Consider the following 106,995-nt stretch of genomic DNA (forward strand, 5'->3'; position numbering starts at 1 on the left):
TTTGTGAATTTACATTCTGTCCAGGCACCAGTTATCTGTAAGCTATGAAAGTGTGACATGCCAAACCTCTGGATCTAGCCACAATGGTCCCTCATATGATCATACAGAAATGTACCCGTATCTCCACATCTTGACAAGATATTAGCAGAAATCAGATTGTGGATTGACAAAACCACTCCCCTGCTATAGTTGTACTGAGGCATAAGATTGTCTGTGCAGAAATCATTCCAAAGTGCCAGTATGTGCTGGTATAGACTTTACCCCTAATGAAAATGCTTTTTTTTTTTTTTTTTACACTATATAGAGCAGATCTTTGTTAATTTTGATCAAAGTGAGAGGACCACTTAAAACTTGCTTACAGTTACTCCAATAAAATAAACTATAGCAAGAGAAGCACTTAGGGCCCTTTTCCACCAGCGCAGCTGGCTGAATCGCAAAACCGCAAACCGCTAGCGATTTTACAATCGCTACGGTTTGCTTTTTAACATAGGAATCGCAGTAGGTCATTTCCACTACCGCGATTCGCTTTTGTCGGGAACGCGAACGCGCGGCGGAGCGATAATTGCCGCGATTTTGCTATGCAGTGCATAGCATAGCAAAATCGCGGCCGCAAACGTCGGGGGAATCGCCGGTTTTGCGATTCAGCAATCGCTAGCGTTCAGCGTGAACGCTAGAGATTGCAGGTGGAAAAGGGCCCTTACTCTCCTTTATGTCGCAGACATTTTTTTCATTTTTAGCACCACTTAGCAGTCCTTAGTGAGTGATTCAGCCTCCTTATCCTTCTGTAGTACCTCTTACCGGACAAAGGGGGATGTAGCAGCTTTTTAAATACCTGTTTGGGGCTGTGCCACTGGAGAGAAAAGACTTGCAGAGGGAATAATAGAATTGAGAACCTGGAGAGTATTATTTGGGTGGCAAGTACTGTATATGCTCTTTTTCCCCACAGGATCATTTTCACCTATGCCTAGATATGCTTTAATTATTTTGCAATCCAAATCACAATCATGTTTCATACAGAACATTAAACCAGTAAGTGTGGCGGTTTATTTCAGTTAAATAGGTCAATGGTGTACATTTTATGAATTACATATGCTCAAAAGACGATTCCTCTGTACAAAAGAAACAACCCCCGACAAATGACATGAAGAAAGTCACATACAAACACATAAATATAATACAGAGTATGTCCTGTAGACTAGTAGCTCCTATCCCACTCCACACTAGTCTGAACTGAAGTCAGCTGCTAGCCAACCCAAGAAATGCAGAGTGCAAAAACCTAGTCTGGACTGTCCACGTCACCCAAAATATTTAACATTTTAACTTAAAACTTGCAGGTCAAGTAACAGAAAAAAAAAACGTAATAGACAATGGGAAAAAAATTAGCTTAACAAGTCCACAAATGTGCATTTCATTTTTTCATCATTCAGTATTATCTAAAATATTTAACAACATCGTATCACAAAATCACCTCCTACATTTTGGAAGATCGAAAATAATACAGGTGTATGAAGTCAACTGACTGGTCTTCTAAAGCCTACATTAACTTTAAAAAGTTGTTGGATTTATTGTAGATAATACCGTAAACTACCTTACCTCCTTCAGTGATATACATTCCATCAATAGATCAAGTTCACAGCTCATTTTCATCACTGAACATCAGTGAAACAGGTCTTTAATATAAAATCACTGAAGCGACATCCTCCAGGAATATAAACACTGCACACGGACTAAGAAAACTGACCTGACAAAGGCAAGATAAACCTCAGTTTCAGTTCTTGGTAACAACTAAAAACGGATTTCTATTGAAGGGCATTCATACATTTTACAACTCTCAGCCCTGAACGGAACATAAAAATGTGGTAGCACAGGGTACTTAGCACTTTACCCATAAACTGTTTCCAAGCGCTAGATAGGCCCCAGTATTTCATTCATAATAAAGGCTCAGTTGTCATACACAGAACCAGGTGCCAGGAGTTCGCTCTGATGAGTTCATACCAACAAAATTCCTCCTGTATCTGGATTTAAAATGATCCAGTCACTTTACACAATCCAATTAAAAATTTTAATGCTAGAGATTTTAAAATAACTTAGTTATGGCCCCCATTTAAAAGACTTTTTACAGACATCTGCTGTTTAGCGTCCTTTTACACTTAGTGAAATGCAATGGGGTGCGATTTGGAATAAACAACTAAAACAAATATACAACAGACGAACGAATGTGGACAGAAACAGCAGATTGTACATAGGATCCGCTGTGACTGTCCAAGTCAGGAATCCTGGTAAGTAGGAACACAGCCTAATAAGTGTTACTAAACGGTCATATTTACCTTACCACCTTCATGCATAACATTCCATTAAATAAATCATAGGAAATAATGTTCCTACATATCCAGAAGGCAGCCTCAGCAACTATGTGTCTAACCCTTTGTATACGGAAAAGAACACAGTATAGTGTTCTGGACATAGTAGGAGCCCAAATGAAATACTTCTTGTAAAGTATAAATTCTCTTCAAAATACGTTAGAAACATCAGAGATCACCTTAATCCTTTAGGCTGCTTTCACAGTGGGACGTTACAGCGCCTGTAACACACCCCCACCGCACAGCGATGAAAAATCAATGGGCTGTTCACAGTGCCAACGTTGCATTACACAGTAACGCTTCACGTCAAGATCAACCTACTGCATGCAGTACTTTATACGCGGCTAAGCCGCGTTAGACTGTTTGCACATGCTCAGTACGGGTGTTTTTGTTATTTTAGGGGCGGAGGAGGCGGGGAGAGGCCGCTACGTAGCCAGGCACATGGTTACTTTATTTTCACTGCACTTGCAGTGTTTACTCTTTGGAGTGGCCGCTGATTGGCTGGCGGGACAACGTGATGCGGAGAGCTCCGCTCACGTGGTCTCCGCAGCGCCTCAGACAGAGCAGGCGCACCAAGAGCTGCTTGTAACGTGGCTCTTGGTAGCAACCTGCTCCAACACCACCAGGTGTTGCGTTAGGGGCACGTTATGTGCCCTATAACGTCCCCTAAACGCAACGTCCTGGTGTGTAAGTAGCCTTAATGACTAGGGCAGGTTTTGCCTTTTAACACAATCCGTTTAAAGCGGAACTGTAAAGTTATTTTAGACACATAGTTTCACTTACCTGGGGCTTCCCTAAGCCCCCAGTAGCCGTCCTGTCCCGCGCCGGCCCTGCCCGAGCCGCAGTTCTCCCACCGCCAGCTCCGTTCTGTGCCGTAGACTTCTAAGTCGACGCCAGCACAGCCCTGCCACGCGTATCTTCATTGCGTTCCCCTCTGCAATAGCGGGGACGCGAAGAAATGATACACATGGCAGGGCTGCGCTGGCGTCGACTTAGAAGTCTATGGCACAGAACGGAGCTGGCGGCGGGAGAACGGCGGCTCGGGCAGGACCGGCGCGGGACAGGGCGGCTGCTGGGGGCTTAGGGAAGCCCCAGGTAAGTGAAGCTATGTGTCTAAAATAACTTTACAGTTCCGCTTTAAGGCACAAACTAGTGTACTTTATGACGTCAATCTAAATTTTAGATTTTTTTTCATGACATAAAATTATGTAAATATTTGTTTTCTTCCACCAATTAAAAAAAAAAACACCACATTTTTATAAAATTATGTAAGCTAAATAAAATCAAAATGACTATTCGGCAATCTGTTGTATTCTGGAATATCACACAATGTAAGTAGTGCATAGTATTTTAAATCCACCAAAATACAGCTAGAACTAATCAAAATAATGTAGGCTATGGATGCTCAATGCAATGCAAATAATTCTAAGTTGATCCAGAAGTATGCCAATTTATGCAGCTTGGCCAATTGAATTCCACCTTGGCAGGATTGGATTGGTCAATATTTAAGATGCACAGATTTGCATAATCCTGTATTAACTCAATTATTTGCACCCGATTTACAATCCCTAATCTATGCTCTTTAGGAAAATGGATCCATTGCACTTTTAAAACCAGAGCTGTGGAGTCGAGGAGTAATTTTGGGCACCTGAAATTAGTGGTTTCATAAATTGAGTAGGATGATTTTTATACCAAATCCAAAGCACTGGTAAGTATTGGACTAAGAAGTCGGAGTCGAGGGTTTCCTATACTGAAGTGTTGGATGATTTTTGTACCGACTCCACAGCCCTGTTTACAACAAGGGAACTCCTGGTCTGCCCCAAGGTCATTAAGGCTGGGACCACACTTGTCTATTCCGGATGCCACAAAAGGTTTCTTTTTCTCCTGTATGCAAATATCACATTCAACTGTGAACCACCCCACTGACTAACATTGGTATCTGGGAGTGTGCTCACCGCCGGAAGCTTCTAACTGCAGTCACTCAAGGAACATGGCGAATGCCATATGCTGGATACACACGGTGCGTTCGCGCACTCGATTTTCCCGTCGATTAGTTTATTTCCAACATGTCCGATTTGGATTTCGATGGATCGTTAGGTCGATTCGGCATACTTTGCATGCGAATCGACCTAACGATCCATCGAAATCCAAATCGGACATGTTGGAAATAAACGAATCGACGGGAAAATCGAGTGCGCGAACGCACCGTGTGTATCCAGCAATACAGATGGTGGGATAATGGAGCAGCCCCTGTAGATAAGTAATGACGCTTAATTCAACTCCTACACACCAATGGTACAATGTATTCCTAACCTTCCTTATGGGGAGGAGGGGTTTCATTTTATAACTTTAGGTCTAGTTGTTTTGAAAACACTTTGGGCCAGAATAAAACCTAAAAATAATCGATATAAGAGTCCTGGAAATTAATGTACCTTTCCTATCTTACCTAACTTTTACAGGGCTGAGACAAGTAAAAGGGGAGAGCAGCAAGAAGTACACTGTATGACATGCAAGATCTTTAATCCCAGCTATGTGTTGTACAGTGCAGCACAAATGGCTTCATCCATGCTTTTTCTGAAGTTGTCATAGGTGATCTTCCCTGGAAGCGCCATGGAGTTCAGGTCCTTCAGTGCTGTGGGAAATTTATTGCTGTAGTGGAACACAATGGATGGCTGCGGCTCAAACCCAGCTGGTGGAATAGAGTCCATACCAGTCGCAAAACTCAGAATGTTTTCCAGTGAAACGGCTGTAACGCCAACTGTGGGAAGAGAAACACACATACATCATAATATAGAAAATTAAGCCTAAAGCATACTAAAACTTGCCACACATGCACTCTAAAAACTGCTCACCTTCTGTATTTTCTAGATATTCCTTCCAAAGGTTGATGGCATTGCATTTCTGCATGCTGTTCACCTCTGTAGAATGAGCGATGGTGAAAAGGTCGTCTAGAGCTTTAGCGGTTAGCTTTTCCGGCTTGAAGCACAGCACTCCACAAAATGCGGATGGATAAGCCTGGATCTTCTCAAGCACGCCTAGTGTTTTCAACCCCTCTTTGAAGCTGAAAATATAAACAACTAATTAGTTCACAGATCAGTTCTCTAACTTAACTTTAAATGCAAGTGTATAAAGGTGCCTGGGCTAACAACATCAAGGTGGAACTCCAGTGACTGGAAAGAGACAGAAACAGACCTGGAGCACCAGTAGTGTAGTATTTTCACACAAATAAAAGAAGGAGCAGTGCTTTTATGTAAGCATGTGAAACAAGATTGTCTACAGGCACTGTGATAATGAATTGTCTATGTTTACTGAAGTTAGTGAATAAGCCCAAGTGTGAAAGATGCTTAAAAAGTTACTACTACTGCTACTACAGGTAGTCTCTGACTTACGAATGGCATGGATCATCTGTTTCCATGGGAACAAGCCAAAAAATATTTTTTTTCCAAATTGGGCTTAGTTTTTGAGAAAATAAATTTAAAAAAAGAAAAAAAGAAAAAAAAAGAAAAAAGGCTTTTAAAGAGAATCTGAAGCCAGATTAAAAATGGCTTTTTAGCTCATATTCAGCAGTTTGCCCCTGCTAAAACGCCGCTATCCCGCGGCATAACGAGGGGTCTTTACCCCCCAAATACGCCCTGCAAAATCCACGACTTTCTTGGTCGTGGATTTTGCTGCTCCTGTGCGCTTCCGTGTGAGGCAGGGCTATGAGCCGCAGCCGTGCCTCACACAAGTTTGTCTGCGGCGGATCTCCGCCTCTCCCCCGCTCCTCTCAGCGAAAGCAGACTGAGAGGGGCGGGGGAGAGTCGGAGATCCGCCGCTGATAGACGCATGTGAGGCAGGGCTGCAGCTCATAGCCCTGCCTCACACGGAAGCGCTCCCCGGAGGGGGACCCTTCGTTATGCCGCGGGATAGCGGCGTTTTAGCAGGGGCAAACATGCCCCTGCTGAATATAAGCTAAAAAGCCATTTTTAATCTGGCTTCAGACTCTCTTTAAACTTGTATAAAACAGGTACAAAGGGCATAGGTGACACAGAGGGGGACACGAAGCACAGGGAGGCACAGAGGAGGGACAATGTTCCGACTTAAGAACAGATTCAGGTTAAGAACAAACCTACAGTCCCTATCTCGTTCATTAACCGAGGACTACCTGTACTTTGAGCCCGAAATGCGATCACAAAGAGTATATGTTCCAGGCTTGCAAAGAAGTGCAGTTTCAGTCATTTAAAATCATAGCTGGCTGTCAGCTGAAATGGAAGGATTGTAACCAAATAAATATTGTTTAAAGGTTTTAAATAAAGTAAGAAAGGTTGATGCTAGGGCGGCACAAGCTGTGCATTGTCTCTCCTAGTTCAGTCTTGCAAGAACTAGAACCTGTCACATCCCACATAAAATAGCACTCATCCTACTGTGGGTTTATATGGATAATAAGTTGAAGCTGCAGTCTAAACAAAATGTCAAATTTCTGTGCCTAATCTGGCTAGAGATGGGCAGCGCTTATGGGTGCATGCAAGGGCAAACACAAAGCCATATGAAGAGCAGTTTTGACCTACACAAGCTGACAAATGAATGACTGACTGAGTCAGTTTCAATCTGTCAAATAATTAGACATCCTAAAACACACTTTACACCCACTATATTACCATTGTTGTGCACTGCAAAAAAACTTTTCCTATTCCTGCCTGTCATTTTCGGATATGAGTTCCACAACAACAAATTATACCATCCCTTCAAAGTAAGGAGATGTGAATGAGAATGTGAATTGGCACAAGATGACTGTGCAGACAGGCGAGGGGACCAGGTACACTGGCTGTGCCTCCAGATTGGAACAGCTGTATGCGATTCATGCAAACAGTGTAGAAAGAATCCGGGCCCCAGCCAGCAAGGTCCACCAACCGCTACTTTCATTGTATCCTCAACAAATTTGACAAAGATAGCATGATGTATGGCCTGACAGCCGGGTTAATCCTGGTTCACAGAGGCAAAGACGTCATGTACCAGTAGGGCACAAGGACAGATCTTATTCAGTGTCCTCTGACTTGCACATCATCCCTGTAAGCAGAAATCATTGAGGTACTTCTTTTTCTGATTTACATGCAAGCTTATTAATGCAGTTTCACGCTGTGAAACAAACAGTTACTATACACAATATGAAAACGCTGCAGTGGTTCCGTAAACAAAAGAGTTTCTATATCAGGCAAAATAGAGAGGTGAGTGCGCTTCCTCCTCGGTTTGGCAGTCCATAAAAATCAATCTTATGCATAATCTTATGCATAAGCGCACATCAATAATACATAAAACCACAGTGAAACAATCAGGTGTTGTCTTCCAATAAGGCAATTCACTATCAATTCTGGGATACTCACCCACCACGAGAGCACCCGCTGGGGAACAAACTCACCAAATATGGTGTAACCCCTGTGTCACGGACGATTGCGGGGACGCAGGCGCGTCCTGGAACCGCCCGTGAAGAAAAGAACGATCGCACTCGATTCCTGCATCAAGTGCGCCTCAGATCAATAGAACCAAGATTTGACGTGTAGTATCCCTCTGCTTAAAACAGCTGGGGAATCTGTCTTAGCTGAGTGAAAGCCTGGGGGGAGGTGTTAATTAGCTTGGACATATTCCCTGTGGAAGGCACAATTTCCCTTTTGGCTCTGGGAACCAGGTGACACTTAGCTGATCTCATGGAGATGTTAATTAACCAAAGGATGCCTAGGTGCAGCCAAGCAGGCTACGAATCCACGGGAGGTCTTGACACTCTGTTCTCTGCTAAAGATCAAAGGAAAGTCAGCTGTTAGCAGCTAGAACACAACCTCAGTCTCATGGCATAATCCATAACTTCCCAGATCTGTCATATTTCTGGGGTTCCTGAGATGGCAGCTTCGCCAAACGTGGGGGAAGTGTAGCATGAGCCCCGGTGCTGGTTCTGAGGAAGTTTCAGAACATTCGGAGGTAAGGACTGCCAGCTAGGCAGTTTCAAAGTGCCCTGATGATACCACAGGGGTCCCAGCCCTCATGTCTGGTATCAGGGCGCTGGGTAAATCGAGACAGACCTGAAAATGTTAATAAATCTGCCCTGACCTGTATGGCTCTGTGAGATAGAGCCCATATATGGGTAGATATGATTTCTAGCCCCAGTACAAGGGGAGGGCTCATCTCATCTTTGAAGGGGGTGTATGGCTCCCCGCCCTCACTCCCTCCTACTGAAGCAGGGGCATAAGAATGGCTGAGGACCCAAACTCAGTGTCCTCCACACTGAAACATCTTGCACTCATCAGATGCCAGCTCGAGGATATGCTGGCATCCACCTGGTCTGAACTCTGAACTCTGGACTTTGAAACCAAGAACTTTATGATTCTTCCCACAATAAGGACATCTTTCCAGGAACTAAGTATTTTTCTCCCTTCTTTTATTTTTCATACTGGCTATTACTGTTTTAATAGTTGTTGATTTTCATAATTGTCTGTATATATTAATTATTTATATTGCGTGAATAAACGACTTTCCCCAAGTCATTCACTGTTTCGCTACCCTGCTTATCAGCACACACAGAAATGATCCCGGGTCTCTGAAGATACGCTACTGTTTGTTTGTTGTTGGCTAGACAGAATATCGTGTGTTTAACCGTTTTATTCGCAGGATTAGTCAGTCAGTTAGTGGGCCCCACGGTCCCATAGTAACCGCGGTGGTGGCAGTTTACTCTGAACCAGTAGGTGACGTTGTAATTACCCGTGTCTCACAGGCTCCCTTCTGAGTTGTCTGCGGCTAATTCTTAACGGTTCCTGCGCATTGACTGCGACCAGAGTTCGCACGATCTGTGCGCTGGCACCGTTTAGAAGGCTAAGTGCGGTCAGCCACTGAGGGCTCCTGTGACAATGTTAGGCAGCGGTTGGGACCTGTGTTGTGCTGAAAGTATCTGCGATAGCGCTAGCGCTATCGAGAAACGAACTAATTCGTTGGTGTAGCTGGAAGGCAATATATTTTTTATATATACAGAGAGACTGTGTAGCCAGTACCCCTCCCCAAAAGTTTTATTTTATTTGGCGTGGAAATGTCCGGGAACTACAAGAAAATGTGCCTGGCGGACCTGCAAAATCTTTGCCAAGAGAGAGGCATTGATGTCGGCCGCAAGAAACAAGGGGACCTGGTAACGGAATTGTTTCAATGGGATACCCAGCAACTGCAGGAGCTGGATGTGTCTGCTGAGGTAGACGCTGACCCATCTGACTCAAGGCAAGGGGAACCAGAGACTGAGACTCCTGACCGTACAGAGGTTGTGCATCCTGAGGGCCCTGCATCAACAGTTACGCAGGAGAATGTCAGTGTGGACCCCAACCCCAAAGTTTCTGAAAATACTCGCCCGGAACTGGCCAGTACTGGACTGTCCAGGGGTGCTGACCCGGTAATGCAGCAGGCATTACAAAAGCTGATGGAGACGGACCTGGACAAGTACATGCAGTACATGGAAGCCCGCGAGGAGCGGGAACGCCAATCTGCAGAACGCAAGGCTGCTGCTGCTGCTGCAGAACGCCACGCGGAGAGGGATGCCGCTGAGCGGGAACGCCAACGACAGCATGAGCTAAACATGGCAAAAGTGCAACAGGCCAGCCGGAGTTCACCGCCCAGCCTCCCTGCTGAAGGAGCTGCAGCACCCGTAAGTGCAAAGTTTAAATTTGCTAATATTGAAAAAGACACAGACATTGACTTGTTTTTGCGGTCTTTTGAAAAAGCATGCCGTCAGTATCGTCTGTCCCAAGACCAGTGGGCCAGACATCTGACACCTTTGCTGCGCTACAAAGCGCTTGATGCCTTCGCAGAATTGCCTGCGGAGAAGGATAATGATTATGCTGCTATAAAAGACGCTATCATTACTAAGTACCAGCTGACGCCAGAAGCCTATCGGAAAAAGTTTAGGGCCTGGCAGAAAAAGTCTTCTGATTCGTACCGAGATGTGGCCAGCAGCTTGCTCACCACACTCCGCCAGTGGACGCTAGGCCTCACCAAAGGGTCTTATGGCGTCCTGGAGGACTTGATAGTCCTCGAACAATTTCTGAACATTTGCCCTGCTGATGTACGACAGTTTGTGTTAGAACGCAGGCCGGCTTCAGCCACTGTCGCTGCAGACCTTGCTGAGACTTTTGCAACTACCCGGGTGGCTGATACCCGCAGAACTGTCCCATCCAGCTGGAGAGGAGGTCAGCCCAATACCTCGGCAGACCCTCCTGCCCCTGTGAGCCGTCCGCCACAGAGGCCACCCAGCGCAGCTGCTGCACCCAGGCCTGCAGCGCCTGGAGAGGTCACCTGTCACTACTGCTGCCAGCCCGGACACATGAAATTCGACTGTCCGGAGCGGAGACAGACACCACCAGCACCTGGATCATCTGCATCACCTGCACCTCACCCACAGCAGAGGCAACCCGCCAGCGAACCACAGCCTGGATCATCAGATTTTGTCCTGTTTGCACGCGGACAGGAAATCCGCGACCGAACCGACCAGCAGCAACTTGTTAGAGTGAACGGCAAAGTTGTCACCGGATTTCGAGACACCGGAGCTGACATCACGTTAGTTCACTCACATCTTGTGCCAAAGGAGAGCATCAGCTCCAGCCGATCCCTTGCCCTTACTGGAGTAGAGGGCACCCTTTTCCACATAGCCCACGCAAAAGTGAAGCTGGATTGGGGAGTGGGAGGAGTCCAAGAACGGGTTGTTGGGGTTATGAAGGATCTCCCAGTCCCTGTGTTGCTAGGGACTGATTTGGGCAAGCTTGTGTCCTACTATGAACCTGCCACGACCGCCTTGTCGCTCACGGAAGGAGACGGACTCTTCACCCACCACCAGGTACTTTATACACTTGGGGGAGCACCAGGGGGAGGTGGGTTGAATGTGCCCAGTTCAAGGGTACCAGGTTCAATAGTGCCTGCTTCAAAGGCACCTGAGTTTGATGTACAGACTGTCTGTTGTGATGATGCTGTAGCTGTACCTGAGTTTACTGTACAACCTATCTGTAATGAAAAAATGTCTATACCTGTCAATGTCATTACTGCATGCAATGATGATTTGAGTAATGTCCGTCTGTGCCATTCTGACAGTGTACCTGTGCTAGCAGTACCGCGCAGCTGCACTGCTCAGAACCCGAGCTCAGAACAGGTGGAGGGGGTTCCGGCCTCCTCCCCCTCCTCTGACCGCAGGGATGAGACCTTTCAGCCGCTGGCCTCGTGTGACATGAGCCAGTTGGCTGAAACTGACAGCGCCATATTCTCAGCCGCACTACAAAGTGACCCAAGCCTGGAGGTGCTCAGGCAGCAAGCCGCTGAGCCCCTCGCAGACGGGGCCGCTTTCAAGGTGTACTGGGAAGGTGGGAGACTGTACAGTGAGTCTGTACAGCCCCCTACAGGTAGATCCCACGCGGATACCAAGTGGCTTGTGGTCCCGAGTGCGTTCAGGGGACATGTGCTGAAATCCGCACATGGTAATCCTCTGACAGGGCACTCGGGTGTCCGCAAGACACTCGCCGGTATTCGGAACCAGTTTTATTGGCCCCGGATGAACAGGGATGTAGCAAACTACTGCAGGGCATGTGCCGTCTGTCAGGAGCTGGGCAGGTCCAGGGATTCCCGCGGGGTTCCCTTAGGTCCACAGCCACTCAGCAGGGGAACCCTGCGTGGGCTGGCTGTTGACCTAACCAACCCACTGCCCGTTGTCAGCAGTCCCGGCAGACACCACGTCCGACTGCAGTGGCGCAAACGCCCTGTCCAGAACGGTCCAGGTTGGGTCAACCCTGAGGGTAGCAGACCGCGACCGGTCCAGGGGAACCGAGCCACAGGCTCCAATAGGTTTTCCCGCCGTACCGGCAACTCGAGGCCCGTCAGCCAGGTTAGCGGCGCCGCCACACATCTTGCGGATGAGTGGCTAAGCCACGGACAAGGGGGAGGGCTGTCACGGACGATTGCGGGGACGCAGGCGCGTCCTGGAACCGCCCGTGAAGAAAAGAACGATCGCACTCGATTCCTGCATCAAGTGCGCCTCAGATCAATAGAACCAAGATTTGACGTGTAGTATCCCTCTGCTTAAAACAGCTGGGGAATGTCTTAGCTGAGTGAAAGCCTGGGGGGGAGGTGTTAATTAGCTTGGACATATTCCCTGTGGAAGGCACAATTTCCCTTTTGGCTCTGGGAACCAGGTGACACTTAGCTGATCTCATGGAGATGTTAATTAACCAAAGGATGCCTAGGTGCAGCCAAGCAGGCTACGAATCCACGGGAGGTCTTGACACTCTGTTCTCTGCTAAAGATCAAAGGAAAGTCAGCTGTTAGCAGCTAGAACACAACCTCAGTCTCATGGCATAATCCATAACTTCCCAGATCTGTCATATTTCTGGGGTTCCTGAGATGGCAGCTTCGCCAAACGTGGGGGAAGTGTAGCATGAGCCCCGATGCTGGTTCTGAGGAAGTTTCAGAACATTCGGAGGTAAGGACTGCCAGCTAGGCAGTTTCAAAGTGCCCTGATGATACCACAGGGGTCCCAGCCCTCATGTCTGGTATCAGGGCGCTGGGTAAATCGAGACAGACCTGAAAATGTTAATAAATCTGCCCTGACCTGTATGGCTCTGTGAGATAGAGCCCATATATGGGTAGATATGATTTCTAGCCCCAGTACAAGGGGAGGGCTCATCTCATCTTTGAAGGGGGTGTATGGCTCCCCGCCCTCACTCCCTCCTACTGAAGCAGGGGCATAAGAATGGCTGAGGACCCAAACTCAGTGTCCTCCACACTGAAACATCTTGCACTCATCAGATGCCAGCTCGAGGATATGCTGGCATCCACCTGGTCTGAACTCTGAACTCTGGACTTTGAAACCAAGAACTTTATGATTCTTCCCACAATAAGGACATCTTTCCAGGAACTAAGTATTTTTCTCCCTTCTTTTATTTTTCATACTGGCTATTACTGTTTTAATAGTTGTTGATTTTCATAATTGTCTGTATATATTAATTATTTATATTGCGTGAATAAACGACTTTCCCCAAGTCATTCACTGTTTCGCTACCCTGCTTATCAGCACACACAGAAATGATCCCGGGTCTCTGAAGATACGCTACTGTTTGTTTGTTGTTGGCTAGACAGAATATCGTGTGTTTAACCGTTTTATTCGCAGGATTAGTCAGTCAGTTAGTGGGCCCCACGGTCCCATAGTAACCGCGGTGGTGGCAGTTTACTCTGAACCAGTAGGTGACGTTGTAATTACCCGTGTCTCACAGGCTCCCTTCTGAGTTGTCTGCGGCTAATTCTTAACGGTTCCTGCGCATTGACTGCGACCAGAGTTCGCACGATCTGTGCGCTGGCACCGTTTAGAAGGCTAAGTGCGGTCAGCCACTGAGGGCTCCTGTGACACCCTGCTAGATGGGTTATAGTGCGCTAAATTCCTAGACTCCTCCGTGCACCAGGGTCCAGGTATCCCAAGCCAGTCCTCAGCAATACAGGTAGAAGTACAAATGTATGTCAGGTTGGAGTGAAAAACACCCTCAGAATTATACCGTTAAAGTTAAAAGCTTTATTATAAACTTGCACTCACATATTCCCTGAAGTAAAACACGCTTAGGCATCAATTTACAGAATAAAGTGCGGTAGTAGAAAAAACTGCTCTTAATTCCCGCCTCCTGCGAATTGCATTTCTGTACAAATTTACCGATTCCATACCGCACATTTATCAAGCATTCCCTGAATGGTCGTAAAACTTGTTTGATACTTTTCTGTGAATTCTGCTTTTGAATTACCGAACTGAAATTATTACCGAATGTGAGGTAATGCGCTCGGTAACACTGTGAATTGAAGCCTTAGCTTTTTTTTGTATGGGCTCCCCTGTTGCCTCCACCCACTGGACAGCAGATACCAGCGGGTGAGACATGCAGGGCTGGGCGAGAGAGACTGAACGTAGACAACTGAATCAGTGGCAGGGCCTGACATGGCAGCAACGAGGGAGAGTCCATACAAAAAAAAAAAAGCAGAGTTAGTACCTGCTAACGATGTTTTGAACAATCCTTCAGGGCAAGGTGAGACGTCGCCCCTCCCAGACGCAGGAACAGACAGCACTTCCCCTATAAAACATTGAAACAGTTAGTCCACCCTCAGTGCGTTTAGACAAGTACCCGACAGGTGAACAACCAACTAACCCACACAAAGTGCAATTATTAGACATAGACAAAACACCCGGGTGTGATCGTTGCCCTGAAGGATTGTTCAAAACATCGTTAGCAGGTACTAACTCTGCTTTTTTCCCACAATCCTTTAGGGCAAGGTGAGACGATTAACAAGTAATACAACCTCAGGGTGGGACCACTGCTTGGAGAATCTTTCTTCCAAACGCTTGGTCATGAGCTGATAACGCATCCACTCGATAATGGCGAATGAATGTAGAAAAGTACGACCATGTCGCCGCCTTGTAGATTTGCTCAGGAGAGGCTCCTGTCCTATTTGCCCATGAAGCTGCCACGGCCCTTGTAGAATGGGCTTTAAATGAAGCTGGAGGTTCTACCTTCATTACTCTGTAAGCCTCAATAATAGCTGACCTAATCCAATTTGCAATTGTAGATTTAGATGCAGCCTGCCCTGCACTCTTACCTGAAAACAACAAAGATAATGAATCTGATTCTCTAAACTCAGCTGTCCTAGTTAAATATTCTAATACCGATCTTCTAACGTCCAATGTGTGAAAAACTCTCTCTTTCTCACAACTTGGGTTTACACAGAATGTAGGCAAAACTATATCCTGAGATCTATGAAATCTAGACATTACTTTCGGACAGAATTTTGGGTCAGTCTGCAGCACCAACCTGTCCTGGAAGTCCTGAAAATAGGGATTTTTAACTGATAAGGCCTGCAATTCGCTCACCCTTCTCGCTGAAGTTATTGCAATAAAAAAAAAAAACTACTTTAAGTGTGAGAATCTTAAGGGAACAATCTGTCAATGGCTCAAACGGCCCTCTAGGTAATCCCTGCAATACTATGGATAAATCCCATGGAGATACATATGGTCTAAAAACCGGAGATTTCCTTGATACAGCTTTCATGAATCTTAAAATTAGAGGGGATGAAGAAATCGGAAGACCCGACAGCCGATAGGGCTGCCATCTGGACTTTTAATGTACTGGAGAAAACCCAAGACTGCTGGGATAGACAAGTTATTAAATTTAGACTTTTCCAACCACAGGTGGAAAGTCTTCCAGTATTTTAAATAGATCTTTCTCGTAACTTCCTTGCGACTTCCAATCAATGTCAAGGCTGCTTTATCAGACACTCCCAGACTCCTTAACCAGTCTAATTCAGGATCCAAGCCACCAGGTTCAGGCGCTCTGGATGAGGATGCCACAGGTCTCCCTGAACTAGAAGATCCGGCATAAGAGGAAGCATCCAAGGCTCCTCGACTGCAAATGATTTCATCATTGCAAACCAGCTCCTTCTGGGCCAACGAGGCGCAATCAGAATCAGGCGTTCTCTCCATTTCATGAGAACTGCCGGAATCATATTTAGAGGTGGAAAAACATAAATCAAAGCAAAGCTCCATTGGTGATTGAACGCATTTACTCCTATCGCATTGTCTCTCGGGTTCAAAGAACAATACCTTTGTACCTGTGCATTCTCCTGTGTTGCCAACAGATCCACAGATGGTGTTCCCCATCTTTCTGTAATCTGTAAAAATATTTTCTTGTTTAGGGCCCATTCTGAAGCCAGAATTGCATTTCTGCTCAATTTGTCTGCATCTATGTTCAATGTGCCCTTGAGATGGACTGCTCTCAAGGACAACACATTCTCTTCTGCCCAAAATAAAATCTCTTCCGCTTCTACCTGCAATAACAGGGATTTCGTGCCTCCCTGTTTGTTTAGGAATGCCACAGTTGTAACGTTGTCCGACTGAACTAGGACATGTGATTGATACAGAATGGTCTTTGCTTGAATCAAAGCCAATTTCACAGCTCTCAATTCTCTCCAATTCGAAGACATTTAGGACTCTGTTCTCGACCATTTGCCCTGGAAGGCTACATGACCCACATGAGCCCCCCAACCCCACGTACTTGCATCCGTGGTTAAAATCTGATCTACTGGATCTTTCCACAGTCTTCCCTTCAACAAATTGGCTTCCTCCAACCACCACTGAAGGGACAATGAGACTGATATTGGAATAGTCACACGGAACTCCAGACTTCGAGGCTGACCGTCCCAATTCTCCAACAATACCCGCTGGAGTCTCCTGATATGTGACAGTGCCCATGACACTGCCACCATTGTTGAGGACATCAACCCCAACACTCGGGAGACCAATCTTAGTGTAGGTCATACTTCCTCCTGCAATTTTTGTACTGCCAACTTTACCTTTTCCACCTTCTCCTGTGGAAGAAACAACTTTTGACTTAAAGAATCTATCAAAATACCTAGAAACACCATATTTTGTCTTGGATCTAGGCATGATTTTTCTTGATTTATAATCCAGCCCAAGGACTGTAAATGGTCTGACACCATCTGTAGATGATGTCTTAATTGTGCCTCAGAATTCCCTAGTATCAGTAGGTCGTCCAGATAAGGCACTACAATGACTGATTTTTCTCTTAATGGCATCAAAGCTTCCCCTGGGATTTTCGTAAATATCCTTGGTGCGGAAGTGATCCCAAACGGGAGGCATAGAAACTGAAAATGCCTTACTTGCTCGTCTATTTGGAGAGCAAATCTTAAGTATTTCTGTGACCTTTTGTGAATTGGGACGTGCCAATAGGCGTCCCTGAGGTCTAGAGATGCCATGAATGCTCCGTGAAATAACAGATCTTACTGTAAAAATCGTCTCCATACGAAACAACTTCTTTCTCATGTATAGATTTAGTTTCTTTAAATTTAGAATCAATCAGAACTTTCCCGACTGTTTCTTCACCAGAAAAATTGTTGAATAGAAACCTTTTTGTTCCTTTCTTGGAACACTGCCAACCACATTTTGATCTAACATACTCTTTAAAATTTGTAGAATTTCAGGCAAAAGAGCGGGATCCTTTGGCGGTCTCGAAACGATGAATCTTGACGGAGGGGGGGAAAGCAAACTCTATCTGATAGCCAAATTGACTGTCTGCCGAACGAACAGACTTTTTGCCATTATCGACCATCTGTGGGAAAAATATTTTAGTCTCCCCCCTACCGCCATGAACGAGTCATTGTGGTTTCGCCTGAGATTCAGAGGGCTTCGATCTAAACCCCCCTCTCCTAGATTTGTCAAAGAACCATCTTTTGACTCCCTTTTGCTCTCTAGCAGGCTCCTTCTGGTCAGTTTTTGGTTTACGAAAAAAACCTCTTATTTGCTGTTTTTTTGCTTCCTAGGAAAGGTCTTTCTTTTATTCGAAGTCCTTTCCAGAGCCAAATCCAAATCTGGCCCAAACAGCAAATCCCCTGAAAAAGGCACTCCACATAGTCTATTCTTGGATGCTAAATTCCCATCCCAAGTCTTCAAACACAGAGCTCTGCGTGCCACATTCACCAGAGCCGTTGATCTGGCGGTAAATCTGACCGCTTCTGCAGAAGCATCCGCCAAATAGTTAGCTGCCTTATTTAGGATTGTAATAGATTCCAACAATTGCTCAACTGAAGCACCTGCAAGAATGCTAGCTTTCAGTTGATTGACCCATAACTCCAGTGTTCTGGCTACACAGGTAGAGGCTACCGCAGGCCTAAAGGTGGCTGCCGTCGCCTCCCAGCCTCAAATGCCAAATTACCTGGTTTGGAAACTTGAGAAAAAGGAGCGTCCAATTTAGGACATTTGTCCCAGAGAACAGAGTCCTCGACAGTGAAAGGAAATCTGCGTTTGACTGATTTGGATATAAGCAGCCTCTTCTCAGGATCCTTCCACTCTCTGAGAATACACTGTTTAATAGCATTGTGGACAGGAAAAGGAAGACCTTCCTTCTCCTCCATCCCCTTATATAATTGATCATGTATGGATAAACCAGATACTGCATACTTATTTAACTCAAGCGTATCATTGATAGCTGCAATTAATGCTTCAGTATCTTCCACACGAAATTTGAACCTAGAAGATGTATCAATTTCAATCTCTCTAGACTCCGATTCCCCTGAACTACCCCCTGTCTCCATTTGATCCTGATTCTCACTCTCTGAGATAGGATTAGAAACAGTAGCAACCTGAGAAGTACATGCTACTGTTAAAGAGGATTTAATGGAAGCCAATGAGGAACTAATCTCCTCCCTAAAAGCCTGTAAAGTCTCCTGTACAGAGGGACGTGACTGCTCCCCTAAAACTTTATCCATACACTGCTGACACAAAGTTTTAGAATATGGCAATGGCATCTTAACGCTACACATAGGGCATCGCTTATAGGTAGGAGGAGGCCTCGCCTTATCCCCTGAATCAGCTTGTTTAACCTAAAAGATAAGTATAAACAAAAGCAGACATAAGCATAACCCAAATACAAAATTAGCGTATGGCTCAGAAAGAGATCCCATACTCTCACCTTCTGAGCGGCTGGGTTACTCTCTGTCTTATCAGATGCCGACATCCTAAAGGAATCCAGCAACTAAGACAGCCGTCTCTCACCTCAGAGTAACTAATGCCAGCCAGCCTAGCACAGCGTCCTCTAAATACTTCCGCTCTGGACTTACGGAGGGCGGGACCGGAAGTAACGGAGAGACAGCCTGATAGGCTAAAACGCATCTTCCGGCATACCTGCCGGAAGTTACGCGTCACAGGGGAACCACGCGGACAATCTTCCGCCATGCGCCTCCCAATGTCCGGCCAGCAACAGCACGCCAGCGGCTTACCTGTCCTCCGGAACCGACTCCGTCCAGAGCGGGAAGGAACGCCATGCCCTCCACACTTGCCCTCCTACATTTAGGAGCAGAAAGGTAGGCAAACTTCACTCGGGTGTCCAGCGTGAAGTGAAGGCTAGATGGCCTCGGTACCACCATCTCAGCCGCCCATGGAATTAAAGACCTGCAGCCCAGCACACAGGCTCAATCCCTAGGGGAGATGCCGACCTGCCTGGACGCAGGAACAAACAGCACTGCGGATGGACTAACTGTTTCAATGTTTTATAGGGGAAGTGCTGTCTGTTCCTGCGTCTGGGAGGGGCGACGTCTCACCTTGCGCTGAAGGATTGTGGGGGAAAAAAACCTTTAAGCGTGTTCATACTTCAGGGAGCAATTTTATAATAAAGCTTTTAACTTTAACGGTCTAACACTATGAGGGTGTTTTTCACTCCAACTTATAACATATCTAGCAGGGGTTACACCACATTTGGTGAGTTTCTTCCCTGACGGGTGCTCTCCTGGTGGGTGAATATCCCAGAACCGATAGCGAATTGCCTTATTGGAAAACAACACCTGATTGTTTTACTGTAGTGTTATGTTTTATTGATGTGCGCTTATCCAACTGCATAAGAAAAACAGTTGCTTCATATTTTTCACTGGCTAAATCTCAATCTGCACACAAGCCTGGCAAATTAGCATCTCATTAATCATCTCAGTTAGTAAGGAAACGGTGAAACTATGTCTTCCATAGTAACTGCGGCTTTCACAGACTGCCTCGTACACACTATATGCATTGTGAGCAATGCATATGGGGTACGATCATCAAGAATATCAGAAGTGCACAGACTGCACTGTGATGTACAAACTACAATCTGCACCCTTTTTTTATGCAAAGCGCAGTACTGACCCATTCACTGTAGTGAATTAGATCAGCAGCGTAAAGCACGATGGCGCAGATGGCATGTGATCACACGTGTTGCGGTCCGATCGCAGTCTTCTGCGTTTGACAATGTGAATGTGTGGCCTTAAAAAGGTCTCAAAAGCAGTATCCTCCAGTGATTTTTGATGAGCAGTCATAGCAGCTGATTGTGTCTTGGTAGTGCTTGTTGTGAGCACCTTCCCATTGTGCATGGTTCATAGTAACTGAAGCTGAGGAACTCAGAAGGTGAAACCCTTCTGTGAAGCAATGCATCAAAACTGGACTACAAGCTGTTCGACAGATAGGTGAGAGTGTACTCAAAAGGTTGGAAAAACAAGCATATGGCTTTAGGGGAAACAAGGAGTAACTGTAAAAGGGGTAAGAAGACCAAGGTGGTGGTGTCTGGCTACAGAGGAAGGATGCAGCTGTCTATGGTGAAAAGTAGTGTAAGGTAAGACCTGACACATCAAGCAAGAGGGGAGCACAGGCTGGAATCAGCAGGTTACAGGAGAGCACTGACTACTACCATTAGTGACCTCGCTTGGTCTCATTCTCTTCTATCCAAACAGAGCACCAGAGCTGGCCTGTACACACTTGTACTCACTCAGTGTCTATTCCTGTGGGCTAAGTTTACATCCACAGGGCCCTGGTTTTTCATATTGCTGCTTATTGTTGCTCTTCAGCTATGACAACAGATTCTATATATTACCCTTTCAGTAATATTGTAGGTATACATCATCTGTACCACTGTAATGGTTTATTGCCACAGAAGATGCAGGTGCTTTACAAACCTATGATGAGGACTGTGATGGGAATTGGCTGGTGTCCACTTTATTCACATGTATGGTTGGATGTATAATTATGACAAGATAGCACATCATCTACGATTGCAATGTAAGACTTTTTTTTCTACAATTTACCTTTCAAGTGGTTGCTGCACCCTGCGGATGACATGATAAGCCAGCATATCCTTCACAATGTGGACCTTATCGCTTACAGCATGTACCAGGTGCAGAGTGCCAGTCTTCTGAAAGTAGTCAAAGTAATTTACAGTGGCAGCCTTTAACTCGTTAATCCTCTGGCAAGACTGGATCTGAAGCAGATGGAATTCACATTACTGACAGCAGGTCTGGGTGAGACGAACACATTTACATATGACAGGTTTCTTTGAGAGGACTGCAGTATAGTTTGTTAGTGTAGTACAGAATAAAGAGAAGGAAGAGAGAAAGAAAGAAAAAGATCCCCTGCAAAGGTGTCATTACAGGAATATAGTAACCTTCACATGATGGGCAAATGACATAAATTCAACCCGAGGTGGCAATAAAGGGATGGGATACACAATTCTATTTAGCCTACTCAGTATTATCTTAGTACTTATCCTAAAAAAAAAAAAAAAGAAAAGACTAACCACTACCCGCTGCAATAAAAACGTCCTGTTGGAGCCTCTAAAAGCGGACCCAAACCAAACTTTTTTTAATTCAAAATATTTAGTTGCACCACTCTGACACATACAAAGATAAATAAACACTCCTTCAAGCCTACGAGCATTTCAGTGCATGGTTTTCACCCTTCTCTTTTCATAACTAGGGTAATACAGGTGGCAGCCATTACTTCTTAGCTTAGTAGGAGGTTTTAGATCATGGGTGTGTTTGTCATCAGCTACCCTCCCTCACAGGGGCGTAGTCTATGTGAAATCTCACACTAGCTGAGATCACCTCCCCTGTGACATCATCAGTAACAGCCTGTGTTTTGTTTTTGTTTTATCTCCTCCACCAGCCTGCCGGATTCTGTACCGGCAATATGAAAGGAAGGGAGGGGTTCCTCCAATAAATGTAAAATATTTTATATTTGTCATCATGCAGCTGAAAAAAGGCTGCTATTTATTATTATAACTTAGAAAATAGATTTTATTTCTGAAATCTTGAATTTTGAATTTGGGTCCACTTTAACGGCTCCAGGAAATTTGAATGTGTCGCTTGCTCCCAGTGCCGTGCCCCCCCCCCCCCTTTCATCAGTTTTGTTTTCTGTATTCCCAAAGTACCGACAAGTCAGAAGCTGTCAGTTCCATGCCTAGAAATTAACTCTTTTAGGCAGCAAAATAAAATAAGTAAAACAGCCGTGTTATTAATATGTTTTATACTGTACATACACGTTTATCTTACGTCAACTATGGCTTTGTGTACACTTCATCTCTTGCAGCTCCCCTAATTGTCGTCAAGTGAGGTTGCCAATTACCCTTAAAGGACACATCCAAAGAAAAAACAAACAAAAAAAACAAACAAGATCTACTTACCTGGAGCTTCCTTCAGCCCCTGGCAGCCAATCTGTCCCTCGCCGAAGCTCCAGGGTCACCTCCATTGCAGATGCTGACCAAGCCAGGTTGGCATCTTCTGCGCCTGTGCGAAAGCACGGCCAGCACATCCATGACCAGGAACATTCTGCGCCTGCGTGGAACACTTCAGGTCACGTGATCGCACAGGCGCAGAAGATGCCAACCTGGCGAGGTCGGCATCTGCAACGGAGGGGACCCTGGAGCTGCGGCAAAGGACAGATAGGCTCCGGTAAGTAGATCTTGCTTGTTTGGTTTTTTTTTGTCCTTTAAAACTACTTCCAGTATAAAAGACAGAGCCCTGACATGACATGACTCTTTAGAAGCCAATACATCATGGTGGAACCAAACCCAAATTTCCCCGCAAAAGTAGTTGCATATTACCCTTAGAGAAAGGAGAGTACAGGCAGGCTCCTTTTTTGTGCCAGCACTACATTTGTACAAGGGATGTATAAGTTAGGAAGACTGTTAATATTAAAGAAACTCCCCCAGCACTCATCTATACCTGATAAAATCACAAAATCGCATTCTCTTTTTTGAAAACCCATACTTAGCGAAAAATTATCTCAATGGTGTCCTCATGCTGTGCCACAATAAAACTTAGCAGCACAGAATGACAGAAAGACACAGCTGTTACACTAAATTTGTATGATCACTATAAAGAACAAACATGGCCTTTTCAATAATAAGGGGCAGGTTAACAATGACCACATTTGTAGGCAGATATGTTCTGCATTACAGACTCTTCTCTATGTCTGTACCCCAAAAATACTGCCTCAGAAAAGGTATGCCTTACTTTATGATCAGAGGAGGTAGAAGGATCAATGCGACTAAGAATATTGCTTCACTTTCAGTAGTGTCAGTATCGTACAGAAAAAAAAATACTAGGATTCACAGTGTACCACAATCTTCTTGCATTTAGCACAGTCATAATCCAATTATTTTCTGTACACAAGGAAACGTGACCTGATCTTATGTGTCTCTGGCTTTGGCCCTTCCTATACCACAGCCATAAGGAGTACCTCAGTTGCTAGTGATGGTATTGCCATTGCTTTGTAGCTGGCAGGAAATTAAGATGTATGTTCAATATAATATATGCCTCAGATGGAAAGTATCCATATAACTTACTGTTCGTATTGCTTTTAAGACATCAGGATCTGCTACATCTTCTAACACTGGCTGCACATGTTGAGAATCATAGACCAGGCAGGAGAAGAGAGTTGGTGACAGAAATCCAGGAGCTGGACCTCCATGGACCAGTGCAAGTGCCAGCATCCTACCAGCTTCATAATACTGGTTTTGTTCCATAGCTATGGATTAAAGAAAAATTTCAGAAACAACATTCATCATAAACATGAGTAGGCGCGCACACACACACCTACACACACCCACACACACCCACACACACACACACACACACACCTACCTACACACACACACCTACCTACACACACACACACACACACACACACCTACCTACACCTACACACACCTACACACACCTACACAGAGAGTCCTCTTCCACTTATTAAAAAACAAATATGTTGCAGCAAACAGAATGCAAAGTCTCAACCTCCTGCATCAAAAGGTAGCTAAAAAGTACTATCAAAATTGAGTATTTTTTTTGCTTGCATATGGTTTAAAAGACATTTTATTGACAAGTTTAAAAATATCTCCTAGGAGAAAACTCAGGTGAAAAAGTGAATTGCCCCCGAGCCCATATGCAATTCACTTTTTCTCCTAGGAAATAATTTCAGAACTCGTCATAAAATGTTTTTTAAGCCACCAGCAAGCAAGAAAATACTCTAAATTTGATACTTTTTCACCAACATTTGGGTACTTTTTCAATTGTAAAATGCAGAAATTTTGGTTTCAAGAGAATATGAAAGTTAGAAAAAATAATTGCATATGGGTCCCAGACAAAGTTGAGAACTCTTTTGAAACCTGGTGGGTTCCTAAAGAAAGAAACTTTAATATAGGCCTGCGTCACCCCACATGTTCTCTGACCACACACTGCACTGGTGCAGAGACCAGCCTATGATTCAGAATCCATGCCTATTAATGTGTGTGGGGGAAATCCAGTTTAATTCTGGACTTCACCTCACTGGTACACGGAGTGTTCCAATAAAGATGAATATTTTGTTGATCCATTAGTTACACTGCAGCTTCTATGCCATCTCAGGTTACAAAGTCAATTGTCAAAGGCTACTTGATAAATGGCTCAAAAAGGAGTTTAAAAGAAAGCAGTGTTCCTTGGACCAGATGAGAAGTATTCTGTATGCACCACCAAAACCGGTCGATAAGTGGTTCAGATTGGTAATAGAATACTGAACTTACCCTGCAGATCCATTGAAAGATTTTTCCTTTCAGAACCTTCAAACAATTCAGACCCCTGCATATGTTCTAGAAGAAGCTTGAAATACTGAGAAAGTGATGCATCCGCTTGCTCTCCGTTGCGGCTGTGATCACTGAACGATAGCTGTAGAGTGTTGTATGGAGAAAACCTGCTCTTGCGGAAACAGTGAACGGAACTCTTCCATAGTGACTTCCTGTTCACACGTATTGGGCACACTGTAGTACTGATCTGAGATCTTATTTCCTGCAGAATATCGGATATACATCTATTCTGCATTTGAACATGCCTAAAAATAAAAAACACCAAGAGTGCCTTTTAAAGTCAAATTTTGCTCTTGCTTATGTTTACTACAATTACTTTTCAGTGCTGCACAAGTGTTTTTGTAATTTAAAGATATTAAAAATACAGGTTTCAACGTGGAGCCAGCTATGAATTTCTAAAACGAATTAAACCAGTTGCATTTCTAGTCTGGAATCTGTACTTTGTATTGTACTAGTTACTACAGACAGCACACAAATAAAGACTAAAAATAAAAAAAAAAAAAAAAAAAAAAAAAAAAAAAAAAGAATCCTGTAACTGGGCTTTAACCACTTAACGCCTCTCCATTGACGTCTTAGATTGGGCGCACAAGTGTTTGCGTGCACATGTTCCCGCGGGCGCAAACATTTTGGTAGAATGGACATTTATTATAAGTCCTAGTTGCACTAATTAATGCACAAATAGGATGCCTCGAAATGTCCATTTTGCCTTAAGTGGCTAAAGCAAAACATGGAAAATAAAACTATAGATATTAGCCTAAATGGGACTTGCTGACTTTCTTAGAATCCCATTTTTTTGAATTTAAAAGTTAAATCTAGCCTGGAAAAGTAAACTTTAAAGAGACTATGTAACAACATTTTCAGCCTTATTTCCTCTATCATATAAGTTCCTATAACTGTTCTAATGTGGTCTGGATTACTGCAGCCTTTTCTAGTTGTACTATCTCTGTATTATATCTAATCTTTTCTTTGTCGACTCAGGGAGGAATGGGCTGCCTCTGCTGTAATGGGGACAACTTATGCACGCCCCCTGCAGGCTGTGTGCTTTGTTTACTCCTGTCACATGCTGAAAAACTGTGAGAATCCCAGACTGGAGTGCAGATAATGCACTATGTAATAAAAGTGTGTGTGTGTGTAGGTGTGTGTAGGTAGGTGTGTGTAAACATAGGCAAGTTCTAATTATAATATTACTATAGAACTAAAGACCTGACAATACATACATCCAGTAATCATAGTTACATAGTTGTTTTCAATCAAAGACGTAAAGTAGTTTAAGCTAGAACATGATCAGCACACAAAATTGTCAGCATGAAAAAATAAATAAATAGTAAAATAACAGCGGTGGATCTGAGGCTCATCTAAATCAGATTATGTAACCCAGGCCTATGAAAATCAAGTCTAAGGAAGAAACGCTAAGACAATAGTGCCTTCATCCATGAGCTGACCTTTACAGTAATGCTACTCAGCCAAGTGCAGCTCATTCACACAACAATGGTACACAGTGCTCTGTGACTTCATATTTTACAAGTTACTGGGGCACTGTAATAAAATGTAGCTCATTAGATTTTATTGTACATTTCCCAAATCACACTATGTAAAGGTAGCGCAAGTGAATGTTAAAGAGTAACTGTCAGGCTGCAGAAGCTAATTTAAACCTCTATTCTCCTGTGTTAAACAGTTTAGAAGGAAGCCAAAAAGGCATTAGTGAAGATAAAAATCTCAGTTACCTTTGATGTGTGCTTATCAGCAAAGCTGTTAGACCCAAGAGGACGCAAGCCGCATACTATACTGCAAAGCATTCTGGGGCCCTCCCCTCGGCTGCTAATGAGACGTTACAGCAGCTTGTAATCAGTCCAGCGCGTAGCACTGATAAATCTCCGGGCATAGTACACTGCAGGAGTCAGCTATTGTTCCTAGCCACATGGCTCATTAATATTCACTGCACACTGTGTTATTCAGTACGAGCTTTTCTGTGATCAGGAAGCAGGCAGGACATGACGACACATTTGACAGAAAAACATGGAGCCTGCCATGAGCTGTCAGGAGCATCTATCTCTGCATATACTATATACAAATTCTGTGAAATCCAAACGTGGACAGTGAAATGCATATGTAATGTAAGTACAGCCAATCTTTAGCTACTGATATATGTGTTTGATTTCTCTGAGACCTTATACCTAACAGCTCCTCTTTAAGCTTAAAAAACAAGACAAAAACATATTCAACTATGAAGGGGGAAGGCTCTAGGTCCTATAGATCCTCCTCGCTCCTCTCCTGGTTGCCGCTTTCCAGTGTTGTTCCCCCGTAAACAGTATACGACCGATCGAATACTGCTCTGCCACCGCGGGAGGCTTATGAAGTCTTTAAGAACCAGAGTAGGGCAGCTCCATACTCACACATGCGCGAGCAGTACAAAGCCACCCGTCTTCGAGAGCATTCGGACTCCCAAAGACTTCCGAGGAGGCCTCCTGCTGCAGCGGACTCAAACCGAGGTGACATCGCTGGAACGCGGGGACCATGAGAGGAGCGGGAAGGCTCATTAAAGGTCCAGAGCATCTGTTTGGGGTTTTGTTTTAAGTTTAAGTTTTTTTTAAGTTTAACATTAGCTTTAAAAAGACACCCCAAATTCTACATCTGGGAAGCTGTTGCTGCCTTCATTCCAATGAAATGTCAGGAGAGACAAGAATTTTTTTTCCCTTTTTTCTTTTAAGGAGGCAAGACTCCAAGCTGCGCAACTTTTTTCACCAAGTTCAAGCAAATGAATGTAATAATGAACACTAGTTTAAAGAGACTCCGTAACATCAAAAACATCCCCTGGGGGGGGGGGGGGGGTACTCACCTCGGGTGGGGGAAGCCTCCGGATCCTAATGAGGCTTCCCACGCCGTCCTCTGTCCCACGGGGGTCTCGCTGCAGCCCTCCGAACAGCCGGCGACAGACCCGACTGTAAATTCAATATTTACCTTTGCTGGCTCCAGCGGGGGCGCTGTGGCTGCTTTCGGCTCCGAAGTAGACGGAAATACCCGATCTCAGTCGGGTCCGCTCTACTGCGCATGCGCCGGATACTTGCGCCTGCGCAGTAGAGCAGACCCGACGGCGATCGGGTATTTCCGCCCACTTCGGAGCCGACAGCCGTCAGAGCGCCTGCGCAGGAGCCGGGAAGGTAAATATTGATGTCATCTTGTACGGAGGGCTGCAGCGAGACCCCTGAGGGACGGAGGACGGCGTGGGAAGCCTCATTAGGATCCGGAGGTTTCCCCCACCCGAGGTGAGTACCCCCCAGGGGACGTTTTGACGTTACAGATTCTCTAAGATTAGACAGAAAATCAAATGTGTTATAATTTTAAAGTACTTACTTTATTAGGACTTTCCTAGGTGTTCTTGATCGTCTAGGGCATTTTGGTGACGGCTGCTCAAGCCCAATTTCCACATTGCTTGGACTGTGTGATGCAGGATAGGGTCTTTTTACTGCTCAGGAGAAACAAAAGCTTTACTAACTAGATGGGAAAAAGGGTACTTTAAATCTGAGACAGAGAAGTAATTTACCTGGTGTGCAGCTGATACTCTGACAGTCTAAACACTCCCATGCCTGGTTCAACTGTGCAATGGAGGAGCAAGCCATATGTGTACCACTGGATCCACAGCTCTGACAACGAACAATCTCCCATTTACTGCAACAGAATGTGACCATCAGTACCAAAAGTTGCAGCACCACTCACTAATATTTTGTGAATAGAAACAGTACCAATATATGGTGATGAATTGCTAAGCCCCTTGTAGCTTTCAGGCTGACCAGCAATGCACCTCCAGCTGTGAATCACAGCATATTTGCTCATGGCCTTCAAAATTATGTAAGGCCTCAGTTTACTGGTCACAAGTGGCTGCAGATGTAAACATCAGACCATGAAGACAACAAACAGCCACAGACTGCCACTGACAACCTGCTCAGACGTTAAGACTAGACCAGTTGTTTGAAAGAAGCCAATCCAGATCTCTGGTACACACATTCAATTTTAATTAGTCAGTTTTATCACTTCTCTGTAGTATGAGAACTTAGCTACACAAATCGGTTCATGTTATTCAAAGTCTGTTGGCCCTCATACTACATGGAGGTGGTAAAATTGATCAGTGATTGGCCAATCAAAATTTGATGAATGGATTTTCAGGAATGGAAGAGACTGCTTCTCTCGTCAGTACTTTGCAGGAATATAGTAATAATCACTAAGCAAATTACAGCCATAAACCTTTTCCTGGCAAAATACAACTTCTGAGGGCAGGGGAGAGACAGAAAAAAGGCCAATACATGTATTTTAACTCTCGGACTCTTAATAGACTGCAATTGAGCAGAGACAATAAAACATTCAATCTACATTGTAAATGTTTAAATATAAAATATCTAAAAAAATAAATAAAAATAAAATCAATTTTTAGGAGCAGGACAACAGATCCAATTGTCAAACTTTCAACTTGGGTTCACTTTAAAGAGAACACACCACTGTCTTCCAACTGTTTACTGACTATACAGTTATACTTACCAACCTTTGTCCAAAATAACGTAACCTATAAAAGGAAACCTGAAGGGAGGAAAAAAAAAGTGCTGTAAATACTTACCTCAATAGAGGGAAGCCTCTGGATAAACTAGAGAAAATTGGATTGGTAAGTATCCGATTTTCTTTCCTTTAAACGTACAAGTTTGCTTTAAAGAGTTTTTAGAGAGACTTTAAAATTTAAATATCTCATCGCAATCTCTCCACTATGTTGAGTGAATTTTCTGTGGGGAAATTGCATAGTGGGAATCCTGACTGTTCACTGTGCCCAACCAATCAGCGATTTAGCAAGCGGTCTACATAGATTAGAAGAAAGTCTGTATACAATGGGCAACTGTAGGGAAACCAGGAGCATCATTTTGCAGAACAAACCTGGTGATCAAAGCAGGTTGTGGTAGAACATTTGTAACAAAATAACTGAGATAAGCACAAATTGTATCTAATCATAAGTGGAAGGCAGTTCTTCCACCCAGGAGGAAGAAGTTGCGATTAGCAAGTCTAGCGGCTGATGCACTTAACCTTCATCAGCTTTAATGGCTCAGCGATTTTGTAGCCCTAACACCAACCTCTGCGCATCACTACTAACCACCAACAAGACTTGCACATCCCTCAGATGCCAATAAAGACACTTACCTCTCCGGTTCATTAAAGTCCCTCCCACGCTGACACATACATTTCTTAGCATCACAGCGCTGATATCTCACCAACAGTTCCTGGAATGCATCTTCCTCCAATTCCCATGATGCATCCCTAAACACATGCAAAAACAATGTAAAATTACTTTCTCTTACCAGGTTTATAATTCACAAAAGACAAATCAGTCCTACTATTCATACGTATTTAATGGTTTCAAGAAACACCTACTATTGTAAGTTATGAGGGGGAAAAAAAAAAAATATATTTCTCCGACCTTCATATAGAGATTGCAGAAGTCAGAACACCACAAAATCAGATGCCCAGTTAAAAACCTGAACTTGGGAACTTGCCTGATTTTGTTTGCAGTTTCTCTTTGTGGAGAGGCTCTCCTGATTTTAACCTCCTTACCCCATCAGGAGTGTTTACATAAGTGGACTGACATAGCTGCAGTCAAAGCTGGAAGGAACATATCCCATATCGCACGGACAGAGGCAATCTGGTTCAAGGGTGCAACATGCACCCTTCCTGCTCTATGCTACTACAAATTCCCAATTCATAAACACCAAGACCACATGACCTGGAATGATTATGAATATATTACATACAAAGCAACTTCAAAAAAATTTGCAAGGAATGCTAGAATTCACACAGAGCAACACGCAATCAGATGCAAAGTAGGCATCAATTGCCCCATTTGGTCTTGCTCTATGGCTAATGTTGAAGGCAGCTACAAAGAAAACTGAAGCAAATGTAAAGCACTTGCCTAGGACAAGCAACCAGAATGTCTTCTAATAGTTTAAAGAGACTCTGAAGTCTCCTAAAAATAAGGTTTTTACTTTAAAAATCCTCTTTAACCTAATTGCCCCTCCTAAAACGCCCTCCCCTCGGCAAAATCCACGACTTTCTTGGTCGTGGATTTTGCTCCTGGAAAAGCCCGAGCTTTCAGCTGCAGCTCTGCTTCCATCTGCGTCAATCAGCGTGCATCTCCGCCTCTCCCCGCCCCTCTCAGTGAAGGAAGACAGGGGCGGGGGAGAGGCGGCGATCCGCGCTGATAGACGCGTGTAGAGGCAGAGCTGCAGCTGAATGCTCTGCCTCTATGCGGAAGGAGCCCCCGGATGTCCCCCAGGTAATTTGAGGTGTCAGACGCGGGCGATGCGGTGTTTTAGGAGGGGCAATTAGGTTAAAGAGGTTTTTAAAGTAAAAGCCTCGTTTTTAAAAGACTTCAGAGTCTCTTTAAAATTGTATAGTATGCTTGGGACAATAACGCCACTTTCCACTTGCTCAGTATGTAAACATCTATAAATGGGGGGGGGGGACTGTTTACGCTTCTACCCTTCCACCATCTCATAGTCTAGGGCATTCCAGAGACACCTAGTGCTCCAGCCACCCAATGTCCTACCATCAGCTATCAGCTACTCTTGTAACCTATAATGCTCAATAATACTTGGAAAGCTCTAGGATTTTTTCTCCTCCTTCCTGATTAAATCACAACTCAAACAGCTTCCTTGACATTGTAAACAATTAAGGAAAGTTTCTGTACAAATTTCCATCATAACAAATCATCAACTTTCATTTGATGTGTAATAGGTTTGGCGTCTGTTATTAGTGTAAAATAATTTTGTTATAGGAACACAGATACAATCTTGGTATATTATTGAAAGCTGTATAACAAAGACTCATCCAGTGAATGCAGCAAAGATTTCCTTTTTAAATGTACACATTATATTGTTAACTAGCTGATGACCCGGCGTTGCCCGAGAATCTATTTGGCTGGTGTCGGCTCATCCCACATTTTGTAACCCTACACACAAACCGTGACCAAGTTTGTGAGCTTTGGCATTAATAATTAGTATATTCCCATAAAAACGAAACAAATCTGATTGGCTGTTTGTGACTCTGTCCCTCTCCAGCATTTGAACCCCAGGCACTAAATGACTAACTGTAGCAGGTTTGAGGCACCTTCTATTAACAGTGGGAAAATGGCAGCAATTTAAATATTCCTCTTGAAAATCAACAGGTGAATTTTGAATGGCTATTATAGGCTCCACCCACTTCCCTGATTATTAATCCCAGTCACCCTGTGGCCATCTGGGCAAAGTTTGAGAACCCTGCCATTAACGGTGTAAGAAGGCCTGCAGTTTATATTTTCCCAGTGAAATTTGTATTTGGCTCTGCCCACTTTTTGTAAGCTGGAAATGACCAAGTTTGTGAGCTTTCAGGTCCTTGGCCAATTAGTTTTGTTTTTATTGATGCCATTTGTGGCTCTGCCCCCTTTTCTGAATTTTAACCCCAGTGACCCAATGACCAACTGTACTAGGTTTGAGGCTTGTGCCATTAACAGTGCAAGAATGGCAGCAATTGTAATATTACCCTTGAAAATCAACAGGTGAATATTGATTGGCTTTTCTAGGCTCCACCCATTTTTCTGAATATTAATCCCAGTCACCCAGTAACCAACTGTGCAAAGTTTGAGAACCCTGCCAATAACAGTGAAGAAGGGCTGCAGTTACATTTTCCCAGGGAAATCTGTTTTTGACTCCACACAGTTTTTGTAAGTTGACACACAGTCACTCAATAACCAAGTTAGTGAGCTTTCGGTTTCCGGGCATCAAAATTGTGAATGGAAGCAGTTTATCCAGCAAAGAAATCTGATTGACTGTTTGTGGCTCCGCCTCTTTAGTGAATTTGAATCCCAGTCACTTCATGACTGACTGTAGCAGGTTTGAGGCCACTGCCATTCAAAGTGTAAGAATGGCAGCAGGTTCAATATTCCTCTTGAAAATAGGTGAATTTTGATTGGCTGTTGTAGGCTCCACCCACTTTTCTGAATATTAATCCCATTTACCCAGTGACCAACTGAGTAGAGTTTGAGAACCCTGCCATTAACAGTATAAGAATGGCTGCAGTTTATATTTTCCCATGTAAAAAGTTAGTTGTTTTTGGCTCCACCCACTGTTTCTAACCTTGACATTTTCTTGTCACTCAATGACCAAGTTTATGAGCTTTGGGATCCTTAGCATTAATACGTTGCATTTTTCCATTGACATTAAACAAATCTGATTGGCTGTTTGTAGCCCGCCCCCTTTTAACCACCCTGGCGTTCTGATTAAATCGCCAGGGTGGCTGCGGGAGGGTTTTTTTTTAAATTAAAAAAAAAACTATTTCATGCAGCCAACTGAAAGTTGGCTGCATGAAAGCCCACTAGAGGGCGCTCCGGAGGCGTTCTTCCGATCGCCTCCGGCGCCCAGAATAAACAAGGAAGGCCGCAATGAGCGGCCTTCCTTGTTTTGCTTACATCGTCGCCATAGCGACGAGCGGAGTGACGTCATCGACGTCCGCCGCCTCCGATACAGCCCTTAGCGCTGGCCGGAACTTTTTGTTCCGGCTAAGCTGGGCTCAGGCGGCTGGGGGGACCCTCTTTCGCCGCTGCTCGCGGCGGATCGCCGCAGAGCGGCGGCGATCAGGCAGCACACGCGGCTGGCAAAGTGCCGGCTGCGTGTGCTGCTTTTTATTTGACGAAAATCGGCCCAGCAGGGCCTGAGCGGCAGCCTCTGGCGGTGTTGGACGAGCTGAGCTCGTCCAGACCGCTCAGCAGGTTAATATTTTAACCACTTGACGACCAGTGTAATTTTCAGTGATCGGTGCTGCGTGGGCTCTACAGCCCGCAGCACCGATCAGGAGTGCAGCAGGGCGACCAGACTACCCCCCTTTTTTCCCCACTAGGGGGATGTCCTGCTGGGGGGTCTGATCGCCGCCAACTGCTTGCGCTTGCGGGGGGGGGGGGCTCTTCAAAGCCCCCCTCCGCAGCGCTTCCTGGCCTCCTTCCCCTTCCCTCCCTCTCCCTCCCCCTGTGAGCGGCGCAGGACGGAGTTCCGTCCTGCACCTGATAGGATAGGCTTCTGCCAATCAGATGCCGGCGATCCCCGGCCAATCAGAGGCCGGGGATCGCCGATCTACGTCACGGCGCTGCTGCGCAGCAGCGCCGTGTGATGTAAACAGCGGGGATTTCTTCCCCGCGTGTTTACATTTTGCCGGCGAGCCGCGATCGACGGCTCTCCGGCTGTTCACAGAGACACCCTCCAAAAACTGACATGGAAAGGCCGCTCGATCGAGCGGCCGTTTCCATGGTAACCCGCAGACGACCAGTTAACGCCAATCGGCGTTAGCTGGTCGTCAAGAGGTTAAACCAGGGCTGTGGAGTCGGTCCAAAAATCCACCAACTCCGACTCCTCAGTTTTAGATTCCACCAACTCCGACTCCTCTAATTTGCATATTACAATTTTGTTGATTAAAAGTATGTAACATGAAATTCGTCTCTTAACTGCCAACGCTTAGGAATTTTACAAGACAACTGAAGTGAGAAGGATATGTAGACTACTATATTTATTCCCTTTAGACTAAAACTAGTCCTTGGTAAGAGTACTTGTAAAAGGTACAATCCGGAACAAAGAACATCTATCAGGCCCTAGGCAATGTAAGTGTGGGTACATGTAAGAATGATGTGCAGGTACTCTGCAGGGGAATGAGGAGATTCTTCCTCTATTACACATTCTTCATGCACAATCTGAACAAGGTTTATGGGTGACAGACAACACCTCTCTGTTCAATGTGCACAGCATTCTCAGTGGATTCCCTGCAGCTCTGTGGGGAGTGCATATGTAGAGTATAGTACTACTGTGTAACAAAGTAAACCTGAGACAGATGAAATTAAAGCTTTATACATACCTGGGGCTTCCTCCAGCCGCCTTCAGGATAATCAGTCCCTCGTTGTCCTCCTCCACCACCTGGATCTTCTGCTATGAGTCCAGGTACTTGAGCCAGTCGGGCGTAGTGCGCATGCACACACTCTGCCGCCAGGAGCACACTACACCTGTGCAGCACTATTGCGCAGGTGCAGAATGTTCCTGGCTGTGGGAGAGGCATGCGGCCAGACAGCGCTGACTGGCTGAATTACCAGGACTCATAGCAGAAGATCCGGGTGGTGGCGGACAGCGAGGGACTGATTAGCCTGAAGGGGGCTGGAGGAAGCCCCAGGTATGTATAAAACTTTACTTTTCATCCGTCTCAGGTACCCTTTAATTTGTAGTCACCAAACCAAATTTTAACAACATATCGAATTATTTGATTTCATCAGCAAAGGGAGTGCATACATTTGCATAAATCAGCATCAGTGCAGAATTATTTCCATCTCATTGACCATCTCTATTAGTGACACAGCTACACATCAGGCTTTATTCTTACAGCATAGATGTTATTTAGTATATATAAGAGATTCCTGTGTACACCTCATATATACAGTCACAATCAGATATGTATATCTGACCTTAAAGAGAATCTGTATTGTTAAAATCGCACAAAAGTAAACATACCAGTGCGTTAGGGGACATCTCCTATTACCCTCTGACACAATTTCGCCGCTCCTCGCCGCATTAAAAGTGGTTAAAAACAGTTTTAAAAAGTTTGTTTATAAACAAACAAAATGGCCACCAAAACAGGAAGTAGGTTGATGTACAGTATGTCCACACATAGAAAATACATCCATACACAAGCAGGCTGTATACACCATTCCTTTTGAATCTCAAGAGATCATTTGTGTGTTTCTTTCCCCCTGTTCTCGTGCACTGAAGTTTCAGGCTGCTCTTTTCTTCCTGCAAACAGCTTTGCCCTTGTCTGTAATTCTTCAGTATGTAAAAGGCCAGCCAGCTCAGAGGACGATTTATCCAGCTTGTAAAAGATGAGAGAAGAGAGAAGCTGCCCTAATCTAAATAACACATAGGCAGTGTGCAGAGAGGGGCCTGGAAGGGGGAGTTCATAGCAGAACCACAACACTGAAGAACTTGGCAGCCTTCCAGACACAGGCTGACAAGTCTGACAGGGGAAAGATACATTGATTTATTACAGAGACAGTGATAGTAGAATGTGCTGCAGTAAGCCAGAACACATTAGAATAGCTTTTGGAACTTGTAGGATGATAAAAAACAGGGTGCAATTTTTGTTACGGAGTCTCTTTAAAAATACGGGGACTGCTTTATTGAAGCAGCACAAGTAACTAATTTTGATTGGTTTATTTCATTTTTGAGGACTAAGCACAGCTATTACTGTATATATACATTATTTTTAATGACTATTATCTGAGAAATAGAACATTTTATCATATTTTCTATTTTATTACAGTTACAAATTCATTAGGAGTCAGAGTCGGTGCATTTTTTCCCCAAGCCCGACTCCAGGCACCCAAAATTGCCCGACTCCACAGCCCTGTTTTAAACCCCCGTCTCCCAGTGACTGCCGCACCAGATTTGAGGCATTTGCCATTAAGAGTGTATGAATGGCAGCAATGTAAATATTCCCCTTGGAAACCAATAGGTGAATTTTGATCGACTGTTGTAGACTCCACCCACTTTCCCGAATATTAATCCCAGTCATCCAGTGACAAACGTTGTCGAGTTTGAGAACCCAGCCAATAACAGAATGGCTGAAATCCATCTAACAAATCTCATTGGCTGTTTGTGGCTCCACCCCCTTTAGTGAATTTAGACACCAGTCAATGACTGACTTTATCAGGTTTGAGGCCTCTGCCATTAACAGGGTAAGAATAATAGCAATATAAATATTCCCCTTGAAAAAGCAATAGGTGAATTTTGACTGGCTGTTGTAGGCTCCACCCACTTTCTAAATATTAATCATAGTCATTCAGTGGCCAACTGTGTCAAGTTTGGGAACCATGCCATTAACAGTGTAAGAATGGTTACAGTTTATATTTTACCAGGGCTGAGGAGTCGGTGCAAAAATCTTCCAACTCCTCAGTTTCTGAAACCACAACTCCAACTCCGAGTAACCAAAATTGCTCAGACTCCGACTCCTCGACTCCTTAGTCTAATACTTAACAGGGCTGTGGATTTTGTACAAAAATAATGCGACTCCAACATTTCTGAAACCACGACTCAGACACTGACTCCGGGTGCCCAAAATTGCCCCGACTCCACAGCTCTGTATTTTACCATGTAAAAAATTTAGTTGTTGGTCCGCCCACTTTTTCTAATCTTGACACATAGTCAGTTACCAAGTTTATGAGCTTTGGGGTCCTTGGTATCAATTTGTATATGCCAACTGAAATTAAACAAATCTGAGTGGCTGTTTGCGACTCCACCCCCTTTCTGAATTTGAATTCCAGTCACCCAGTGACCAACTGTAGCAGGTTTGAGGCATCTGTTATTAACAGTGTAAGAATGGCAGCAATTTAAATATTCCCATTGAAAATCAACAGGTGAATTTTGATTGGCTGTTGTAGGCTCCACCCATTTTCCTGAATATTAATCCCAGTCACCAACTGTGCAAAGTTTGAGAACCCTTCCATTAACAGTGTAAGAATGGCTGCAGTTTAAATTTTCCCAGTGAAATTGGTTTTAGACTCTGCCCACTTTTTGTAACCTGGACACACAGTCACTCAATGACCAAGTTTGTGAGCTTTCAGGTTCCTGGCATTAAAAATGTGTGAATGGAAGCAGTTTATCCCGCAAGGAAATCTGATCGGCTGTTTGTAGCCCCACCTCTTTAGTGAATTTGGACCCCAGTCACCCAATGATCAACTGTAGCAATTCTGAAGCCTCTGCCATAAAAAAACAGTGTAAGAATGGCAGCAGTTTAAATATTCCCCTTGAAAATCAATAATTGAATTTTGATTGGCTGTTGTAGGCTCAACCCACTTTCCTGAATCTTAATGTCTTTCACCCAGTGGCCAAGTTTGAGAACCCTGCAATTAACAGTCTAAGAATGGCTGCAGTTTACATTTTCCCATTAAAAATGAATGGCTGAAATTTGATTGGCCGTTTTATGCTCTGCCCACTTTCCTGAATTTGTAACCTCGGTCACCAAGTGACCAACTGTGCCAAGTATGGGGGCTTGATAACTGTGAGAAAGGCAGCCTTTTACATATTTCCATTGACATGAATGGGTGATATCTGATTTTCTGTTTGTAGCTCCGCCCAGATGTGCAGGGGGGCCGCGAGACCCCCAGAACATATCATCCAAGGTAGTAAGGGAGCTGTATACCAAGTTTCAATCAAATCAGTCAAGGCGTTTGATCGCGGCGCGGGCGCGCACACACACGTCAGTGAAGAATACAACACACCAAAAAGTGAAAAATGTTACAGATGTGTCCAATGCAGTTATTACAACTGTTAGGATGACGGAGAGAAGAGTGGGTTCATATAAAATCATCTGTAAAGCAAAACTAAAACTGTAAACTGCATATAAAAACAGAAGTTTCTTCTCCCTCCGTTTTATTAGAAATGTGTCAAAACTAAATCTATAGCAAACGTCCACAATAAGCATCTTCACATAAATATAGAATTATAGTTAAAGCATCAGGGTCAGCCATACTATGCCAGGAAAAAAAAAGCAAATATATAATTAGATAACTACTTACATAACAGATGAATTGTCCACATTTTGATTTCAGTAAATTTTATATTGTAAATAAAGAGAATTCTGTTCCTGGCATTTGCCATCTTGGTATTCTCTGACTGAAGCCAATCCTGATGTAATTTCCTACCTTGCTGGTGCAAACCAAAAATCGCTAGCGGATCCGCAAACTCTAGCGGTTTTTGAAGCTGTTTTTCAGAGCGATTCTAGGCAGGTTTAGAGAAATTTTCTAAACATGCCTAGTGTTTTTGGAGCGTTTTTGTGTAGCAGATTTTATATTTTGTTACAATAAAGCTGTAACTGAACAGCCTCTAACAAAAACGCTTAGAAAATCTAGCGTTTTTCAGGGCAGTTTTCCACTTTCTTATACTTTACATTGAAGTAAAAGCGCCTCAGAAATCTAAAAAATACTGCAGGACCAGAGTTTGCATTTGGGGGAAAAACGAGCCGCTCTGGTGTGCACCAGCTCACTGAAATAGATTAGCCAAGCGGTTTTCTATCCCCAAGCGTTTTAAAACATGCTCAGAACCGCTCTTGGCATGCACCAGTCCTTACTCTTTGTTTCTCCCTCCTAGAATCTGCACTGTCATAGCTAGTTTGCTTTGTAAACATGTGAGCACAGCAAGATCACATTTAAAGAGACACTGAAGCGAAAAAAAAATTATGATATTATGATTTGTATGTGTAGTACAGCTAAGAAATAAAACATTAAGATCAGATACATCAGTCTAATTGTTTCCAGTACAGGAAGAGTTAAGAAACTCCAGTTATCTCTATGCAAAAAAGCTATTAACTCTCCGACCAAGTTTAGTCGACCAAGTTTAGTCGTGGAGAGGGCTGTTATCTGACTTTTATTATCTCAAGTGTTATTGTACTGTTTACTTTTCCTCTGCTAGAGGAGACTTCATTACTTCACAGACTGCTCTGAAAGACTCATTTTGAATGCTGAGTGTTGTGTAATCTGCACATATTATAGAATAATGCAATGTTAGAAAAAACACTATATACCTGAAAATAAAAGTATGAGAATATTTTATTTGCTGCTAATCTTCTAGTAATTATTCATAGTACACAACCAATTCACTATATCATTTTTTTTTTCGCTTCAGTGTCTCTTTAAGCCTCATGTCACACTGAACTGCCCTCAGCCAATCAGTGAGGAGCAGGAATGTGGGAGGGGTGATGACAAACTTCCTTCTCGTTAGCAATGTACCAAATACAGCCAGGCTGACAGATGAGATTTATTAGAGCAGAAACATTTCTGAATAGATTTGAGTACTTGCAATGCAGGGTGCATAATAAACACAAAGCTGTGGGTAAATGGAATTTGATTTTGTGGCCGACAATGCCTCTTTACGAGTTGATCACCACTCCTATACAGTACTTAAAAATGAAGGCTACCATGTTTCCCCAAAAATAAGACACTGTCTTATATTAATTTTTGCTCCAAAAGATGTACTAGATGCAAAAGATGCAAACTATTTCAGAGGCTGTCATATTTTTGGGGGCAACACTGGTAGTTTTCCTATGCAAAAAGTATGTACTGCATGCCATGGTGAAACACAAGCAGCATGCACAGAGCTTGTGGTTTGCAGATATTGGCTCTCACAAGAAATGGATTCTGCTGATCATATAGGTAAGAGCCTATTTCTTGCAGGCAGAGAACTTTGTCAGGTTCCCCAGAACTATGATAGGATAAGCTGAGTGTCCTGGAAAGAGGTGAAGTGGTGCTGATGCTTATCAGGACAGTTTAGGAGGGCTGGCACCAACAAAAACACAAATTGCCCCTGACACACATATACAGGACTGTAGAACTCACATTATACTGCTGCTCTCCTGTATCCAGGCTTTGTATGGAGCATGACTTGCTGGGGTAATGCAGGCTGCTCCTAAGGCTTACATTCGGGGTTGTCATATTTGAAGCATGCTAGGTATTCCTGATAGGGCTTATTTTCAGGGGATGTCTTACGTTAGGGGAAACACGGTAATAAGGGATTTATTGCATTACATTGCAAGGAGGGATGGTCAATGTAATGCAAATAATTCAGAGTTGATGCAGGGTTATTTCACTTTTGCTTGCAAGTTTATGCAGCTTAAAAATTGACTAGTAGAATACCACCCTCGGCAGGATTCAATTGGTTTATTTTCAAAGTCTATCAACTACTTAGAATTAATTGCACTGTGTTGATCATCCCCCAATAGCCAGCTGTATAAGTCTCCAATAGTCCTTTTCATGGCAAAATCATTTTGGAAAATTGCCTCTGAACTACTTTACAGTGAAATCACTGTGGTGTTCTTAAAATGGAAAGCGATCAGGACATACCTTTCAGGAATATGGATTCCCATACGCAGCATCTCCTTCTGAAATATATCCTTGTTGTTGCAAACTGTGCAGCGAAAGAAAAACAAGCCAGCACTAAGTGCCTGGTACTAAGGGAAAACATAGTAGAAAAAGCATTTAGGTTAAAGTATACATGACTCCAGGAAAAAAAAATGCAAGAAAAAAATATACAGCAGTGAAGATCAGCAGGTCCCATGCAAAAGTTATTTATTTAACACTGTGTTAGGATAGATAGTATAGAGCAGTGGTCCTCAAACTAAGGCCCGCGGGCCGAATCCGGCCCCCTGAGGCTTTTTTACCGGCCCCCCACACACAAAATGTATTACTTATAGATGCGGTCAGCTACATCTTTAAATATTGGTGGTCCGCATATAGAATAGCAGTACTGGCTCCACCCATCCACATGGAAACCAGAAAGCAGTAATTCGCTTGTTTCCAATCACATTCCACATCAGGTGATACTGCTGTCCAATTGGACTGCAAATTGTCACCTAGGTATGCTTTACTGTCTTGCCCGCAAAGACTTCTACATCATTTTATGTATATTACGGCCCCCCAGCAGTCTGAAGTATATTGACCCGGCCCTCGACCCAAAACGTTTGGGGGCCCCTGGTATAGAGAGATCATCCAGAGGCTTCTCCAATGCTCACTGGGACACTCTTCTTCCTCGCGGATGCACTCCCATTCAAATACGAGTGCTACCGCACTGGTGTTAGACCTGCTTGCACAGAAACAGGGAGGAGGAAAAAGCTGTGCGCAAAAGGCTCCATGCTACTGCACTGTACTTGTTTCTGCGCAGTTCAACCACGCTCATACAAGTACAGGAGCGCAGCTACACAAACATATTCGACCTAGTCAAATATATGTTCAGAGGTCTCTAGTGCTGGATAAGTGGGTACCAAGAGGATCTGGGACGCTTTAGACTGTATTAGCCAGGGCTGTGGAGTCAGAGCAATTTTGGGTACCTGGAGTTAAATGATTTTTGTACAGACTCCACAGCCCTATTAGCAGCACCGATTTTTATTTTTTTGTACAATCTGACTCAATGCTAAAAAGGTATAAGAGGCTTTTGATGGCTGTTTATGGCCATTAATTTAAGCCATAGATTTGGGGGCTGCTATAGGCATGAATTACCGGCTACACTAATATAGTTGAAGTGGATAGAAATGAATGCTATTGTTGCTAAAGGTCTGACTTCTAAAAGCTTATGAATATGTACTTTTGCATAAATGGCTTCTCCATTTGACTTCAATTTTTAGTAAAGGGAACCTGAGGTGAAAGACATGGAGACCGACATTTATTTCCTTTTAAACAATGCAAATTGCCTGGCTGTTCTGCAAATCAGCCCGTTAACTGCGCATGCGCGGCCATCCTGTCGTGGTAGTGTACTGCGCAGGCGTAGAACACTCCCAGCCACAGGAGCGCTCGGTCAGACTGCGTGGACTGGACAAATTACTAGGGCGAATTGCGGAGGAGAGCGAGGGATCGATTAGCCTTAGGCCCGGTTCACTTTAGCGTTCGCTATCCGGATTTTCCGGATCTGATCCGGACCGCATACTGTACAAACGGAACGTACGTTCCGCATAGCAATGTAAAGTCTATGCGGACGTTCACACGCGTCCGTTCCGTACGTACCGGAGCGGATACGGACTCTTTTCCAACATGCGCTATTTTTTGGGTCCGGATCTCCGGCCCACGCACCCGGACCGGAGCCCGACCTGAGCCTGACAGCACCATCCGGAACACAGAAACCAATGGGAAACGGAAGGCACAGAACACACTGCCTACAAAAACCTGACGTTCTACCCCACTTCCTATGCGTATCCAAGCGGCCATTTCAGATGGGGACACATGGGCCAAGCATGTCTGGAGTGGAGCAGCAGTGACAGACGTGCTGGAGCTGTTTGGCAGAATGTCGGAGGTGGAGGTGAGGCCTACAGCGGAGGAACCTGATTCTACAGGTGCACCAGGTGCACCTTCTGCTGACCCCAACATTTTTTTATTTAAAAACTTAACTATTTTTTGCCCACGGATCCGGATGGCAGCCTGATGCATGCCTGATACAAACGGACCGGATCCGGATCGGAACCGTGCGGTTCTGATCAGGATCAGGTCCTGATCCGATCCGTTTACTTGCCAAAACGCAAGTGTGAACAGGGCCTTAATGGGGCTGAAAGAGAACCCAAGGCTGGGTTCTGACAATGCAATCCACGTACAGAGGCTGGGTCTGCCTATACTGCCCAGCCTCTGTTGCCATTTCAATCCCCCCTAAGTTCCCCCTGCACTCTACAATCCCCCATAAATCACAGCCACGCTGTGCGGGCTGTGTTTACATCTGTACTGTCACTCTGTGTGCTCCCCCCGCCTCCTGCATAGCTCCGGTCCCGCCCGCGTCCCTTCCCTCCAATCAGCGGGGAGGGAAGGGACGCGGGCGGGGATCGGAGCTATGCAGGAGGGAGCGGCAGACTGACAGTACAGAGATTAACACAGCCCGCTGCGACACGCTGTGTGTCGACAGCGCGGCTGTGATTTATGTGGGATAGCAAAGCGCAGGGGGGGGGGGCTTAGGGGGGATTGAAATAGCAACAGAGGCTGGGCAATATAAGCAGACCCAGCCTCTGTATGTGGATTGCATTGTCAGAACCCCACCTCGAGTTCTCTTGAAAGAACTCCTGGTATGTATAATTTTTTTTTCAGCCATCTCAAGTACCCTTTAAAATTGAAGAGTGTGTTTTCTCTTGTTTTGATTACTGTAACTGTTTAAACATGACATGGTCACATCCACTGACAGCTTCTTACCAATGTGAGAACAAAGGCCTTATATTGTATATTCTGCCACAAAATGCTGTCAGGATTACAAGAAATACCAAGTCCATTTATAAGCCAGTTTTATAAAAGAGAAGGCTAATGCAGCTTCTAATGCCGCAGATTTCTACCACACTGCTTTACCTATTGCAAGCAATAAGCCAGCACTTCCACTAGAATGGTGCTAGAGCTAGACCATTATGTGATGCACAGAAACCACATAGAACTACACTTACCTGAAGACAGTTTCTATGGTACCAGGATGTTTTACAACATGGCCCTCGTATTACATGGTAGGATGGAACATGGGCTAAGTTATCCAAGCAAATGGTGCATGGGGATGTCTCGCTGCTTTCTCCTGGGAGAATGTTTTGTACTGGACGATGGTCCCAGCAATATGATCTGCAAAAAGCCAAAGCAAGTGGTTTATTGAAACTGGTGAGGATTGTGCCACGATACTGGGTTACAGATACCTTTACACAAAGCCTCTGTTTCTTCATGTTCTTTTATAAAATACTACAATACTAGGCTTAAAGGACCACTATCATGAAAAAAAGTAGGCAGTTAAAATCTGACAGAACCGACAGGTTTTGGGCCAGTCCATCTATGAATCTATGAAAACATTACAATGCTGCAGTGCTGTGCTTACCTAAAGCTATCCATGAACTGGAATAAGCACTGCTTCTCCACACCACAGGGATAATGGTAGCTGCGCTTACAACGAGGATACACACAGCCAATGGAAGCTCCTTGGGCTTTGCATACACTGCACTTCTGAAAATGAAACATTTTTTACAGCATTCATTAATATGGGAAAACATGAATATTGACATCTACAGAGAATTAAACCTACTGCTTACCAATCTCCTGGCTCTGTTGAATTCTTTCTTAATATCGCTAACCAGGAAGCCATAGATTCCTTCATCTTCTTCCCCTCTCTGCCAAATACCACTGGACAAAAGCTGCATACAAGAATAAAAAATTATCCATCATCGCCATCTTACAACCACTTCACTGACACAATATATAGCCCACGCACAGAGACATTTCAGTTACTTCTAAGTGGTCTGACAGTTTTGCATTGCTGTCAATTGTTTTTCTGCATGTGAAAAACGTATTCAAGTGTGAACTAGCACATTGAGTAACATTGGTTCCAGTTTTCTTGTGCAGAAAATGCACAGAAAAACTGACAAGTGGAGACAGGCCCTAAGGGAGGTTTGTAATGGGGCGGGGGTGAGCCTCACTACTTACCTGCAGGGTGCTGCTACTCTGTACCATCTCCTCCGTGGACTGGCTGAATTGGATGAACCTTTAAGTTTACCAGCAGTGTCTTGCATGTGCTCTGTAATGCATGTCGGGACTGGCATCCATGGATTGCATCTCCCAGCATGCACTGCAGAGAAACACTGCCAGGAACTACAAAATTCAGTAGATTCAGCTGGCCTGTGGAGAAGATGGCACATCCTTTATGCACTGGAACCAGAGCATCTGCACCCTGCAAGTAGTGAGGCTCACCTTAACCGACCCCCCTTCTCCCCCCTCCAAACAGCACAATTTGTTAGGAACTCCCCTTATGGAGAGGTTCATAAAAAAAATCCTGGTTCTCAGTCCCCTTTAACCACTTGCCGACCGCCTACTTCATATTGGTGGCGGCAAAGTGGCAGCCCCAGGACCACGTAACGCAGAATGGCGTCAGGTCCTGGGGCACTGTTTTGCCGGGGATCGCGCGCTGGGATGCGCGCGCATCCGCCGGCAATAGGCTCCGCCCACCCGCGTCAACCCGCCGGCCAATCGGAAGCGCCGACGGGTTGTTAACCTGACGATCGCCGGATAGGAAGCGTATAATACGCTTTGTAATGTTTACAAAGTGTATTATACAGGCTGCCTCCTGCCCTGGTGGTCCCAGTGTCCGAGGGACCACCAGGGCAGGCTGCAGCCACCCTAGTCTGCACCCAAACACACTGATCTGCCCCCCCCTGCCCCCTGATCGCCCACAGCACCCCTCAGACCCCCCCCTGCGCACCCCACAGACCACTGTTTGCACACAATCACCCCCCTAATCACCCATCAATCACTCCCTGACACTATCTATAAACGCTATTTTTTTTTTTGTCCCTAAACTGCCCCCTGGGTACTCCTGATCATCCCCCCACCCCTCAGATTCTCCACAGACCCCCCCCCCCCTGTGTACTGTATGCATGTATCCCCCCTGATCACCTGTCAATCACCCATCAATCACCCCCTGTTACTGCCACCCATCAATCAGCCCCTAATCTGCCCCTTGCGGGCAATCTGATCACCCACACCAATAGATCGCCCGCAGATCCGACATCAGATCACCTCTTAAGTGCAGTGTTTACATCTGTTCTCTACTCTAAACACCCACTAATTACCCATCAATCACCCATCAATCACCCCCTATCACCACCCATCAGATTAGACCCTAATCTGCCCCTTGCGGGCACCCAAACACCCGCCCACACGCTCAGATTGCCCTCAGACCCCCCCTTATCAATTCGCCAGTGCATTATTTACATCCGTTCTTCCCTGTAATAACCCACTGATCACCTGTCAATCACCCCCTGTCACTGCCACCCATCAATCACCCCCTGTCACTGCCACCCATCAGCTCCTAACCTGCCCCTTGCGGGCAAATCTGATCACCCACCCACACCAATAGATCGCCCGCAGATCCGACGTCAGATCACCTCCCAAGTGCAGTGTTTACATCTATTCTCTCCTGTAAACACCCACTAATTACCCATCAATCACCCCCTATCACCACCTGTCACTGTTACCCATCAGAATAGACCCTAATCTGCCCCTTGCGGGCACCCAATCACCCGCCCCACACGCTCAGATTGCCCTCAGACCCCCCCCTTATCAATTCGCCAGTGCAATATTTACATCTGTTCTTCCCTGTAATAACCCACTGATCACCTGTCAATCACCTATCAATCACCCATCAATCAACCCCTGTCACTGCCACCCATCAATCAGCCCCTAAGCTGCCCCTTGCGGGCAATCTGATCACCCACACCATCAGATTGCCCCAAACCTACCCTCAGATCACCTCCAAAGTGCATTGTTTACATCTGTTCTGCCATCTAATCACCCACTGATCACCCATCAATCAGCCCCTGTCACTGCTACCCATCAGATTAGACCCCTATCTGCCCCTAGGGCACCCAATCACCCGCCCACACCCTCAGAACGTCCTCAGACCCCAGCCCTGATCACCTCGCCAGTGCATTGCTTGCATCTATTCCCCCCACTAATCACACCTTGAGACACCCATCAATCACCTCCTGTCACCACCTGTCACCCCCTAACACACCTACCCATCAAATCATGCCCTAATTTGCCCCGTGTGGTCTCCTGATCACTCGGCCAAACCCTCAGATCACCCTCAGACCCCCTTCCGATCACCTCCCACTGGGTTGATTGATTGTATCTATTTTCCCCTCTAACCACCCCCTGAGACACCCATCAATCACCTCCTGTCACCCCCCTAGCACTACTATCCATCAGATCAGGCCCAATACAACCTGTCATGTAAGAGGCCGGTTCTACAAAATTTGCCCCCCTCATAGACCACCTGTCATCAAAATTTGCAGATGCTTATACCCCTGAACAGTCATTTTGAGACACTTGGTTTCCAGACTACTCACGGTTTTGGGCCCGTAAAATGCCAGGGCAGTATAGGAACTCCACAAGTGACCCCTTTTTAGAAAAAAGACACCCCAAGGTATTCTGTTAGGTGTATGAAGCATTCATAGAAGATTTTTATTTTTTGTCAAAAGTTAGCGGAAATTGATTTTTATTGTTTTTTCACAAAGTTTCATTTTTCACTAACTTGTGACAAAAAATAAGATCTTCTATGAACTCGCCATACACCTAACGGAATACCTTGGGGTGTCTTCTTTCTAAAATGGGGTCACTTGTGGTGTTCCTATACTGCCCTGGCATTTTAGGGTCCCTAAACCGTGAGGAGTAGTCTAGAAAACAAATGCCTCAAAATGACCTGTGAATAGGACGTTGGGCCCCTTAGAGCACCTAGGCTGCAAAAAAAGTGTCACACATGTCATATCGCTGTACTCAGGAGAAGTATTATAATGTGTTTTGGGGTGTATTTTTACACATACCCATGCTGGGTGGGAGAAATCTCTCTGTAATTGGACAATTGTGTGTAAAAAAAATCTAATATATGTCATTTACAAAGATATTTCTCCCACCCAGCATGGGTATATGTAAAAATACACCACAAAACACATTATACTACTACTTCTGAGCACGGCAGTACCACATGTGTGGCACTTTTTTACAGCCTAACTGCGCTAAAGGGCCCAAAGTCCAATGAGTAACTTTAGAATTTCACAGGTCATTTTGCGACATTTGGGTTCAAGACTACTCCTCACGGTTTAGGGCCCCTAAAATGCCAGGGCAGTATAGGAACCCCACAAGTAACCCCATTTTAGAAAGAAGATACCCCAAGGTATTCCGTTAGGAGTATAGCGAGTTTATAGAAGATTTTATTTTTTGTCACAAGTTAGCGGAACTTGATTTATATTGTTTTTTTTTTTTTACAAAGTGTCAATTTCCGCTAACTTGTGACAAAAAAAAAATCTTCTATGAACTCACCATACTCCTAACAGAATACCTTGGGGTGTCTTCTTTCTAAAATGGGGTCACTTGTGGGGTTCCTATACTGCCCTGGCATTTTAGGGGCCCTAAACCGTGAGGAGTAGTCTAGAATCCAAATGTCTCAAAATGACCTGTGAATAGGACGTTAGGCCCCTTAGCGCACCTAGGTTGCAAAAAAGTGCCACACATGTGGTATTGCCCTACTCAGGAGAAGTAGTATAATGTGTTTTGGGGTGTATTTTTACACATACCCATGCTGGGTGGGAGAAATCTCTGTAAATGACAATTTTTTGATTCTTTTTACACACAATTGTCCATTTACAGAGATATATCTCCCACTCAGCATGGGTATGTGTAAAAATAAACCCCAAAACACATTATACTACTTCTCCTGAGAACGGCGATACCACGTGTGGCACTTTTTTGCACCCTAACTGCGCTAAGGGGCCCAAAGTCCAATGAGTACCTTTAGGATTTCACAGGTCATTTTGCGACATTTGGTTTCAAGACTACTCCTCACGGTTTAGGGCCCCTAAAATGCCAGGGCAGTATAGGAACCCCACAAATGACCCTATTTTAGAAAGAAGACACCCGAGGTATTCCGTTAGGAGTATGGTGAGTTCATAGTAGATTTTATTTTTTGTCACAAGTTAGCGGAAAATGACACTTTGTGAAAAAAAAAACAATTAAAAGCAATTTCCGCTTACTTGTGACAAAAAATAAAATCTTCTATGAACTCACCATACTCCTAACGGAATACCTTGGGGTGTCTTCTTTCTAAAATAGGGTCATTTGTAGGGTTCCTATACTGCCCTGGCATTTTAGGGGCCCTAAACCGTGAGGAGTAGTCTTGAAACCAAATGCCGCAAAATGACCTGTGAAATCCTAAAGGTACTCATTGGACTTTGGGCCCCTTAGCGCAGTTGGGGTGCAAAAAAGTGCCACACATGTGGTATCACCGTACTCAGGAGAAGTAGTATAATGTGTTTTGGGGTGTATTTTTACACATACCCATGCTGAGTGGGAGAAATATCTCTGTAAATGGACAATTGTGTGTAAAACAAATCAAAAAATTGTCATTTACAGAGATATTTCTCCCACCCAGCATGGATATGTGTAAAAATACACCCCAAAACACATTATACTACTTCTCCTGAGTACGGCAATACCACATGTGTGGCACTTTTTTGCAGCCTAACTGCGCTAAGGGGCCCTAAGTCCAATGAGCACCTTTAGGCTTTACAGGGGTGCTTACAATTTAGCACCCCCCAAAATGCCAGGACAGTAAACACACCCCACAAATGACCCCATTTTGGAAAGTAGACACTTCAAGGTATTCAGAGAGGGCCATGGTGAGTCCGTGGCAGTTTTCATTTTTTTTTGTCGCAAGTTAGAAGAAATGGAAACTTTTTTTTTCCTTTTTTTTTTGTCACAAAGTGTCATTTTCCGCTAACTTGTGACAAAAAATAAAATCTTCTATGAACTCACCATGCCTCTCAGTGAATACTTTGGGATGTCTTCTTTCCAAAATGGGGTCATTTGGGGGGTATTTATACTATCCTGGAATTTTAGCACCTCCTGAAACATGACAGGGGGTCAGAAAATTCGGAGATGCTTCAAAATGGGAAAATTCACTTTTTGCACCATAGTTTGTAAACGCTATAACTTTTACCCAAACCAATAAATATACACTTAATGTTTTTTTTTTTTATCAAAGACATGTAGCAGAATAACTTTCGCGCTCAAATGTATAGGAAATTTTACTTTATTTGAAAAATGTCAGCACAGAAAGTAAAAAAAGTCATTTTTTTGACAAAATTAATGTCTTTTTTGATGAATATAATAAAAAGTAAAACTCACAGCAGCAATCAAATCGCACCAAAAGAAAGCTGTATTAGTGACAAGAAAAGGAGGTAAAATTCATTTAGGTGGTAGGTTGTATGACCGAGCAATAAACCGTTAAAGCTGCAGTGGTCTGAATGGAAAAAAAGGCTCTGGTCCTTAAGGGGTTTTATGACTGCAGTCCTTAAGTGGTTAAGACAGACACGCGCACGCTGGTCCTTGGACAAGGTGGCCAGTGTTGGCCATTTCTGCCTAGAATGTTCTATGAATATTAAATCCATGATGGAATCCTGACAAAGTGTACACTCACATAACTTCTGGCTGACAGGCCTTTTTCATTGATCCTGGCAAAATAACCAGATGAAAAAAAGCAGTTTTTCTGTAAACAGGAGCCTCACCTGTTTATACATAACCTCCCATGCTTGCAACCTTGTTGACAATAATATTACAGAACAGTTGCGCACCTGGACCTTTTCCTTTATTTTGTTATGCTGACATCCCATTTTGAGGTGGAAAAACAAGTACCTGGTGTAATTAGATTTTTGCATATTCAACTCTCATCACATCAGACAGTCACTGATCTATTTTATCAACAGCTGTGTGACAGAAGAATTCAAGAAAGCGTTTTAGTGAAATTATAGGAATAATTATGAGAAAATATTCATCTGTTGTGACAGGACATCCCTGACAAATCATTCAACATTTCATAGGCATTTCTAGATGTCAGGCTTAATATAGAACAGGAAGTGGGAAGCATATTGTGACAGACTCACCAGGCAGTAATAGTGTAAAGTCAAGTTATGCTCTGCATAGGTCTTTTTCTCCCCATACTTCTCTGTGCAGTTTTCAGTTCTTCCACAAAGCATGCAGGCTATGATACAGAACATATGTATTTATGTTACAATGGTTTCTGGGTAATCACATATGATGTTATAAACAATCAAAATAGCATTACCAGCCTCTTAGCTTTTAATACAAATGTGAAAAGGGCACCACAATTAACATGGTGCTGTTGCAATTGGCAAAACACATGCACATCAAAAATCTTATCAAAGTCATTGCAGTGTGAACAGGCCCTTAAAGGGGGATGAAACTGGACTCTGAAAACTCTTGTGACTAATACAAGGTAATTCATCAACACAATTTATAACCCCCCCCCCCCATTCACTTTTGGCACATCATTTAGTTATAACAATTTTATTTATTTTTTTGCATTTAATTTTAAGGATCTGGCTTATGACTATTTTTCCTTGATAAAGAGATCCTTAGTGATCTTGAAACATTGCCTCCACGGTGTAGGTCTAGTAAACACTGCATCATCTAATAAGGAGGTGGCGGTTGTATTTAAAAGCAGATTTCCCATTATCCGGAATTCAAGTAAACAGAAGTCTGAACTAACGGGCATGCCTGAAGGATGATGGAGTGTATCCTTTTGGGACATTTGGAGTTGTTTTGGAGGCATTTCAAATACTTACCATGCCTCCAGCGATGTCTGGCAGCCTCCCCATAGGCTCCTAGTGGATTTATGGCGCGATGCATGGAAGCTGGCTTATCACCTGACCCGATGCAGGTTATGCGACATGCCAACTTGCGGGCATGGCGGACGCCAGAAAGCCATTAGGAACCCACGAGGAGTTACAGGGGAGATTGACAGACATCGCTGGAGGCTAAGTATAGGGGGGGGGGGGGGGGGGGGGGGGGCTGGAATTTGAGCTTTTTTAGCTGGTTGCTCAAGTAAGCAACAAGCACATGTATCTGGCATCAGGCGATTCCCCCCCATGCCGTATACTGGTGATCTAAGAAATCTCTCATGACATTACAACGGCAAGAGCTTTTTAAAAGGTAGAGTGAACCAGCCCTTGAAACCATCTATGAAAAAGTGTTCTAGTGCTACACATGCAAGGATTGCATTTATACTGCCAGACTATTAGCCATCTGCGCACATCCTCCGTCTAACGGATAGGACATCCCACCACAGTGGCTGTGTTAAGTTTAGCGGATAGAATCAAGAATACTTATGACCAAGGGAAAAAAAGGCTTGTAAAATTCATGCCTGGAAATGATCATGCATTATTTTACAATGCAAGTTGGGGTCCACTTCATTGATCCTTTAAAGGACAACTATTAAAGTAAACCAGAGCTGTGAATAAAGAAAGAATCTATACTTACATGGGGCTTCCTTCAGCCCCGTAAGCACACGAGAGTCCCTCCCGTCCTCCCACGATCTGACATTCAGCCCCCGCAACAGGCTCAGTCGCATCAGTCCATGCTTGTGCAAAACACACCAACTGAGGAGACTGAGCCTGTTCGCGCCTGAACAGCAGACCTTGGAAGGATGGCGAGGGACTCACACGTGCTTATGGGGCTGGAGAAAGCCTGGGAAAGTAACGATTATTTACAGCTCTGGTACACTTTAAAGGTTATGATTTTTTCCAGAAGCCCTGTAATAGGGAGGTGAGACTCGGCAATGATTCAAGTCCCAGTAAGCTAATTCATTTATTCTGTGCAATGTGTGGAATGTGCAGGGCTGCTTGTGATTGGATAGAAGCGATACACACCCTCTGCAGGCCCCCTGCACACTCTGTATGACTCACACATTGTTTATGTGAGCCTATCACAAGCTGGTTAGTTTGTTTGTAAACACTGCCTAAAACTGTTAATTACAAGCCAGGATTACAGCAGAGTGGCAGAAACAGCACAGAGGGGCACAGGAGAAAATGATGAATAGAATGGTATGCTTTTTAGTGTAAGAATATTTGAGTACTGATTCTCTAACTGAAACGCCTCATTCCCGCGGCTGAACACTAAATAAATCACCCCACACTCCCGGGGAAAAAATCCACAATTTTCTTGGTTGTGGCTTTGCTGCCCGGGGAGGCAGAGCTTCGGGCTGCAGCTCTGCCTCCACGCGCATCAATCCGCGTGCATCTCCGCCTCTCCCCTTCCCCTCTCAGTAAATGAAGGCAGAGGGGCGGGCAGAGATCCGCGCAGATGGACGCGTGTAGAGGCAGAGCTACATCCCAAAGCTCTGCCTCTATACGGAAGGAGCCCCGCAATGCGCCCCGGGGAGTTTGGGGTGATTTAATTAGTGTTCAACTGCGGGGAATCAGCATTTCACTTAGGGCACTGATATTAAAGAGGATTAAAAAAAAAAAAAAAAAAAAAAAACAGGCATTTTGGGAGACTTCAGTCTCTCTTTAAATAAAGAAAAGAGAAAACAGCTCCTGAGAAGAATGAAACACCACATAAACTAGAATTATTTTATCTTACAAAGTTCAAAATGCAAAGTTATTACCTGAATATTCGCTCAAATCCATGGATGAAACACCAGGCGGATTCTCTGAGGTACTTGTATTTTGTGGCCCTGCTAAAATTATAAATAATTGTATGTTTTTCAAAGGCGCAAGGACATAGTACTACAAAAACAAGCTTTTATTTATTCCAGCCTCTCTGCTACAAGCTATAAAGCCACATTTAAATACAATTTCTTTTACAGCTTCTTATAAACAAGTGCAGCACAAAATATTTTGTTTACAGCATAATGCCAAAATATTTTCTCTGCTGGAAGGCAGTTATATATTTCCAAAATGGTTCATAACCTCACACTGCACTTCTTTGCAAAAACAATCTGTATTCTGAGGAAGAGAAGGGATCTTCTTCCTGTATGAGCAGCGGGAGAGGCAACTGCAAGGGGAAAAAAAAAAAAAAAAAAAAAAAAAAAAAATCGCACCTCACCAAAGCCCCTTTCATATTACCCTGCATCTTAGTGTAGGGCCAATTGGTGAGCTTCTGAGAGGAACTGACTTAAGTTAGTATGTAATTATCATTTGCGGCTATGTCATGTGTTTATTTTAAATAATTTTACTCGCTTCGGGTTCCCTTTAAGTGACATGGCAATAGTCTGTGCAGTGCTGCGTTAGAGGTCAGCGCTATATAAATACATTTTTCTATGTAAAATAAAGAAACCAGCCTACCAGCGCTGATCAATGTGCCCTGCTGTGTTTACAGACAGAAGCTCGCTCCAGCTCCTGTCTAATCTTGTTCCTTAAAGAGAACCTGTACTGAGTAAAAATATTTAAAATAAACACATGAGGTAACTTGAAATGAACATTACATAGTTACCTTGCTATCAGTTCCTATCAGAAGCTCACCATTTTCTTCTGACAATAATCCCTTCCAGTTCTGACAATATTTTGTCAGATCTGAAATATATCAGTTGCTGTCAGTAAAATATCAGTTGCTGTCAGTTATAGCTGAGAGGAAAACTGATGTACCAGGTAAATGTCCATGTTTCCCTATGGCTCAAGTGGGCGATGTTACAGTTTAACTGTGTGCTGACCAGAAAGCTGTTATGGGGTAATGGTCATTTTCAAAATGGGAGGACGGAAAATGCCCTTGATCACAGTGGACAAACAGGATGCAGGAGAGGAGAAAGAGTCCGAGGAGTAGACTACACAGGAGGTAAGTATGACTTGTGTATGCTTATTTTGACTTTTAATTTCAGTTCAGGTTTTCTTTAAGAGATGACACCATATGGCGGCACTGAGGAACAACAGTGCTACTTGGCAGCTGCCAATCTGCATTAGGCGGTCACAGAGTGGCTTAAGAATACCAGGTGCCTGGCTATCCTGCTGATCTCTGCCTCGAATACTATTAGCCACAAACAAGCATGTAGAGAAAATGTCAGGTTTTCCGCATACTTGTTTCATGTGTTTGATTCAGACACTACTGAAGCCAAAGTTTGCCAGGAACCAGGTATAGTTTAAAAGTAAATATGGTAGCCTCCATATACCTCTTGCTTCAGGTTCCCTTTAAGCCTGGTACACACATCAATTAGTTGATACAAGTGTCTTAGAAATAATGTGAGCTAGCATTGTTTTGTATGCACAGAAAGCAAGGTTAGCAAGCTGAAATATTAACAGATGAACATTTCAGATGCTGACTGCTGTGTGTCTACACATACTCTTATGATAAAGAACTTTCTAATGTTACAAAAGTTCCCAGACCTCATTACCTTATGAGGTAGTGTAACCGATCTAGGGTTCTCCGTTCCTAAGGACTGAGTTCCCAGTTTCTGTTGAGAGAAGGAGGACCAGGAGGCCAAAAGTGCAGTATCGTTAGTGCCTTGGAGGTTCAATTCAAAAGACGATTGAATACTCACAAGGTTGGGTTGCAGTCCTGCAATCACCATATGAGCAGGCGGGAAATTTGGACCGTTCCCGCTCGATCGCTCTCCTCCTGTGGTCCTCTTATCACTGGAACAGGTCCCAATGTAGTGGAGGTTGACACCTCTGTAGGAGGTGTTAGGGTACTGAATAGGGGTTGTGGGGAGGTACTGGGTGAGTTTTAAAGCGTAATAAAATAAAAAAAAAAAAATAAGAGTTTGTTACCTCTATTGATGACTCGGTAACGTGGAGTCTCTATTAAAAACCGGTTATACTCAGTGTTCTCCCCAGGCTCTTTTAGCCGGGTGCTCCACCCGGCTAGATTTGGTGACCACCCGGCTGTCATCGGCTAACCTCCTCACCACCTCCTATGCTGTAAGCAGAGTTGCCCTGCATTTTCATCTCGCCCCACCCGGCTGCTTTTTCCTGCCACCCGGCTACTGTTTCATGCCACCCGGCTGGAAAAAAATTCTGGGGAGAACACTGATACTGTTGACAACGCGTTTCACAGGACCAAGCCTACTTCCTCGGGTCAATAGAAAACAAAAAACCTTTAGATTAGCCGTGTGGTGCATGGGCGCCGTTGTAAAAACGACTGTTTTACAGCGGTGCCCACGCACCACACGGCTAATCTAAAGGTTTTTTTGTTTTCTATTGACCCGAGGAAGCGGACTTGGTCCCATGAAAAATGTTGTCCACAATATAACCGTTTTTTTTTTTAATAAAGACTCCCCGTTACCCATCCTGGCGAGACATCAATAGAGGTAAGAAACCTCTTTTTTTTATTACGTTTTAAAACTCACCTAGTACCTACATCTTGGGCGCCTCCCCACAACCCCTATCTCATTACCCTATAACCTACGAGGCCCTACTATTTACTGTGGAACTGTCTTATCTGAAGTACTGTCACAGTACAGTAAAGCCCCATTCACACTGGGAATCACAAATTGCTTGCAATATCCCTAGTGTTTTGCATTTTGCAATTCTAAAACACTGAAACGCAATCGCTTCAAAAATGCTGCATGCAGCATGGGTTTGCTATTTTGGCTGGTCGCTAAGTGTGAACACCGCCTCACACTTCAAATTGCAGTAGCGCTTTTCAAAAAGCTACCGATCGCCAGCCACTGCTGAAAGCGCTAGTAATATGCTCCAGTGTGTAAACAAGGCCAAGGAGACATTTATTGTACTTACAAATCTTTTCAAACTAGCAGGTAGAGCTGTGTAAAAGGTTTTCATTACAAATTTGCTAAATCTAATTATGATGTCCCTAGTACAGCCTTCCATTTTTTATTTTTTTTTCAGTAGCAATGCACAACTTTTTGTACAAAGGGATGCCTGTACTTTTGCAATAAATGAGTGATATGGCAACTACCATATTGATTTCCTTGCAAATTGCTCGGGTGTCCTGATCCTCTGCCTCTAATCGTTTTAGGGTACGTTTCCACTACAAGCATGTGATTCGTATGGAATATTTTGGAATGCAAAATTTGCATACGCAAATATGCATTTTTTTTTTACGTATCAAAGTTTTTCTACAAGGATATTTAGGAAAGAAGTGCCATTGCCATTATTTATTGCAAACGTGAAAATACGCAGAAATCTCTCCAGAACATAATTCATTGGTGAGCGAATTTGTGTGCTGAAAACAATAAAAAACTTTAATTCCCACCTAGTGGATACAGGCCCTGATAGATGCAGAGCAGATGTTTCTGACTAAAGTCTGACTAGATTTGTTGCATGCTTGTTCAGGTGTGCGATTCAGACACTGCTGCAGCCAAATAGATCAACAGCACTGCCAGGCAGCTGGTGTGGCTTAAAAAGAAATTAATATGGCTGCCTCCATATACCTCTCAGTTCAGGTGTATTTTAAAACTACACCTTACAAATGATGTTTATATTTGGCAGATGCTTAAATAAGGGAAGTTGGCACAAGAAGTAAAAAATTTAAGCTCAACACAAAACTTCCTGCCTCTAAAAATCACTTTATATTCTCTTGAACCAACAACAATAGCAGAACATACTGGAAACTCCATTTTCGGGACTCTTCCGTGATGGCATCTTCTATCTGTGAATTCCTCAGGGCATCACTGTGAGGAAAAATGTTCAGGTTATTGTCTTTGCTTTGTAGGACACAAAACATTTGCTGAAAAAAAAAAACTTATCTCTTCAGTTCTTAAGCCCCATCTCCACGATACGATTCTTTGTGTGATTCGATTACGATTCTATTTACGATCTGATTAACCACTTGAGGACCTAGGGCTTTCTACCCCTTAAGGACCGGCCACTTTTTTTCCATTCAGACCACTGCAGCTTTCACGGTTTATTGCTCGCTCATACAACCTACCACCTAAATAAATTTTGGCTCCTTTTCTTGTCACTAATAAAGCTTTCTTTTGGTGCTATTTGATTGCTCCTGCGATTTTTACTTTTTATTATATTCATCAAAAAAGACATGAATTTTGGCAAAAAAATGATTTTTTTAACTTTCTGTGCTGACATTTTTCAAATAAAGTAAAATTTCTGTATACATGCAGCGCGAAAAATGTGGACAAACATGTTTTTGATAAAAAAAAAAACCCATTCAGTGTATATTTATTGGTTTGGGTAAAAGTTATAGCGTTTACAAACTATGGTGCAAAAAGTGAATTTTCTCATTTTCAAGCATCTACGACTTTTCTGACCCCCTGTCATGTTTCATGAGGGGCTAGAATTCCAGGATAGTATAAATACCCCCCAAATGACCCCATTTTGGAAAGAAGACATCCCAAAGTATTCACTGAGAGGCATAGTGAGTTCATAGAAGATATTTTTTGTCACAAGTAAGCGGAAAATGACACTTTGTGAGAAAAAAAAAAAAAAAGTTTCCATTTCTTCTAACTTGCGACAAAAAAAAAAAAAAAAATGAAATCTGCCACGGACTCACCATGCCCCTCTCTGAATACCTTGAAGGGTCTACTTTCCAAAATGGGGTCATTTGTGGGGTGTATTTACTGTCCTGACATTTTGGGGGGTGCTAAATTGTAAGCACCCCTGTAAAGCCTAAAGGTACTCATTGGACTTTGGGCCCTTTAACGCAGTTAGGGTGCAAAAAAGTGCCACACATGTGGTATCGCCGTACTCAGAAGTAGTATAATGTGTTTTGGGGTGTATTTTTACACATACCCATGCTGGGTGGGAGAAATATCTCTGTAAATGACAATTTGTTAATTTTTTTTACACACAATTGTCCATTTACAGAGATCTTTCTCCCACTCAGCATGGGTATGTGTAAAAATACACCCCAAAACACATTAAACTACTTCTCCTGAGTACGGCGATACCACATGTGTGGCACTTTTTTGCACCCTAACTGCGCTAAAGGGCCCAAAGTCCAATGAGTACATTTAGGATTTCACAGGTCATTTTGAGAAATTTCGTTTCAAGACTACTCCTCACGGTTTAGGGCCCCTAAAATGCCAGGGCAGTATAGGAACCCCACTAATGACCCCATTCTAGAAAGAAGACACCCCAAGGTATTCCGTTAGGAGTATGGTGAGTTCATAGAAGATTTTATTTTTTGTCAAAAGTTAGCGGAAAATGACACTTTGTGAAAAAAGACAATTAAAATCAATTTCCGCTAACTTGTGACAAAAAATAAAATCTTCTATGAACTCGCCATACTCCTAACGGAATACCTTGGGGTTTCTTCTTTCTAAAATGGGGTCATTTGTGGGGTTCCTATACTGCCCTGGCATTTTAGGGGCCCTAAACCATGAGGAGTTGTCTTGAAACGAAATTTCTCAAAATGACCTGTGAAATCCTAAAGGTACTCATTGGACTTTGGGCCCTTTAGCACAGTTAGGGTGCAAAAAAGTGCCACACATGTGGTATCGCCATACTCGGGAGAAGTAGTACAACGTGTTTTGGGGTGTATTTTTACACATACCCATGCTGGGTGGGAGAAATACCTCTGTAAATGACAATCTTTTGATTTTTTTTTACACACAATTGTCCATTTACAGCTGTATTTCTCCCACCCAGCATGGGTATGTGTAAAAATACACCCCAAAACACATTGTACTACTTCTCCCGAGTACGGCGATACCACATGTGTGGCACTTTTTTGCACCCTAACTGCGCTAAGGGGCCCAAAGTCCAATGAGTACCTTTAGGATTTCACAGGTCATTTTTGTTTCAAGACTACTCCTCACGGTTTAGGGCCCCTAAAATGCCAGGGCAGTATAGGAACCCCACTAATGACCCCATTTTAGAAAGAAGACACCCCAAGGTATTCCGTTAGGAGTATGGTGAGTTCATAGAAGATTTTATTTTTTTGTCACAAGTTAGCGGAAATTGATATTGTTTTTTTTCACAAAGTGTCATTTTCCGCTAACTTGGGACAAAAAATAAAATCTTCTATGAACTCACCATACTCCTAACGGAATACCTTTGGGTGTCTTCTTTCTAGAATGGGGTCATTTGTGGGGTTCCTATACTGCCCTGGCATTTTAGGGGCCCTAAACCGTGAGGAGTAGTCTTGAAACCAAATGTTGCAAAATGACCTGTGAAATCCTACAGGTACTCATTGGACTTTGGGCCCCTTAGCGTACTTAGGGTGTAAAAAAGTGCCACACATGTGGTACCGCCGTACTCAGGAGAAGTAGTATAATGTGTTTTGGGGTGTATTTTTACACATACCCATGCTAAGTGGGAGAAATATCACTGTAAATGACAATTGTTTGATGTTTTTTACACACAATTGTCCATTTACATAGAAATTTCTCCCACCCAGCATGGGTATGTGTAAAAATACACCCCAAAACACATTAAACTACTTTTCCTGAGTACGACGGTACCACATGTGACACTTTTTTTGCAGCCTAGGTGCGTTAAGGGGCCCAACGTCCTATTCACAGGTCATTTTGAGGCATTTGTTTTCTAGACTACTCCTCGCGGTTTAGGGCCCCTAAAATGCCAGGGCAGTATAGGAACCCCACAAGTGACCCCATTTTAGAAAGAAGACACCCCAAGGTATTCCATTAGGTGTATGGCGAGTTCATAGAAGATTTTATTTTTTTGTCACAAGTTAGTGAAAAATGACACTTTGTGAAAAAAAAAACAATAAAAATCAATTTCCGCTAACTTTTGACAAAAAATAAAATCTATGAACTCGTCATACACCTAACAGAATACCTTGGGGTGTCTTTTTCTAAAATGGGGTCACTTGTGGGGTTCCTATACCGCCCTGGCATTTTACGGACCCAAAACCGTGAGTAGTCTGGAAACCAAATGTCTCAAAATGACTGTTCAGGGGTATAAGCATCTGCAGATTTTGATGACAGGTGGTCTATGAGGGGGCGAATTTTGTGGAACCGGTCATAAGCAGGGTGGCCTTTTAGATGACAGGTTGTATTGGGCCTGATCTGATGGATAGGAGTGCTAGGGGGGTGACAGGAGGTGATTGATGGGTGTCTCAGGGGGTGGTTAGAGGGGAAAATAGATGCAATCAATGCACTGGGGAGGTGATCGGAAGGGGGTCTGAGGGGGATCTGAGGGTTTGGCCGAGTGATCAGGAGCCCACACGGGGCAAATTAGGGCCTGATCTGATGGGTAGGTGTGTTAGGGGGTGACAGGAGGTGATTGATGGGTGTCTCAAGGTGTGATTAGAGGGGGGAATAGATGCAAGCAATGCACTGGCGAGGTGATCAGGGCTGGGGTCTGAGAGCATTCTGAGGGTGTGGGCGGGTGATTGAGTGCCCTAGGGGCAGATAGGGGTCTAATCTGATAGGTAGCAGTGACAGGGGGTGATTGATGGGTAATTAGTGGGCGTTTAGGGTAGAGAACAGATGTAAACACTGCACTTGGGAGGTGATCGGACGTCGGATCTGCGGGCGATCTATTGGTGTGGGTGGGTGATCAGATTGCCCGCAAGGGGCAGGTTAGGGGCTGATTGATGGGTGGCAGTGACAGCGGGTGATTGATGGGTGGCAGTGACAGGGGGTGATTGATGGGTGGCAGTGACAGGGGGTGATTGATGGGTGGCAGTGACAGCGGGTGATTGATGGGTGGCAGTGACAGGGGGTGATTGATCGGCAATTGACAGGTGATTGACAGGTAATCAGTGGGTTATTACAGGGGAGAACAGATGTAAATATTGCACTGGCGAAATGATAAGGGGGGGTCTGAGGGCAATCTGAGCGTGTAGGCGGGTGATTGGGTGCCCGCAAGGGGCAGATTAGGGTCTGATCTGATGGGTAACAGTGACAGGTGGTGATAGGGGGTGATTGATGGGCAATTAGTGGGTGTTTAGAGGAGAGAATAGATGTAAACGCTGCGCTTGGGTGGTGATCTGATGTCGGATCTGCGGGCGATCTATTGGTGTGGGTGGGTGATCAGATTGCCCGCAAGGGGCAGGTTAGGGGCTGATTGATGGGTGGCAGTGACAGGGGGTGATTGATGGGTGATTGACAGGTGATCAGGGGGGATAGATGCATACAGTACATGGGGTGGGGGGGTCTGGGGAGAATCTGAGGGGTGGGGGGTGATCAGGAGGGGGCAGGGGGGGATAAAAAAAAATAGCGTTGACAGATAGTGACAGGGAGTGATTGATGGGTGATTGGCTTGGAAAAATACAAAGAATAGAAACCGAGAGCCCAATATAGTGTAGTATATCACAGTAAATCGAGCACAAAGATACGTAGACAAGTATTATACTCACAAGTCTGGGTTACCACAAAGGCAACCACTGGATGTACAGGTGGGGAGAATTATAGCCTGACCCCACTCAGGTATTAAGAAGTCGCTCTCTGTAGACAGGAAAAAGTTGGGGATACACCCCTCCACCAAGGGTGGACTGGATCAGGTATGAAATATGTAGTAACAGAGGCGCCAAAATAGAATAAAACCGTTTTAAAATCAGTTTAAAAGGAGGTCGGTTGGTGGGAACCACCCTCAAGTATACAAGGACCAGCCAATGAGTCACTAATATATACAATATAATATAATTTATTATAAAATCTCCAGGTATGCAACGCGTTTCACGGGTCAAATGCCCGCTTCCTCAGGCAATCAGTGTTGGAGATACACACGGCTGTATCTGCTAACGGGCCCAGCGCCTTACTGTGTCACACGCGAGCGGCGTGTTTACGAGCGGGAGCGCGGGCAGCGGCGGGAGTGAGCAAAGTACGGATTTCTCCGTCCCTGGGGGTTAAAGGATGGAAAAAGGGACGGAGAAATCCGTACAGGCGGGGGACTGAACTGATGGGATAAGAATTGCCGCTTTAAACAAATGCCTGCGCAGTTCGCATGCCGCTAGTGCGGCTGCGCAGGTTTCCAGACGGTGCCGGGTGAGGGAGGGAAGTGACCTGGTGTGACGTCCCTTCCTGGCTGATCAGAGCCAACTTATTCATATGGACGGAGAGTCACTGAGGAGGCGCTGGTGAGCCGGCTCACATACGAGCGGACTCATATGGATTGTCACTGAAGAGCCACTTGTTCATATAGAGCAGAGAGTCACTGAGGAGCCGCTGGTGAGCCGGCTCGCGTACGAGCGGACTCATATGGACTGTCACTGAAGAGCCGCTTATTCATATAGAGCAGAGAGTCACTGAGGAACCGCTGGTGAGCCGGCTCACGTACGAGCAGAGAGGGGATAACAAAGTACCGCTGGTAAATCAGAATCAGAATAAAAATTCTGATTCACCAGCGGTTCTTTGTTATCCACTCTCTGCTCGTACGTGAGCCGGCTCACCAGCGGCTCCTCAGTGACTCTCTGCTCTATATGAACAAGTGGCTCTTCAGTGACAGTCCATATGAGTCCGCTCGTATGTGAGCCGGCTCACCAGCGGCTCCTCAGTGACTCTCCGTCCATATGAATAAGTTGGCTCTGATCAGCCAGGGATGGACGTCACACCAGGTCACTTCCCTCCCTCACCCGGCACCGTCTGAAAACCTGCGCAGCCGCACTAGCGGCATGCGAACTGCGCAGGCATTTGTTTAAAGCGGCAATTCTTATCCCATCAGTTCAGGCGACCCTGTGGAGGGTCGGGGCCTGTAATGAATCCTGGATTTAGGTAACAAAGCACCTGAAACTGACAGGGGGCAGCACTGATCGTCTGCCCTGAGGTCTGAAATTGCAATAAGGTAACTAACTTTTTTTCAGATTTTCGCCTCATATGTCCTTTAAATATGCATGTCAAGAGAGTATGTTATTATATTATTTTAAATTATAAGCTTAGAAATAGTGATGGACGCAAATTGAAAAAATGCACCTTTACTTCTAAATAAAATATCGGCGCCATAAATTGTGATAGGGACATCATTTAAATGGTGTAATAACCGGGACAGATGGGCAAATAAAATACATGAGTTTTAATTACGGTAGCATATATTAATTACAAACTATAATGGCCAAAAACTGAGAAATAATGATTTTTTTTTTTTAGAAAAAAATACCGTATATATTCGCAAGCAAGCCGAATTTTGGACCCACAAAAAGTGGCTCAAAAGTTGCGTGTGTGTGTGTGTGTGGGGGGGGGGGGGGGTGTTTGTCGGCTTGCTTGCGAGTGATGTGCCTGAGGGTCGTTCCCCCCGCCCTCTCCCACCCGCGGACGCTGCCATTACCTTAGCTCCGCGGCTTCCTATTCCCCTATCCTGCTCTTAATTAAACAGCAGCTCGCCCCACGGTGGCTGCTGCGTGATGACGGAGGAAGTGCAGAGAGAGGTTCCCATAGAAACCAGGAAGCCGCTCTCTGCGACTTCCTCCGTCATCACGCAGCAGCCACCGTGGGGCGAGCTGCTGTTTAAGAGCAGGACAGGGGAATAGGAAGCCGCGGAACTAAGGTAATAGCAGCGGCCGCGGGGGGAGCGGGGAGGTGGGGGGACGCCCTAAACTCGCTATCCTGGGCACTTTACAAGCTATCCTGGGCACTATACTAGCTATCCTGGGGACTATACTAGCTATCCTGGGCACTATACTAGCTATCCTGGGCACTATACTAGCCCATACTGGGCACTAGACTAGTTATACTGGGACACACTGTGGGGGGGGGGGGCATTTCCTACCCCCGGATTATATGAGGGTCAATCATTTTTTTCCTGGTTTTTCAGGCAAAAGTTGGGGGGGGGGGGGGGGGGGCTTATATGCGGGTCGGCTTGCTTGCGAGTATATACGGTAATTCTTAGCAAAATGTACTACCCAAAGAAAGCCTAATTAGTGGCGGAAAAAACAAGATCTAGATCAATTAATTGTGATAAGTAGCAATAAAGTTATCGGCGAATGAATCGGAGGTGAACGTTGCTCGGATGCATGAGGTTTTCGACACTGCGGTGCTGAACCAGTTAAACGACAGGAGATTTAAAAAACAAACAAAACAAAAAAAAAAACTAGTAGACCCAAGCCTATTTTAAAACAGGCACTATGTCTATCTTTTAACCGTTGTGCATGCGCACGCACCCACCACTCGTGTGCGTGCTCACCTGTCCGCTTGCTCGCACACGCCACCCCGGCTCACTGGCCCGTCCTGTCTCAACGGCTGTCTGAGTCCGTGCTGCGCACATGCGCAGTAGCAAAAAGCACGGACCCAGCTACACAGACAGGCACACGCAGGGACAAAGATTTTATGGCGCTAGTCTACTTTAGGGGCCAACGCAAATCTCCATAGACACTTTCAGCTGTGCTGCAAAACGGAACAAATTTCTTCTGTTTGCTTGTTTAAACCCCCACAAGCCTTATATCCTCGGGTAGCTAATGATGTCCTCTAACGAATTTTGCGGTTTTCAGTAAAAAAACAACAACTTTTAACTGACTGTATAGGAGCCACTGAAGGGCCGCAATTTCGGGTCCGTCGGCCATCTTTGTTCTGCTCTGCAGGTCATTTCTTCCTCCTCATTGGAGGGATTGTTAGGTGGGGGCATGCCAGCTTTTGTTGGCAGCTAACAAACCCTCCAATGAGGAGGAAGAAACGACCTGCACAGCACAACTAAGATGGCCGACGGACCCGAGATTTAGGCCGTTCGGCAGCTCCTACATGGCCAATTTAAACTTTTTTTTACCGAAAACCTCAAAATTTGTTACAGGACATGCTTACCTATCCATGGATATAAGGCTTGTGGGGGTTTAAACAAGGTGAAAGCAGACATTTGTTCAGTTTTGCAGCACAGCTGAAAGTGTCTATGGGGGATTTGCGTTGGGTCCCCTAAAGTAGACTAGCGCCGGATTTATTATAGAGGATGGTGACACTAACCCATAGAATGGAGTGGTGTTCAGGCCAAGTGCGCATTCAGATTGCACCCAAAAAGGAAGCAGGTGTTATCCAAACATGAAGATGACAGTTGTGCTGGTTACCGTTAAGCAGTTAGAGGTCATGTGATCAGCAGGCTGGAGCCAGTGAGCTCATGCAAGCATACATGAAATCCAGCAGGTATTTATAGATCTTGAAGCCAAGTTAATCATGTTCAAGTACCCTAGTGGAGTTTTGAACAATATTTTTAAATGTTATTTGATTTTTTCTGCTGCGACATATTCTCCTCCCCTCCAGCTCCCCCTCTATTCCCTGCTTACTTAGTCTTTTCGATGATGGGCTGGAAGGAGGCGGCAGTCCTCCCTCCTCTCTGCCAATCTTTAGCTCCACCCCCTGCATTTGCAGCTTACAGTCCCGATCCGAGTACCGCACACAGCGTGCAGGGGAGCAGCGCTGTGTGCAGGCTTGTGATGATAAGTACACTATCGTTCTGACTTCAATTATCACAAGCCCACACACAGTGAAGTTCCCTTGCGCGGTGTGTGCAGTACTCAGATTGGGACTGTAAGCTGCGAGTGCAGGGTCGGGGCTAAGGACGGGCAAAGGAGGAAGTACTGACACTTGCTTCCAGACCATAATCGATGTTCTGCTCAAGTCAAAGATTTCGGCTGAGCAGACTGAAAAATTCCAAATATTATAGAAGGTTTACATTGTGGAGTGGGATTCATGACACGTTTCATGATTGACTTGGCTTCATGATCTTCAGAAACCTGTGGGATTTCATGCATGCTTGCATGAGCTCACTGGGTCCAGTAACCAGCACAACTGTCATCTTTATGTTTACTACTGTATTTAACTGCATCAATGTTTTACTTAAAGGAATACTATCGATGTATGCATTTATTTTTAAATGCTGTATGTTGTAGCACACATTAGAACAAGTACAAGGAGCAATTTGATTCCTCACACAGCTGTTCCTCTTAGCTGTAAAATCCTCAGTTTTAAAGGTGGCTATACACTGGTCGATTTGCCATCAGATTCGACCAACAGATAGATCCCTCTCTGATCGAAGCTGATCAGAGAGGGATTGTATGGCCACCTTTACTGCAAACAGATTGTGAACCGATTTCAGCCTGAAACCGTTCACAATCTGTGGTGGTGGTGCTTCCGCCGCTCCCCCCCCCCCCCCCCCGCATACATTACCTGCTCCGCCGGCGCGAGTCCCTGATATCACTGCTGTCTTCTCCACTCTAGTCTGGTCTCCGGCATGCTTCACTTCTTCCTGCCCGGCAGGAAGTTTAAACAGTAGTGCGCCCTCTACTGTTTAAACTTCCTGCCAGGCAGGAAGAAGTGAAGCATGCCGGAGACCAGACCAGAGAGGAGAAGACAGCAGTGACAGCGGGGACTCGCGCCGGCCGGAACAGTTAATGTATACCAGCTGTATTGCGTCGGTCATCGGGCATTTGAACGCCGCTATCAACGCACTACCGACCCGCCGGCGATCTAGAAAAATCCTCAGCACGGACGGATCGTCGGGAACGACTGATTTCGGACGGAAATCGATTGTTCTGTCAGCGGTGTGCGCGGCGATTTCACAGCCGATTCGATCACTGTGAACGAATCGGCCGTATATCGGCGGGAAAATCGTTAGGTGTATGGGCCCTTTCAGATACAAAATGTATCGAATACTGACGGCTCCCAGAGGGCTAGACCAGGTCTCTGCACAGGGGAGTTGCTATTAACTCCTCAGTTTATAGTTTAATTATCACCTTGCTGAAATAATCTTATTGATATGGTGGTAAGGGGTTAAAGATTCTAGCAATGTGTGTTTATTATCTTTGCTTCTCTTGACTGATAAAGATACTAATAAGTGGATGCAGCCTGGAGTGAATCATCACAAGCAGGCAGCCAGGCAACCAGTGTGAGTGTAAACACAGACTAGTGTTATAGCTAGTTATATTCCAGCAATATTATAATAGCTCATTTAGTTACCTGTTACCACCTCAGAGCAGCCTATTTCTCCTCATGTCTCCTGCATGCTGTGAGTGACACAGTGAAATATATTTGTGAGCTGTGTGAGAAATGAATTTTTAAGCAGGGATAGAGGGAGAGAGACCTGGGTGAATAAATAAAGTGCCCCTATCACTAATGGTAATGTGTACACTAATATAGAGTATTAAAAAAAAAAAAAAAGTTGTTTCAATCGATAGTATTCCTTTAAAGAGACTCTGAAGCGAGATTAAAACTCGCTTTTTACCTTATATTTAACAAGGGCATGTTTGCCCCGGCTAAAACGCCACTATCCCGCGGCAGAACGAGGGGTCTTTACCCCCCAAATCCCCCCCCTGCAAAATCCACGACCAACTTGGTTGTAGATTTTGCTGCTCATGGAGGCAGAGCTAATGGCTGTAGCTCTGCCTCCATGTGCGTATATCAGCGGCGGATCTCCGCCTCTCTCCATCCCTCTCAGTGAAGGAAGACAGAGGGGCGGGGAGAGACAGCGATCAGCGCTGATAGACGAGCTGAGAGGCAGGGCTGCGGCCATTAGCCCTGCCTCAACAGGAAGCGATCCCCGGACACCACGGAGGGGATTTGGGGGGGTAAATACCCCCCCGTTCTGCCGCAGGATGGCAGCGTTTTAGCAGGGGAAACCATGCCCCTGTTGAATATAAGGTGAAAAGCGAGTTTTAATCTCGCTTCAGATTCTCTTTCAAGAGGAAGTCCAGTAAAAATAATGGTATAATAAAAGTGCTTAATTTTTACAATAATTATGTAAATGATTTAGTCAGTGTTTGCCCATTGTACAATCTTTCCTCTCCCTTATTTACATTCTGACATTTTTCACAGTGACATTTTTACTCCCTGCAAGGCGATATGGGAATTTGCAAGGACGTAGTTACTCATCCTTGGGGAGGGGAACGGGTTAAACAGTGGCAAAAGCAGACAAACCGACCAGAGCAGGAGAACTGGTCTTGCCCCCCCTCCCACCATACACTAAACAGCGACAATATCAGGGGAACTGCGTCCCCAGCCTCATACAAATGCTAGATGGTTCTTGGCCTAGAAGGCTGGTCAGAGCTGTCTCAGCCATGAATCTTGCATGTGTACAGCGGCCCCAGACCACCACGATGCATTGTAAAAGATGCAGAGTGCAATATCATGTTGACCAAACCTGTTTTACTCATTCCTACTGCTCTGTTCTCTCCCCTAACTTGGTGGATCTTTTTAAATAAAGGCTTATAGTTGTGCATTGGACATTGTGCAGAACCCATCTTATTCTTCCCCCTACTCCAAAGCAACAGAATGCATCGCTAGCCTCTAGGCTAGCAAAACATCTGTACAGCATTCAGTTGTAAACAGTCACCCGAAGAATGACCATGCATGTGTACACACACACCTTTAGACTACAATGACCGGACCTTCCTATTTCAGTAAGCCAGTCCCTATTTAGTAAGCAGTTCTTGAGCGAGACTCCCTAACATTGCTACTGCCCACTGAGTGCACTCTAGTGGCTGCCTCGCAAGAGCTTTGAGTCCAACAGGAGAAAAGCACTATACAAATACCAGATTACCTGGCCTTGTACCACTACAGGGTCACCGGGCAGGGCTGTGGAGTCAGTACAAAGATCATCCAGCTCCTCAGTTTTTAAAACCACTGACTCCAGCTCCAGGTACCCTAAGTGGCTCAGACTCCTTAGTCTAATACTTACCAAGGCTGTGGATTTGGTACAAAAATCATCCAACTCTGACTTCTGAGTTTATGAAACCACCGACTCCAGGTACCCAAAAATTGCTCCAACTCCACAGCCCTACAGTCCCCACTCTCAGCTTAAAGGAAACCAGAGATAAAGAATTAAAAGTTAGTTATACATACCTGGGGCTTCCCGCAGCTCCAGAAACCCTGATCGCTCACACGCCGCGGTCTTCAGCCTTCCCCGTACCGACTCACGGACTTCCAGGGGGCGTGGCCAGCCAATGCAAGTGAAGTGCGCGTCTTGCGTATCTCTCCAGCAGCAGCTACGCCTTGACTGGCCAGTCGGCTGAAGTCACGGGAGCCGGTGCGGCGAACGGGGAAGGCTGAGGACCGCGGCGTGGGAGCGCTCAGGGTTTCTGGAGCTGCGGAAAGCCCCAGGTATGTACAACTAGCTTTTAATTCTTTATCTCTGGTTCTCTTTAAAGGATATCGGAAGCGATGGACAAAAACTAGCTTTACTTACCTGGAGCTTCCACCCCCATAGAAATCACGTGTGTCACTCGCCACAGCTCTGGTCTTCTCCCAGAACCCGCTGGCAGTCTCTGAAGGATCGCCAACCCCTGATGGGTCAGCGTCTTCTGTGCATGCGCCCAAGTCATTGGGAGCGTACTGTGCTAGCACAAGACTGTGCATGTGCAGAATATGACGACCTGTTGGGAGTCAGCAATACTTCAAAGGCTGTCAGCGAAACCCAGGAAACTAGAGCTTCGGCAAGGGACACACGTGACTTCTAAGGGCTAGAAGAAACCCCAGGTAAGTAAAGCTAGTTTTTATCCATTGCCTCTCGGATAGCCTTTAAAGTGAACCTTAACTGTGTATTAATTTTTTTTTTAAAAAAACGTAAAGTGTCATAACATTTTTATACATACCTGGGGTTTCCTTCAGCTCCCTCAGGCCTTATTGCTCCTACGCCGCCGTCTTCAGCTGCCTGCAGTCTCCGCAACTGGCCCTGGTAAGTCGTCCAGTCGGCGTAGTCAGGCTGTGCGCAATCCCGCGTCTCGCTCCTGTACAGATGCAGAGCGCTCCCATCCAGGGGAGTGCGCACAGCCAGGCTCTGCAGTATGCACTGGTCCGGGGCAATTTGCGGAGGACAGCGATGTGGGAGCGATCAGGCCAGAGGGGGATAGAGGAAGCCCCATGTATAAAAACTTTCATATCCACGGGTCTCAGATTTACTTTAACTTAGAAGACAAGTAGAGAGTCCATACGCTCTGTAACCCCCCTCAGACATACGTCCCTGGTGCTAGATAAGTTAAACTTTTTATTTTATCTTGCCTGGGGCTTCTACCGGCCCCCTGCAGATGTCCTGTGCCGACACTCTCATGGAACGATCCTCTGCCCCCTCCCCCCCCCCCCTGCATCGGCCAAGTTTCATTTTCAGCAACTGGCCAGTTGCCGCACACGTCCTCGCTCACACCGCCATCCTGTGCAGACGCAGTACAAAAAAAAAAAAAAAATCAGCGCAGTGACTCAGCGACCAGCCAGTCGCTGAAAGTTAGCCGCTGCAGTGCATGAGCAGTACTAAAGAGGATCGTTCTGTGACGGCGGGGCACAGAACATCTGCATGGGAACCGGTAGAAGCCCCACGTAAGTAAAATTTTTTCATGCACAGTTAATTACTTTAAAGGGATACTGTAGGGAGGTCGGGGAAAAATGAGTTGAAGTTACCCGGGGCTTCTAATGGTCCCCCACAGACATCCTGTGCCCGCGCAGCCACTCACCAATGCTTCGGCCCCGCCGCCGGTTCACTTCTGGAATTAAAACTTTATAGTCTGAAAACCACTGCGCCTGTGTTGCCGTGTCCTCGCTTCCCGATGTCACCAGGAGCACACGGCGCAGCCACAGACACGGCAACGTAGGCGCAGTGGTTTTCATACTTTAAAGTTTGAAATTGCAGAAGTGAACCAGAGGCGGGGCTGGAACATTGGGGAGTGGCTGCGCGGGCACAGGATGTATGTGGGGGACCATTAGAAGCCCCGGGTAACTTCAACTCATTTTCCCCTGACCCCCCTACAGTGTCCCTTTAAGTACAATCCTGCCGCATCACAGGGAGAAAAACAATCGGCCAAGTTGTGATGACATGACACATATATACATTATTTGCTTAGATATCAAGACGTTGCTTGCTTATCAGTCAAAGTTTAATTAAAAAAAAAAGTTGCTTGTGTCATAAAGAGCTCTTAAAGCGGGATTGTCAACGTACAATTCAAACTTCAACAGCAACTGGTCTGAGTGTATTAAGAGATAAAGATGGTAATCCTGCATTCAAACCGGTTTCTGCTGTTATGGTTTGGAGTTACCGCATACTTTAGGAGCACTGGGCCTTTAATAATCAGTGCCAAACAGTTGCATGCTGGGGGTTCTTTTTATCTATAATATATCCCTCCTCTTCTCTATATTTCTCTGTCTAGATGCCTATATGAAACATGATCCTCTGCTCACTTGTGTTTACAAGCAAGGCTGAGGTCACTCAGAGATTGGAAGAGAAAAGAAAAAAGTTAAGGGAAGAAATGACATCAGGATTTAGCCTCAAACTGTGGGCAAAAGACATGGTTCCCACCAGGAACAGAATTCTCTTCATTTTACTATATAAAATTAACTGAAATTAAAACGTGGACAGTACAATACATGTGTCATGTAAGTAGATCAAGTATTTATCTACTTATATATGTGTTTTTCCCCTGGCATAGTATCCTACTGCTTTAAAGAGAATCTGTAAGAAAAAAAATATTAATTAAGAGCAGTACTTACATAGTCCCTATGTTCCAGTGCTGTCAGCCACCAAAAGTCTGCCAGCGCACCAGGATCATAACAATAATCGAGTCGAATCGGCTCTGCTCTACTGCACAAGCGCGCTGTACCTGCACAGTAGAGCAGATCAGATCGGGCTCAGCTATTTCAGCCTGAGCCTGAAGGAAAACAGCTACTGCACAAGGGATCACACAGAATTGCTATGATCCTTGAGCCTAGCACTGCGGACAAGATTATTGGCGGCTTTTCAGTGGCTGATAGCAGTGGAATGGATGGACATAGGAGGACGGGGAAAGCCTTATTAGGGTCCAGACTCTTCCCCCTCCTGAGGTAAGTACCCCATGGGAGCACTTTTTTTCCCCTTACAGACTCTCTAGGACAAATGCTAGCTAAATACCCACAAAGAAACCACCAAAATCTACTTACCTGGGGCTTCCTCCAGCCCCTAGCAGCTGTCCCTTGCTGTAGCTCCGCTCCTTTGCTGATGTCTACTGCGCGAATGAGTGACCGTGCCGCTCACGCTCCTGGGAGCGTTCCGCACAGTACTTCTGCTCAGAACGCTCCAGGCTACAAGAGCGCACTCGAGTGGCACAGCCACGCAGGCGCAGAGGATGCAACGGAGGAGTACCTGGGACTCTGGCTGGAAGCGGAGCTGCGTCGAGGGACAGATAGGCTGCCAGGGGTTTAAAGAAGTCCCAGGTAAGCAGATCTTGAGGGTTTTTTTTTTTTTTTTTTATAGCGTCAACCTTCCCTTTAACCCAAGTTACTTGCAATGCAAGGTTTTAATACATATCAAACAACAAGGGCAACTAACTGTCTTTCCCCTTCAACATTACAGTGACTACAGCTATTGAAACTGGCTTTGTCCCGTATAACACACAACGCCCAGGATACAGTCAGCAGTGTATACTCTATATGTGTCACACAGAAAAGGACGGAAGACTCTCTCCAACTATTCAGCAAGAAGTTAAGAATTAGGGTGTTGCCATTTAATTTAATGGATAACATAAAAGACACTGCCTATACTATTCAGTAAAGCCTAGCTACTCGGTGTACCTGATTCCCAGGGCCGGTGTTCTTAGCTGTCCATCGACCGAGACTGCCACGAAAATTCAAATCCTAACATCCGGTCCATACAGGAAGCCCCTATGCCAAAATTCAGGCATTCTGATTGGGTCTGACAGAGACGAGCGGGAGTGAGCGTTTCAAGCCTCCTTCTCGCTTCCCGGCTCAGCCAATAGAATGTGAGAGAAGGCGTGGACCGGTTGAGTTGAGGACACATTGCACAGGCATGCAGCGGCGGCTGTGTGTCACGTATGTTGTGTCGCTCTGCTGTCTGCTATGCATAGCAGCCACTATGAGTCTTTGTGTACGCTGAGGAGGAGAGCTGCTGCGCATGCTCATGTGGAAAAGATTTCCTTGAGATCCTACGTAGACCACCTTTTTCTATAGTCGTCCCTGCAGTGGGGGGCACAGGAGAGAGTGACCCTGCTACTATAACCCCTGCTGTGCTGAGCATGTGGCATGCTGAGAAATATGTCAGATGTCTACATATGCCTATTAACCCTTTCCCTGCCAGCCCATTTTTCCAAAACTCATACATCTGCCAACAGTGCCAAGCAGTTTTTAAACGTTAGCACTCATTAGGTTTAGGGTTTTTGACAAGAAAATCTACATGAAATAGGACACACACACATATATATATATATATATATATATATATATATATATATATATATATATATATATATATATATATATATATATAGTTACATAGGACATATATATTGTTTTTCGTAATTAATTGGGCTCGAACACTGAAACACAATGTTGTGCTTTTTTCTGGAGATGTAACAACATTTTTTAAGTGAAATATGTTTAAAAAAAAAAGTGAAATAAAATATTTTTCTGTTGTGTTTTTTTTCCGAAGAAGAATTACATTTACTGACAAAAAAAAAAATGTTAGTGTATCAATGCCCTGAATCTACTGAATTCAACTTACCAGACGTACTGGTATACCAATTTCCCTGTCCTGGAATAGGTGTGCAGGTACATGTAGCCAGATATAGGTGCAGTCAGTATAGGTAGCCTGGCCACCAGTACAGTTGGCCAGTATAGGTGCCCCTATATAGGTAGCCAGGTATAGGTGCCCCAGTATAGATAGCAGGTATAGGTGCCTCAATATAGGTCATAGGTATATGTGCCCCAGTATAGCCAGCAGTTATGGGTGCCACTGCGGGGAGGGGGGACAATATCATCCTCCCACATGGCCCCCTCCTGTGGCCCCCCTGCATGGCTTGAATGCAGCGGTCGGTGTGTAATTAACTCACCCGATTGCTGGCTCCATGCGGTGTCTCCTCCCACAGCAGGCTCCTCTCATCTCTCTCCAGCCCATATGCAATTCACTTTTTCTCTTCTTTATCTTCTATTTAGAATAACTTTTCAGTACCAAAAATAGGAGAAGAAGTACTAACAAAACTATTTTCAGTATTTTCTAGCCTGCTTGTGATTTAAAAAGCATTTTATTGACAAGTTTGATAATATCACTTAGGAGAAAACTCAGGAGAAAAAGTTAAGTACATATGGGCCTCGATCTCTGTATGACGAGTATGTAATCACGCGTCTTACATGAAGTAGAGAAGAGAGAGTGCAGACAGCTGCTGGCGGGGGACATGGGCATGGAGCAAGCGGTGAGTAATTACACACTGCACCGCTAATCCAGCCATACAGGAAGGCAAGGAGGGGGGCCCATGTGGAGGGAGGGAGCAAAGATGCAGCTTCCCGGGGGCAAAATTGCCAATTAACATATCTAGTACGTTGTTGGCAGGGAAAGGGGTTAACAAAATGGGCATGCATTGCTGGCAGTGGTACCGATGATGTAACTGCTGATGGCAGTTGCATAATTAATTCTGAGATTAACCACTTCAGCCTTCAGTGTTTTTTCACCTTATGCATCTGAGCAATTTTCACCTCCCATTCATTCACCAATAACTTTATCACTACTTATCACAATGAAATGATCTATATCTTCTTTTTTTGCGCCACTAATTAGGGTTCCTGTGCGTGGTACATTTTGCTAAGAATTATTTTTTTTCTAAATACATTTTAATGGCAACGTTAAAAAATGGAAAAAAATTCATTATTTATCAGTTTTCAGCCGTTATAGCTTTAAAATAATACATGCTACCATAATTAAAACCCGCATACATTATTTGCTTGTATATTAAGAGGTTGCTTGCTTATCTAGTCAAAATTTTAATTTTAAAAATGTTGCTTGTCTTCAAAAGAGCTCTTAAACCAAGTTACCGTACTTGCAGTCCAATGTTTTTCTACATATCAAACAACAATACAAGGGTAACTAACTGGCTTTGTCCCGTGTAGATTACACAGTGACCATAGCAGGAGAAACTGGCTTTGCCCTGTATATCACACAAAGCCCAGAACACAGACAGCAATGTATACTCTGTGTCACGCAGTAAGGGACAGATGGCTAGGCAGTGTTTATTACTCTGTGAAAAGGGGGGAACATGCAAGCAGCATCATGCTGCAGGAACTCCCTTTGACATTCCTGGTATTTAGAACACAAAATAGGTATCAGGCACAGTAACCCATCCTGGTGAATCACAGCAGGGGTGGTCATCAACAATTGGGGAGGGGAGATACCTCTACACATTGAAAGGATACCCGAGGTGACATGTGACATGATGAGATAGACATGGGTATGTACAGTGCCTAGCACACAAATAACTATGCTGTGTTCCTTTTTTTTGTTTCTCTGCCTGAAAGAGTTAAATATGAGGCATGTAAGTGGCTGGCTCAGTCCTGGCTCTGGCATACTTTAATGAATGTGTCATTGAGCAAAAACAATAAAACAGTTAAAACTTAAAAAGTAGATTTAAAGAGACACTGAAGTCTCCTAAAAATCCTGTTTTTATTTTAAAAATGTGTTTAACATTACTGTCCTACCTAAACTACCGCTTCCCCGCCATGGTACACTAACTAAATCCCCCCTAACTCCCCCCTCCCTCTCCCCCGCAAAATCCATAACTTTCTTGGTCGTGGATTTTGCTGCCCTGTGCGCTTCCGTGTGAGGCAGAGCTATGAGCTGCAGCTCTGCCTCTACACGCGTCTGTCAGCGCGTATCTCCACCTCTCCCCACCCCTCTTAGTGAAGGAAGACTGAGAGGGGCGGGGGAGAGGCGGCGAATGGCGATCCAGGCTGACAGACGCACTGAGAGGCAGAGCTGCGGCTCATAGCTCTGCCTCTCACGGAAGCGCTGCACGGATTGCCCCCCGGGAGTTAGGGGGGATTTAGTTAGTGTACAGCGGTGGGGATGCAGTGGTTTAGGTAGGACAGTAATGTTTAACACATTTTTACAATAAAAACAGTATTTTTACGAGACTTCAGAGTCTCTTTAAACATAAAATAAAACTGTGGAATATCTTAAAAAGTCATTTTTAGGAGAAGAAAGATAGATACAATTATTTAATTAGTTTATTTTTGCCTTTAAGTTATCTGGTCACAGTGATTTATCCCAATCGTCTTTACCTAGTAAGATCTAAACTGTATATATAGCTTTAAGGCCACTATGGACCTAACATCTTCTGAGGTAAAAAATGATGTAAAAATGGCCTGCATTTTTTTTTTCAATATTTAAGTTTTTATTGCCCAAATTGCATAGATGAATTGGCCTGCAAATAATCAAGCCAAAAAAAGGAAAAATGAGCACCATTAACACGAACAGAGCTTTTGATACAGTGGATTAATTCAGTCACAAAATGCTTACAAACGGACATAGTCATTGAATGTAAAGCACAAGTCTCGTGATTGAAATTGGTGAAAATAAACAACTTTTTATTATTTTTGCACAGTGGGAAATATGGCAGCGCTTTCAAACAAACCTCATACCTGAATGGTTTAACTGCAATGGTGAGCAGAGCTTCAGAAACTGGACTATATTACACACCCAGCATACACTGCAGGCAAAGAGAGGGAGGGGGAATTAGTGATTAAGCTGCATCAGTGGGCAGAGCTCCAGAACCTGGACTATATTACACACCCTGCATCACTATAGACCAAGGGGGGGTGTTAGCTTCAGTGATAATTAGTGCACAAATTATGACCTAATAGACTTCCCCACGGCGGTGACGTACCCCCTTGGGGAAGACCTACCTCTAACCTAGCGATAAAAACATAATTCCTCGTGCTGCTATTCATAAATGGTATACACATTTCATAAGACAAGCAAAACAGACAAATGATAAGCGCTCAAGGATGCACCTGAATTGTAAGCCTTTAGTGGCAATGCAGAGCCCCCCAACTTTTTATTATTGCCCCTAGGAATGCTGTGCCTGTTAGATTTTACACTTTAGAGCACATTTCGACAGTCAAAAACTATAGAAATGATCCTTGAAAGTATAGTCTTATGTGCCTGTTAGATTTTAGTCAGATAAAGCATGTCTCACATCCTATATAATAATAGGCAACTGTCCCTGCTTACAGCAGGGACAGTTGTCCCTGTGTAGCTGGGTCTTTTTGCTACTGCGCATGTGCGCAGCACAGACCCAGCCTCACACAGGCAGGATAACAGGGACAGAGCCAGGCGGGCGCGTGCGCGACGGGCGGGTGCGTGCGTGCAACGCGCGTAGACAGACCTAGCCCGGGTTTTAAACGGGCTAAGGTCACTAGTGAAATATGTAACCCATTTGCAACATATAGTATTAATTCCATCATGTCCACTACAGGGTGCAGTTGAGAAAATAAAAATATGGATAGCAGACTGCATATAACAACATATGTTATCAAAAGAACATAAACATGGTAGCAGCATCCTACAACAGGGTCAGATCGGTATACAATAAAAATAGAGTGCGAGATGAGGCCAAAAGTTCAGTCATTGAGTATGTTAAACATAGGGACATTCCCTCTATAATCTTTCTATGGTTTCCAGACTTTTACAAAATTGTGCATACTTTTTATGACCCTTGCATTAATTTGTTCAAATACCATTTTTTTTTATCAATACGCGTTAGGATGGCACTGTAGTGTAGGTCCTGTTGTTTCCATTGAGCACGGTGGCATAGTGGTTAGCATTCTAGCCTTGCAGCACGGGGTACTGTAAAGTCTTTGTAGCACGGCTTTACAATTGTTGTTAGATTAACATCTGCAAGGAGTTTGTATGTTCTCCCTGTGTCTGTGTGGGTTTCCTCTGGGCACTCTGGTTTTCTCCCAAATCCCAAAAACATACAGATAAGTTAATTGGCTTCCCCCTAAATTGGCCCTAGAATATGATACATACACTACACAATATAGGCATATGACTATGGTAGGGATTAGAATGTGAGCTCCTCCGACGGACAGTTAGTGACAAGACTATATATACTCTGTATATGGAAGATGCTGTGGAAGATGTTGGCGAAATATAAATACTAAATAATAATAATAATATTATATTTTGACTGATTAAACTATATGTTGGATTAGCTTATGAACAGCATGTTTCATCGAATCTGGTTTCTGACCTAAAATAAATATTTGAGGGTCTTTAGTAAAAGAACTCTGAAAGACTCTAGATATTAACTTTGTTTTTTTGTCCAAAGCCTGGATACCACTGGACATTCCCATCATATGTGGTACATTGAGCCTGGAAGAGGGCAGCCCTGGAAGCAATCTGGGGAGTGTGTAGGTAATAGCCTGGCAAGTTTTAGTGAGACTAAATAGGTTCTGTGCAGTAGCAAAACAGATACTTCCATAGCTGAAGACTGCATGCTGCCCTTAGACAATGTATGGAGAGATTGCCTCCAATTCATCAAATGTGATCCCCAAATCTGCCTCCCAAGCTGTGCGAACAAAGAGTTGAGTGTCCCCTGGTATTGTATTCATCACTGAATATAGGAATGATACCATCCCTTTCATTATTTGGATCTATTTAGCAATACATTTTAAAGGAAGAGGTTTTGATTTCTAATAGGAGAGTGATTAGAGAGGCCACAAAATGGTGCAGATGTCTCTAGCGAAAAGTCTTGGAAGTGGGAGTCTGAAATTTGGCAATAAGGTCTTCCAAGGAAGGCAATTTATTGGGTATGAGAACATGATCTAGGGTACGTATACCTTTAGCGTGCCACCAGTGAAACACTCTAGTCTCCAGTCCCACCAAAAAGTAAGGGTTGCATACAAACTCTGTGAGAGGAGATGTGAGAGATTGTAACTAATATTTGAAGCGGGATTTCCGACAAACTTGCAGAGTATGAGTGACTGGGGAACCTGTGACTACTTGAGCCGGAATAGTTTTGCGAGACCAGACCAGGCCTTCCACTGTATAAGGACCCAAAATATTATTCTCAATATTCACCCATGATGGGGCGTGGAAGCCAGCATATTTTAATGGCAGTTGAGCTAACTGAGAGGTTTTGAAATACTGGTAGGGGACTGAGAGCCCTCCGTCGGTTTTGTGCAACATGATCGTACTATTAATCCGGGGTTTTTTATAACTTCATATATACTGAAAGATAGCTTGTTAGAGAGATACAAATTTCAGGTGTCCTGATAGCAATGGGCAATACAAAAAGTAAGTGATGCGTGGCAGCAGGGTCATTTTCACCGGATCAGGAGATAGAAGGGATGCCCCTATCAGAAAGATCTTGTTTTAATTTAGTTATAAGGTAGGTGTATAAGGTAAAATAACTATTTGTCAATTTAATACCTGAGTACTGTACATGATGGTTCCTATATTGAAAGTTGTGCATATTGGCTATAGACGTGTTGTGGAGACGAGCCGGGCGTTGCTGGCACTCTCCTCCCCAGTCTCTGCGCACTACTGACTACTGTGTGTCTGCGCACATTTGAATGTGAATCACATAGTTCCCCATCAGGTCCGCCCAAGGAGGTGGTAAGCGATTGGCTGCCATAGGCAGATGTCAAATGTGATTGGTTGTTTCCATGCTTGTAGATGTATATAAACCTGTAAATTAGACTATTCATGCAGACACTGACTTTGGCTTGAGAAAGGAGGGGGTCCCCTCCGAAACGTTGCGTCTTTTGAAATAAAGAGCATATATACTATTGATGGTGCTGGACTCTACGTTCTATATTACTATGTAACGTCTAACTGTGAAAGCAGCCTTAGAGCAGAGAGGAAGTTTTGAGTTGAGGTCCGCTTTAAACACTGAATAGGCAGCTGGCCAGCTCATCTGTTTGAATGAGTCTGAAGATAATAGGATACATTATTTGTTTTACAGTTGCATAGACAAATTGTTGAACTTGAAACACAAAGGGGATGCCTGAGGAAGGCAGCTTTTCAGTGTGGACATCCACAGGAGTGAAAAGGGCAGTTTATTTCACTCCATAATACAAAGGTGTTTCCAACAGCATTATTTATTTATTTTCAGCAAAATGTGTTTGCAAATGGCCAGATTAGACATCTCACTGGACTCTGGATTTCTTGCTTACACATCTTATTTTCACTCTGGCCTACCACCCCTCACAATTGCTCTAAACCCACAGCTGAACTCTGGTCCCCTACCATTCGTGTCCTTACCTCTCCCTCTAGATTGTAAACCTTTGGGCAGGGTCCTCCTCCTTTTGTGTCCTACCTGATCATGCACCTCCATTACTGTGAACCCATGCTATGCATCTGAGTGAACCTGACTTGCCTAATCTCCATGCTCCATCCAGTGACTGACTAAGCATTACCTTGTACTCATACTGTGCTGCATGATCTGGTCTTTCTTGTATTCCTGTATTGTCATATTGCTGTATGTCACCCCTAAATATTGTCTGTAACCTAAATTAATGTCCAGCGCTGCGTAATATGTTGGCGCTTTATAAATACAATCAATAATAATAGTTGTCAAAGCCCCTCCCCTAGAGCTCCTTGACTTAATTCAGCAGAAGAAGACAACTATACTTTTTGTATGGAAGCTCGCAGCTATGTGAATTGGCACACTTGTTATGTTCTAGAAAAAAAACAACACAGATGTCTGTTTCGTCAGGTGAGTTAACATTTTTAGCACAATAAGCTCTCCTTATTTTTAGGATATTGTTTCCTTTAACTAATACACCTCCTCCTGTGACTATTTCACTCACGCTGAGTTTGGTAAATCAAGTAAGAGAAGTATCAGCTTGAAGTTTTCTGCTGACTTGATGTGTTCATCTCGCTAAAAGCAGCAGGAGGCATTCATTAATGCATTGCATTGCACCGAGTCCAGCATTGTCCTAGAACAATTATTTCACAGACCTAGAATTCATTATTTCCTAATCAGCTCGCACTTAGGGCCAAAGGCAAAAATGCATATGTAGTAATTGGTTCTTTTCAGTAGGATCTGTGCGCCGGAGCTGTAACCATCTTCACTTCTGCCAAAGCAGATGGCTCCCTTCTAATGTTGCATTTGTCTCCCACTAAGTGAAAATGGCAAATTAAACAAACAAAATCATTTTCTAACCTGAAACAGGAGACTATAAAATAAGACCTGTTAAAGTGTTGAGGTTGCTGAATCGAGATTCTTCACAATCTTTTGGGCATAATCACCTTAGCATGATTTCTAGAAGTTGATAAAGACCAGGAAACTTTCATGAAAAACTGAGGTTCATTTTAGTTCTCACTTATGGAAAAAAAATGTTTCAGGATCAGCAATTCTGAATAAACATATAAGGAGAATGGATAATCAGAAGCTGCTACTGCATGTCAGAAGATCACAAGTCCTTGAGAAGTAGTAATATGCATCTTTTTCCCCAGTAAAAGTCAAGACTTGGTCACACCACTGTGCCATTTCAGGGCTCTGTAATAGTCCTGTAATGTGATATTTGGCTCTAAGCTTTACATAACTTCAGTAATGGTTGCTGGATCATGTTGCTTATATTGATTTTTTCATCACTTGCCGTGCTTACATCAGATTTTAGCAGACGTAAAGTCCCAATGCCTTCACTAGCTTGTTAAAGTGGACCTGAACTCTTGCACAGGACAGAAGGAAAACAGAGAGAAATGTACCCTGTGTATTTAGAGAGTTTAACCTAATTCCCCCTCACCTGTGGCTAATCACAACTGTAATTTGATCTCTCAGCTGTGTCAGCAGGCTGCTTCAGTAGAGCAGCTACTTTGTAAACACAGGATAATAATTACTAGACGACCGCTCCACGCCAATTAGCGTGGATGCGGCAGCAGCCCCAGGACGGCTCAACGCCAATTGGCGTGAAGCCCTGGGGCGGGGTTTTGTAGGAGATTGCGCACGCTGATGCGCTCTGCTCTGTCATCAGTCTCCGTCTATTTACACTGTACAGCTCTGCGATCTACGCCAGCGCTGTACTGGGGACAGCCGTGTGACATGGCTGTCCCCCTGGGAGGCACAGAAGCCATCAACTGTCATAGGCTGATGCCTATGACAGACGATCGCTGTGATTGGCTGGCGGGGGGAGGGAGTTAAATAAAATAAAAAAAATAGGGAAATTTATGAAAAAAAATAAACAAAGAAACAAGTAAATAAACAAATGTGGGAGCGAACAGAGCCCACCAACAGAAAGCTCTGTTGGTGGGCAGAAAAGGGGGGGGGGGAATCAGTTGTGTGCTAGGTTGTACGGCCCTGCAGCGAGGCCTTACAACTTCAGTGGCCTAATTTGTAAAAAATAGCCTGGTCACTTGGAAAGGGGGGGGGGGGGGGGGTAGTAAAGCCTGTGGTCCTTAAGTGGTTAACAATACATCTGCTTCCATGAAAGCAGGAAGTAGACATACTTCAGATTTGTTGCAGGATTTGTATCAGCTGTATCAAAGACATTTCCTTTCTTTAAAAAATTATTATGTTGTTTCATCATCTTTTAAAACAGAAAGGAAGTTCTGAGTTCAGGTCTGCTTTAATGCTTGCTTAACAACCAACTCCACCTTAATCTAAAAACAAAACAAAACGATATAACGGTATTGCATTCATGCCACATAAATCATTTTGAAACTAAATGTTATTAAAAATGTTATTCTATTTCAGTGTACCACTGTTTTAACTTTCTAATGCTTGTAAAAAAATAATAATCTTGAACCATGGCAAACAGTTTATTATTTGGTGTGTAAAACTTCTCAAAATGCTCTCCTTTTCTGTCTTTGGTTCACCAATTCCCCCAAATCTGCACAAAGCTGTAAATAAAATTTAAGAGATTCTTTAGGTCTGCAGGCCCAGTAATTGCACAGGGAAACCGTGCCTGAAACATACCATACAATTTCCTATTAGGGCTGGTGCACACCAGAGCAGTTCTGTAGCGTTTTTAAAAACGCTTGGGGATAGAAAAACGCTTGGCTAATGTATTTCAATGGGCTGGTGCACACCAGAGCAGTTCGTTTTTTCCACAAACTCGGGGGCCGCAGCATTTTTTAGATTTCTGTGGCGTTTCTGCCTCAATGTTTAGTATAGGAAAGTGGAGAACTGCTCTGAAAAACGCTAGATCAGAGCGGTTTTCCAAGCGTTTTTGTTGCAGAAGCTGTTTAGTAACAGCTTTACTGTAACAATATATGACATCTGCTACACGAAAGTGCTCCAAAAAAACGCTAGGCATGTTTAGAAAACCTCTCTATACATGCCTAGAACCGCTCTGAAATCTGCTTCAAAAACCTCCAGCGTTTTGCGGATCTGCTAGAGGTTTTTGGTGTTCACTGGCCCTTAGATCGAAGGGTCGAATCGATAATTTCCTTCATGTGTGATCTGCTCCTGATCGATTGATTTTCAGTTCATTACTGCACATCATTAATCCCGTTCTTGATCAGGAGCAGATCGGACATGATGGAAATTATTGATTTGATTGGTCAATCTGACAAGATATTGCATGGTGTGTACAAGGCATTACATGTTTTGGGGATGCTGGAGATGCTATACTTCTAAAATGTTTCTCTGTAACTACTTCTACTTGTCATTTTGTGCCTAGATGACATTTACTTATGTTGAACGTTCAACAATTATAAAAAAAAAAACTAAAAAAAAACACACTTCCCACAATAATATCCTATACTTTCAAAAATCCAAATTTGCTGAGAAGAGGGCAAGCAAACCATTGAAAATTGTTTGAAAAACACTGCTCAATTTACTTTAATATGAGGGAGGGAAGAGGAGAAGAAGGAGGTCGGCACTACATTACATACATATTTGCATCTTTCTACCTGCTCTCAATTTACTTTAAAAAGAAAACAATATTGTTGCTAATTGTACTTGGTAATCAAATAAAATCACTGGATCATCATTCGACCATTTATTTTTTAATAGACAAGACTGATTGAGTTCTAAAGAAGACAACCATAAAACAAAAGCCCAGGCAGGGGGCTACAACATACCTTTATTTTTAATAAACAAGACCTGGGGTATCAACCACTTTTGAGCAGATCCCCCACATCAACAATGTAAGACCCACCATATTAATGGCTATCTCATACTCATCTCTCTAATCATGGGCACAGCAATCACCCTTGCAACCACTACCATCGCAGGGGGCTCCAGAGGCTTTGTGGGCCCCTCCTCCTTCCTCTCCCCCACCGCAAGTGCAGCCAATTAGCAGAGAAACCTCCCCATTCGCTCACAAAAACCGTGTGCGGGAGCGTGTGTAATTTTTTACTGATTCACAGCAGAATACTCTGCTGCCATTCGCTGGCTCCTGATCACATGGGGTCTGGGGACCAAGGGGGCCCCATGCTATCATTTTTGCAGGGGGGCTCTATAAAGTTATAAAGTCTAGTTACGCCCCTGTATCTAATATTTACAAAAGAGATCCTGGACTCTCAAATTTGATCAAATAGTGTACTGGTTAAGGGCTCTGCCTTTCACATGGGAGACCAGGGTTTGAATCCTGGCTAGGGTCAGTACCTATTCAGTAAAATATCATTGGGCAAGACTTCCTAACACTGCAAGGTGGCCCCTAGGATTATTATACACACCTTTGATGGATGCTGCCTGTTGGGGATTTGCCACTATGCAGCTATATTTATGTATGTTTTAACAATCCAATAAAGTAATTTCTGATAAAAGTGCTGTGCTGGATCATCTTGGAGGAATTGTTGGGGATTGGGACCTGATCCCCTTTGGTGACATCGCTGGGCTGCACAAATGTGAGTCAGCTGTGTAGCTGACAACATGAAAGGAGGCGAAGGGACTATGGAGCAGCATGTGCATAACATCACATGGAGGGGGACCAGCTTAGAAAAAAATGGGATTGCTTGTTGGAAAGGGGGGGGGGGGGTTGGGTTGAGTTGGTCACGAGCCACTGTACACATGCCTGATTATTTGCTGAGGTGGTCGTTATTGGCCGCTTCAGCCAACTTTACTCCACTGTTCTGCTGTTTGATGGATCATGCAGCAGATGTCTAAATTGAAAGGCCAAAGGCTGCAATTATGTTCTATGTGCCATTCCACATTGGCCCATTACTTATTTGTCCCCCAAAAAGTCCCAATGCACATTTTTACAGATAGGAGGTATGGCATTCATTTGATAAATGGCTCATCTCTGCTCTGGAGTGACAGCAGACCCTTCCACCAGTAGAGGGCATATGTCAAAAAACAGCGACGACACATTAACCGGCAAAATGAAATGAGTAGTTTAAACGACATTTCTCAGACACACGCAATATTTCAAACGATTATGTCATTTATGTGGTTCCTATACAGCGTGCGCAACCAGGACTGAAGTGACATATGAACACATGCTCTGGAACAGTGTTGTGTCAACGACATTGTAAGCACTATCCGACTGTCCGATATCTGCCCAAAAGTCATCAGAATTGATTTGCCAGCTGGATCGGCCAAAATATGTGATATGGGCCACTTCTCATTGAACATCATTTGGCTACATTTTTCATACCAATATGTAATTCCAATATGTGCACAAGGCTTAAGAGGCAAAAATGAATTGCTTAGGACCCATTTCCCTTTTATGCAGATTCGCACTGTGGATATTAAAATTGGAAATGTGTAAAATGCTAATCTATGGGTCAGTTTCTATGCGCTGCAGGCTCTTTATGCAGATCTATTCCGTAAAAAAAATGGACTGCCTGCTGCATTGTTTCACATCACACGGGGTTCCGTATTCATCAAATGCATTTTGATACAAACAAACGTGCTTTATAAAGTTTCCCATCAAACATGCTTCTTCCTGTTCTCTGAGTAGTAATAGTGATGTCATGTTGCTATGGAGATTAAAAACGCATCCACACATTAGCATCTAAAATGCTTATTTGCATCGGTATTATAACTGCTTGCTGTCTGCTCTTGCCAGTGGAAATTTTGTGTAAGAGGCAGAAAAGGAGTTTGAGATGTATGTAATATCATTTTCAGATTTTGTAGAGAGCAGGATGGCAGCCCCATAGGCTGCAACCCAAAAAGAGGGAATAGAATACAACAGGAAGAAGAGGCACCCAGGATAAATAAAATACTTTAAAAACAATAAAATAAAAAAATGGAGCGGTGGCTTACCTCAGAGGTGACACTAGTTATGGAATAAATGAAAGTTTATTTGCACTATGGTAATGCGTTTCGTGAGCATGTTCAGCTCTCTTCCTCACGCAAATTTCAGTGCCAGCCGTATGCCAAAGTTTTGTATTGAGCGCCTCTTAGCTCGGACCCACCTCTCCATTTTTCTTTTTAATTGCTTTTAAAGTGTTTTATCTTGGGTGACTCTTCCTCTTGTACTCAATAAATGCATTGCCTCCAAATATGCACTTTTAAGGACAACCAACCATATACTAGATGATTAAGTGAAATATACAATAAAGAGTTAGAGTACAAGGTTCAATAAAAAAAATAAACAAATGTATAAAAAGGTGTTATCTCATCCTATACAATAAAATCCCTGTGTCGCTGCGTCCAGCTGTCCCTGTGTCCCTGTTTTTTGCTACTGCGCATGTGCGCAGTAACAGACAGCTGGACGGGACCAGGGAGCGAGGTGGGCGGGCGAGCGAGGTGGGCAAGGCAGGCTGGTACGGGCGCGCGCTGCGGTTGCGTGTGCATGTGGCGGGGGCACGCATGCGCACTGGCGGCGCGGCATAAAAAAGACCTAGTGCCCGTTTTTAAACGGGCTTGGGTCTACTAGTAAAGACATAAACTGTAAGCATAGACCAAAGATTTTTCTCAAACAGTACACACACTAGAGCAAATACACACACAAACACACCCTATCTACAGTTATGCTGATAGCATCCTTTTAAATACCGGAACCATTATTTGGAGTTTAACTTCATGGTAGCTAAACTTTGTATATCGCCACCACTATCCCCACTTGATAGTAGCTGAACTCTATGCGCCACTGCTTGCTACTCTCAACAATATCCAGAGTTTGTCTAAATAATAGCCAAAGTCTGATGCCTCTGATGCCCAATTTATAGTCAGAACCACCATAGTCACAAGTAAAATTAAGGTCTATGGCAGCACCGAAATTACCAAGAAGGCTATGCTCCTGAATTATCATCTACTGTCAAAAGACCCCCCTTACACAAGACAGGTGAACTGCTTACACAAAGACAGGTTTAGGTGTACCAACACCGTACACTGCTTTGGGTGAAAGTAAGAATCCCGTATAAGCTTCTTATCTGGAATATCATAGCTTGCTGCAGTCTGTAAGGCCACGTTCACGGTGGAGAGTTGCGGTGTGGCATAACGGCCGCTTTGTGATGCGGCTTGCTGCACTGCAATGCGCCACCTATGGGATGTTCACAGTGCAGCTGGTGCATTGCGGTATAATGGTGTGTGGCATAGTAACAGACTGCATGCATGCACTCCATAATGGAACTCGCGTAACGCACTACGGGTTTGAGTCACTAAACTTTGCTAACTCATAGCACGGGCGGTTTTGTGTGCGTTTTTGCGCTTTCATGCGCAATCGAATTTTTTTTCCGATCGCCATTGCGAGCAAAAACGCAAACACTCACGCAAAAACGCTAATGTGGCCGTGCGATGAGTTAGCACGGTTTAGCGAATCTAGCCCTACATGTGTTACTGCAAAGCGTGCACGTTAACAGTTATAGCGAAGGATGTTTTCATTGACGGCATGCTTCACGTGCAGCGCCACTTTCCCGATGCACTGAGATCCTGTTGCTACAGGCAATACAATGCAACAGCCACTGTGAACCTATCCTTAAAGGTAACTGTCAATAACATTTAATTACAGAATGTCTTTTGTAGCGCTGATATACTTTATATTAATTTTTCAGTGAAATAGCTGTTCCTTAAAATAAATATCTTTTAGTTTAATTTATATTTCAGTTGCATTTCTGTGCCTATGTATTGCCTAGTGGCAAACTGTAAACCACTGGAAGTTCCTTAAACAGTGTCCAAACAGATGTTTTTGATTAAAGGATACCAGAGCCGAAGTATATAGGAGAAATGGGGGGAGCTGGCATGTCCTGGTGCCTGCCACTCCTCCATTCTTCTCTCTGCCCCTCTGATCCTCCTAATTGCCCTCTGGCACCCTCTTCCGGGCCGCTGGAGTCTGACATCACTGTGCCTGCGCTGGCATGGCTGCGCGCGACCGTGGCCGGAAGCGATCTGCTCATTTGCGGGGTGTCACAATCACGATTAGGAGGATTGGAGGGGCAGACAGAGGTATGGGGGAGCAGGGGGCATCAGGATAGCTCACCATACATTCCAGCTCCCCCAATTTCTTCTATATACTTTGGCTTTGTTGTCCTTTAAGTCTGTAGTTCTCTGTTCCAGGAAGAAAATTAACAATACATGAATGGCTGGAGCTGGGGGGTAACCAAGGATAGGAAGAGAAAGTGGCTGGAACGTAGAATTCATCCAATGGCATGCTATGCATAAAACTGCCACTGTGTGTCACTACACTCTAACTAAATGAGCTGTGACAGTCACCTGAGATGACAGATAATAAGCTTGTTACTATCCAGTGTAACATCTGCATTTTTAACTCTTGGTGGTGAATTAGCAAAACAGAAGTGTGTCTATAATAGCAAATACCTTCTGGTTTCAGAAGACAAACTTTTGTTTTGCAGAGCATTTTAGTAGGAGGGCTTTTTGGTCCTTTTTAGCCTCACACCCTCCTAGGAGTTCTGGTTCACATGAGCTTGCTGTGCAATCTGTAACTCATGGTGAATTAGCATGCATTGCACCTTAATGATCACTTCAATCGCTGAGTTATTTTATTCCTTGTTATGATTTTTTTAACCTTTATTAAGCTAGATAAATTCAGCCTGATGCAATTTAAAGAGACTCTGAAGTCTCCTAAAACGAGGTTTTTACGTTAAAAACCTCTTTAACCTAATTGCCCCTCCTAAAACGCTGCATGCCCACGGCTGACAATGCCATAAATCACCCCTAATTATCTCCCGCAAAATCCACAACTTTTTTGACTGTGGATTTTGCTGCTGAAGGAGGCAGAGCTTTCAGTTGCAGCTCTGCCTCCATGCGCGTCAATCAGCGCGTATCTCCGCCTCTCCCTCGCCCCTCTCAGTGAAGGAAGACTGAGAGGGGTTGTGGAGAGGCGGCGATCCACGTTGATAGACGCATGTAGAGGCAGAGCTGCAGCTGAAAGTTCTGCCTCTATGCGGAAGGAGCTCCGAAATGTCCCCCAGGTAATTTGGGGTGATTTATGGCATTGTCAGCTGCAGGGATGCATTTTAGGAAGGGCAATTAGGTTAAAGAGGTTTTTAAAGTAAAAAAGAGACTTCAGAGTCTCTTTAAGGTGATAAGTAGCTTGCACATGCAAGCTATCACCTGCCCACCGCGCAAGGATTACATGCAAATTCTATTGCTGGTTTCACTTAAGTCTTATGCAATAGCTGATCATTAGAGAGCATTACTCAGGCAAGGCTTATATCCCGGGTGATGTGGAGTGAGGTTTGGCGCTGTGGTGCTGTCCTTCAGCACCACAGCACTGCTGCCTCACTCCCCCAGGAGATGCGTGCTGACCCATCGTGAAAGAATGCCCTTACGATGCAGCAATTTATGTCGCTGTAATTTACTTTGAGCCCCGGTAGAGCAATATATGCCGGGGCTCCCCATTGGTCCACTGTCTAAACCAATGAAAAGCCTCATTGATCTAGACCATGGATCAATGGGGAGGCTGGGCTGGAGCTTCAAATATGCTTTGCTGGGGTTTAAAGTCAATTACATCAAATCACTGCGTTCCCATTCACTGATCTCCATACTAACAGGCGGCGACGTGAACAAGCGTGGGAGACAGCGGGAAGCAAGCACATTGGCGATGCGGCGGTAGACGTATATCTACGCCCCTGGAAGAATCCCCCTCGTGGGCCGTAGATATTCTGGCTCTACAACAGCAAGTGGTTAATGTAATTTTGCCTTCTTAAACAGAAGTGTATTTGTGATAATTCAGCTTTAAGGCTACTTACAGACCAGGACGTTGCGTTTAGGGGACGTTATAGGGCACATAACGTGCCCCTAACGCAACGCCTGGTGGTGTTGGAGCAGGACGCTACCAAGAGCTGCGTTACAAGCAGCTCTTGGTGCACCTGCTCTGTCGGAGGCACTGCGGAGAACACGTGAGCGGAGCTCTCCGCATTACGTGGTCCCACCAGCCAATCCGCGGCCGCTCCAGGATGTAAACACTGCAAGTGCTTGTCAGCACGGTGGCGTAGTGTCATGGGCAGCACGGTGGCGTAGTGGTTAGCACTCTCGCCTTGCAGCGCTGGGTCCTGGTTCGAATCCCAGCCAGGGCACTATCTGCAAAGAGTTTGTATGTTCTCTCCGTGTTTGCGTGGGTTTCCTCTGGGCACTCCGGTTTCCTCCCACATTCCAAAAACATACAGATAAGTTAATTGGCTCCCCCTAAATTGGCCCTAGACTACAGTACTTACACTACATAATATAGACATATGGCAATGGTAGGGATTAGATTGTGAGCTCCTTTGAGGGACAGTTAGTGACAAGACAATATATATATATACTCTGTACAGCACTGCGTAATATGTCGGCGCTATATAAATACTAAATAATCATAATAAAAAGTGCAGTGAATAATAAGTAGCCATGTGCCTGGCTACGTAGCGGCCTCTCCCCGCCTCCTCTCCACCCATAAAATGAAAAAAAAAAACCTACTGAGCATGTGCAAACAGTCTAACGCGGCTTAGCCGCGTGTAAAGTACTGCATGCAGTATGTTATGTAGACGTGCTGCGTTACAATGTAACGCAACTTGGGCACTGTGAACAGCCTATTGATTTTTCATTGCTGTGCGTTGGGGTGTGCGTTACAGGCTGCTTTAACGTGTGCCTGTAACGTCCCACCGTGAAACCAGCCTAAGGGCTTGTTCACACTATCAGAATTTGCTGAATTTTTTTAAGCACTGGCTATTTTGCAAATCGCCCTAAAAGTGGTTGTGTAGTGATTTCCTATGACAGTGTTCCCATGTAAGCGCTTCAATTTCATTGAAATGGCAAATGCGTTACCTGTACCATTTTCTGAGCACTTTGGCTCAATGGAAGGTATAGGGAACTTGCAAAGCGCTTGAAAAAGCACTTTGTATAGCGATTTCCGTGGCGATTTTACGAATAAATACATGGGCCTCGGTTCACAAAGCGGTGCTAACCCACTTAGCACGCCTAAAGACTTTGGGCGTGTTAACCAGGGTGCTAAGTAGGTTAGCACCATTTTTGAAAATCACATTGCGCGCTGTGCGCGCAAAACGTTGCATCGCAGTGCGACAAAACGGCGCACCCAATGCGCCTATATGGTTGCATGGGGTGCGACATTAATGTCGCATGGTGCTTTGATTTGCCATGATGCATCACTCCTGAATATGCATATGATCTCTTTCTGTTCCTGAAAGCAAGGCTGCACACCCAGAACCGGTGTATTGTGAGCCTGTAGCTAATACATTTTATGGAGCCACATTTGACTTTTTGGTCCTCATCATTGCATGGTATGGATTGATATTGCTCTATGGCAGGGGTGCTCAATAGGTCGATTGCAATCTATCGGTAGATTGCGACCGACTACTGGGTAGATCGTGGCCGCATCCCATCAAATTCTGCTGCTGGCGCTGCTCTTAATTGCGGCCATTTAGGGAAGGGAGGGGAGAGGCGCACCTAAAGAGGAGAGGCCAGGGGCGGTTGTGTAATGATGCTGCGTCATGATGGGGACAGCACCAGGCACTACACTTCCGCCCACATGCACGTTTGCCACGCGCACCACCTGCCGGACTGAACGCTCGCTCCCTTGGCTGCCAGCTCGCTCGTCTGCCCTGTATGAAGAAGGACGAGTTGTGGCTGAAGGAGCGGAGACCTGGACAAGCTGCAGACACTGCCACTGGAGCTGGAGACTGATCATTATACTGGGCACCTACAGTATACTTAGCTACCTATACTGGGGCACCTATACTTAGCTACCTATACTGGAAGATACCTATGCTTAGCTACCTATATTGGGGGTACCTATACTGAGCTACCTATACTGAGGGCACCTATACTTAGCTACCTATACTGGAAGATACTTATGCTTAGCTACCTATATTGGGGGTACCTATACTAAGCTACCTATACTGAGGGCACCTATGCCTGGCTACCTAATAAGGGAGCACCTGTGCCTGGGGGCTGTTCATGACAATGTGTGGGGGGTAGGGGGAGAAGGATTCTGCAGCTATTTGCTATGCTTAGCATTCAAAATGTCAGTAGATCTCTTGGTCTTGGCAAAGTTCAAAGTAGCGCGTGAGCTGAAAAAGTGTGGCCCCCCCTGCTTTATGGTAGAGGGCTTAGATCAGTACTAAGGAATACCCAGACAGCTCATGGTGACCCAGTACTACCTGAAAGGTATACAGGGCTAAAAGAAACCAAAAAGTATTCTATTGAAAAGCAAAGCTAAATGTAATTTTGCCCTCTTAAAACAGAAGGTATTTGCAAAAATTTAGCTTTAAAGTGAGCCTGAAACGAAAGATATAAAAGAATTGATACTTTTCTGGGGCTTCCTCCAGCCTCATGTACTCCTTAGCCTCCCTCATCATTCTCCCAGGTGGAAGCGCAGGCGCAGAATGCTCTCGGCTATGGGAGCACAATGGGGGTGCGCAAGGATCTTCCAAAATTTTGCGCTGGATGGGAGGTAGACGACACACTCAAGATACAGAAAGAGCTTTGGCCTAAAATATTTAAGAACATTTGGAGTACAGGTAGTCCCCGGTTTACGAACGCCCAACTTACGAAAGACCCACCGATAAGAACACCGCGACCATAGCTCCGCCCCATCGCAATGATGTCATGCCGCCGGGGACTACCTCTTCTGCGCCGTTTTAAATGCACAGTAAGCGCAGCGGAAGGTAAATAGAGGACATCTCACCTGATCCTCGGCGGTAGAAGGTCCCATCGTGCTGCCCGGAAGCTGCGCGGCCCGTCCTCTCGCTCCGTCCACTGTTCCCCGGCGGCTTCTTATGCATCGCATAATGACTCAATTAGGAGAAGCCCCCTAGTGGCGGCGCCTGCTAATGCGTCATTATGCGACGCATGTGAAGCCGCCGGGGAACAGTGGACGAAACGAGAGGACGAGCCGCGCAGCTTCCGGGAAGCACAATGGGACCTTCTACTGCCGAGGATCAGGTGAGATGTCCCCTATCTACCTTCCGCTGCACTTACTCTGCATTTAAAACGGGAGCAAAGGTGGCTGTCCCTATCTCGTTTGTTAACCGAGGGCCACCTGTATCCCGGACCCTCATTTACAGCTTTCCCACTACAAGCTAGTTTCGAGATGGTATTTGTAACCAAAACGGAAGGCTGAATATGGCCTGGCGACAAGCGACACCTGCTGGAAATGTGTAACGATTGTGGAATTCTCTCCGTGATCAGCGCACAAGACGTGCGCTGACACTGCGGAAATCCTCCACAAACGTATAATTTGCAGAAACCCAGCAGAAGGTGCAATGCACCTGTAGAGGGAAAATTCCTGTCGACAGGGGGAGCTGTGGAGTGCAGAGGAACAGCTCCTCTGCCCTACCACACACGCCAGACAGGAATTGCACGAAGGGACGGAACGCAATCGCAAGAGAGGCGATTGAGAATGAGCACAGAGACAGATTGTATGTGTGTGCACCAAACTAGTCGCCAACCCGCGACGGTGCACACACCACAGCAGATATGAAGTAGGAACGCGATCGCGAGAGGTGCGATCACCAGACGTGACACAAGGTTACAGCAAGGCAGAGCACGAGAGTAGCAAAGGCACAGCAAATCATACAATGAGGAGATACGGAAAATAACAAACGCTAGCTAAACACGAACATCGCACTCATTCGCAACAGTGCACGCGTTTATGCGCGGTCTCCACGTGATAAGCACAATAGAGACAAGCACGCCTAACTAACCACCGACAGACAAACATGAAACAGAGGACGCGAGCGTTTGCTTAACGGTTACCTCACCGAGCCTCCAGCAAGCGTTCATAGCAGACAAGACAGACACACGAAAATATGAATAAGCGAACGATAGGATCCACAGCACTAGCGAAAGTGGCTAGCGCGATCCAGGAAGACAGAACAGAAGGATCCACAGCGCTAGCGCAAGATGCTAGTGCGATCCAGGTACAGAGTAGCAGAACAGAAGGATCCACAGCACTAGCTAAGGATGCTAGTGCGATCCAGGTACAGAGTAGCAGAACAGAAGGATCCACAGCACTAGCGCAGGATGCTAGTGCGATCCAGGTACAGAGTAGCAGAACAGAAGGATCCACAGCACTAGCGCAAGATGCTAGTGCGATCCAGGTACAGAGTAGCAGAACAGAAGGATCCACAGCACTAGCGCAGGATGCTAGTGCGATCCAGGTACAGAGTAGCAGAACAGAAGGATCCACAGCACTAGCGCAGGATGCTAGTGCGATCCAGGTACAGAGTAACAGAACAGAAGGATCCACAGCACTAGCGCAGGATGCTAGTGCGATCCAGGTACAGAGTAGCAGAACAGAAGGATCCACAGCACTAGCGCAAGATGCTAGTGCGATCCAGGGAAACAGATCAGAAGGGGCTACCAGTAACAACCGCTGTTCCGGTTAGCACCCAGACACACAGAACGATTTCCTGTCGACCACCTCTGGGACAGGACAATCGCAACAGACAAACAAAACAGATAAGCAATCCTAACTGCACTAAGGAAACCTGCCCAGTGCAGTTTCCAGGGATTACTCTAGGCTAATCTTCAACAAAGAGCAAGGCTGATACTCCCGGCGAATGTTACACAGGATCTAACTCTTATGACCAGCAACTTACTGTGGGAAACATAGCTCTTTATAGAGCAAGCCCACAAAGGATGTGGCTAGGCAATCTGCATGACAAATATATACAAATTCCTCAGCAGCAAGCTGCAATACTGACAAAAGGTCTCTCCTCCAGAGACCTGCAGAATGCAGTCCTGAACAGTGGTCAAAAGGCTGCCTGCCTGCACAGGCAGCTGAGCAGATCATTACAAAATGTAACCAGAGTCCGGGCTATTTCATACATATGCTTTGGGAGTGCCCGGTAGTGAAGAGGTTTTGGAATGAAATAGAAGGTTTTTTTTTACAGCGCTTGAACTTAGAGATCGGTTTAGATCCCATGTTGGCAATATTCGGTGTTCGAGCTGTAGAAAAGACTGGCGGGTGTCAACATTAATGGTCATTAGTGGATATAGGAGTAGATGTAGCCAGAAGAGTTATTATTCGAAGGTGGAAAGATGCTGAATCTTGTTCTGTACGAGAGTGGGGAGGGGAGTTTACATCTTTTCTAAATGACAGGGTATGGGAAGGAATGAGTGGGGATGAGGAGGTGACGGAAGGTACAACTAAATGGGCTACTTTGAAACAGTTATGGGATAATATCTCTACTTAGCTGTATTATGTAGTTGGGGGAGGATAGGAGCAAGGAAAGTTGTGTGCGTGAGAGGGTTGTGGATGTGGGTGAGGAAAGAAGGGGTGATTGTATGGGTTAGGGGGATCTTGGGCATAACAGGTTGGTATGTATGATGGGCCCCTGACAAAAGTGTTTGTTGGGAAGTGTTCTTTATGTTTTCTGTAAATATAGAGTTTATGGTTGTTATGGTTTGGTGTAGTCTCTCTCTCTTTTTTTTTTTTTTTTGTAGAACACTAAGATTAAAATAAGCAAACTATGATGCAAATATTTTCCCAACATTAAGGCCTAGTGCACACCAAAAACCGCTAGCAGATCCGCAAAATGCTAGCAGATTTTGAAAGGCTTTTTCTTATTTTTCTGCAGCGTTTCAGCTAGCGTTTTGCGGTTTTGTGTAGCGGTTTTGGTGTAGTAGATTTCATGTATTGTTACAGTAAAAAGCTGTTACTGAACAGCTACTGTAACAAAAAACGCCTGGCAAACCGCTCTGAAGTGCCGTTTTTCAGAGCGGTTAGCGGTTTTCCTATACTTAACATTGAGGCAGAAACGCATCCGCAATCCAAAATCTGCAGCAGCCCGGGAGTATACGTTTCTGCAAAACGCCTCCCGCTCTGGTGTGCACCAGCCTATTGAAATACATTACCTTAGCGGATCCGCACCCGCAAGCAGATCGCAAACCGCAGCGGAAACGCTCCGGTGTGCACTAGGCCTAAGAGGGTGCTGATGAAGCTTGTTCCTTTGGTTGGGTTAAAGCGCATTGTCGCTGCTGATTGTTTGCGAAAAAAAAAAACAATGGGGGCGCACGCGGCCAGGCCTTGAATGCGCAGCGCAGTCCAACTGGCACAACTGGAGCCCTATTACTGGGGGCTAATGCAGAAGAACGGAGCCATTCAGGCGGACGGAGAGGGAGGCAACGGAGTGCATGAAGCTGGAAGAAGCCCCATGTTAGTATCAATTCTATTAGATTTTTCATCTCAGGTACATTTTAAGCGCGCAACTGGTTCCTTCTGATGCACCTCAGCCTGTTTTGCTTACATATTCATCTCAAGATTTTTTCTAATATACTTCCTGAATTTTTGGAGGATAGCATCTTTAAATCATATGTAATTTTAAAGTTTTATGGTTACAGTACTCTTTCATGCAAAACATTGCTGTAGGCTAAGGCTAACTTAGCAATTTTAAACAATGCAATATTTTTTAGGAATCGTATCTACTTTAATATAAACCAACAACAGGAGTATACCAAAGTATTTAGTTTTTCCTTCTCACACCAGAAAACTTGTTTAACTTGAGGATAAACCTGGGGTAGAAACCCAGGCTGCTATTTTTAACATCCCCATCCCCATATTCCTTCTCTGGTGGTCTAGTGGACCAGACCAGTAGAGCGCAAGCTACAAACGCTAGTGGTCTAATCCGATGGAACGGTAGACATGGAGACCCGGTGGAGTGTGTCTGGCTCCGGATAAGGTTAGATGTTGTTACACCGCCTCCGCTGCCATTACTCTGCAAGAGGACGTGGGCAGGGAGGGCAACCACTAGACACTAAAGGTGCGTACACACATGCGACTATAGTCGTTTGTAACGATCGTTCCCCGATCTTTACCAACGACGATCGTTAAAAAAACGAACCACCGACTATTAAGGCAAACGACGAACGAGCCAAATCGCTACAAAAGAAAGTTCTGTCTCGGCGGATTTTAACCAACGACGATCGTTTGCAAAAGTAGTACATCGTTAGAAACGGTCGTTCGTACTAGGCTTTGTGACGAACATTACGGAAGGTCGTGCGCGTAAACGCCAACGATTTTCGTATGGCCCCACACAGTTACTGACAGCCCTGGGTAGAATAAAAAATGCCTTTCTTTGCTCTTCTTCTGAGAGCATGGCAGGAGTACAGCCTTCCCCCCACATCCTGTGTCAGGAGAGAAAGTCACACGTGGCTAGCTTCCCTGCCGAGAGGCCATTTGGTTACACAGCTCATCTTTCCCCAAAAGGAAAACCTCCTCAAACTGGTTGAGATTCAAATTTCCCTCCAAAAACTCATAGCTTCACACAATGGGAAAATTTACTTTATTAATAATTCAAAATAGGTTTGGCACAGCAAGACCAAAATTACATTTTCTGATACCTAGGAAACAGTTCTATCGTTCACCTAAAGTGCACGTTTCTAGCTATCAGGGATCCATATAGAAACCACTTTATCCGGCCTGCGTAGAGCAAATTCGACAGACTAGGCGTGTATATACTCATTTAATACAGAGTCGCATGCTGCTTATGAATATGGTCGCGCATTTGCGATGCACCCATCTGGGGCGGAATTACACAAATTATTAATAATTGGTACATTCCTTGCTCCAAGTCTGGGGGTGGCAACCTGACTTTCAGGAGTTAACCCTGCCTCAAACACACCTACTTTCCAGGTAGTGACCGCCCCAAAACTCTGGTCAGTAAAAAGCGTTTGCAAGGAACTCCTCCCAGTTCTCCAAATTCCATCGACTAAGGAACGTCTATGCCGGCGCTAAGGAGAGCCAGCGCCTGCAGTATACAAAGGACTTTTAAACTGAATGCCTACTTTTAAACTGGACTATTTTCTTCATGATTCAAATGGACTGCTCAGCTAACGAAGTAAGAACTTTCTGATTTTATTCCTTTTATTTTTAAGCTCTGTGTTTTATATGTTAATAGGTGTATATAACTGTATGTAATGCATTTGTGTTATTAAACGTTTAAAAATCGTTTAGCGGTTATGACCTGTTGCTGAACATACACAATCGTACCTATTCTCCTGAACTCGCTACCCTGTGTTTAATAGAAGTGTACATTTATAACCCGTATGCGAGAACCCGGCCCAGACATAACGATCTGACCCAGATTCTTGCATACTGCTAAGGGTTAATATAGCGTTCTCGAAGTCCTAGTAAAATTACAGTAGCGGGCTGTGTAACTCGCTTGGTGGCAGATCTTTGAATTGTATGTGTGTGGAGTGATTCGGTTGGTATCAGAACGCTCCCTTCGCGAGTCAGTTCATCAAATTGCGAATGCGGGTTACCCTTCGTGATGAACAAATGACCGTGTAAGAGGATTTCTGACGCTGATCGATTTACCCCATCCGCAGACCGGCCTAGCGGTCTGTGACATTGTTTGGCAGCTTTTTGGGATTTGTGTATGTTCAGAACATCAACGGCAACGTTATTTGATTAACCTGCCAGAACAGATCAAAAATCTGTGGTCGATAACCGGTGCATTACCATTTATATAGACTAAACGTGTAGCACAGAGTTCCCCCCCAATCTCTTTTGCTATCCTATCTTTTATTTGGCAAAAATGGCTGCAGCAAGATACAAGAAAATGTCAGTGGCAGACCTAGAAAACTTGTGTGAGGAAAAAGGCATTATGACTTATAGAAAAAAGAAATCGCAATTGATCGAGGACTTGTTGCGACTGAATACCCAGCCGGAGCAGATGCTGGGAGAGCACACTCCTGGTTCAGACGGTGCTGTAACTGGGGCAGAGGAAAGTGAGCGGTTGGAGCAAAGCAACCCACTTCCAGACCCAGAGGAAAACGGTACCGCATCTGAACCGGTCGCTGTAACTGCTGAGGAGCATGGTGGCCGGCAGGAGCCCGCCCATGCCAACCTGTTCTGTGTTCCTGATGCTGGAATGCAACCTGGATTACAAAGGCTGTTGGAGACAAATCCTGAGCTGTACATGCAGATTGTCAGAGAAAATGCTGACCGTGCAGAACGCCAGCGCCAGGCGGAAATGGAAGCCTCAGAACGCCAGGCGGAACGGGAAGCGGACCGTGCAGAGCGCCGGTGGCTTGCTGAGAAAGAGGCGGCAGAGAGAGAATCCGCCCGCCGACACGACCTTGAAATGGCCAAACTGCGAGCGCAAGGCCAAAATCCCTCGCAAAGTGCTCCGGAACCCCGGCCCACAGCAGGCCCGTTTGGGACTCCAAAATTTAAGTTCCCAGAAATGGAGAAGGGAACCGACCCGGACACTTATTTACACTCATTTGAAAAGACTTGCCGTCAGCATCATCTGCCCCAGGAGCAGTGGGCGAGATATCTGACACCCAACTTGCGGGACAAAGCGCTTGAGGCGTTTGTGGACTTACCCGCTGAGAAAGACAATGACTATGAGGCGATAAAAGCTGCAATTATCGCCAAATACCAGTTGACCCCAGAGGTCTATCGCAAAAAGTTTCGCTCCCTGCAGAAAGGCCACACCGACTCTTAGACCGACCTGGAGAGTCGCCTGCTGACTGTGTTCAGGCAGTGGTCACGGGGCCTCAAAAAAGACTCTCACCAAGGTCTGGAGGACCTCATCGTGCAGGAGCAGTTGCTGAACTGCTGCACTCCAGATGTCCGGCAGTTTGTCTTGGAGCGGAAGCCGGACTCCACCAAAACTGCAGCAGAACTTGCAGACACTTTTGTGGCCACCCGTGTGCCGGACAGCCGCAAACCTCCAGCCCAGAGCTGGAGAGGGGGGAGACCTATGCAACCCAGCTCTCCTCCCCCTGCTAACCGTGGGAATCGGGTCCCACAGCCACAGAGGCCGGATGCTGCGCCTGCTACTCATCCGCCTGATGCCACATATGTTCCGAAGTGTTACCACTGTGGACAGCGAGGACACCTCAAGTCTGCCTGCCCCGAGGTGAGGACGCCGTCTCCAGAGCCTAGCGCAGAAGTGGCTAGCGCATCCTCTACTGCACACGCCTACCTCGTCATGGGAGCAGCAAATCCTCGACTTTCCGGAAATCATCAAGTCGTGGAAGTTAACGACCAGATCGCTGTTGGTTTCCGTGACACAGGCGCAGAGCTTACCTTGGTTCGCTCTCATCTTGTAGCCAGGGAGAATTTCCTGCCTAATGAGCGTGTCACACTTTTGGGAGTTGGTGGCGCACACGCACGCATCGCCAAAGCTCGTGTTGTTCTCGATTGGGGAAGGGGCCGCCAGTCAAAAGTTGTGGGGGTGACAGATGACAGATGACATCCCAGTGCCTGTGCTGTTGGGCACCGATCTTGGCACCCTACGATCCTTTTATGAACCTGTGATCAACACCCCGGATTGCCAGTCTGGACCCACTCAGGTACTGTACAAGCTTGGGGTGGGACAGAGGGAGGCAGCAAGGGTAATGGTACCTAGCCCTCCTAGGAAAGGAGGCCAGGAAGCAGTACCTGCTTCTAATGGACGGCTGTCTAATCACGGTTTGTCTGATTCTAAACCTGTCACTGTTGTTCCAGATACCTGTGTACATGATGTGAAAAATGAACGTAACTGTGATGTTAATGTTGTACCAGATGTTGCTAATAGATTTCATGCCGAATCTCCTATTACTAAAAATGATTTATGTTTAAGTGTGATTGCCTCTAACCTAAGAGGTAACAGTCTTGTGTTGCCTGGGTCATATCCGTGCTTGGCAGTGGAAGCAGGCCAGGTGTCAGAGCAGGCAGCAGGGGGCCTAGACCTCCCCTCCTGCTATGACAGCCAGAGTGCTCCACCATTGCCTGCTGTTAACAAACAGCTGGTGGAGACAGGCCGCACCTTCCCTGTCTCACCCTTGCATGTTTTCCCCTTGCAGAAGCAACCCAGTGCAAAACTGCCCAGAGGTCCACCCTCTATCCTTCCTGGAGAAGGGGCAAGCCTCGCCACCCCGGTAACGGCTGATTCGTTTTTTAAAATGTGCTCTAAGGTCCACCTAGGTTGTGCTGACCAAAATGTTGTGCCAAGGTGTAGTCAGTTAGAGCAGGGGTATGCCACGCTGCTTCCAGATTCGCAGGCTGACACCCGAGAGACAGGAAGTGACCCGGATGTCAGCCAACGACTCTCTCCCTTACAGGAAGCGCTACGCAAACCCAGCCAGGCCTTTAGAGGTAAGCCTGCTGGTGTGCATCGCACCGTCCGCAAAGCGGACACTGGGACACACCGGACCATGAGGCCTTATGCTTCTGGTGAGTTGTCTAAAGGGCAGTCAGATAAGAAGTCGAGAACCCGTTCAGTAGCTAAGCGGCGCGTAGAGCGGGTCATGCAGACCCACTCTGTGCGTCCGGCTGGTAGGGGGGAGATGTGACGAACATTACGGAAGGTCGTGCGCGTAAACGCCAACGATTTTCGTATGGCCCCACACAGTTACTGACAGCCCTGGGTAGAATAAAAAATGCCTTTCTTTGCTCTTCTTCTGAGAGCATGGCAGGAGTACAGCCTTCCCCCCACATCCTGTGTCAGGAGAGAAAGTCACACGTGGCTAGCTTCCCTGCCGAGAGGCCATTTGGTTACACAGCCCATCTTTCCCCAAAAGGAAAACCTCCTCAAACTGGTTGAGATTCAAATTTCCCTCCAAAAACTCATAGCTTCACACAATGGGAAAATTTACTTTATTAATAATTCAAAATAGGTTTGGCACAGCAAGACCAAAATTACATTTTCTGATACCTAGGAAACAGTTCTATCGTTCACCTAAAGTGCACGTTTCTAGCTATCAGGGATCCATATAGAAACCACTTTATCCGGCCTGCGTAGAGCAAATTCGACAGACTAGGCGTGTATATACTCATTTAATACAGAGTCGCATGCTGCTTATGAATATGGTCGCGCATTTGCGATGCACCCATCTGGGGCGGAATTACACAAATTATTAATAATTGGTACATTCCTTGCTCCAAGTCTGGGGGTGGCAACCTGACTTTCAGGAGTTAACCCTGCCTCAAACACACCTACTTTCCAGGTAGTGACCGCCCCAAAACTCTGGTCAGTAAAAAGCGTTTGCAAGGAACTCCTCCCAGTTCTCCAAATTCCATCGACTAAGGAACGTCTATGCCGGCGCTAAGGAGAGCCAGCGCCTGCAGTATACAAAGGACTTTTAAACTGAATGCCTACTTTTAAACTGGACTATTTTCTTCATGATTCAAATGGACTGCTCAGCTAACGAAGTAAGAACTTTCTGATTTTATTCCTTTTATTTTTAAGCTCTGTGTTTTATATGTTAATAGGTGTATATAACTGTATGTAATGCATTTGTGTTATTAAACGTTTAAAAATCGTTTAGCGGTTATGACCTGTTGCTGAACATACACAATCGTACCTATTCTCCTGAACTCGCTACCCTGTGTTTAATAGAAGTGTACATTTATAACCCGTATGCGAGAACCCGGCCCAGACATAACGATCTGACCCAGATTCTTGCATACTGCTAAGGGTTAATATAGCGTTCTCGAAGTCCTAGTAAAATTACAGTAGCGGGCTGTGTAACTCGCTTGGTGGCAGATCTTTGAATTGTATGTGTGTGGAGTGATTCGGTTGGTATCAGAACGCTCCCTTCGCGAGTCAGTTCATCAAATTGCGAATGCGGGTTACCCTTCGTGATGAACAAATGACCGTGTAAGAGGATTTCTGACGCTGATCAATTTACCCCATCCGCAGACCGGCCTAGCGGTCTGTGACAGGCTTGACATGCGCATTTCACTATTTCTCCCTGAAACTTCTCATTTTTATGCGCAGGCGCAATAGTTGCTTTACGTGATGTAACGTTCGTTCTAACGATCAGATCGTTACACACCTTTTAAAACTAACTTTACTTAGGTCGTTCTTTCATCAATTAAAAGTTTGTTCGTCGTTCTCAACGAACGATCGTTGTCGCATGTGTGTACGTAGCATAGGAAACACATGCTATGGGAGAGGGAAAGTGGCCACTAGACACCAGGGAACACACTATGAGAGAGGAAGGGGAGAACACACTATGAGACACCAGGTTTTTATGACCCGAGTATAAACTAGGATTTTGCTCTGGGGCATTTTAGGATCAAAAAAATCTCAAGGATATACGGTAACTGCAGTTTTTTTAAATTACAATCTCAGTAATGTAAAAATCATCTGATGTATCTTTGTGCATATTAATCCATTTTCCATCTGCTTGCCCATCCATTCCTAGGTCTCACAATTACTGACATTCTCTACTCTCTATAAATGCACAACAAGGGTGAGCCACAAAGTAACCAGGGAGGTCAGAATTGTGTAAGGCTCACCAATACTGGCTATACAGGAAATTAAAGGACAACTGAGGCATGAGGGATATGGAGGCTGCCATATTTATTTCCATTTAAGTAATACCGGTTGCCTGGCTATGCTGCTGATCTTCTGCCTCTAATACTTTTAGCCATAGACCCTGAACAAGCATGCAGCAGATCAGGTGTTTCTCACATTATTGTCAGATCTGACAAGATTAGCTGCATGCTTGGTTCTGGTGTTATTCAGATACTACTGGAGCCATATAGATCAGCTGGACAGCCAAGTAACTAGTATTGTTTAACCACTTTACCCCCGCCCGTACGGATTTCTCCGTCCCTTTTTCCATCCTTTTACCCCCAGGGACGGAGAAATCCGTACTTTGCGCACTCCCGCCGCTGTCCGCGCTCCCGCTCGTAAACACGCCGCCCGCCGCTAGTAAACACGCCGCCGCCCTCTCACCCAGAGATCAACGAACGGGAAAATCCATTCCCGTTCGTTGATCTAAGCCCAGCAATGATCCGCTGCCGCTCGGCTGAGCAGCGCGATCATTGTGAGCAATGACAAAGTCCCAGCCTCTTTCTACTTCCTGCAAGCGTCCGGAAGGACGCTTGCAGGTCGCATGAAACAAAAAGTTACTGTTGCCATCTTGTGGCCAAATAGTAAAACTACACCCTAACCATTTTTTACACACAAATAAACTAGTTTTACACAAAAAATTAACTCCTTACCTCCCACACTTCCCAATTTTTTTTTTTGTAATTAAAAAAAAATAAAAAATTTACAATTAAAAATAAATCAATAAATAGTTACCTTAGGGACTGAACTTTTTAAATATTTATGTCTAGGGTATAACCATGTTACTTTATAAACTATGGGCTTGTAATTAGGGATGGAGGCAAAACTGAAAAAAATGCACCTTTATTTCCAATTAAAATATTGGCGGCAAACATTGTGATAGGGACATAATTTAAACGGTTTTATAACCGGGATAAATAGGCATATACATTTAATGGGTTTTAATTACAGTAGCATGCATTATTTAAAAACTATAAAGGCCGAAAACTGAAAAATAATAAATTTTTCCCAAAATTTTTCCTATTTTCCCATTAAAACACATTTAGAATAAAATTATTCTTGGCATAATGTCCCACCTAAAGAAAGCCTAATTGGTGGCGAAAAAAACAAGATATAGTTCATTTCATTGCGATAAGTAATGATAAAATTATAGACGAATGAATGGAAGGAGCGCTGAAAGGTGAAAATTGCTCTGGTGGTCAGGGGGTAAAACCCCTCAGTTGGGAAGTGGTTAAAAGGAAATAAATATGGCAGCTTCCATATTATGCTAACTTCAGTTGTCCTTTAGGCTGCTTTCACAGTGGGTACAGGCACACGTTAGAGCAGCCTGTAACAGCCCAACTCACAGCAATGAAAAATCAATGGGCTGTTCACAGTGCCCACGTTGCGTTGGAGTATAATGCTGCACGTTTAATGAAAGTGCAGCGTGCTGTGCGTTATACTCGTATTTGGCTGCGTTCGGATGTTTGCACATGCTCAGTACTGTTTTTTTTGTTTTTAATTTGCCACATGCGCCGTTTTCGTTCGATAGTATGTGTTAAAAAGTACGCATCACGGATGCATCAAGAGACGCATAACGCGGCTCTATATAACGTCCAACTTCAATACTAACATGCGTTGCGTTAGGGGCACGTTATGCGACCTTAACGTCGCATGAAATGCAACGTCTTAGTGTGAAAGAGCCCTCAAAGTATGTTTGTAGGCAAAAAGTGAGATAGATGATTGTATTCACGTTAGTACATTTACAGCAAACCTGAACTGATCCCCCCTTTCACCGTCCCAATTTTAGCCTTACCTGAGGATTCTTCCAGACCCCCATATTCCTTGTTGCTCCTCTGTTTATTCTGTCTCCCCTCCATCGTGCTGCTGTCACCCCTCTTAAAAAGCTGGGCTCACTTGTAGCTACGGTTCATGCACTTTCCCATCCATGTGACTCCTTGATCATGCTCCCGAGTGTCAGCCATGGACAGGAGCATTCTGCACATGAGTGATTATGTAGCATGCATGCACAGAGTGCTACTGGCCACAGCGAAGTAAAGTCTCCCCCTTTCTCTCTCTGTCTCTCTCTTCCTCCCTACTGATATCTACCAATATGCATGCCACCTGCCTCTAAAGGACACTGCTAGAAACCACAGAAGCACAGCAAATAAAGATAATCAGCTATGCTGTCCTTATGCACACTATAATGTCATATGCTATTCAGAGGATATTCAGATAGTTTTAGGTGTATGAGAGTGAGGTGACATTTTTATATCGGTAACCCTGCTCAAGATGTGTGTAGGGAAAGCTAAAACTGTAAGCAGCGACACCCCTTTTATTCTGCATCTACCGCCCAGAAGTGCTGATTCTCTTCTGAAAAAAAGGTCCTAATTGTATTTTGTTTTCTTCAGTACATCAGTCTGGCAACACTTGGGTGATCTTCAATTAGTTGTCTAGACTTCTGTTTCAAGGCATGTGACTGAATGGCATAGTGGCTACATGTTTTAGTCTTTCATTTATTAACACTAGAGTCTCCCTTTGAAATCCCATGGGACTTGATTCACTAAGACAAATAGCATGCCTTATCCGAGTTAACACGCCTTATCAAAGATTAGTAGACAGAGTAGAAAGATAGAACAGGCACTGCAGTGTTATAGCGTTGTAGCGTTGTTAGTAGACAAAACTGTTGCAAGCGTACAGAGACAGCAAGCAGGGTAGTTAGATGTCAGATGATGCTTGCTCAAGCCCAAGAAGAAAACAGATAGCAATTAGATCCAGGTTAGAAGAGAGCAGGCTGGCACTTGCATATTCCAAACATGTAAAATAGCTTTATTTCATCCGGCTAATAACATTAAAAGATGCATTAGTACATAGCATTAATTCTGTTGCCTACCCTGGCTCTGATGGCTTGTGCGCAGAAGCCTCTGAAGAAGCTCAAGAAGCGAAACGTTGGTTAGGCAGCACCGCTGCCCCCCACCTCACCCCACAGCCATCAGAGCCAGGGTAGGCAACAGAATTAATGCTATGTACCTATGCATCTTTTAAATGTTATCAGCCGGATGAAATAAAGCTATTTTACAATTTTACATGTTTGGAATATGCAAGTGCCAGCCTGCTCTCATCTAACCTGGATCTTATCAGAGATAACACTCTTTATCCAAGTTAACACACCTTATCAGAGTAGCATAGGTGAGCGTTACGAACCCGCAGGGGCTCAGGGCAGGACCAGT

General features: G+C 44.7%; 1 protein-coding gene and 1 pseudogene across 5 annotated transcripts; both read right to left on the reverse strand.

Moving 5' to 3' along the window:
• Nucleotides 1-4,863: 4,863 nt before the first annotated feature.
• On the reverse strand, nucleotides 4,864-73,063 carry G2E3 (G2/M-phase specific E3 ubiquitin protein ligase). 5 transcript variants are annotated; one of them, XM_068253882.1, is made up of 16 exons: nucleotides 72,979-73,063; nucleotides 57,220-57,285; nucleotides 53,329-53,397; nucleotides 50,807-50,904; nucleotides 44,408-44,509; nucleotides 44,197-44,321; nucleotides 43,784-43,949; nucleotides 40,725-40,831; nucleotides 29,975-30,091; nucleotides 28,341-28,465; nucleotides 28,151-28,262; nucleotides 24,740-25,044; nucleotides 23,531-23,712; nucleotides 20,994-21,166; nucleotides 5,213-5,421; nucleotides 4,864-5,118 (listed from the first exon to the last, which is right to left on the reverse strand). In XM_068253882.1, the coding sequence occupies exons 2-16, from the start codon at nucleotides 57,254-57,256 to the stop codon at nucleotides 4,889-4,891; spliced, it is 2,157 nt and encodes a 718-aa protein (XP_068109983.1). In that variant the 5' UTR covers nucleotides 57,257-57,285; nucleotides 72,979-73,063; the 3' UTR covers nucleotides 4,864-4,888. The 5 variants fall into 5 exon arrangements, with proteins under 5 accessions (XP_068109983.1, XP_068109981.1, XP_068109982.1 ...); XM_068253880.1 differs by having other exon boundaries at nucleotides 53,329-53,400; XM_068253881.1 differs by lacking the exon at nucleotides 72,979-73,063 and adding an exon at nucleotides 65,422-65,532.
• Nucleotides 73,064-77,272: 4,209 nt separating this feature from the next.
• LOC137533725 (small nucleolar RNA U3) lies at nucleotides 77,273-77,347 on the reverse strand (annotated as a pseudogene).
• Nucleotides 77,348-106,995: the final 29,648 nt, after the last annotated feature.

Source organism: Hyperolius riggenbachi, chromosome 9, assembly GCF_040937935.1.
Source record: "Hyperolius riggenbachi isolate aHypRig1 chromosome 9, aHypRig1.pri, whole genome shotgun sequence".
Classification (NCBI taxonomy): Eukaryota; Metazoa; Chordata; class Amphibia; order Anura; family Hyperoliidae; genus Hyperolius; species Hyperolius riggenbachi.

What these genes read in the sequence shown, in the direction of transcription:
- G2E3 (XM_068253880.1), bottom strand. Translation starts at nt 57,256, where the DNA reads ATGCCATCACGGAAGAGTCCCGAAAATGGAGTTTCCA. An exon ending in GACTTTAATGAACCGGAGAG is followed by an intron (nt 28,466 to 29,974) that starts GTAAGTGTCTTT and finishes ATTCTGTTGCAG; the next exon opens with TAAATGGGAGATTGTTCGTT. An exon ending in TCTTAAAAGCAATACGAACA is followed by an intron (nt 21,167 to 23,530) that starts GTAAGTTATATG and finishes CATCTGCTTCAG; the next exon opens with ATCCAGTCTTGCCAGAGGAT.